This window comes from Apodemus sylvaticus, chromosome 15 (genome assembly GCF_947179515.1).
Source record: "Apodemus sylvaticus chromosome 15, mApoSyl1.1, whole genome shotgun sequence".
Classification (NCBI taxonomy): Eukaryota; Metazoa; Chordata; class Mammalia; order Rodentia; family Muridae; genus Apodemus; species Apodemus sylvaticus.
This window is the reverse complement of record NC_067486.1, coordinates 20,131,430-20,275,608: the sequence shown is the minus strand read 5'-3', so window position 1 is coordinate 20,275,608 and position 144,179 is coordinate 20,131,430. Positions and strand designations below refer to the sequence as shown.

The window sequence follows — 144,179 nt, the reverse complement described above, 5'->3', positions numbered from 1 at the left end:
AATTGCTCTTTCTAACTCTGTGAAGAATTGAGTTGGGATTTTGATGGGTATTGCATTGAATCTGTATAGTGCTTTAGGCAAAATGGCCATTTTAACTATATTGATTCTGCCAATCCATGAGCATGGGAGGTTTTCCCATTTTTTGAGGTCTTCTTCCATTTCCTTCTTCAGAGTCTTGAAGTTCTTGTCATACAGATCTTTCACATGTTTGGTAAGAGTCACCCCAAGATACTTTATACTGTTTGTGGCTATTGTGAAGGGGGTCATTTCCCTAATTTCTTTCTCAGCCTGCTTATCCTTTGAGTATAGGAAGGCCACTGATTTGCTTGAGTTGACTTTATAACCTGCCACTTTGCTGAAGTTGTTTATCAGCTGTAGGAGCTCTCTAGTGGAGTTCTTTGGGTCACTTAGGTAGACGATCATGTCGTCTGCAAATAATGATAGTTTGACTTCTTCCTTTCCAATTTGTATCCCTTTGATCTCCTTATGTTGTCGAATTGCCCGAGCTAGTACCTCAAGTACAATATTGAAAAGATAAGGAGAAAGGGGGCAGCCTTGTCTGGTCCCTGATTTCAGTGGGATTGCTTCAAGTTTCTCTCCATTTAGTTTGATGCTGGCTACCGGTTTGCTGTATATTGCTTTTACTATGTTTAGGTATGGGCCTTGAATTCCTGTTCTCTCCAAGACTTTAAGCATGAAGGGATGCTGAATTTTGTCAAATGCTTTTTCAGCATCCAATGAGATGACCATGTGGTTTTGTTCTTTGAGTTTGTTTATGTAGTGGATTGTATTGATGGATTTCCGTATATTGAACCAACCCTGCATTCCCGGGATAAAGCCTACTTGATCATGGTGGATGATCGTTTTGATGTGTTCTTGGATTCGGTTGGCAAGAATTTTATTGAGTATTTTTGCATCGATGTTCATAAGGGAAATTGGTCTGAAGTTCTCTTTCTTTGTTGGATCTTTGTGTGACTTTGGTATCAGCGTAATTGTGGCTTCGTAGAAGGAATTGGGTAGTGTTCCTTCTGTTTCTATTTTGTGGAATAGTTTGAAGAGTATTGGTGTTAACTCTTCTTTGAAGGTCTGGTAGAATTCTGCACTGAAGCCATCTGGTCCTGTGCTTTTTTTGGTTGGAAGACTTTCTATGACTCCTTCTATTTCTTTAGGCATTATGGGACTGTTTAGATGGTCTAGTTGGTCCTGATTTAATTTTGGTATTTGGTATCTGTCAAGGAAATTGTCCATTTCCTCCAGATTCTCCAGTTGTGTTGAGTATAGGCTCTTGTAGTAGGATCTGATGATTTTTTGGATTTCCTCAGTTTCCGTTGTTATATCTCCCTTTTCATTTCTAAGTTTGTTAATTTGGATACTTTCTCTGTGCCCTTTGGTCATTCTGGCTAAGGGTTTATCTATCTTGTTGATTTTCTCAAAGAACCAGCTCCTGGTATTGTTGATTTTTTGTATGGTTCTCTTTGTTTCTACTTGATTGATTTCGGCCCTGAGTTTGATGATTTCCTGCCTTCTACTCCTCCTGGGCGAAATAGCTTCTTTTTGTTCCAGGGCTTTCAGGTGTGTCATTAAGCTGGTAATGTATGCTCTCTCCATTTTCTTTTTGGAGGCACTCAGGGCTATGAGTTTTCCTCTTAGCACTGCTTTCATTGTGTCCCATAGATTTGGGTATGTTGTGTTTTCATTTTCATTGTGTTCTAAAAAGTCTTTAATTTCTTTCTTTATTTCTTCCTTGACCAAGGTATCATTGAGTAGAGTATTGTTCAGTTTCCACGTGTATGTGGGCTTTCTGTTGTTTCTGTTGCTATTGAAGACCACTTTTACTCCATAGTGATCAGGTAGGAGGCATGGGATTAGTTCGATCTTCTTATATTTGTTGAGGTCTGTCTTGTGACCAATTATATGGTCGATTTTGGAGAAGGTACCATGAGGTGCTGAGAAAAAGGTATATTCTTTTGTTTTAGGATAGAATGTTCTATATATATCTGTTAAATCTAATTGGTCCAAAGCTTCAATTAGTTTCATTGTGTCCCTGTTTAGTTTCTGTTTTCCTGATCGGTCCATTGAGGAAAGTGCAGTGTTGAAGTCACCCACAATTATTGTGTTAGGTGCAATGTGTGCTTTTAGTTTTAATAAAGTTTCTTTTACAAAAGAGGGTGCCCTTACATTTGGGGCATAGATGTTCAGGATTGTCAGTTCTTTTTGTATTTTTCCTTTGACCAGCAAGAAGTGTCCCTCAGGGTCTCTTTTGATGACTTTGGGTTGAAAGTCAATTTTATCTGATATTAAAATGGCTACTCCAGCTTGTTTCCTGAGACCATTTGCTTGTAAAATTGTCTTCCAGCCTTTTACTCTAAGGTAGTGTTTGTCTTTGACCCTGAGGTGTGTTTCCTGTAAGCAGCAAAATGTAGGGTCCTGTTTACGTATCCATTCAGTTAGTCTGTGTCTTTTTATTGGGGCATTAAGTCCATTGATGTTAAGAGATATTAAGGAATAGTGATTGTTACTTCCTATCATTTTTGACGTTATTTTTTAAATTTGAATGCTTAACTTCTTTTGGGTTTGATGAAAGGTTACTATCTTGCTTTTTCCAGGGTGAAGTTTCCCTCCTTGTATTGGTGTTGTCCTCCTATTATCCTTTTTAGGGCCGGGTTTGTGGATAGATATTGGGTAAACTTGGTTTTGTCATGAAATATCTTAGTTTCTCCATCTATGGTGATTGAGAGTTTTGCTGGATATAGTAGTTTTGGTTGGCATTTGTGTTCTCTTAGAGTCTGCATGAGATCTGCCCAGGACCTTCTAGCCTTCATAGTCTCAGGTGAAAAGTCTGCTGTGATTCTGATAGGTCTTCCTTTATATGTTACTTGGCCTTTTTCTCTTACTGCCTTTAGTATTCTTTCTTTGTTTAGAACATTTGGTGTTTTGATTATTATGTGACTGGAGGTATTTCTGTTCTGGTCCAGTCTGTTTGGAGTTCTGTAGGCTTCTTGTATATTCATGGGCATCTCTCTCTTTAGGTTAGGGAAGTTTTCTTCCATAATTTTATTGAAGATATTTGCTGGCCCTTTAAGTTGTAAATCTTCACTCTCCTCTATGCCTATAATCCTTAGGTTTGGTCTTCTCATTGTGTCCTGGATTTCCTGGATATTTTGGGTTACAAGCTTTTTGCATTTTGCATTTTCTTTAACTGTTGAGTCCATGGTTTCTATGGAATCTTCAGCATCTGAGATTCTTTCTTCTATCTCTTGTATTCTGTTGTTGATATTTGCATCTCTGTCCCCTGATTTCTTCCCAAGGCTTTCTATCTCCAAAGTTGTCTCCCTTTGAGTTTTCTTAGTTGTTTCTACTTCTGATTTTAGATCCTGGATGGTTTTGCTTAGCTCCTTCACTTGCATGTTTGTGTTTTCCTGTAATTCTTTAAGAGATTTTTGTGTTTTCTCTTTCATGAGCTCAGCCTGTTGACCAAAGTTCTCCTGTATTTCTTTAAGAGATTTTTGTGTTTCGTCTTTCATGACCTCAGCCTGTTGAGCAAAGTTCTCCTGTATTTCTTTAAGTGTTTTTTGCATTTCCTCCTTGTTGGCTTTTGTATTCTCCTGGATTTCTTTCAATGATTTTTGTGTTTCCCTTGCAAGGGCTTCTAACTTTTGATCCATTGTCTCCTGAATTTCTTTATGTATGACCTTCATGTGTTCCTGTACCAGCATCATGACCAGTGATTTTAAATCCAAATCTTGTTTTACTGGTGTGATGGGGTATCCAGGACATGTTGGTAGAGGAGAATTGGGTTCAGATGTTGCCATATTGCCTTGATTTCTGTTAGTGACGTTCCTGCGTTTGCCTTTTGCCATCTAGATCTCACTGGTGTTAGTTTATCTTGTCAGTGCTGGACTCACCAGTGCAAGCTGCCCCTTCCCAGTTGGCCTCTGGTGCACAGCTTACCTCCTGCACTGCTTGTAGACAGTGTGCTGCTGCCCAGGCTGTTCAGATCCCAAAGCAGGCACCCGAAGGCTCCCGCTGGGGCCCGCTGGATTCACGGGAGCACACTGACTTCTCCCAGCTGGCCACCCGGAAGCCCAGCTAGCCACTTGCAGGACTTGGAGATGTAATGCTGCCGCCCAGACTGATCTGGATCCGGAAGCGGAGAGAGTAGAGCTAAGGGCTTCTGCCTGAGGCCTTGCCCCAGATTGTGTCTGTGGAGCAGATGGAGCCCGTGTGCACTCCCAGGGAGTGCCGACGGTGTATGCTACTGTGACCTCCCCTGTGTTTCGCTCACTCCGCTGGGCAGCCGATCTGCCAACCGGGCTGTCGCACACAAGGTTAGCCTGGCCGCCCAGTCCCTGAGTCCAGGCAAAAGCCTGGGAGGCCAAGGTCCGAGCAAAGTTCCCCTACGGCTTTGACTGTTAATTGGGTTTGCCAGGTGACTAGGATGGCGGGCGTGTGCGCCCGCGCTCCCTGAAAGCGCCGGGAGAGTCTGCTTTGCTAACAATCACCTGGGCGGGTTGACTCACAGATGGCCCACCAAGCCGCCCAGTTCTTGGGGTCAGTCCTGTGCCTTTTGGGGCCTGGACCCCCGCTTTGTTAGCCTTAGGCTATGCCTGTTACAGGTCTGCCCGCCTGAGCTCTCTGTCGTCCTGCAGGCAAAATGGCGGCGGCGCGCTCGCAGGCCTGGGCAAAAAACCTCCTGGTTGGGTTGGCACCCCGATGGCCCCCCGACCCGCCCAGGGCCTGGGTGCAGGCCAACGCCCGTCGGGCTCAGACCACCGCGGTGTTGGCCTCGGATTATGTTTGTGTACCTCAGTCTGTCCGATTCCTGGAGTACGGAACCAAGATGGATCCTCCTCTCCTGACTGGTGGGAGGCCGAGTTCTGAAGTGGCCTCCGTGCAGGAAAGGCGCCGCACAACTGCAGCTGCTTGCTGTCCGGCTGGTCAGCGAAGGTCAGTGGTCGTGGGCGCAGGGCCTAACTGGTCCCTGTGACGCCTTGGTTCCACTGCTGATGGCCCTTCAGCTGGAGCAGCCACTGCTGCTGCTGCTGCCGCCGCCCAATCCTCGGTTTTAGGTTGATATATGTCTTATTAAATAGGTTGCATTTGTAAAACTTAACAGATCCTAAGGACCTGCCCATCTCAACAAACAATTGTCACTGACAATGCATAGCGCTCTTTAATGTGCTTAGACCGTAAATCACTTCACAACTACCTCCTGTTAGACTCCGAGCTCTTCCCAGCCTTTTATCATCCTAAGCAATTCTACAATAAACATTCTTCCTGGTACATTTCTTATATAAGTACTTGATTATTTTTAGAGTAAACTCTCAGAACTGTGATTTTTTTCCCCCGAGCAATGGTGATGTTTGCTTGGATTTTTAAATAAATAAAACTCTGCCTTGCCTCTCCTAGCAGTACAGGGTTAATGCTCATGATCAAATAAAAGAAGCGATTTTCTCCATCCCATTGTGCCCTCATTGGATATTTTATCTATTTATTTATTTGTTTTCTATAGAATAGAATTTATTTAGGGCATAAGGAGGGGAGTTAAGAGAGTAGTAGAGGCAGAGAAAGGCACAGAGGAGGACAGAGTAGAGAAGTAGAGGCCATGAGCCTGTGGAAAGAGGGGGCGGGGAGGGAAGGGCCCAAGAGGGCCAGAGCTAGCAGGAGAGCCAAGAGCCCTCACTGGAGATTTACAAATAGATGAAAGACGCTGTTACCAGGCTGTGAAGCGGCCATTTAGATAGTTTTCACTCTCTTTACTGTTTGTTACTTTGCTAATATAGTCGGCTATTTCCTTTGTGCTCGCTGGTTTGGGGTCTTATTTCTTGGATTGTCTTTGCCTTTTTCCTTTTACATTCTCCTCTACTGGAAATGGGAAACCTGTCGCTTGCGTAGGTCACTAGAACTTCTGTCAAAAGCATGGCAAGGAATAGTTACCTTTCCCAAACTCGCCTTTGATGCTTTCCAGAATCCTCCCACGCAAAACCTTGGCGAGAATATAAACACTGCGGAGGTTTTCGCAGGGAAGGCGGAAAGGTGGTTTTTACAAAACACACCTCAGGAAAATCCCTCGTGGACATGTCTGTTCTCATTCATTCAGCTTTGTCTGGCGCTTGAAAAGAACACAGTTCCTCTTCCCGCCCCCTTATCATGACTGGGTCCTCGGCCAAAGGAAGGGCCTCCAGCTGCCCGATCCCGCCCCTCCCCCACCCCAGGCTGCTTTCAGAAACCAAATTAACTTGTTCTGAGCACACCTTTCAGCATAGCATGCCAACTCTAGCCGTCTGGCAAGATTCTGAATGCCATGAAAACTCTTCTCTGGTCTGACTGAGCAGGTCTTCAGATTGGCCTATGTTAGATCCCTTCTAGAGAGTTCTAATTCGCTTCTATCATCAGTCTGTTTCCAGGCACTTTCCTTCACTGAAGCATTGGTTTGCTTTTCTTATTGTTTTATTTTTTTTTATTATTTTTATTATTAGTTGTATTTTATTATTTCCCTCTACTGTAGCAGCACCCATTCTTTGTATATGGGGAAGTTGAGATACATATAGTGTTGTTGTTCGTCTTGTTTTCTAGTTTGAGAGAAGGTCTCACGTTTTCAGATCTGGCCTCTAACTTATTACATAGCCAAGGATGACCTTTACTGCCTGCTTTCAAGTATAGGAGTGTGCCAGCATGCCTGGCTCTGATTTCAGTACTCAGGAGGGAGAGATGGGGGGGGGTGGGGGAAGAAGAGGGGGAAGGAGGAAGAGGGGAGAGGGGAGGAAGAGGGGAAAGGGGAGGAAGAGGGGAGAGGGGAGGAAGACGTAGAAGGGGGAAGGAGAGGGAGGGGAATGAGGAAAGGGGAATGGGAGGGAGGGGAAGGGAGGGGAGAGAGAGGGGTAGAGAGGGAGGAGAGAAGGGTAGGAAGGGGAAGATGTGTGGGGAGGGGGAGGGGTAAAAAGGGATAGGGAGGGGTAAAAAGGGATAGGAAGGGGGAGAGGGGGTGGGGAAGAAGGAGGGGATAGAGGAGGAGGATAGAAGGGGAGGGAGAGGGAGGAGGAGGATAGGGAGGGAGAAACCAATGGTGGTCTTATATGCTTGGCTCCTGGCTCATACTGGGTGGGCAGAGATGCAAGATGTGGCGTGGTGACTGCTGGGTGGAGCCTAGAAGAAGTGCTAACAGACACACTCATGTTTCACTAATGACAGGGACATGTTTTGAGAAATGCATAGGAAAGCAGTCCTCATGCTGCAAACATCAGAGTAAACTCTCACAAACAACGACTTGGAAATCACGTGATATCGTGTTCTGTTGTCGACTGAAGTCCCTTATAGGCAAGCCTCTGAAGTTGAGTCTCCCTTCACACATATTTATTATTAGTACCTCTTTATTGGGCCTCATTACATTTTTCAGTACTTCTGAACTAAGATCATTATACTTGTATTGGTAATAAAAATTCTTTTATCTTTTGTTGAAGAAATTCCTCAAGACTCAATTAAAAATATACACATGCACACAAACACAAACACAATTTTATTGTTGAATAAACTTACTTCTGTTTCCAGTCCCCTCATTATTTATGTTTCCTATCCATATTTGTTTTCTTTGTCTTAATCAGAAATTAATATAGGATTTGTCAAAGGCTATTTAAAGTTAAATCATCACCACCTAAAAATATTAAAACATCAGACTGATGGGAGGGCTGGGTGGCGAGCAAGATGGCGCCGACTCAGGGCAAGAGGCAAGTCTGTTACGGGGATATTGGAAACTACTGTTATGGACAGGGCCACCCAATGAAGCCTCACCGAATCCACATGACTCGAGATTTGCTGCTCAACTACGTCTCTACCAAAAAATGGAAATCTATCGCCCTCACAGAGCCAACGCTGAGGAGATGACCAAGTCCCACAGTGATGACTACATTAAATTCTTGGGCCCTCTTCTCCCGGATAACGTGTCTGGATACAGCAAGCAGATGCAGAGATTCAGCTCTGGTGAGGTCTGTCCCGTATTAGATGGCTTGAGTTGTCACTTGTCACTTGGTGGCTCTGTGGAAAGTGCTGTGACACTTAACAGCAGATGAACATCACTGTGAGCTGGGCTGGGGGATTGCATCACGCAATGTCGTTTGACGCAGCAGATTCTCGGTTATGTTTTCTGGGCCATCTGGGAACTGCTAAAGTATCGCCGGAGGGTGCTGTATATTGACATCGATATTCTAAGTGGAAAGAAAACCAGAAAACAAAAATCCTTAACTGTCAAGCCTGCTTAGGAGCTCTGTTAAGATGCTGTGATTAAGCTTTCTAGAAGGGGAGACTCAGTGTTCTGTGATCTCCTTTTCAGGCTTGGGCAGTATCAGCCATTTTTAGATTGGTTCTGTTTATATCTTCCCACTCTTGGGCAAACAGTAGAACTTACATTGCCCTGACTTCTCCCGGCTCTCCAGGTGGAGGCTGTCAGTCTGGCGTCCATTTTGAGATATTTTCTTTTTGTGAGACTCTTTGCAATAAATGTATAATAAAACAGCGCATTTCTTAAAAAAAAAAAACAAATCAAACAAAAAGTCATTAAAACATATACATGTTTTATGCACCATGAAATCCACCAGACTGGTCTATAGGACACTCACCCTGGTGCTATGCACATCTATTTCCTGAACAGTCATTTTGTTTTAAAGACTTGTTATAGCTGGTCACAAACTCACAATTCTGCTTAGTTCCAAAAGAGTCAGGGTTACAAATATAACCTTCCATATACCACCCTATCTGGCACTTAAAATGAGTCAACATTTTAACCAGTTATAACCATTATTAATTCAATCCCCTTTATGTTGTTTTTTAATATTTTATTGTCAGGATATCTTCTGTGCCTTCATAGTTACTTATATTACTGTAGCCTTCGCAGTCAACATTATTAAAACAGAAAATACAAAAATCATTTGAAATGCTTTGATTTTAAATTTTAAAGCAAGTTTTGCAAATTATAAGTTACAAAGGAGTTAGAAATCAGTATGAGTTTAATGAATGACAGAATGTTATATTTTTTTTTCTAACAGAAGCAGCAGAAGAGAAAGAAAGATGGGGAAAAATAACAGAGATATGGGGGGCAAGGTAGATATCATCATGTCCCATGATTGACAGTCCTTCAGTACAGGTTGAATAGTGTGTGTGTGTGTGTGTGTGTGTGTGTGTGTGTATGTGCGCGCATGTTTGTATGTATGTGTCTGTGTCTGTCTTTGTGTGGGTGTGTGTGTGTATGTGCGCGCATGTTTGTATGTATGTGTCTGTGTCTGTCTTTGTGTGTATGAAAGAAAGAGAGCAAGTTCTACGTATAAGATGTACGTAAAGAAAAGCAAAACAGCCAATCAATCACTAAAATAGGAAATAGGAATTACTATTATTTGAGATAAGTCAAAGTTTAAAGGCATGAAATGTAGCTCTCAATTATTAGACTAACTCGTGCAACGCCTTTGGTTCAATCCACAGCACTGCCAGAAATAAAAATCAAAGTCATACTCTCGTACAATGGTAGAATTGAGTACAAAAAGATGAATGATACTTTTTCACATGTACATTTTTTAATCTTTACATATACAAGTATTTTGCCTACAAGTTTGTATATGTGTCATGCCCATGTGTGGTACCAGAGGGAGGGCAGAAGAAGGTTATCAGATCTCCTGGAATGGAGTTACTAATGGTCATGAGTCACCACACGGACGTTAGAAACCAAACCCCTGCAAGAGCAACAGATGCTCTTATCCATCTCTCTGGACCCTGAATAAGAATTTTGGAAAGTATATTATGTCAATAAAAGTTTTGTCAGACTAGAGATTTGCTACAAGGATGTTGCAAGTCAAATTCTTTCCTGTAGTATAAATTCTTGAAAATAGTTGACTGCTAAGATCTCATAAATGAATAGAAGTTAAGCAATTCTATTAATGTCTAGGGAGAAAGATACTTAAGAAAGTTGCAGAAGTGAGCTTTCACAATATATGCCCCTGTTTGACTTCTCCATCCATGCCACCCGTATTGAACTTCCAGTTCTCTTGAGGACAGTACATCTTCCCTGCCATCTCTCCTTCTGCCTCCCCTCTCTGTTCCTTAGGATATTATTTTCCTGTTAGACATGAGATTATTCCCAATTAAAATTTCTTACATGAAGGGCATCTTACTTAATTCTCTAATTCGGCCAAAAATAATCATTTTTCTAAAATTCTTCAGATGCTTTTGACATGTACCCAGATAAGAACAGCTGCCCTAGGCCCCACACCCTCATTTGCCAAGGAGTTAACCCTGAGAGATAAGATCCCTTGAATGGTCATGAAGAACCACTGGGCAGGCAATGGAGTTATCTTTCTATCAGATGAGAACACTAAGAACAAATTATGTCTACAAGGTGAAAGACAATCCATAAACACTACAAAACCTAATAGAAAGGCTGAAGGGGAGATCAAGAGCCTTGGGAGAACTGGTTTACCCAGATGACCGGATGGGTAGGAGTAGATGAACTGAAAGTAAAGTGAGCAAAAGCTGAACGGGGTGGAAGGCCGTCCACATGGGCACGAAGGGAGCAAAGAAGAGAGAAAAGAAGCGTCCAGTGGAGGTAGGGCAGGAAGCAGTGGGAGCGTCTGAGGCGGAAATGGCTAGGCCGAATAAACAGGGGCGGGGCTGACTGGGTATCTGCACCTGTATCCGCATGCATCTGACATCCATTCCTGCATCAGGAAGGCTGAGGTTTCTGTCAACAATAAATGCTCCCCTTCCTCTTAGCATGAGTCTTGCGCTGTGTTGTACGTTCACAGAACTCCCAAGCCTTTCCCCTGAGAAGCAGATTATGAAAAAGAGGCTCCCAGCTCCAAAGGTACGGAGAATAAAATTGCATTGGTGCGAAAGGTCAGTTTTTTCCCCTCAGATTTATTTTGCAAACTTTGAATGTTTACAAAATGACAGTGAGGAAGGTCACCTTAGAGTCAATCACTAGTTTACTGGCCTTAGGAACAAGGGGAGGGAAAATCTGTTGTTTTGCTTCTCACTAACAGCTTTAAATCTTCTTGTCTTTTCTTCATGCCAAATCTATTCCCAGAAAGTTTTGTTTGTTGGTTAGTTGGTTTGTTGGTTGGTTTGCTCTGATTTGGTTTTTCATGACAGGATTTCTCTGGCTAGCCCTGGCTGTCCTGGAACTCACTCTGAACCAGGCTGGCAACTTTCCTTATTGCTCTGTTTTAAAAGTCTTGGAAGTTAAAACTTCCTAAGTTTTCACCTCTAACACTTTTTTTTTTAAGAGAAAGAAGGAAAAACAATTCTCAACTAGCAATGTGAGTTTCATCCTGCATAAATTGATAATATGTAGAAAATATCATAAGTGTGACGCCTGACACAGGCTAGTGGCACCCTGGCTTCTTTTGATCATGTGACTTGACTCCCTGTGACTGTCCATCATAGCAAGAGGGGAGGAGTCCTATATCTGGCTAACCTGGGGAAAGCTCAAAACTCAAGTTCAAAGTATAATTTCTACTAGATGCGAATCTCTTACAAACCAGAGTCAAGTTAAAAATTGCGCCATCGTAAATTGAGAATCACGTGTACTGTTCCATGGAGGAGAAGTCTTGCAGTATGATATGACATTTAATGCCCTCTCGTAATCCTTTCACATTATTTCCCAACTTTTTAGCATACTGATTAGCCACTGTATCTCAGTTTGGGAGTATCATCAGGTAACAAACAATATAATTTTCCAGCTCAGATTAACTGGGAAATAGTTTTCTTAGTTTCCTCTTTGTACATACACAAGACAACTCTTTTCAAATGTATCTGTGAGTTTGCAGGTAGCAGTGGTGTAGCCCACAGGCTTAGCATGCCTGGGGCCCTGCATCTAAGCTCCAGTGGCACCAACAAAATTATTCTAAAAATCAAATGTGACTATAATCCAGAGATAATAATAGTGACAGAAGCATTCTGCCTTTCATTGTATGTTCCAAAGTCATTCACACTAAGATCTAGGTATCAAAAGTAGGGAAATAAGACACAAATAATAAGGTCTTTTTAGACTACCAAAATGACTCAGTAGGCATGTGCACCCACTACCCAGCCTGAGGACCTGATTCAGTTACCTGGACCTGCATAGTGTAAAGAGATAAAGTCTCCTGCAGCTTTTCCTCTGACCTCCCAGACAGAATGAAGAAATGATTCCATTCTAGCCAAGTCTGGCGAACTAGTGACTTTCCTGAGGCTATGTAGAATGGGTACCAAGGTAGCTCCATCACTAAAAGACCCACTGGTACATGGCTATGACTCACAAAAGCTGCATCCCCAGACATCCCTGACCCACTTGCAGGCAGTGCTGTTGAGTTCTCTCTGCTTAGCAACTGGGCCGCTTTTAAAATCTCAATGAAAAGCCTAATGGACTTTGGGACTGACTCTTTAGCTTCCTGGGCCTTCCTCTTCCCTTCACAAAGTGATTCTTCAGTTAAGTACACACCACGCAAGAACATGGTAGTTCCCTGAGCCTTGTAGAACACTAATACATTCACAGGAAACTCTGCTTTCAAGATCGAATCACCCTCTAATGCCTGACCTCCTAGTTAGTAATGTACACTGGGGGCAGTGAGTGTGTAAACACAGAAACTCAAAATGTGAGGATTGGAAGAGGAACATGTAATCTATTGCAAGACTGTTAAGAATAAAGTTATATATGTCTCGTGTAAATTTTAACCTTCATTTACAAATAACTTCCATATATAAGCCAATTGCTCCTTCATGAGACAAACACAAATAACCTAAGAAAGAATTCATCTCAGTTTCTTCATAGACAGTTTGGTGATTTGGATGAAGGACATTGTGATGGTTAATACTGATTGTCAGTGTGATAGGCTTTAGAATCACCATGGAAATAAATCTCTGACCTGTCTATGACAGAGTTTCAAGATTGGATTCCTTACAGCCGGAAAACCTATTCTAAATGTAGTTGAAACCATTCCAGAGGGTTCTAGACTAACGAGAAAAGAGGACATGAGCTGAGCACACACATCTCTCTCTCCCTGTTCCTGTCTCTGCCCTCCTCCTCCTCCTCCTCCTCCTCCTTCTCGCACTGTGGACAAAATGTGGCCAGCTTTTTCTTTGTGTTCCTTCTGCCATGCCCCTTCCTGCATCAGTGAACTGTACCTTCAAACTGTGACCTCCCAACACAAACCTTGGTTAAGTTTCTTTTGTCAATGATTTTATTACAGCAATTAGAAAAGTAATTATTCCTTTCTTCTGGGGCAGACTCTTGGCTGGTCCGATTCAGTAAAGATGCCATCTCTTGAGCCATCCTAGAGAACTCTCTACACGCAGAGCAGTTGGTAAGAACTCCCTCTCACCTCCAGAGTCCTGGAGCTGCTGCTGGGGGTGCTCTGCAGACACAATACCCATCAACCACCAAAACTCCTGCCCTCCCGAATACCACTCCTCTTCCTTTTCTTCCACCCCTTCTCCACGGATCCTTTCTGCTGGGGCAGACTTTTGGCTGGTCTTCTCCAGTGAAGATAACATCTCCTGACCCATCCTAGAGAACCTGCTGCACCCAGAGCAGTTGACCCAACAGCCTAAAGGCCTCCCAGGAGATCTACTGCAGCCAGGGCAACAGATTAGACCCTATGAAGAAGCCAGAGCTGCAGGCCTACCAGGAGACCTGAAGCAACCCAGGGTCAAAAGAGCAGAACTCCAGACAATCACTCAGACCAACAAATACCAGGAATATACAGATGGCAAAATGCAAGATCAAGACCATAAGCAACAGAAGCCAATATACATGGCCATCATCAGAACCCAGTTCTCCCACCACAGCAAACCCTGAATACAAAAACCACACATGAAAGTCAGGAAGCTGACCTAAAATCCTATCTCATGAAGATAATAGACTTCTTTAAGGAGGATATCAAAAACTCAATAAAAGAAATGCAGGTAAACGGGTAAAGGATTGAATAAAGTGATTCAAGATCTAAAAGTAGAAGTAGAAACAATAAAGAAAACACAAAGGGAGGCAAACCTGGAAGTGGAAAACCTATGAAAGAGGTCAGGAATTACAAATGTAAGTATCTTCAACAGAATACAACAGAGAGAAGATTCTCAGATGCAGAAGATATCATAGAAAGCATTGACACAACAGTCAAAGAAAAATGCAAAATGCAAAAAGCTTCTGACCCAAAACATCCAGGAAATACAGGACACAATGAGAAGACCAAACCTAAGGATTATAGGTATAGAAGAGAGCTAGGATTCCCAACTTAAAGGGCCAGTAAATATCTTCAACAAAATTATAGAAGAACACTTCCCTAACCTAAAGAAAGAGATGCCCATGAACATACAAGAAGGCTACAGAACTCCAAATAGACTGGAACAGCACAGAAATTCCTCCCACCACATAATAATCAAAACACCGAATGCACTAAAAAAGGAAAGAATATTAAAAGCAGTAAAGGGAAAAGGTCAAGTAACATATAAAGGCAAACCTATTAGAATTACACCAGACTTCTCACCAGAAACTATGAAAACTATGAAAGATCCTGGGCAGATGTCATTCAGATCCTAGCATACATGTCAGTCCAGGCTACTATACCCAGCAAAACTCTCAATCACCATAGATGGAGAAAACAAGATATTCCATGACAAAAGCAAATTTACACATTATCTTTCTACACACCCAACTCTACAAAGGGTAACGGGTGGAAAATACCTACACCAGGAGGGAAACTACACCCTAGAAAAAAGCAAGAAGGTAATGTTTCAACAAACCCAAAAGAAGATAGCCACACAAACATAATTCCACCTTTAACAACAAAAATAGCAGGAAGTAACAATCACTTTTCCTTAACATCTCTTTTATGTGTGTATGTTTGAGGGGGTTTTCCTGGTGTGTGTGGGGTTAGATAACAACCTTGGGGTCTTGTTTACCCTCCCCACCATGTGGGCCCTGGGGGTTAAACTCAGGTTGTCAGGTTTAGCAGCAAGTGCTTTAACCTAGTCAGCCTCATAGTATATTACCAAGGCATGTGCTTCACAAGAGGCTCCAGGTTTTTCTTTTGTTGTTGTTGTTTTAGGTCCAGTTTAAACATCTGCGCAGGCAAACGCCAAGTGTAGTTTGTTACCGTCATAATGGTAAGCAAAACGTGATTCACTGTAGCAACAGAGAACTCTGGTTCTGTCCCTCTCACCATGGCTAACTTCCAGAGAGCTCTTGTGGTTTGTTTGTGTGGCTACCATTTACAGTCCTTTGTGGGACCGTCACACACTCAGCTGTCACCTTATGCAGTTGTCGCCTCGCCTGATCTACGCAATGAATAATGAATACGAAAAATCTCTTGTGTAACCGTTAATGCCAAGAAAATGTGTATGCAGCTCTGGGCTCTGCTGGCCTCCATGGGCCAGATAAACCTGATAACCAAGTTTATTATAATTGCATCTTAATTAAAGTAAATAAATAATGAGTGAGGACCCAAGGGTCTCTGATTCATCTTCATAGTTGGAGAGCGCAGACTGGCTTAGTGCCTGGATCTCCAGATACTGATTCCTATATGGAGATTGGAGGGAGTTTTCTTTTACTTCTGGGTTTTAAGTGTGAGTTGACACAATAAGCAGAATTTTACATCTATATTATTCTGGAAAAAAAAATACTGTCTGAACCCATGGGGACAGGTATCAACTGTATAAAATAAACATCATGAATAGGGAACAAACAATTCTCTATTTTCAGGACCCCCTCTATCCATAAACTGTTTGTTTTTTCTTTGTTTTTTGTTTTGGTTTTGGTTTTTTGAGACAGGGTTTCTCTGTATAACCCTGGCTGTCCTGGAACTCACTCTGTAGACCAGGCTGGCCTAGAACTCAGAAGTCTGCCTGCCTCTGCCTCCCAAGTGCTGGGATTACAGGCGTGTGCCACCACTGCCTGGCTATACCCATAAACTGAAGAATGAATGTTACGCTGCTTTGCAGCTTAACATGAAATTCTTTTGATTTCTAAAATTAACTTTGTGGAGTAAGGTTTGAAACCCAGCACGGGGCCAAATCTCCCATTGTACAAATAAACGACTACATTTTATTTTTAGCTACCGTCTTAGCAGCTCAGTATTAAAACACATAATGAGAAAGAAGTGTTACCCATAATCTGCAGTCATTCGCTCGCTGCAAGAGACCCCTCATTTGCCTTCGCATTAATTGTACATCTTTTAGAACTTCCTAAATCAACACCTATGCTAAATTGCTACTCAAATCAAGCCTGAGCTTACATCCTGTCTGGTCCAGTCTGAAAGCCTGCAAACTTGCTGTCTATACTCCAGAGTCTGGCTGGAAGCCGGGGACTTCTTCAGCCCCAGCGGCTGGCAAGCAAACCCTTCCTGAACAGCTCTCTCACATGTATTAAAAATAGCTAATATGACATAATAACACATATCACTCAAACTACAGGACAGCTCCTGTGCCTGGAACTAGGAGAGCAAAGGAGAACGCCATGTGTCAGAAGACAGCATTAATATTTAGAAGTGATTTTTTTTTCCTAAAAAGATATGTTTACTTTTAATCAGAACAGACTAGTTGTGCATGTCCACAAAGTACCATGTGACATTTCAATAGATAGACTGTGTATACTATTCAGAGCAGGGTAAATTTGTATATCTATGACTCTATTATTTCTTTGTGTTAGAATCATTCAGAGTCATCCTACTCCAGTGGTTCTAAACCTTTGGGTTGTGGCTATCAGAAAACCTTTGGCAAAGGTCTTAGAAACTAGGATACCTCACAGCAGAAAAAATACAGTTATGACGCCACAATGATACTAACTGTATGGTTAGGACTTCCCAGGACCATTGGAAATAGGTGTTTCCCCATGGTTGCAACCCACAGGTTAGGAACTGCTGTGGCCTACTCGCTATTTTGAAATCTATTCATTGTTGTCAATTAGAAATAATAGTCCGACTTGATATTAATCTTGAGCTGTCAGTGGATCCCCTATCAGGAAGCACAGCAGGCAAGCGATTCTATTTGTAATAGAGTTGCCCTCCCCTGCCTGGTTTTCCTGGGACACACATCTCAAGTCCCTGGCTTGTCTCAGCCTGTTCTCATGCTTCTTCCTAAGTCATACTTTTCACACTGATATTACCACAATCTCTGGATTTCAAAACTAGCTTTTGGCAAACTCTTCTGCCTTGCCTACATTTGGTGTGCCTTTTCATTCATGCATGCATTCATTCATTCACTTAAATACCTTTATTTCTAATTAATTTGATCATTTATGTTTACTATTTATTTAATCGCCTGGGTAGGTTCTAAATCTAGTGTTTTTCACACAGTAGGCAAGCACTTTACCATTGAGCTGTGTTTGCTCAACTGAGTAAACACCTCCTCTGGTAGACAAGGCCACGGTGTTCCCCAGCTGATGAGAGCACTACTCTCAGTACAATACCTGGCCTTATTTGCTAAGGGATGAGGCACAGGGAATGCCCTAGGCTGTTTATTTACCAAAGGAGTTAGAAGTCACTGTGTCACAGCCTTCTCTAGCTGGCTCTCCCAGGAGTGATTATAAGAAATTGTTTTCAAAACAAGACTATGGTGCGTTTGTTGTTCCTCCATACCTACTACTCATTCAGTGATGAAGAGTCCAGGCTCATGCTTGCGCTCTAGGATGACGTGTCCAGAGACTTCCTCCCCCTGATGTAAAATTAGCAATAAGTACGGAGCAAGTAGAGTCAAAACCAACTATGACCAAAGCAATAAAAATTGACTTTGCGTAAAGTTTCTGTCTTATAAAACTTGATAGCTCTTATCTGCCCAAGTGCTAAAGTTCAACTACACAGGCACAGCGGAAACAGTATAAACTTTGCAACACAAAAAAGTCAACTTTGAGCACAACTGTTCCTTCTGTGTTTTCAACAATCCGATGATAATAGAAAATTGTTCTTTCTTTAATATGATAAAACCAGGAGAGCTAGAAAGGTCTCCCCCCCCCCCAGGGTCTATACATTATCATTTCTAAAAAGTTGTACTCTACTTGTAATAAAATACTTTTCCTAGTTAGTGACCTGCCATAAACTTCCGCCTTGTCAAACATTTCTAGAGTGTGACAGGATTACTTCTGTTTGTTGAATCAGAAAAATGCTACAAGATTCTCCAAGCAGGGAAGTGTATTTAATATACTTCCTGTGGCAGACACTGAGCAGCTTTTTATGTTGTGTCTGCTAATAGTGTACATTGTCAGTTTGTGGGACAAAATGGCATTCATAATTCTCAATATTGCACCCTTAGAAATGACCATTTTAAGTAACCCTCGCTGGTTGCTACCATCCTTGAGCTCCAGACAGAGGGTGGAGCGAAGACCAACGAGGCTCCGCCCGTTCTCAATATGCCCACACCCTGAGACTGACAGAGAAATCAAGGAATCTAGTCAAGGGGCAAAGTAACAACCATTATAACCGTGGATTAAACAGCATTCTGTGAGAATGTTGGAAGATGGGTTGTATGCTGAAAATTGGCAGGCACGTGTGCCTGTCAGACCAGTGAGAAAACAGGGAGGCTACCGGGGAAAGAGTTTGAAGTTTTAGAGAAAGAACTGGTCAAATTTAGACTTAAATCTTTGGAGGTGATATTCTTAGAGTCATGTTTCCTTACAGTTCCCTTATGGGCTCCTGTGTGCTCTGTTTTCAATCTAACACATATTATGCCAGGTCTGAAAAACTCCCAGGAAGGAAGCTTCTGCTCATTTTCCTTGTTTGCCTTCTTGGCCAGATGTTCCTGTCAGAGGAGTTTCGCTTCCCCAGGTCACCCGCTCTGACCTAAGCCTGTCTTCTATTCCATCACCTGTTAACTTCTCAAGTTTGGCCACCAGCTGCCTCCTTCCCTTTTCTCCCCTAGCTACGAAATGTATGCACTCAGCATGTATGCATGCATATACATCATACACACATACACACATGTTTCAGTCAGGTGTTGGTAGCATGTGCTTATAATCCCAGCACTGGGGAGGCAGAATCAAAGGAGAATCCCTGGGCCAGAGGGAGAGTCAACCTAACTAATCCAGCAGGTAAGGGTCAAGCCAGTGAGAAACCCTGTCTCAAGAAGAGAGGGAGGTTATCTGAAGAATGACAAAAGGTTGATCTCTGAACCACATACACCACACATCTTCTGTATACACACACACACACCCCACCACCACCACTACCACTACCACCACCACCACCAAAAACAAAACAAAACAAAACAAAAGCAGTTATTAGAATTCATTATTTAGGGGCTGGAGAGATGGCTCAGCGGGTAAGAGCACCGACTGCTCTTCCAAAGGTCATGAGTTCAAATCCCAGCAGAGATCTGACACCCTATCCTGGTGTCTGAAGACAGCTACAGTGTACTTACATATAATAAATAAATATTTTTTTTTAAAAAGAATTCATTATTTAGTATTCCAGCAGTTAAATGCTTTTCAGCTCCTTGAAGCAAGGATCACTTGGGCCCCCAAACAAGTTCATAGTAACTTTTTAATCTAATGGGCCAAGATATTAAGAAACTGCAAGTTTATTTAAAAATCTATGATTGGAACGCCTGCACTGCTATAAAGTTGCTAAAAAAAAGTCCATTAATCTGTTATTACATTTTCCCAATGCTGGAGAAAAATTAATTTTTAATATAATTTGGAGCAAAACAGCTTTTAAAATAAAGACTAAAATTTTAAATTGGGTAAAACAGAAAAGTCACTACACTGTCCTAACTATTCCTATTTTTTGTACTTAGATCATACAAGTGAAGTATAGACAGAAACTTGGGAGGAAAAAATGATGCAAAACCCAGAAGAAAATATTGGAAGCATCAGGAACAGTGATACCTCTGAGTGAGCTAATTGACCCTGACAAATAGTGATGAAAACCCAGGTTCCCACCTGAGATTCAGGCTTGTATCCCCACAATAGATGGCTCTCCAGGCTCTGCCTTAAACTGAAGCAGCTTACCCGGGAAGAGCCCCTATTTGAAGACTGTTTAATGGATGGATAGGAAGATACGATATAATCCATTTGCCCCTGATTGGGCAGTTCTAAAGGGGTAGCTGTCTTAGGGTTTTATTGCTGTGAATAGAAACCATGACCAAGGCAACTCTAATAAGGACAACATTTAATTGGGGCTGGCTTACAGGTTCAGAGGTTCAGTCCATTATCATCAAAGCAAGAACATGGTATCATCTAAGCAGGCATGGTGCAGGAGGAGCTCAGAGTTCTACATCTTCATTTGAAGGCTGCTAGGAGATTACTTCCAGGAAGCTAGGATGAGGGTCTTAAAGCCACGCCCACAGTGACACACCTACTCCAACAGGGCCACACCTTCTCACAGTGCCACTCCCTGAGCCAAGCATATGCAAGCCATCACAGTAGCCCAGACTTAGCACCTGTGAAGCTGGCTGAGAACTTTGTTTAATTGCGCGCTGCTTCTGTCCTGTCCTTTGCCCTTCATCCTTTGAGAAGCCATTTTATAAGTTCCCATCTCAGAGTACTCCAGAATATGGACTTCAAGGAGTTGGGAGTAAAGCACAAAACCAAGGATAACAGCAACACAGTTAAGTGGTGTTTTGGTATAGCTTAGATTCGGGGTGTTTCCCCTCAAAGGCCTATATGTTAAGGTATCGCTTGCCACTGTGGAACTATTAGAAGCTGGTAGAACCTTCAAGAGATATTGTCTAATGAGCTCATGAGAGGTCCTTGGGCATTGAGGAGTGCCCTTGATAGAGATGGAGAGACACAATCGCTCTCTTTCTATCGATGGCTTGAGAAGTCACTGTTCATTCTTTCATGGTGCTCAACCATTATTGTCTCTCAGGGTCCTCACACATCCAGTACCAGGCTCTTGAACTTTAACTTCCAAAAGCGTGAGCTAAATAAACTTCTCCTGACATCATAGATGCCACACATCAGGTAGTTCATTCTAATGACCACAAACTGGCTGCTACAGACACAGAAGTTGATTCAACAACAGTTAGGCTGAGGAGAGCTCAGTCAGTAAAGTGCTCCTTGCAAGAATAAAGACTTCAGTTCTTCAGATGTCCAGAGCCCATTTAAAAAAAAAAAAATGTATATGGTGGCAGGAACTCCAATACCAGTGTTACAAAGGTGGGGTAAGGTAGAGCCCCTGCTCACTCGAAGGCTAGCCTAAGCTACTTAAGCAAGTTTCTATCTAGAAAGGGATCTTAATTCCCAAAATAAGGTAGGCAGTGAAGAAAACCCAGGTTGTCCTCAGGCCTCCACTTGTGCACACACATACACTCACACTCACACTTGCATTGTTAAGTATGCACACAAACACAAAGTAACAATGACAGCATAAGATGGGTAGGGAAATATAATAAGAATAAGAGGGACTATGCCAGAATAGAAACTAGGCTCCCATGCCAGGGAACGGATACATGCTGTGCAACAGTGGTTTCCAAGATATAAACCAAGCACACACAGGGATGTAGAAAGTGTTGTGATCATAAAAAGAGAAGAGAGGTCAGAGAATATGTTCTATGGCGGTGTGGGGGAAGGGGGCACCCCAGTGGCAAGGCATCCCTTCCCCCTGAGGGACCACACACAGGAAGGTAAAGTATAGAATAGTTTATTCAGGGCATGGGGAGGGGAGTTAAGGGGGTAGTAGAGGCAGAGAAAGACAGAGGGAGAGAGTAGAGAAGCAGAGGCCAGCCATGACCATGTGGAGAGGGGGGGAGGGGAGGAGAGCCCAAGAGGGGGCAAGAGAGAGGCTAGGAGAGTATGAGAATAAGAGATGCAAGAGATGTAAGAGAGAGAGAAAGGAGGGGCTGAGCATCCTTTTTTATAGTAGGCCAGGCCTACCTGGTTGTTGCTCGGTAACTGTAGGGAGGGGTTGCCAGGTTACTGTGGGGTTGAGCTTAAACAGAATTCTAACAGAAAGTATTTCTTACTAATCATATTTTAACAATGGCATATTTTTCCTCCATATTTCTGCATATAGTATATTGACATTCACATTATTTAGGTATATAAACAAAATTTTATATATGCTGTATTAAAAAAAATAATAGATGTGTTCAGTTAAACTTTAGGACGTGCCTGGAGTGGTAACGTATGCCTGTAATGCCACTACTTTGGAGGTAGATACAGGACTATCAGGATCATGAGTTTTAAGTCAGTTTGGATTATATAATAAGTTCTAAGCAAGCCTGATCCACACAGTGAGACCTTGTCTCAAAACAAAACAAAACTTGAGAGTATACCACAGACAATAGGGGTGTCTTAGTCAGGGTTTTTATTCCTGTACAAACATCATGACCAAGAAGCAAGTTGGGGAGGAAAGGGTTTATTCAGCTTATAACTTCTACATTGCTGTTGATAACCAAAGAAAGTCAGGACTGGAATTCAAGTGGGTCAGAAAACAGGAGCTGATGGAGAGGCCATGGAGAGATGCTACTTACTGGCTTGCTTCCCCTGGCTTGCTAAGTTTGCTCTCTTACAGAACCCAAGACTGGCAAGGCTGGCACCACCCAAAATGGGCCCTCCCCTCCCTGATCACTACTTGATAAAATGTCCCACAGCTGGATCTCATGGAGGAACTTCCCCAACTGAAGCTCCTTTCTCTGTGATAACTCCAGCCTGTGTCAAGTTGACACACAAAACCAGTACAAGGGGCATCAATCGGGTCTTTACAGAGGTCATCTTGAGAAGAATATTGTGTTGGACTGGAGAGATGGCTCAGTGGTTAAGAGCACTGCCTGCTCTTCTGGAGGTCCTGAGTTCAATTCCCAGCAACCACACGGAGGCTCACAACCATCTGTAATAAGATCAGATGCCTTCTGGTGTATCTGAAGACAGCTACAGTGTACTTATTTATATAATAAATCTTAAAAAAAAAAAAAAAAGAATATTGCGGATGTGTATTGGTCACAGCAAGGGTGTGTGTGGAAGTCGAGGACAACAACCAGGAGTCAGTTCTCTCCTTCTGCAAGTGAGCCCTGGGAGCTCCACTGCTCAGGTTTATAGACAAGAACCTTGAACCCACTGAGCCACCTGCCTGGTCCTAAGCCGCTGAGCAAGTCAAGTGGGAACTAATAGAAAATAGCACTCACCAAGGCACACCCCAGACTAATCAGATCAGCTCTGTGGGAGGGAAGGCAGGGTCAATATTTTCCTCCTTTCCTGGCTGATCCTCACTTTGCCAGGTGCAATTGAACTAGAGTTGTTACTGTTAAATCTGAGCTGGAAAATGAAACGTAATCATCTGTTAACTCAAACTAGTAAAGTTTTTCAAAAGCTACAGATGAATAAACGCTAAAGACTTAAGTAACATTTTTTTTTTTTTTTTTTTTTTTTACGTTCAGACCGGGAATATGAGTAATGGTTTTCTCTTCACATTTTGTTTTTACTTCCTTGTGAAGCCCAGCAGTCATGTGATCTGTGCCAGGCGCTCTCACTGCGGGGGAAGTAATGAGTAACTCGCTCATTAAAAGACCTTTTACATAAGCCACTTTCTTATCTGCCGGAATGTGAGCAAGCTCCCAGAGCTAGGATTCCCAAGTTTACACAATAATAAAACCCACACAATAACCCTCTCACTCTTCTCTTACCAGCCCATTATTCAATGCTGATTAGCTTTGAAATGCAAATAGTCCTATCAAATAGCAAGCTCTGGCCTTCCCAGTGCTGAAGCTGCATTGGAGTGAAAGTCAAAACCACTGCATGCAATGACAAAGTAGTGTATCCAAAGGCCCCTGTGCGACCTCCAATATTTCCAGGATTAGGAGCAGGATATGAAATCTTTGTACTGACTTACAGATAATCTCTGCTACATTCTTATGTTTCCAAACTCCCCATCTGCTTGGACTTGTGATTAACTCTTTGGTGACTCTCTGGCTGAACTTTCAAACTCAATGTTTTCAGCATACACGTCTATAGGCTGGTATGAGAAATAGCACTATGAAGGGTTGTTTGCTTTTTAAACACTGTCTACCTCTCTATCATGCCTACACTATCACAAACAGCATTTGTTTTTCTTAAGCGCGGAGTAGCAACGCAGAGCACAAATACCTTTACTATTACCTAATGCACTCACTGTCTCGTAAGTATAGATAAGCAGGAAGCCCACAAGCATGGGGTGCCAGCACTGACAGGCAGGAGGTGTTAGAACAGCTGGACGCATAGGATGGAAACTTGAGGCTTAAAAGGAGTCAGAAGTTGAGCAAGGCTTAAGGTCAATTACTAAATCTTGGACAGATTGCTTAAAGCAACAAAATTCCATGGGGTGGCAGTCAGGCACCCAGGCCTAACATGTGAGACAGAAAGACACCACCGGCTGCCAGTGATAGAAACAGCATCCATTTCCATTCTCATTAAAAACAGCTTCTATCATAAAGACGATTGAAAGATAACTACATTTAGATAAGAGACTGGTAAGTACCAAGAACTGGGGGAGAGGAAAGCATATAGGGCTTACCACCAAATGGACACAATATAGTCTAGGGGTCTTGATCGGGTGTGTTTTCTCTACAGAGCAAAAGGCAGGGAAAAACTGAAGCAACAGGTAACAGCAGAGAAATAGGAAATGCTGCAGGCAGACTCAGCAGTTGAAGAAAAGTCTTTATTGGAGGCAAGGAAACACACACATGTCCAGGCAAGAAAAAGACGCACTGAGAATTAGAAGTGTGTGTGTGTGTGTGTGTGTGTGTGAGGTGTTTGGAGGGTGGGGAATTGGAAAGTGGAAAACTCTGTCTCTTCTCCAGGGCTTTGGGGAAGGGGTTGAAGTTTCTGAGAGTTTTCCTCCCTATATTTAGGGTTGGCTTGTTTGAATTAAAATAGAATGGTTGATAGGTCCAGAACTGTAGTGTTACATATCCTGATTCTACTTTGAATTTATTGAGCAAGTCCATCAGTAGGTAGACAAAAGTCAACAAGACCTTTGTTGTTGGCATTTGTCTCAAGTCCAGAGAGCAAAGAAGTTGGCCATCTTGGAAATCTGGCCCCTTTGTTACCTGGCCGTGCCTCTTTCCCTATCTATCTACCTACCTCTTTAGTTGGTCTCTTAGTCTCTCAGACATAGATTTCCAGTTTGAGAAGATGAAACTATTTTTGGATGTAGACGGTGGGAATGGTCATGTTACTGTAGCGATAAAAAACCCATTAATGGAAAACTCCTGGTCAAGAAAATCGAATTTCTATTAGAGATGAGCAGGTCAACACTGGTCCAATGAACCACAACTAAGAAGGTCTTCCTGAATCTTTCTTCCATACAAAGGCTATGCTATAGCAATAAGCTATCTGTGGGGTTTTCCTCAAGAACCAGCAACAAAGTAGAAGCATTTTAATAATGAGAATTTAGGAAAGAAAAGCATTCATTGTTTTGCCTATGGATCAAGGGGCAGGTAAACACAAATCTGGCAAAGTTTGGTGATTGATGGATCAAAGGGCAGATAAACACGAAACTGGTGAAGTTTGGGGATTGAAATATCTAGAAGATGTACTTCATGCTTCTGTGGTGGTTGGGCTTTGTAGCCTAGCTTCTTTTTTTTTTTTTTTAATTTTTTAAATTTTATTTTTATGAGTACAGCATAGCTATCAGACACACCAGAAGAGGGCACCAGATCTCATTACAGATGGTTGTGAGCCACCATGTGGTTGCTGGGAATTGAACTCAGGACCTCTAGAAGAGCAGTCAGTGTTCTTAGCCTCTGAGCCACCTCTCCAGCCTTGTAGCCTAGCTCTTAATGTGGGTTTGGGGGGTTAAACTGGGGTCCTCACACTGGCAAGACAAACACTTTACCTACTGAGCTATCTCCCCAGCCCCAAGAAGGTGGCTTTATAAATCTAAAATATAGTTTTGGTCAAAACAAAGGTCTTCTGTAATTTTTAGCTAACAGCCCTGTACCACGGGCTTCCCAGCGTGGTGTGAAGCTCTTTGGCAGACACTGGGATGAAGACAGGTGAGTTTCAAAGGGGTCTGAGCCAAGCATCAAAGAAAGCAAATACAGAGCTGTTTATCTTACTAGTACGTACAGGTTTTCCAAGGACGTCTGTGAGCCACAGAAGAGAGTTTATGCCTTCATGGTCAGGTAAAACGTCGGTGCCATGGGTTTCATGAGTGTGTGAAACTGCTAGTGTGTACATATTTATATTAGGGAAGCCAAGTTGTCTTAGTTTCACTTCCTGTTGCTGTGATAAAATACTCTTGACAAAAGCAACATCAGGAAAAAAAAGGCACACAGTTCAAGAATATAGTCAACCACAGCAGAGGGACCTGAGCAGTGGGGGGTGGGTCGGGGCTCTTGTCCCAGCCCAATCAGAAAACAAGAAGCAGTGAATGCCTGCTGGTGCTCAGTGCTCCTTCTCTACTTTATAAATCCTGGATCTCAGGCCTAGGGGATGGTTCTGCCCACAATTAAGATGAGTCTTCCCACAGCAATTAACTAACCTAGATAACCTCCCACAACCTGTCTGAGAGGCCTGTTTCCTAGGTGATTCTTGGTGCGATTAACACTAACCATCACACAGATCTAAGGTACAACTAAGCCCCGAAACTAGAAATCTGCATTTTTATAGATCTGCTCCTTCTATTCACTGGAAACTTTATTCTTCTCACATGCTTTTTGAAAATTTGTTTTCTTTAGTTTTGTTTTTGTTTGGGGTTTTTTTTTTTTTCAAAGTCATTCTGGGAAAGACTAACGAAATTTGACCATGAACGTCGTGGTCTCAGTCTTGAAGCCAGGCTTTTTCTTTCTTTTCTACCCACCTCACTGTAACTTATCAGATAGGACTGGTCACTTCCAATCTGCAAAGTAATAACCCTGAGGTCACTCTGGCTGAAAAACGCTCCTCCCAGCATGCGCCCAGGCTGTTCTGCTGTTCCATAGCTCACCTCTCATACAAAGGGCGAAGTTCCTTATCTGATCGATGAAGTCAGATGGTAGAGGTTCAAATTCCAACCTTGACTTTCTTTTGATATATTACTCCCGTACGGTCTCACATATAAATCAAAAAAGAATTTTAATCTCAGAAGGCAGTGGTTATAATTGGTTGAATAATACACGCTAATTTCGTGGTCAAGATTATCAGGTGAGTACTTATGAACTAAGCAAATTGGAGATCTTGATATTATTGGAAAAAAGCACATATTAGATTCGATTCCGGGCAGCCCATGCAGTAAGTTACTATTCCATGTTTTAATCTATAGTTGTTGGCCTTTAGCTTTATAACCTACAATCCAGGAAAAGACAAATGGCAAACACAGCTACGTTTGAAGAAGGTTCAGTAGGGACCCACATGTGCACCAACTAGTGCATTTTACCCACCTTATTAATTAAATAATTCTGTCAAAATAATACTCTTTGCTTCCAAGTATCAACTAAAATGGATCCAAAAGCTGACATGGTGCCAGAGACTGTAACCTAAACACTTAGTTGGCAGAAGCAGGAGACTTGCCTATCTAAAGATAGCCTGAGCTACAGAGTGAGACTGTCTCAGAAAAAAAAAAAAAAAAACACGTGTCATAGTTTTCAGGAAATCTTGTACACACATCAGAAGGCCCTCAAACATGTCGAACCACTAAAATGTGAGGTTCTTAGTCTCAAAGGCATGAGCAAAGCAAAGCAGGCCTCCCAGAATACAGTGCTTGAAATGTCATTGCCAACCTATTTTTAAAAGATCATGAATTCTTCCTAGGAAGGAACTTATTCTGCTAACATATGTGCATTATACAATATATGTATGTGAACAAAGATTATAGTGGAAGGTGTGTATGTGGGTGTGTGGGTATATGTGTGCATGTGTGTATCCCTAATTATGTTCATAAGGGTAGAAGGAAATAAAACTACTTCTATTTATTTATTTATTTATTTATTCATTCATTCATTCATTCATTCATTCTTAGACCAGATATCATGTAACCCACAATGGACCTCAATTCAGTCTGGGCCCAAGGATGGCCTTGAACCTCTACCTCCTTATTGCAGGGATTACAGGTGTGTGACCCCTTTCCAGGCAAATACTCATTTGTATTGTCTCAAACCAAGGAGAATTGGAAGATGGGAAGGATTAGTTACCAATATTGTGCATTTTCTCAATTGGGATTTTTCTGACCTAATCTTACTAGACTATAGAAGGGCCATGACTTGTACAAATAAAATAGAACCCATTGGCATACCCCTATAATCCCAGCACATAGGAAACAGACCTGGGAGGACAATGGGACTGAGGCAGGAGGACAATGACCTAATAAGCATTTGTCTGTTTTTTTAATTTTTTAATGTCTTATAAGCTGGTAAGATAGTTCAGTGGGTAAAGGTGCTTACCACCAAGCCTGGTGACCTGAGTGTCATCTCTGAAACCCTCAAGGTGAAGGAGAGAACCAGCTCCCATAAGATGGCCTCTGGCAGGGCTGGAGAGATGGCTCAGCGGTTAAGAACACTGACTGCTCTTCCAGAGGTCCTGAGTTCAGTTCCCAGTGACCACATGGTAGCTCACAACCATTTGTAATGGGACCATATGCCCTCTTCTGGTGTGTCTGAAGAAAGTGACAGTGTACTCAAATACATAAATCTTAAAAAAAAAAAAAAAAAAAAAAAAAAAAAAAAAAAAAAAAAGATACCCTCAGCTACATATGGCGCGCGCGCACGCGCACACACACACAAACCCACAAACCCTTAAAACTGCTTTAAAAAGCTGAAAGAGGCTGTGGTGGTTTAAACGGCCCCCCCACAGGCAAATATATTTGGATGCTTAGTTCGTCATCACTAATTGATGGAACTGTTCTAGGAAGTATTAAAGGTATAACAACCTTATTGGAGGAGTTGTTTCACTGGGGTTCAAAAGCCCATGCCAGGCCCAGTCTCTGGCTTTCTCAGCCAGAGAATAGAGAATTGGAGAACTTGTTGATTAGGATAAAAGCACTCATCTACTGCTCCAGCACCATGTCTGCTTGCCTGCCTGCCCGCCTGCCCGCCTGCCCGCCTGCTGCCACACTCCTGGCCATGATGGTCATGGACCCACCCTCTGAGACTGTAAGTAAACCCCTAGTGAAATGCTGTCTTGGTCAGGGTTATTATTACTGTAATGAAACACCATGACCAAAGCAAATGGGGAGGAAAGGCTTTACTTCACTCACAGTTCCATAAAGCAGTTAATCATCAAAATCAGTGAGGGCAGGAACTCACACAGGGTAGGAACCCAGAGTCAGGGATTGAAGCTGAGGCTGTGGAGGTGGCGGCGCTCACTAGCTTGCTCCTCATGGATTGCTCGGCAATGCTTTCCTACAGAGCCCAGGAGCAGCCTAGGGATGGCCCCACCCACAGTGAGCTGGCCCCTCCCACAGTGAGCCGGCCCCTCCCACAGTGAGCCGGCCCCTCCCACAGTGAGCCAGCCCCTCCCACAGTGAGCCAGCCCCTCCCACAATGAGCCGGCCCCTCCCATATATCCGCTAATTAAGAAAATGCTCTCCAGGCTGCTGGTGCAGCCTGATCTTATGGAGGCATTTCCTCCTCTCTGATGACTATAGTTTGTATCAAGTTGACATAAATCTGGGCAGCACAAATGCTTTCTTTTGTAAATTGCCTTGGTCACAGTGTCCCTTCACAGCAATCCAGTGGCAACTAAGACGGAAACAATCATAATCAAATCAGAGGGAAAATGATGGAAATTAGTGTAATGAGAAGCCAGCCCTGGTGACAAACAACTATGTTCTGAGACCCCCGGAGGATCACCTGTCCTGTGCATTTTGTCCTCTTAGACTGTTCTTGGATCATCCCATGGAAGGATGCCTTCTGCTCACAGTCCCACAGGAGTATATCAGAAGGGATCCTATAGCCCTATAAACTACGACGTGACTTCAGCCTTGCCTGCAGCCCGAATCCAACAGAAGAAAAAAATCTTAGCAAGACTCTCATACTGAGCCGCTCCCAGATTCCTGCTCCTTAGAACTATGTACAACAATAAAGGCTTGTTTCATTAAGTGGCTGGTATTTCCAGTAATTTGTTTCACCATGATAGATAAATAAAACAATCCTCCAAAAGGGAAATAGAATATGATCCAAAGATAATATATATCGTGACCCAGGAATAATATAGTCAGATGAGATGTTATTCAAAAATAAAAGGAGATATTTTCTTAGGTGAAAAACGTTAGGCACAGAAAGATCTATTAACAAGACCGCTGAACTTGTTAAGGAAAGCAGCCAATTAAGATAAACTCATTTTTTTTTAAAAAGCATTCAAAAAGAAGACTTAGTGATAAACATTGACTCTTTTCAGTTGGAAAGCTGGTACTAAGGTGCTATGTGAATTGTATTTATTTTTTAGCTATGTAAATTTTAATACAGATAAAAAACAAGCATTAAAAGCAAGACAATGCATTAGCAACAATAACGTAAATAACAAAGACATGCTGTAAGAACACTAAGTCTCTAGATGGTTTCCCAGAGGTATTTTCATTTATTTCAGCTAAGCTGCAAAGATCTCTTTAGACATTAAACAGAAGTTTTATTATCCACTGTTGATGGGCATGTGAAACAATAGTGAACAGTACAACCAGTATGGAAACCAGTATGGAAAAATCTCAAAAAAAAAAAAATACTAAAACCAGAAAGTGGGGGGAAAAGATATAACCCTGGTACCCAACTCTGAGCATATACCTAAGGGACTCTAAAAGCCAGTATACCATGGGTAAACTTGAGCTCCATGATAGGTAGGAAATGGATCCAGCATACCTGTCCATCAAAGGATAAATGGATAAAGACGTGGTACATACACAAAAGTGAAATTAACAGTCATATATAAAAATGAAATTGTGAGATTTGCGGGAAATGAATGTAACTAGAAAGCATATTAAGTGAAATAAACAGATTAAGAAAGACCAGCACTGGAGCTGGGGAGATGGAGCGGCTGAGCTGTTTTTCAATAACAGCAGCTGACATTTTCTCACTTTGATTTTGTACTTTCCTGGTTTGTATGCATGGTTCCTTTAAGGATCCCAGGGTTAAGGTAAGCTTCTCAGCGAAAGGTACTACTACACCTTGGTGCTTCACCAGGTCTGAACATTTGCTCTTTGGGGAATCCAGCTTCTTATTCTCTCAAAGCCATTCTGGGGACAGTAAGAAATATTTCCCACCACCAACTGGATCTAGTACACTTTAACAGATGCACTTATTGCTTGTACAACAACAAGTGATGTTAAGCCATTAGAGAGACGCTGAAAGCACTCACTTCAATTTTCTCCAAAGTGAAGATAGCAGTAAGTTCTGTTAAAGAGTTAAAAGATAAAACCGTGCATTGAGTCTGCAGGGCCAAAACAGGAGTAGAAGTCAGTGAAAGCCTGCTACACAATGGCCACCTGCGTTATGTGTAAAGCTCAGCATATAGCTCACGTAGTTCCCATGATTCCCTTCTGAGTTACCCTCTCGCTAGGCGTATTGTGGACAGATTTATGGCGCTGTGGATTATGATGCGTCTGGAGAGAGCTGCGGAAGATGGCGCAGCACAGAGTGACCTGTGCATTAGCAGGAGCCGCTTCCTGTTGTTCATGCCCTCCCTGTGCCCCCTGACGCTGATATTTGGATTTGGCCCCATCAACTTCCTTTCCAACCTTTGCTATGACATTCGCTTTGGAAAGAGGAGAATCAACCGGATATTTTCGGTATGCCAAACTCTTTAAAAAAAAAAAAGAAAAATGCTGACGTGAAAGAACTGATTTATGAAGGCAAAGCTAGGATGCTTGAAAATCACACAGACAATCACATCATTATCCTGCGATGGTCTCCCTTTCCCGTGGGTAGGGGAGGAAGCCAAGGAGGATAAGCAACTGGGTATCCTCATTGGCGATTAGCACCTTGGACCACTCAGACACACTTCCACCCTCACAGGTCTTTAGAGCATTGACATAGAGACTTAATTCACTGCAAATGGTGATATTTGGGTGCAGCCATTCTCACTGTGACAAAAATCACAATACTGTGGTGGTGGCTTGAATGATAATGTTTGAAAGGTTCCCATAGGCTCCTATATTTGAACACCTGATTCCTAGTTAGTGGAACTGTTTGGGAAGGATGGGGAGGTGTGGCCTTGATGAAGAGGGTGTGTCACTGAGGGGTGGGCTTTGAGGTTTCAAAAGCCCAGGACAAGCCCAAATCAATCTCTCTCCCCCCCTTTTCTCCCCTCTTTCTCCCTTCTCTCTCTCCCCCCTTTCTCCTCTCTTTCCTCTCCCTTTGTGTTCTCTCTTCCCCCCTCTCCTCTTCTTCCCTTCCTCTTCCCCCTCTTCTTTTCCCCTCTTCCCCTGTCTCCTCCTCCCCCTCTCTCCCTCCATCTCTCTCTCCCTCTGTCCCTCTCTCTCTCCCTCTGTCTCTCTTGTCTCTGTCTCTGTCTCTCCCCACCTTTCTTCTCCCTCCCACTTCCCCCCAGTTTCTACCTTTCAGGTCATACATAAGCTCGCAGCTTCTGTTCCAACACCGTGCCTGGCTGTGTCTACAGTCATGAGAGCCATAGATTCACCACGTGGAACTATAAGTATGCACCCAACTAAATACTTTCTTCAATAAGCTGCCAATAGTCACAGCGTTTCCTCACAGCATAGTGAGCCGGCTTCAAAAACTAAAACCAGCACTCTCCTGAGTCAATAGTTCCCTGCATTCATGCTACCTGAGGGGAAGGAAGGGTTTGACCACTTAGCATACCCCTTGGGTTTATTCCTGCCCCTTGGGTTTATTCCTGCGTATTTCTGCTCCTGACAGCAGTTTGTGCTCAGATGCTCACATTTGGTCACAGTGCCCTTGTGTGTCCAGGACACTCATCTTGAGAGCTATTCCCCAAGGTCTGATTGTTAGCCCCAGGGGGAGGGGGACGAGCACATTTAAAGTCGCAGGTCATGCTGTGGCAGCATACACTTTACAAAGACAGAGGCACCCTGTCTTTCACTACTCTCTTTGTGCCTGTTTCTGATCCATGTGATGCACAGTGATGGCTGCTTTTGTGCAGCCCTGCAAGCAGAGCTATGAGAACCCACTGAGTACAGCTCCAATATTCAGTGTCTATATCTGGAGCACCTGGACAGACACTGCTATTATTAGCACTGTTGGCACCAAGCTTTCTAAACTGTGAAATAGGGTTCATTCAGAAGACTCAGTGGGTAAAGGAAGGCACTTACCACTAAGCCTAATAGCCAGAACTCAGATGGCAGAGGACTTGACCCCTGCACATTGTCCTCCGACCTACACACATGCACTGTCAGGTACATGCACACACACACACACACACACACACACATGAAATAAATAAATGTAAAAAAGGAGTTAATAAAATAGGAGGTAGAGCCATTGAGTACAGGTGTTTCCAGGGGTCCACTCTCAGAAGCTGGCTCTCTTCTGACCCTCCAGTCACCATTTCCTGAGTGCTAGCATTACAGCTATGAGTCACCAAGGCATTTTATAAACTGCTGGGAACAGAACCCAGGGAAGGGGCATGCCAGGACGCATTTTACCATCTGAGTTAAATCCCTGATCCAATGTATTTCTTTGATTAGGATTTTTATTATTTTTGTAGTGTTGGGGATCAATAACAAATATTCGGGCTGGACAGATGGCTCAGTGATTAAAAGCACTGACTGACCTGGAACTCCTTTTGTAGACCCGGCTGTCCCCAGACTCACAGAGATCCATCTGCCTCCACCTCCCTATGGGTGCTGGGATCATAAAGGTGCCTGCTACCTCATCACCCTTCAAATCAGCTTTTTTTTTTTTTTTATTTTATTTTTATGGGCTGGAGAGATGGTTCAGTGGTTAAGAGCACCAACTGCTCTTCCAGAGGTCCTGAGTTCAGTTCCCAGCAACCACATGGAGGCTCACAGCCATCTGTGATAGGATCCGGTGCTTCTGGTTGAGTTGAAGACAGCTACAGTATACTTATATACATAAAATAAATAATTCTTTTTAAAAATAACAAAATTCCATATATAACTATATATATATAGCTGAAATACCTTAGCCACCTTCTGATTATTATTACATTGTTTTCAATTCTTTTAAAACCCTGCACGTAGACTGTTATAAAATGAATGTGCTGACAAAAGACAGTCTTTCAAATTGCCAACGAATTTTAGCAAAATTGTGCATCTCTGAATAGGTCAATAGCTCCCCTGTTTCAACCTCAGCCACATTTGCAAAGTGAATAACAGACTGATTGCTTATGGTGTGGATGTGAAGTGAGCGGGGCCAGAGCAGGAGGGAGAAAGGAAAGGGGGAAAAATCAGAAAAAAAACAATGTTTCAGGGGCAAGAGTAGCCACACTAACAACAGCTCTTTTTCTGTGTCTGTGCTGGTAGCTGTGATGTCCTCTCTCACCACTGGTAGAGGAACGTCTGTGGAGCATCATTATTTCTGTACATCCATGTATTTCTCCACCAGCTCCTGGCTAGAAGCACACAGACTGAGCATTATACTGACATTACCAAATTCGTAGACATCAACTATTCTTTGCCCCCGTTCTCCTCTTGTGTCAATAATGGCCAATGGAATTAAAGTCATTAATCTCAGAAATCAGACTCAGAAGTATTTTTCAAAATAGTAGACAGAAAAAAATTTCCACTCATTCTCCATGAATCAGTATAGTATTGTTTATGACTCATCTCATGGTCTCCTACAGGAGGATTATACCTTATCACAACCTGGCCAGTCACAAATGTTCTGTGACATGGCCCCTGACAATGACCCCCTTCCCCTCCTGGAATGCTGAGATCTCTGTGATCAGTATAACCTCGTGAAGGTTAATCCTGGTGGTCAACTTGATAGGAATAAAAATACCTAGAGGATTAGGGAAGCAGTGTGTTTGTGATGAGGGTTCTGACTGGGGCATGGGATTCAACCTCTGAGACTCTTAGTGTGAAGGGATCACTGGGAAGTGGTGAAAGGTAGGAGGCGTGGCTTTGTTGGAGGAAGTGGATCACAGAGGACATGTCCTATGACTGTATCTTCCTTCCATCAAGTAGTAAAGATCAGCTCATTCCATCGCACATTCCTACCTCCATGATGTTTCCAATCACGTAGATCTAGGATCCAAAGTAAATCCTTGATGCCAGGAATCTTGGGCTCCTCCTCTCTGTAGTGTAGCCTAGTTAATGAGTTTTGGGGGTAGGGCAGGAGGAGTCTCTTTTATAATTTTGGTCTTCACACTGGAAGCTGAAGACTGAACACAGGGACTTCTGCTTGCCACATAAGGACTCTGTCTCAGCGTGAATTCACCAGTCTCTGCCCTGAAGTCTAAGACATTGTCCTGTCTCTCTCCCTGGGGGGTCAGACCAAAGCTGTAGCTAGGATTGCTCTCAGCTTCCTCTGCTCCCTCCCCAGTTTCCCTAAGAGTCACTTCCCTCAAGAAAGTATTCATACTTTGAGTTAACATCAATTTTTCTTTTCTATTTACTTTTCAATACAATACATTTTAACTGGTGTATAAAGACTTAAATTTATACATGGTCATGGGATAACATAATCTTTTCATAGATACATACTGTGTATAACATTTCAGTCCATATCTATGGAACAAAATATTAATGATGTATTTATAATGAAAACTTCTAAATACTTTCTTCTGGCTTATGGAAATGTACAGCACATTATTGTCCTCTTTATAATAACTTTATCCTACAAAGCAAACCAGAGCTTTGTGTCTTTCTCACCACAACTTAATAGCTACCTATTGATCAATTTATATTCATTCATTCTCATTCTCTCTCTCTCTCTCTCTGCTCAGACTCTGCTAACAACCAATCTTCTGCTCTCCATTTCTAGGAGATCAACTTTTCCACATGCCACCCATGAGTAAGATCATGAGGTAACTGTCCTTTTACACCTGGCTTGTTTCATTTAACATAATTCATGGTCTCTAGATACATCCACACTGGTACAAATGATAGAATTTCATTCTTTTTTTTTCATAGTGGAATAAGATCCCATTGTGTCTATGGATCATATTTTCTTCATTTGTTGGTTGGTGGATATTTAGATTATTTCCAGGACATCAATTCCTTTGAAGGACCTGAGCTGCCACATGGTCACACTATCTCCTGTCCTTCCTGTGTGCACACTCCTCATATGACTAGGGATAGTTGAGATATAACACACACACACACACACACACCACGTATACTCTAAACTAAAGGCTAAAACACCTCGGACATCAGATCAGCTTTAAGGAAATGGTGTAAGGACTCGGAAGAGATTGGACGTGTCAAAACAGTTGGAGAGGATCCACAAACACTGGCAGTTTATCAAGGACAGACAGATGGACAAAACTTCCTACTTATCCTAGTTTGGTTTTCCTTTGCCATAATTTATTTCTTTATCTAAACAAATCAAGAAGTAGAAACAATACCTATCATTTTCTATTTGTTCTGAAATATTCATGCATTCCCATGTCCACAAACCTTTCACAGTCTTTATTTCCTGTTTTTCTATGTGGTAACTCAGGCACCACATGGGAAGCATACAGATTATATACTTGACCATCAAAATTCTGCTTTGGTGTAGCGAGACAGCTTGGAAAATAAAACCAGCCTTCTTGCATCTTTCAGTCTTGTTTTATGACATCTGTCCTGTCTTAAAGGGATTCTATGCAGTCAGTGAACACTGAGTGCTGCCCATCTTGCCTGTCTGTGTATCTTTAACCCCAAAACTCTGTAAGTATGTCACTAGGTTCTCTGTATAAGTCATCATCCACACACAGAATACATGTAGTAGTTCCTCCCCAACTACAAAAGAACGTCTGCTTGTCACAACACACAGTCTATGCTAACCCAGAAATCTAGCTGCTAAGCCAAAAAAGCCTCCCTCTTCCCCAGAGGCAGGATTGGTGAACCGTTCTTACTCATTTTATAGTTTTTCCCCCCAATGTTTTGGTAACATAGTAGCAATTGTGGATACTGTTTCCACAGTTTTTCTCCCCCTTAGGCTTGAAAAATCTTCCTCTTGCAGTCATCCACTACTACACCAGAAACTGACAGCAGGAAGGAAAAATCCCAGATGCCGAACCAGAAGCAAGGGAGAAAACAAGTGTGGTATCAATTTACATCTATTGACGTTGGAGTCATAGGATTGCTTTACCTACTTAACAAGTTAAATATAAAATCAAATAGGTTAACAGGCTATCATGTAATTCTTTAGGAACATTAGGTTCTTTAGCAGCAACAAATTGAAGTTCATAATTCACATGATTTATAAAAGATATCCTTCCCTCTAGGTCTCTGTCTCTGTCTGTCTGTCTGTCTCTCTCTCCCTCCCTTCTCCATTTTTATAGTGGTGCCTTGGTTATACTGTGAATCCAGAGAGGACTGTAAAATCACTCTTGTCCTTGGAAATGCTTCCACTAGAACTCCTTCCCAAAGAATGAAGCAGAGCCCAGAGGAAATGATAAGACAGAGGGGTATTATTAATAATATATTACTATTATTATTATTTTATACTTATTTTTATGAGTTTCACATCATGCACCCCAGTCCCACTCATCTCCCCATCCCCTCATATCTCCCAAAATAAAACATACAACGCGCGCGCGGGTGCGCACGCGCACACGCACACACACACACACACACACACACACCGCATCTCATCGTGGAAGCTGTAGTGTGTCAGAGTGTGCTCCACAGTACCTTCCTCAGTCCACATACATCCCCTTGCAAATGTTCCTTACAATGACTCATTGGTCTGGTTCAAGGTCTCTGGCCTGTGAGACACCATCAATATTGGCTTCTTACAAAGCCTCCTCCCAGTCGCCCTGTGTCATAGAGACCCTGCAACTTTGGATCAGCAGGAATGGTCCTTTGACGTGCGCCAACAGTTCACAGATGATGCAGATTTGGGGATGGGCCAACTTAAAGATTTCTGGATTTGGGCCTGGGTGGTAGGTAGCGGAGCTGGGCAGCACACAGGCTCCCCGTTATCTGCATCCCCAGGGCGAGCTCTCCAGCAGAGCTCCGGCTAGGCCACCAACGTCAGGAGGCAAAGTCATCTCTCTTGTGCTCCGGCCCTCAGGGCCTCGGGGCCTGCTCTCCTATATCCACACCTCCAGAGCCAGCTCCACTGCGTTGCTGCCAAGTGAAGGTTGGGGGGGGGGGGGGCACTCTCCCAGGTGCTGCAGCCTGCGAGGGGCGGGGCCAGCTCCTCAGTTCTCACACCACAGGGGCGGGTTCACTTGTGCCTTGGCCATCAGGGCCAGCTCCACTGCTCCTGGGGTGGTGCAGTGAGGGAGTCCGGCTAGCTCTCCCACTAGCTCACCAAGAGTGCTTTCAACAAACTAGAAGATCACACACCAGGGCGGGCAGAGAGCCAGGTGCCTTGAGTGTTTGCCAAGGCTCTTATTTAGGTGGTATTGAAAACTAGACTGTTCACGATGTGAACCTAGGGATTAAAAACACACCCTCCTCAGACTGGTGTGTCTGACTCTATGGCATTGTGGATTTTTAACGGAGGCCACTTTAAGGCTGTTCTGTAAGACTCAAAACCTCAGGGTGGGTATCTGGGATGGCAAACGTTTAACTGCACTGATTTATTACCGTGAGTTTTTCAGTTAGCTTTTGTCAGGTTCAGGTCAGGAAGGCGTAACTCACTGCGCTTGCGGTGGTCAGTTCGCTCATTGTCTTTCTGGTCAGTTTAGAGTGTTCCTTGTTTCACTTGATCCGAGCAGTGGCAGGAGTTTGAGGAGTGGCTACAATGAGTCTGTGAAGATCCATCTGCTTTCCCAATGCCCTAACCCTGCCAAACCCTCGAAACGGGATGGGATCTGCCACTCTTGGCTTTCTCTTCTTCCTGCATCTGAGACCAGTGAAGATAACATGTCCTTTAAGACCACAGTGACTCCATTTAACTATGACTCTGCCATTCACATCTCAGGATGGTTTCTCCTGCAAGCCTGACCCAAACTGATAACTTCCTTGTTGGCCCCAAAGACCCTGCATTCATCTGGCAACATGCTGACAAGTTAAAACATATCTAAATGTTCCCAAAGGAAGTCACTCTTTGGTATTTTGGGTACAATCCCAAGTACATTGAATGCAAATCAAACACATATGATTGGTTGTTTTTTGCAGTGAAAAGACACACAGCTTTAATCAAATTCTACAACTGATGGATAACCACCAAAATACACACACACACACACACACACACACACACCCTTAAAGAACCACACAGCAAGAGCTCACATCCACTCAGCAATTAATATTCTTTTCCCCATCAGTAAGAATTAATGGCTGGCTGATTGAGGACTTTCTCCAGCTGTAAGAGTGTTAGACCCCCTCAGGGACAGATGAGAACAACCTTCAATCAGTGACAGAAGAGAGTTAGCAAATTAATATTGCGACTCCTCAGCCCTGAGATTGGACAGCTGCAAGCTTATTCTATAGTAGTCCGGTGTCGCCTACTGGAACTGATCATCAGGTCAATATGACATCTACAGACTAATTTTGCAAGGTCATACTACTACTTTTTGTCTCTACTTGTTTCTCCTAAAACCACCTTCTATCTTGCCTTTAAACCTGTCTGGACCTGATGGTCTATTTCTTGGAGAACTCAGCTCAAGTCAAATTGCTTCTATTATAGATAATCAATTTTTGATATCAATTGGCTCGTCTACACTCAAACCACCCAATATTAAAATCAGAATTTCTGCTACATAGGCCCAGGTCTATATATGTCTTTGAACATCGTTGTGTTTCACGGATCCCTTTTTGGATACTTGTCTTAGTCCGACTTTGTATTCCTGCACAAAACAACATGACCAAGAAGCAAGTTGGGGAAGAAAAGATTTCTGCTTACATGCCCACATTGCTGTTCATCACCAAAGGAAGTCAGGACAGGAAAGTACACAGGGTAGGAGCTGATGCAGAGGTCATGGAGGGATGTTACTTACTGGATTGCTTCCCCTGGCTTGGTCAGCCTTATTTCTTATAGTACCCAGGACCACCAGCCCACGGATGGCACCACCCACAATGTGCTAAGCTCTCCCCACTTGATCAGTAATTGAGAAAATGCCGCTGGGCAGTGGTGGCATACTCCTGTAATCCCAGCACTCTGGGAGGCAGAGGCAGATGGATTTCTGAGTTTGAGGCCAGCCTGGTCTACAGAGTGAGTTCCAGGACAGCCAGGGCTTCACAGAGAAACCCTGTCTTGAAAAAACCAAATCAAAAAAAAAAAAAAAAAAAAAAAAGAAAGAAAGAAAGAAAGAAAGAAAGAACGAAAGAAAGAAAAGAGAAAATGCTTTACTGCTGGATTTCATGGAGGCATTTCCTCAAGGGAGGCTTCTTTTTCTGTGATAACTCCAGCTTGTGTCAAGTTGACACACAAAACCAGCCAGTACAATACTAAATGAGACCCTACTCTGTATTCTAACTCTCTTCTGTCCGTATCACATTAGAGGGAATTCCATTCTCATCCTCAAGAATTTAGCCTCTTGTGCTCAGCACAGTTATAGAGAGATTCTCAGATGCCCATGCATTGGAGAAGAAGAATGAAATGAATGATGAAAGTTAGCTAGCTGGGGTTACCCTGGAGATTAAATCTTTAACTTTTTTTTAATTTATATATATATATATATATATGAACTACTTTGGATAGTTCACTTCTGTTGCCTGGTTGGACTTGTCTTGAGAGACTTTATTCTTTCTCACTTCCATGGGTCTTACCCTCTTAGAACATTAATAGGAATCTTGGTTACCGTTAAAGAAACCAGGCTCTGGGAACTGGACAAATGTTGTTTGACAGATGGCTTGTGCAGTTCTGTGGGCAAAACCTAATTATCCATTTTGAGTTCTCATCTGAAGTTTCTATTAGAGTTGCCAATATTTGTCAGTTTGACTTTTTATTCTGCCCATTAAGCAATGTTACTGCATGATAGAGCATCTATAGAAGAAAAATTCCTGTGCACCGTCAGCCATGTGTTGAGAGCAGTGCAGAACGGGCCAGTACTATTTGCTGAGAGTCCATTTCTGACAATAAGAAATGTGAAATATTATACTAAACAGTTTCTTTAAAGATGTGGCTTACCACATTTAAAGGACATAGTCTGGGACCTGCCCATCACATTCAGAGTTCAGAATATGCCCGGAATGCACTACCACTTACTCACGTCAGAATGTTTAGTTTCTACTTGAATAAACACAGAAACACTAAACGCTACAGCCTCCTGAAGATTTTTAATTAACACGATTAAATTTGTGAAATGCACTTTCTCAGTTTTTAAGCGTTTCTGCTTTAAGGTTGTTTTTCATTTCTAAGTTATTATTGTCACATACATACACCACGCAATACCTCCAGTCAAATTTGAAGCTCGATTCACTGGTACTAGAGAGTAGTACTAATATCTCTTCAGTAATAGCCTGAGCATTGCTTTCCCATTTCTAGGGAAGCAGAAAAGTCAGATACCACAAAGAACAAAAGAAATCCCTTTATTTTTCTAAGCGATACTATTTAGATAAAGGAGTCCACACTGAAGAGACACTGAAGTGTCTTTAACTGAGAAGAGACTTTCGAATACTTCTTTTTAAATTATTAAATAGGGTTTCTCTGTGTTGCTCCAGTTTGCCTTGAGTGAATACAAAACACCCTCCTGTTTCAATGTCCTGAAAAGCAGAGGCCATATATGTGCGCCAGTACACCTAGCTTCAAGGGCTTCAGAATAAACAATATTTAACTGACTGATAAATCTATGAAGTAGAGACAGCAAGATCAGCTCCACAGAAAGACGGTATAGGATGAGAGGTTCTCTTTTACCAGGTATTTATGTGGTACCTCATTCTTCAGAGATTGTTTTGTGAGTGGTTATTATTATTACCAACCTTGAATTAAACAAGCATTCATACGAATGGCCACAGTAGCCAGACACTCCCCTAATGTCCAAAGAAGAGCGTTTTTTTCTGACCACCCCCAGTGCTCTGAGTGTCTCCCGAGATCCCCTTCCCTCTTGTCTTTGTTGCTGATTGGCAGAGCACATGACTGTCATTTTCCCAAGCTTAAGAATAAGGTCTCTTGAACTGCCCAGGATGTGTGGCTCCTATGCCTTCCAACCATGCTCTCTCATCATTCTTGCTACTGGTTTTTTTGGTCCCCATTAAGGTCCTTCATCCACCTTTCCACACCATCACCAAGAGCCTCTGCTGATGCTCTATCACATTCCTACATGAAATGCCTGACAATCTTCCCTGTACCGATTTTAGCTGAAAATGTATCCCTTCTATCTAAAACCACAAACAGTGCTGGTTCCACAGAGCAGGGTCTGCAAACTGCCCTTCAACAACTAACGCTCCATTGTTGCTAAGAAAAAAAAAAAAAGAGAGAGAGAAAGACATCTGTTTGTTACCAGTTCTGTGTTGGAGCAAGAAAAGATGCTTTATTGGAGTTGGCCTAGTTAATGCAAGTCCCCAGGGAAAAGAAACACTCTCATAAATGGCATTTTGTCATAGTCTATCTGGAAAAATATAGGCTGAATGGTGTATGTGAGCTTCCGTGGGAAGGTAACCACATTTGCAGCACGGTTGCTATGGGATAGGTTGACATTTACCGTCAATACAACATACAGACTGATTCCTCTGCGGAGGGCGATCTGGGTTCCCAAGCCTGGTTCTCCAGCCAGTCTGGCTCTTTCTGGTATCTCCACTTGGATGTCCCCAGGCACTGAAAACCTAACATTTGCCCTCCACTAAACCGGCTCTTCTTGCTCCTCCCTCTGTAGTTAACAACACCCCTTATCCACAGTCGCCTGAACCCAGAAACCTGAGACCACTCAGACTGTTTCCAGTCCCCCATTGTCTTCATTCAACTGGGCTCAATTTTTTCTGGTGATTCCTCCAAAATACCTCCAACTCCATTTTCTGCCACAATTCCACCGGCTTTTATTGGGACCTTGGCAATAATTTCTTCACTGAACTCTCTTGTTTCTTTCCCCTTTCTTCAGTAGCCTCCTTGGCACTCTCTGGTACGTTCTTTTTAAAACTCAGATAGGATTATGAAAGGCCCCTGTTCTCAAGGAAAAGAGAGGTACACATTGGATGGTCCTTTGTACTAAACCATAAAGCCTGACTTCAGGAGAAAAGGGATTCTTGCCCACTGTGTCAGCCCTGAGCACCCAGGCTGTACACCTGAGACTTTGCTGACAGCAAGTTTCTGCAAGTCTCTTCAAGGAGTCCAGGGAGCGGACAGCACTAATACATCTCTGGGTGCCCCAGAAAAATCTACCATGAATCTCTTCTCCCTAGAATGCCAGTGACTACAGACAGGTCGAGGATTCAATCAGGTTTTTGAACTCCTCTTCATTCATTACGTTCCTAACTTGTCTCCTTTCATCTTACTAGATTTGAAATGGTTTTCAATATGTTGTTAAAGCATTTTATAATGCTTCTCTATTCAAATGTATCAGAATAGCAAATTAGAATACTTCACATTTAGATAATAATTTTAAGCTGGAGTTTCAAGATTTAGATTTAAATTTCTAAAGACAACTTTGCTAAAAATCGAAATTGATTCGCTAAACTTTTTTTTTTTTTGTTTTAAGTGCATATTTAGAGCCATCCACTAAATGATGCTGAGGCTATAGCAGTAAGAGAAATCAGACATATTCCCTATACTCATGGATACCAGAGCTGGGAGATATATTAATAGGTTCCAAAGAAATAATTCTTATATTCAGGCATGAAACTGCAATGGTTGCAATGTGCTCTAAACAGGAAGCTTGATAAATATTTCAAACAATGCTATTTCATCCCACTGAGTTCTGGATTCTTTGGAAGAGTCTGTACTCTATTATCTATGCTGTAAACACTCTAATTGTAGAATCTGAATTGTCCAGGATACTTGTCTTTGTCCCTTTAGGAAGAAATAATCCATCCCAAAATGTGAAAGCTGACAAGGTCACTTGCATCCAGAAGGTCAAGTATCCACAGTGACCACAGATGCAACAGTATGAGGGAGACAAGGGAGCACTACACTTGTAAGGGTTAAGAATTATGTCTTAAGATGGGTGATGGTGGCGTACACCTGTAATCCCAGCACTCTGGGAGATAGAGGCAGGCAGATTTCCGAGTTCAAGGCCAGCCTGGTCTACAGAGCAAGTTCCAGGACAGGCAGGGCTATGCAGAGAAACCCTGTGGGGGTGGGGGGGTGGGAGGGGAGACAAATAAAAAAAGAATTATGTCTTATCACTCTTATCATAAACGCAAGGGAAACCGTTGGAGACCTTGCCAGAGAAGGAAGCTGTGCTTTTGGCTTCTCCATAATCAGAGGAAGGGGACTTGCTGTGCAGCCCATCTCTGACGCCTGAAACAACAAGTGGTTGGTACTTTGCATTACCTCTGTTTTCATCCAGAAAATATAAAGAAAAATGAGTCATAATTTTTGAGTTCTTTGAACTCCTTGGAAGATATTTTGTTGTCTATAAGTGTGAAACATTGTTACTATCTGACAGAGGCTGTCTCCAGCCAGCAAGAAACCAGTAAAATATAGAAGAAGATTATGTTATGAATATTGTTATGATATTTAAATTTATACTCAAGTATAAAGTAAATAGGTAATGCTAAATAAGCTAAAAATCTTTGATCTATTATGCTCAAAGCACTAGGCAAACATGAAATTATCTTGATTCAAAATGCCTTTATGAGTGTATGGGTTGCACACTGGCCACTGCACTGCCACTAAATTCTTCAGTTTTCTTTGTAAAGCTTACTATCAAATTTTTCTCCTAAACAAGAGAATGAAAATACTCGTGAGGGCTGAGTAGACAACTAGCAGCAGGAAGCTTGCCTATCACAAACGTGACCATCATGAGCGCATACCATTGTTTTCCTGATTCTCATCCTGACTCAGTGAGGTGAAATCTCCAAGTGGTTTTAAATTGCATTTAAAAGGCTAAACATGTTTATGCCAGGAATGGTTCTAATGCTTTAAATTAATCTGCCCACCCCCCATCAGGAATCTGCGTGTCCAAATGCTGAAAGTCCTTGCCCCCCATTGGTGTTTGATCAATCAATAAAGAGCCAACGGCCAATGATTGGGAGAAAGACTGAGACAGGACCTTTAGATTTGCATAGGCTAGGGACTGGAAGAAGGGAAGGAGGGAGTCTCTGTGATTGGAGGGAGGTGGATCCGATTTAGAGCTGCAGAAGGAAAATCATCTGAAATGTAGATGAGAACGAATATGGCCCTGGAAGGGCTGCCCAGAAGCATCTTAGGCAGCAAAGACTAGGGGGTTACCCAGAAGGAGCCAGGGCAACAAATATAAAATACACAATTAGAGGGCATTAAACCAGGAGTACTGGAGGAAAATGTGTGTGTGAGAAGGATTAAAACTACAGTCTTTTGAGCTAGTCAAGACATAATTAAAATTAACTGGCGTGCATGGTGTGTGTGTGTGTGTGTGTGTGTGGATTCACTAATCCAGATAGCTCTTGGGTGGGTGTACAAGTGCAACCTGGTAAGAGCACAATGTGGTTTACCTAAATTCGCTGCAACAAGTTTAATATTTTATCAGCTATTTATTGGCCTTTTTCTTTCTTTTTCCTTTTTTTGTTTGTTTGTTTTGTTGAGATAGGATTTCTGTGTAGCCCTAGCTGACCTGGAACTCACTCTGTAGACCAGGCTGACCTCAAATTCAGAAATCTGCCTGCCTCTGCCTCCCAAGTGCTAGGATTAAAGGTGTGCACCACCACCGCCCGGCTTGGCCTTTTTTCTTAATTGAAATATTTTATACACTATATTTTGGACATCTTTTCCGCTTCCTTCATTTCCTCCCAGATCTTCTCTCTACCTTCTTTCTTATAGTTACTATTGCTGTGATCAAACACCAAGACCAAAGAAACTTGGGGAGGGAATAGTTCATTCAGTTTATGTTTCCACATCACAGATCACCACCAAAAGAAGTCAGGACTGGAACTTAAGTAGGGCAGGAATCTAGAGGCAAGGACAGATGCGGAGGCCATGGAGGAGTGCTGCTTACTGGCTTGCTCAGCCTGCTTTCTTATAGACCCCAGGACCACCAGCCCAGGATGGCCACACCCACAGGAGTCTGGGCCATTCCTTATCAATCACTAAGAAAACGCCCTATAGCCCAACTTACAGAGGTATTTTCTCAATTGAGACTCTCTCCTCTCTCATGACTCTAGCTTGTGTCAAGTTGAAATAAAAGTAGCCAATAAACCTTATTATCCATCCAGCTTTATATTCTTTCTCTCAACAAATAAACAAGAAACACATACTGACAAAGCTCTGAAAATAACCTCCAAAATGAAAATCAAAACGAACAACAACAACAAAAAAAACAAAATAAGGCACCCCCTAAAAAAATGCCAACAAAAAGCAAAATGAAAGACTAAATTGATAAAAAAAAAATTATCATTGAGATCATTTTGTCCGGGCCATTTGTATTTAAAGAGTGTCTGATGTATATGCACATTCATTGACATGTAGACTTGTGTGTAAGTCTGTGTTGCCTAATTTTTTGAGCTATCTATAGGTTCTAGTTGTCAATCACCTATTAGTTGATCTTCATTGCTAACTTAATGGAATTTGGATTTATCACATAATCACACTTTGTAGAATGCCCTTGAAGGCATTTCCACGATATTTGTTTGAGCAGGAACGAAAGACCCTCCTTGGAAGTGAACGGTACCTTTGTGTGCCCCTAGGCCCCAGAATGAGTAAAAGGACACAAAAGAGAGTTGGCTGTAGTTACCTAAAGTGGAAACTTTGAGGGTCCTTTGGGAAGTTAATGGTGTTAGATGGTATTCTGCTGGGGCAAACATGTGAAGGAGTGTTTTCCAGAAGTGGACACAGGTGAAAGGCTAAGGCAAACACAGAAGAAAGGATGTTCTGCTAAAACAAGCATGTGAAAGAACACATGATGGATTTTTTTGCTGATGACATGAATGTACTGGTCCACCTCACATTGTGTCATTGAGTTCCATTTGTCAGGACTCTAGAGAAACGCACCAAAGAAACTTCTGATGGTGTGCTGCAATTTCTTGTTGCTTCTGTGGACTCGGGCTGATTGGCAGGGTGACGTCAGCTGAGACGAGGCAAGACCCGTGGAGGGCGAGAAATGCTAGGATGAGGCCTAGCTGCCTCTGCTAGGCAGTCCTACCGCTGCTGATTCCTGTTCACTCCCCTAGCTCTACTGAACCAGACTGCTGGTGTGCATCTGTGAATTGTTCGCGAGTGCCACTGCTAACCTGTGAACTGAACTACCGATTTCCAGACAACACAGATGGGAGTTGCCCCAAACCTTTCTAAACAGTCCCTGCCCCAACCCCCACCCATCCTTTCTTTTCAACTACCTCTGGTGGGTGGTGGGCTACAAGGGAGGTTAAAGCATTTAAGAACCATCATTAAAAATGAGATGGCTCAGAGCCTAAGAGCACCGATTGCTCTTTCAGAGGTCCTGAGTTCAAGTCCCAGCAACACACGGTGGCTCATAATCATCTGTAATGAGATCTGATGCCCTGGTGTGTATGAAGAGAGTGACAGTGTACTCATAAAAATAAATCTTTTTTAAAAAGAAAAAAGAGAAAGTCATCTACCCTTTAAAAAAATAGGTTTTGAAAAAATTAAAATCACAGTTACCTGCATAGAACCTGCACAAGACCTAAGCAACCAATGTCAGGGAGGAAATCATGAGGCCCTGCTCCTGTGTATGACCTCACAACTCTGTGTAGAGGCAGCACCAACTGACCCAGTAGATTAAAAAATGATATGAGGATGGGAAGAGATGTATTGGGGTGTCTGGGCAGAGTCAGGGTAACTATGATCAAGGTACACTGAATACATGTATATAAATTTCAAAGAATAGATACAATGTTTAAAAGTGTTTATAACGAAGTAGAATGGTGATCAGCAGGGCTGGGAATAGGGAAGAGGGGGCAGTGCCTGTTTAATAGGCACAGAATTTCAGTTTACCAAGAACTCAAGCATTCTCATGACACTGAATTGTATACTTGAAAGAGTAAAAAAAATCCGTGTTGTGCATACTTGTCATCATTGAACAGTAAAGAAAAATAAAACACTTAAACCTCTTGAATAATTCATACTAAGTTCCCCAAATGCCTTTAAAAATTTAAAATGCATGAAATACAGGAAAACAGAAGCCAGGCTCTGCACAAGCACACATACAAAAATGAGATACACAAAGTCCTTGATCTGGTCATGCAATTATTTCAGATGATGTATGTATTTTATGTGTATGTATGCATGTGTGTATTTTCTTTATAATATACACAATATATAAACTATGTTTAAATATATATTTCTTTTCTATGTTTAGAAAGACAGAAGAGATACTTGGTAATATACAGATAGAAAATAAGAAAACAACCAACATAAATGTAAAACAAGAATTTAAATATCTACAAGTAAAAATGTAACTTAGATGAAATCTCACACTACAGTTTTGGTATGAGCTAGTTGCTCCTCCTCAAAGTTCAGGTGAGTACAAAGGGAAAATGTAACATGTATTTAATTAATAGAATACAATTAGAGGCACTGTAGGAAAAGCAACATTCAGGAGCAATTTCACTGTTGAGATTTTCCCAGGAGTCAGAGATCACATTTTTAGACCAATGGAAACAATGTTTACTTTAAAGGGATTTTTTAGTCCAGGAGTTTGTAAGGACATAATCTCTAATAAAGGGAATTGATCTTAGGAATGATTTGAGTTGTGGTAGTAAGCATTGACAAGTCTAAGTGGATATTGACTGTACTCAATATACAACAATGTATAATTTATAATGTGAACAGAAAAAACATTACATTATAAATTAAAATAGCCTGAATATTACTATTGTTGTTATAACAAAATATAGAGATGTTCATGCTAGAGTTTGAAATTTTAAAAAATTCATAGGAATATTTACTTGAATTGGGGGCAGACTTGTGAAAGGTTTGGGATAAAATACATGCATTTATCTCTACTCCTGAAAACATTAAAATCAGAGCAAATGGGACAGAATTACAGATCAATGGCACAGAGCGCCTTTAGCCTGCATGGAGATCTAGATTCAATCCTCTGCATGTAGTGGGAGTGAGAGGAAGGAGGGTCCTTGGATTAATGGATATCAGAGGGTTGGGATGGATGATGTGTTGAATTAAGGGGGATTCAATGAAATTTCCCAAACAGGTACTAAATGTGATGAGCCCAGTCCATCTCTCACCGTATTTCCAGAACACAGGCACAGCACCATTACACTAGAGACTGAAGATTAGTAATCTTTCAACAGAATTCTAAAATAAACAACTTAAAACATAGAAGATTTTTCCCCCCCAACACAGGGTTTCTCTGTGTAGCTCGACGGTCTTGGAACTCACTCAGTAGATCAAGCTGGCCTCGAACTCAAAATTCACCTGTCTCTGCATATACAGTGCTGGCATCAATAGCATGTGCCACCCCTGCCTGGCAAAAATGGACAATGCATTTTTAGCTTATGGGTTTAGATATTCAAGTTCATGGTGTTTAACCCTGCTTCTAGAGTTGTGGTAGGGTGTAGCATCTCAACTATGGGACCATGCCACAGAAGCTACTTATCGACAGGGAGCAAGTAGAGAGAGACTGGCGACCATGGACATCCTTCAGAGGCATCCCGCCAGCGACTTGCTTCCTTTTGTAGGTGTGTCCTACCTCCCAAAGGTTCTACCACCTATCAAGTGTCGGAGACCAACCATTCAATACATGAAGGGAATATTTCATGCATAAACCATAACAGTAATTATCTTGGGGTCTGTCTTAGGGTTTTATTGCTGTGAAGAAACACCATGACCAAGGCAACATTATAAGGGCAACATTTAATTAGGGCTGGCTTACATGCTCAGAGGTTCTGTCCATTATCATCAAGGTGGGGGTATAGCGGCATCTAGACAGGCATGGGGCAGGAGGAGCGGAGAGTTCTGTGTCTTCATCTGAAGGCTGCTAGTGGAAGACTGACTTCCAGGCAGCTAGGATGAGGGTCTTAAATCCCACACCCACAATGACTCACTTATTCTAACAAGGCCACAACTACTCCAACAGAGCCACACTTTTTGATAGTGCCACTCCCTGGGATGAGCATACCCAAACCATCGCAGGGTCATTCCTCAAACGTTCCTTTTTCCCTGTGTATCTCTGGCCTGGGGCTGATTTGCAGGTGTTGGCAATCCTTAGCCTCGGGAGTGCTGATGTTATTACTGCGGTGTGGTACCATGTCTAACTGAATGATTTCAATACACGTTTCTCCGCCCCCCCCCCCACTACTCTGTTTAACCTTTGAGTCAAAAACTATCAAGTACCAGAACTTGGAATAAAAAAAAAAAATAGTATGAAGTTCTGGAGATCTGAAGAAAAGAAAGCAATTGAAAGAAAGACAATCTTCCTGGGTAAGGATATTGTAAAATTCCATCAATAAATCCTGAGTTTTGGTCTCTAAATCTAGTACTTATGCATTGATTTTATTAGGAAGCTAAGAATTGCTCAGGGTCACCAGTACTAAACTAATATCTATCACATATATATATATGTAATTTCTATCATATATATATATATATATGTAATTTCTATCATATATATATATATATATAAAACTATAGCTTAGGGTTTAATATGCAGTCTTTGAGTGATATTTGTGTATCAAGCCAATGTTCTGGTAATATAAATACAACAGACAAGTGACAGGCCTTGATTTCTTAAGAGCAGTATCTCATTTTCCAGAAACTGAATGACAGAAGTTATGTGTTATGGTAGAATATATCTATTTAGGTCCTAGTCTCTAAAACTGGGAAGAGAGGGAAATCATCTCAATCAAGTATAAGTTAACTTGGTTGTACAATTTTAATCACCTGTGGGTGTGTTGATACTTCCATTACCACGGAGAAATTCGAGAAAGGGTAGATGGTTTATTAACCGCAGAGTAATTTATGTCTGTCTAATTACTACCTTCTCTTCATCTTTCTGTTAGCTTAGAGGCTACACAATACAGAATTGCGAGGTGTACTCGATGACAGAGAAATCCGTATAATTGTTGTGTATCATTTGCTTGTTTGGCTTGAGTATTACTAGACAATGAGTAAATTGTGCATTCCAGAATTAATGGGATTATTACACTACAGTTTCCAGGAGGCATAATTTCTAAGCTGATGGGCAGAAAGGCAGGTTACGGTGTCATTAGCAGGATTTACTTACCTGCATAATTCAACTTAATATTTATGTGAAAATCTAGTCACAACCCAGAGTATAAAAGTAACTTTATACAACTTTTTGAAGAACAATAATTCCCTAAATAAGATAAACTGCTCCTTTCTTAATTAAATTTAGGTTAGATTTTTTTTAATGCCCTCCCTCAAATTTTTATATTCTGTAATGTAGAGAAGAGTACAACTGATTTTGTAAAATCTATTTTGAGATGAGGGATTGATACAAGGTCAAATATAGTATGAGGGTGGCTTCAAACTTGCCATGTAGCTGAGGATGACCTTGAACTCTTGATTCTTTGGCCTTCACCTCCCATATACCCGGGTTATATGCCTGAACATGGGTAATATTTGCATGAAAAAAATTCTAGGGGTTGTCAAGAAGGCTCAGCAGTTAAGCACACTGGCCATGTGTTTAGAGGATCCAGGTTTGATCTCTAACACCCACACTGCAGCTTACAATCATTAGGAACTCCTGTCCCAGGGGAGCTGAAACTGGCTTCTGGCACTGGAGAGCACCAGGCTCACACGTGATGTAGATATGCGTGCAGTCGAAAACAACCATACACATAAAAATAAATAAATATTAAAATATTATGTTTTTAAAGATATATCAAGGTGCAATGATTTGTTGGAATATTATTTTGTCAACATGATATAGAAAAGGCCCCATTCAAATGATAGGGAACCTGCTAGGTCCTCAGCTTATATAAATGACATAAATACAAATTATGTAGTCCGCTGATAAAAACTAACTTCTAGAACTGTTCAGAGCAGAAGACATAATTAATAGGTATGCAAATGCCCATCTCAGTAGTTAAAACATGAGGACTATTTTTTTTTAAAGTATCAGGCAAGAGAATCAAAGAAGTAAGCGTCCCTTTGAATTCGTTTCTAAGATTTACTGCAATAAGAGACTAACATGGTCCCTGAAGAGTGGGTTTAATTTCTATTGCAGGAGACAGACAAGACAACAGCATTATAACAAACATGAGCTACTGTCTGAATAGGGTTATTGTTGGTATGATGTAACACCATGACCAAAGAAACTTGGAGAAGAAAGGGTTTGACTTTACTTCTACATTACTGTTCAACACTGAAGGAAATCAGGACAGGAACTCAAGCAAGACCGGAACCTAGAGGCAGGAGCTGATGCAGAGGCTGTGGAAGGGTACTGCTTACCTTACTGCTTGAGTCTTCTGGCTTGCTCAGTTTTCTTATAGAGCCCAGGACCACCAGCCCAAGGACGGCACCACCCACAGTGGTCTGGGCTCTCCCCCCTCAATCACTGAATAAGAAAATGTCCTACAGGCTTGCTTAAAGCTTAGTCTTACAGAGGTATTTTTCACAATTGGGGTCCCTCCTCTCAGATGACACTAGCCTGTGTTGAGTTGACATAAAATTAGTTGGCACAGCCACCATAAAGGTCAATCCCAAGAAAAGTTCCCACAGCTGTGAAATGGATCCAGTAGCTTCAACACTTACATTTCGTGGCTTAATTTCACAAAATGTAAGGTTGTGAGTAAAAATTTCAAAATCAAGTATTATGTGTCTGAACCTATCTAGTAGAGGGTCCATGTCCTTAGCTAATGGTCGTCTGTAGGGGCTGTTCACATTCTCTCTCCATGATGCCCCACCTCCTTTTAGGCAAGCTAGGATTCTATACAAATCAGGTTAAACTAGAATTATTTGGAGAGACACGCTGTTGTGTAACAAATCTTTCCCTGAGGAAATACAACACACAAGTCTACTCACCCCAGATGGGGAACTGACACTAGATCAAAGCGCAGATACCACCAAGGTGCAGTTTAGTAAACCAAGGAGTTTTAGGAGGGTTACTTACAGGAGCAGAAATAATTCAAAGACAGGTGCATCGCCACAGCCAATCCTAGTGTGGGCCACAGCTCACAAAGCTGGGAACCTGGAGCACACCACACACAGCCCGCAGGCAGGCAGCTCGACAGGTTAGTGTCTGTTCCAAGGGCCTGAGTTGACTTAAATCTCTTGCAGGCAGCTGATCTGCTCTGCCTGGCTGCTTCATTTCTGAGAGACTAAGGTCAGCTGAGTCTTGCCTACTTGGCTTATCTGAGAGACCTCTTTGCAGCTCAGCTTTCTCCTGTTTGAGGGAACAGCTTTTTCTTGTTTACTGTGGCAGGGAAGCGGCCCAGTGAATCTGCTTGGTTTCAGAGACTTCCTGAAGCTATTTTCAGTTGATAACCTTCTTCTGAAAGTTTTTGCAGAGTGGAATGGTTTAACCCAGGAAGAAACTATTATAGAACTCCCTCTCTCTTTCTTTCTCCCCCACCACCCACTGTGAATTCACCACACCTGGAACACAAATGGACACATTTGCAGAATTTGTCAGAATTTATTGAATAAGTCCATAAGTTGCATCGGTTTTGTGTGTGTGTGTGTGTGTGTGTGTGTGTGTGTGTGTGTGTGTGTGTGTGTGAGAGAGAGAGAGAGAGAGAGAGAGAGAGATGTTGTTTGGTTGTTTTGGGCTGCAATTTAGTACTGAATTCTCTTGCTAGTTAGGAACCACAGATTATTTTAATCCAAAGTTAATTACTAATAGTAACTTGGAACATATATTTCCCTACACACACACACATACACACACACACACACACCCCAAATCACCAAAGGGGTGATTCCAAAAGGGTAAAAAATATGTCCTAGAGGTCAGTGACAACTCCTAGTGGCATACAGAAAACAACCACAGAGTTTAGCAGGGCTTCCAAGGCTCAGGGCATCGGGAAAGGGAGCACAGCACTGAAGTGCTCTGAAACAGAATGGAGCTGTGAGGGTCGTGCTTGGGGGGCCAGGCCTGTTTGGCAGGCTCACGTCAAGGTGTGCCCCTGGGATGCAACAGATCTGGTGTTTATTGGGGGAAGCGATTAGAGTGGGGGCCTCGGAAAGGAATGGAGGCAGACAGGAGCAGAGGCGTGACACAAGGAGAGAGAGAAAGCAAGCAAGCAGGTCGTTTATGTTTATTCACGGCTCGCTGTTGCGCGGTTGCACGGGAGCCGGAGGCCCCCTCTGCAGGTTTTGTCTTTAGCAATAGCTAGGTCCTTGAGGGCAAGCCATTGGAATCGCTAATAGGATCTAACAGATAGAGGGCTGGAATTTCACATGCGTCACTGTCAAAGTCAGGGTTATTAATTGCCGTGAGAAAACATCGAAAGCAAAGCAACTGTGGAGGGAAAGGTTTATTTCAAGTCCGCTTCCAAACCCACGTTCATCATTGAAGAAAATCAGGACTGGAATTCAAACAGGAGGAACCTGGGGGCAGGAGCTGACGCAGAGGCCATGGAGGGGAGCTGTTTACTGGATCGCTTCTTCTGGCTTGTGCAGCCTGCTTTCTTATAGAACCCGGGACCACCTGCGGGGGGGGAGGGGAGGGATAGCACCACCCACAGTGGCACAAGGTGTGGTCCAGATCAAAGTTGGATCTTCTTCTTTATTACTATATGTAAGTACACTGTAGCTGTCTTTAGACACACCAGAAGAGGGCATCAAATCTCATTACGGGTGGTAGTGGATGGTTGTGAGCCACCATGTGGTTGCCGGGATTTGAACTCAGGACCTTCAGAAGAGCAGTCAGTGCTCTTAACTGCTGGGCCATCTCACTAGCCCACAAACTAGATGCTTGTGCCATCGTCTCTAGGACTCTTTTCCTTCTGTTGCTTTGCCTTGTTTTATCTTATAGTATTGTGTTTGCTTATTTATTTATTTATTTTTATTTATTTATTTATTTATTTATTTTTGGTTTTTCGCGACAGGGTTTCTCTGTGTAGCCATGGCTGTCCTGGAACTCACTCTGTAGACCAGGCTGGCCTCGAACTCAGAAATCCGCCTGCCTCTGCCTCCCAAATGCTGGGATTAAAGGCGTGTGCCACCACCGCCCGGCATTTATTTATTTATTATTATTTTTTATTATTTTTTTTATAGTATTGTGTTTAAAAGAAAGAACTGGGTCTTCTCACTTCAAATGATTTAATTAAGAGAAACATCCCTCACAGGTATGTCCACCATTTGGTTAATTCCAGATGCAGTCAGGCTAACAAACAAGAACAGCCTTCACACGTCCACCCCTTGTCAACTTGACATACAACGATACCCCCCTCATGTCATGTTTAATTTCCACACGTCAGCAATAACATGCCATAATTACACCTAACATGATAGGACTATGCCACATACAAATACAGATGCATTATAAGTTTAGAATAGGTGGCAATGTCCCTTGGGGGGCATTCTTTTAGGATCTCAAATATGATATCCACTGACATCCTCTGCATTGATGTTATATTATATGATGAGTAGTAAGCCATGGAAAGAAAACACAAATATCTGTATAAACAGACTAGGAAAATAGGGCAAAACATGAATGTTAATCATAATCCTTGTTTCTACTGGTCGCGCACCCTGTGCTGGTATTTCTGTCTTCCTCCACTCTCCATTCTGTATTCCCTCCATGGATGTTTCCTGAAGGAGTGACCTATAGCTTCATTCCCGACATGTCTTTGCTCTTTGTCATCCTGTCTGGATTAGGTGGTTGTAGTTTCTGATTGACTTTAATCACAGGACACGTTAGGACCAAGAGACACTCTAATGGATCGCTTCCACTCCAGACATACTCTCTCATACCTCCGCGTGGAGAAGCAATCTAATTTCCCTCTGGTAATCTAAATCAACCACCCTCCTAACAAGGTTATTCCCTTTTTAGCCTGTTGTTGGCTTAAGGGCATCAGAAACTTCAAGTGTCCCGAGGGAAGTCGGAACTGCTGCTTCAATGGAATGTTTGGTGTGGGTCCTGGCGGGAGAACACCATGCTCTGGAATCAAAACTTCTAGGGCAGCAGAAATTAAGGTTATTAGAAGAGGAATGGGAAATTTTCCTACTGGGTCCCTTGGGTGTTAGTGAGTCCAACTATTCCATTTTCTACCTCTTGATTCCTGGACCTCTGGTTCCTGGTGTGATGGCTTGATTTGAATATGCTCTATGCTTGACCCAGGGAGTGGCACTATTAGAAGGTGTGGCCTTATCAGAGTGGGTGTGTCACCGTGAGTGTGTGGCCTTTAAGACCCTTATCCTAGCTGTCTGGATATCAGTATTCTGCTAGCAGCTTTCAGATGAAGATGTAGAACTGTCAGCTCCTCCAGTGCCCTGCCTGCCTGGATGCTGCCATGTTCCTGACTTGGTGATAATGGACAGAACCTCTGAACCTGTAAGCCAGCCCCAATTAAATGTTGTTCTTCTAAGCGTTGCCTTGGTCATGGTGTCTGTTCACAGCAGTAAAGACCTAAGACACCTGACTATTGGAGAAAACATACCATATATGATTTGGACACTGATTCAAAGCATGAATAACCTTTTGGGGGACCTTGTCCAAGCCCTTTAGAATGATGTGGCCTAATGGGGGCTGAAATTATATCATCGAAAGACCATTGTCTGTCTCTATCATACCAGCTGATTCAAGATGGTGGGGAATATGGTAAGACAAGTGGATCCCATGATCAGTGAATATGGCATTCTGGAAGTCCATGCATGGTGATTTTGGCAGAAGTATTATATGCAAGAAAGGCAAATCTACAAGCAGAATAAGTACCTACTCCAGTAATGACAAAGTATTGTCCTTTCCATGGTGGAAGTGGTCCAACCTACCACGAGGTCACTGGCTGGTTACTCTGGGGCATGGTGCTCTATCTGGGGCCCTGTGTTAGTCTTTGCTGTTAGCAGAACTGGCACACAGCAGTAGCTGTAACCATGTCAGCCTTGGTGAGTAGAGGTCCGTGCTGTTGAGAACATACAAAATCCCCATCTCTGCCATCATGGCCCCACTGTTCATGGGCCCATTGGGCAATGACAAGAATGGCTGGGGAAAGATGCTGACTGTCTATAGAACAGGTCATCCTATCTATTGGCTTCTTGAACAATCCTCTTCAGCTGAAGTCACCTTTTGGTGAGCCTTTACATGGGAGGGACACAGTCTCTTCACATCTTTTGTCCATTTGGAGAGATCTATCCACATACTTCTTCCCCAGGTGTTTTTCTCACCAATGTTCCAATCATGTTCTTTCCAAGTCCCTGACATCCAACCGACCCATTGCCTCTGCATTGGCCAGATAAGCACATTAAAAGGAGATATGGTAGGAACCATTACCCCTGCATCTTTCAACTGCTTGATGGTGGCTCTCATTTTGACAGTTTCTTCTGGAATAAAATATTGTGTTTTGATTCACTATTTCCCCTGGCAGAAGCAACTCTAAAGGCTTCCATTTAGCCTTTCCAATCACAATAGCCCTCCTTTCGCTGGTCAGGAAACCAACGTGAGAATTCTGACTACTAAGTATATTTTATTCCAATTATATATTCTGGGGAAATAACCACAGGATGACCTGCTAGGCCTACTATGAGTCAGACTTCTCCAAAAACTCCATTAATCACTCGATCTTCCTAAGGTCCTACTTTAACTGGAGGGCCACAATGTTTGGGGGTATCTCTTGGAATCAACATCAGTTCGGAACCAGTATCCAATGGACCCCATGCTGACCATTAAGGGTCAGGCCATGACGGACATTGTTCTGCCTATGCTGCCTGCCTAAGATCACATTGCTTCTGGAAAGTTAGTGTTACCACCTGCCCTCTGCTACCTCCCAGCCTGGTTAAACCGATTGCCTTTAATTCATCTAACTGAGCAGTCGTGTGTCTCCTCCCTAAGGTTGTCAGCAAAGCTCTTCAAACCAGCTGGAGCCCTTCTCCCGATTTTGCAGCTTGAAGGATTACTGGGCATGGCTCCTGGGCCTTTCCACCGTGGAACGTTAGGTATTCCACGGTTACCCATCTAGCATTGCAATTTCCCCGAACCTTAAAACCCCTTCATCAACATTAAGCCAATGGATATCGGTCATCTCCCACTCCCTTTTGAGTGAGCCAACTATTGACCCCCTTGTTGACTGTGCAAGCTTCCGTATTAAACCTACAATCCCCGTTCAGTGGGCCCGTATCAATACACTCAGCCTAATCCAGGATTATCTTCCTTCTACCGCTGCCTCACCCCCTTAAAGGCAGTTCTCAGAATTCTGTTTGACTGAATTAGCAAACTCGTTAAGCTTTTTAGCAGGGTAGCGCACCTTCTCGCGGACTATCCCTTTAACTCCCTTAAGTCTCGTTATTCTTATGTCCCAGCTATTGTTCTGTTGCTATGACTAGACTAGACACCACGGCAAACGCAACTCTTTCAAAATAAGGCATTTAATTGGAGACTTGCCTACAGTTTCAGTCCATAATCATCATTCAGGGAGTGTGCAGGACAGGCGGAAGTAGCTGAGAGCTCTATCTTGATCTGTAAGGAGAGGGGGTGGGGTGGAGGAGAGGCAAGAGAGAGACAGGGTCTTATAGGCTTCTCCAGGGATGCTCCTCCTCCAACAAGGCCACACCTACTCCAAAAGGCTACAGTACCCAATCCTTCTAATCCTTCCAAAGAGCATCACTCCCTGGTGACCAAGCATTTAAATACATGAGTCTGTGGGGACTATTCCTATCCAAACCCCCACACCTGCCTTCTCTCTTTTCTCTGGTTCAATAAGCAACAAGGCATTCCCAATATTCCTTTATTAGCCGCTCTGTGCTGAGCACTTTCTATGTGCTCTGCAGGGTGCCGAGCAATTTTTTTTTAAAGATTTATTTATTTTTTATATATTTGAATACACTGTCGCTGTCTTCAGACACACCAGAAGAGGGTACCGGATCCCATTACAGATAGATGGTTGTGAGTCACCAGGTGGTTGCTGGAATTGAACTCAGGACCTCTGGGAGAGCAACCATTGCTCTTAACTGCTGAGCCATCTCTCGCCCTGCCAAGCATTTTTTAATGGATGATTTCACTTTCACTTCTAAATAATTTGCCACCCAGACCCCTAACTCTTGGCCATCAAGCTGGTTTCTTCTGTTTTCTGTCTTCTAATATGGGGCTCTTGTGAATTTCAACATCTCTACAGTTAAAAAAAAAAATCTGGAAAGATCAACCAAGATGAGATAGCGAGGACAATTCTGAGGATAACAGCACGGAAGAGCTGCCGGGCAGGGTTGGTGTGGCTCTTCAAAATCCCTAGTTTCCAAGAGCCACTCCCGTTCATTTAGCCACCCCCAACCAGTCCCACTTTTAAAGTTCTCTTGTCCTCGTGGGCTAATTTCAGGGCTGGGATGACTCATAATCGCAAGGAGGAGAAAAGCCCCAAGTATTTGTTAAACCTGTAGCCTCATTTTATAGGTCTAGTGTATACAGGGGCGGAAGAAAAAAGCCTCTCCCGAGCTTTCTACACGAACCTAGCCATTCAAAAAGAAGGCAAGATATTGGCGGGGCTCTCTGATAGTCGCTGGAAACACGCGTGCCAGGAGGTTCCCACCCCACTGACCACAGGGTGCGGTGACTGCTGGCTGGTGGTGTGTAGAAACCTAGCTCAAGGTCTAGGGAGAGGGAGCAATTCCGGCCTGGAGTCGGGCTCTGGGGGAGGGCGTGACTGCGGTTTCAGCAGTGAGACTGGCTCACTGGTTTCCAGTTCACAAAGCAGCAATCTAACCAAGGGGAAGAACGCTCCGGAGAGCTGGGGGTGCAAGCAGGTGTACAGAGCGCAACACTGCAGGAACTGGAAGGTTCCCTAGAGGGGTGGGGGGTGGGGAGGAGGCGGGGGTACGCGCGCTGGTTCCCAGTTTCCATGGCAACCCCAGGGGCACCAACACTGTGGGCTCTTGCTTAGGGGCTCCCGAGTGCTGCCGGAAGTGACGCGTTCACCTGCCGAGCTGGGGCGGGGCGCAGAGGTGCCTTCGCTGCTGCCACCGCCGGGAGCCAGTCGGGAGTGTACCAGGCTCTGGGAAAACCAGGACTCCCAGCTGAGAGAGCCTTTACCTGCAAGCGGCGACCCGGCAGCTACTACCATGGCGCGCCTACTGCGCTTCGTGATCCTGTGCGGGATCGCGGGTGAGTTGCAGCACCTCTCTGTCCCAATCCTTTGCGCTCCCAGCTCGCGGCCTCCCGGGAACAATGGGGCGTGGGGGGAGGGGGCGGCTCAATTTGGGGCGCTGCTGTGGTTGCGGCGGATGGGCACCCATGCACCGGGTGATCTGCCCGGGCCACGCGCGCCAGCCGGGAGGATGCATCTGTCCCCGGGAGCCGCGCGGGAGGCGGGAGGTGTCTGGGAGACAGCGGAGGGCGAGCCGATCGTCCGATGGCGCTGGAGGAGGCTCGCCGAGCGGCGTGTGGGGCGCGCCTCCAGGGCAGCTTACCCTGGGGACCACTTTGCTTTATCTGCCCTTGTCTGTTTCCCGCGTCTGCCTGGGTGTTGTGTGCCGCCAGCCTTCCCTGATTTCCAAGCTCCGGGCTGCGAGTTTTTAGGTATCGGGTAGTCCAAGCCGGGAGGCTGAATTACAAACGCCATTATTTGAGAGAAGACTGAGAAGCTCGGTGTCAATCGCCCTGGCTACCTCTAGGAAAGAAGCACCGAAGCTGGTGCTGGGTTTTAGCCTCAAAGAACAAGGCGAGCTCGACCGAGCAGCCCCGACGGTCTGAAATCAGTGTTGGGGAGGAGTTACCCGGGTTTGTAATAAGTTGATTGTGTGTGTGTGTGTGTGTGTGTTATGATTGACGTTCAGGTGGTGAGGCGTGTGGTGTTAGAAATCGCCTAGTACCTCTTTCAGCTGCAGAGCGTCTCTTTCGGGGGAAAAAAAGGCATTTAAAAAATGCCCCGACCCCAGGATGCATAAGCATTTTAGCACTTAGAAATTAATCTTTTTCTAAGGGTGTTTTTTTTTTTTTTAACAAGTCGGTCTCATTTCCTATATTAAACATTTGGAGGGATTTTAAAACCAAATGAGTCTTAAAAAAAGATTTACACGTTCAACTCTAAGAGGCACGCACACCCAGCGAAGCCTCCGAAGATGGATGCTTAGGGTCCTGGGTTGGAAAGGTTGGATCTGCAGCTGGTCGGCCCTACTGGATTGGCTCTCTGCTTCCTGCTGAAATGTTAATTCCATTGTTGGATGCCACAGCTGTGAACATTACTCATGGGATCAACATTCTATTAACAAGTCTAATCTGTGGATCTGAGGCTACCACACCTCCACGTTTTTTTTTTTTTTTTTTTTGATATAGATCTTTTAGGTTTGGCTGAAATTTCGAAAGTAAGTCTTCTGGAAAACAGGAAAGGTCGTTGAAGCAGTCTACTTGATAAATCCCACCTTTGGTAAAACAAAACGAAGTTGAATACATCCAAAGCAGAAACAGGAATGTAGAATTCGAAGACTACCAATCTTTTTCTTTTCTTGCTTGTGAAGCAATGGGATATTTTTTTTTCCTCTTCAGAAATACCTCTCTAGAAGTCACTCTGTCCATTAAGGCTATTTTAATGTACTTAGCCATTCATCCATGTAGTGTGTGTGAGCGTGTGATGAACATACCGTTGAAGGACAGATGTTTTTGTCTAAACAGGACAACTGCTTTCACTCCAGTTTTTGTGCTTCAGAACTCAAAATTTCCCAGTTGACCCCCTGCCCCCAACAAACCAACCAACAAACAAATAAAATAAATAAAATAAATCCAAAGCTCAAATACCTCAGAAACTTTTTGAGTAGTTTTGTAGATCTGGCTCTTAGTGTAGCGATCTGGGCCCGTGCTAACACCCATTGACTCTTCTATTTGCAAACTAGGGTTTACTCATTGAATACTGCCCTGCTGTAGACTCTTTGCAAGTCTGAAAGAGTTTTGTATGCTGTCCTGGATGCTGATGGAACCCTTGAGGTATAGTTATTGCCTATGTAGTTCAAAGTCATATGATTAGGAGCCATAATAGGATAGTAGTAAAATTAAACCTTTGATTAAACAGTTATTAAGCGTGTTCCCCTCCCCCCCCACTTTGCGAACATGTCTGGTCTCCAACTTATGTTGGAGCGTGACCTTGGACACTGGTGGATGACCTTGAATACGTGATCCTCTTCCTTCTTGGGCTAGGACTAGGAACTCAGTTCTACCATTCTACGGGCTGAGCTGCACACAGTCGGTAAGTGCTACTCTTTGTAATGGCTAGTGTTTTTTCTTAAGGGTCTCTCTAGTCTAAGGCTTGTCTGGAACTCAGATGTGTAGACAGCAAATTTACCAGTAGGGTTCCTTCAGCCTTTTCCCTGCTTGTGCTGGATTTACGGGTGTACTCCCTACACCCGAATCCATGGGCTGTCTCTACATTCCTTTAATCTCTCAAGCAACACTCTCCAAGGTGTGTATTATAGTCATTTCTATTGTATGAGTGGAGAAACTGAGGCACGGAGGAGTGTGTCACTGTGAGATTATACCTTTGAAACAGCCACTTTTCTCTTGGATTGCCCGTAATTGGCATCCTCCCATCTACCGCTGGTCACCCATCACTTAGGAAGAACCTGCTGTCCGGTTTGACCTTGTATCAGATATTGAAGGCTTTTTGTGACTTAGCCTTTTAATGTCATGGTCTTGGTTGAGTACTTATGAGTCACTTTGAGGAATCCAAGACTTTTCTATGCTTACAACAGACACTGTTGGGAACTAATCTGCCTGGATGAGCCCCAAGTACCTCAAGTGGTTTGGTTCTCAGGTAGACCAAGCTGACCTCTAACCAAGGATGGGCCTTGAATTCCTGGTTCCTCTGCTTCCACTTCCCAAGTCGTGGGATTATAGATATGGATGCACTACCGTGCCTGGCCTACACCAGCCATTAAGCCCAACAATCTGGAAGCAGAAATGGGTGAATCTCTATATGAGTTCAAGGCCAGCCAGATACATAGTGAGTTTCAGGACAGCCACAGGTCTGTAGAGAGACCTTGTCTCAAAAACAGAACACAATAAAACAAACAAAAAACAAATTACCAAAAAAGCTAATTCTTTGAGGGTTTCCTACCTGTATATGGTTCGTTCTGATCTTATCAACCTCCCATTTTCTCTTCAGCTCTTCCCAGATGACCCCCACCCCACCCCTGCCAGCTACTTCATGTTCTTTCACAACCAGTGAGTCCCCCATCAGTGCTGTTCATATAAGCTTGGGTGTGGAACCATCCATTGGAACATGGACAACCTACTGGGGTCAGTTCCCTGATGATAACAGCCTCTAGCTGCCCAAGCTCCTTAGCTGGGGTGAGGCTTTGTGCGGTCCTTCCCATCTGTGGTGCAGATCTTAGCGCCAGCATTTCGGGAGGTTTGTTCACTAACATGGTGCTGCTGGGTTTCACTCTTCCAATGTGAATAGAACTTAAAATCCGACTCCCTCACTCGCTGGCTAAGCTGCAGTCCTCCGTATACATCAATTGCTTTGTGTGTCCAGAATAGGTGTACTGAGGAAGGGGTTGAGAAGGTGGTGGTGGCCAAAGGATGCATTGTTTCCATTGGATCAGAGGAAGAAGTTTAAGAGATCTCTTCCTGAGCATGTTGTCTGTATTCAATAACAGTCTTGAAAAGTGCTGATATTGTAACTGTTCTTACCACACACACAAAAAAAAGTATGAGGTAATTGTCTATTACTTGGCTTGATACCGTCATTCCAGAGGGTACTGGTACGTACTTGCGTCTCTCCATCCCTTCTCCTCTCTGCTCCCTCCTCCTCTCTGCTCCCTCCTCCCATCCATCTCTCTCATTGGGTCCCCCGTACTATTACGGAGGTCGGCTGACCTGACCCTCATCCTCATGGCTCCACTTCCTGAATGCTGAGGTGGTGGGATTCTGGGAGTGAGCCTCCCTAGCGTGAGCTCCTTGTCCTGTCCTAACCTCTCTGCTGACGTCACCGAAGGTGAAGATAACCCGTGTGTTCCTCCCAGCCCGTTGACTTGTCCTTCCCCACTTTCTACGACAGCAGTCCCATGGTTTGGAGTGTTGTCCTTTTTCCAATCTCTGTCCTAAACCTGGGTGACCTCATATAGTGTCACCGTAACCTTCAACTTGTTGATAGGACAAGGGAATGATTTCCAGTTCAGTTAGCTGGCATTCAATCTGACCTTCTATTCTATTTCCTTTCTCCTTCCCTTCCTCCCTTTTCTACCTCTCCTTTTTCTTGCCCCACGCCCATCTCAATTTTCTTTTATTCTTTCTGAAGTCTCTGTTGCTAGGTGGGCTTGCCTGAAATGTGTACCATTGTAGCCCAGGCTGGCTTTGAACTTATGGTCATCTATTTGTCTCAGCCCCTAGGAGCAGGAATTATAGGCATCAGCCACCACACCATTTGTTACCGTAAGTTCCCATTTGACTGTCTGACAGTCCTTTGTCATTTGAGTACATTAGGATGTTCCACGTTCCTAAGTAAACTTTCCCATTGATTAATAGATCAAAAGGGCCATTCATTCAAGTATTTATAGCACACTATATACTATGAAGTGTGCTAGGTGCCTCCTCAGTAGTGTTTGACATTGCAAATTCTAAAACATATTCACAAAGATGTGTGAATCTGCAGTGAAAGGGTATATGATATTTCTTGGCGGTTGGAGAGCTCAGTGGATATAAAATATGTAACAACACTGTTTTGAAACTTATTGTACATGACTCATAAGATGGCCTAGGGTGGGGCCTGAGGTTTTTTTTTTTTTCTAATGTTAACAAGTGACATATGAAGTCATTGCTGACCAGGTCTAGTGGAAAAGCTGTAAAGGCTGTTTTGAGAGCTTGCCAGAAAATGATAGGCTGGTCAGGTTAGCCCCTCCCACCCATGACTCTGAGACACTGTGGGGGTGGTAAATGGTCTCCGAATGGTACCGGCGCAGTTGTTCTGGGCAGAACTGCGCGCTCTTAGTGGGACTCCTGGCTTGGTCTGAGCATGAGCGGTCCCTGGAGACAGGCTGCCCAGCAATGCTCGGCTTCCCCTTGGGTCTTTGGATGCTGTGTTGGGTGATGTGACAGGTTCCTCATGGGAGAGGCAGTAGCTGGAAAGCTTCTGGCTTGATTTTTGTGATGTCACAGTCTGTGGGGGAAAATAAAGTGCAAGGGCTTTTTTTTTTTTAGATTATATATATATGTATATATATGTATATATATGTATGTATAAATATGTATGTATGTATATGTATGTATACATATGTATGTATGTATATGTATGTATGTGTATGTATGTATGTATGTATGTATGAGTATACTGTAGCTATCTTCAGAAGAGGACATCAGATCCCATTACAGATGGGTGGGAGCCACTATGTGGTTGCTGAGAATTGATCTCAGGACCTCTGGGGGAGCAGTCAAAGCAGTCAGTGTTCTTAACCCCTCAGCCATCCCTCCAGCCCCAAAAGGGCAAAAAGCCCTCCTCTCTTTAAGGAGAAGGGAGTGAACTTTAATTTCAGCTTTAGAAAATTTGTCTGTTTTCTACATACTCCATTATTTTTGCCTTATGTATCTGAGTCTTTTGCCTGTAAGTTACACATATATGTATCCATGCCTGGTGTCTCGGTGGTCAAAAGAAGGTGTCAGATTCCAAGGAACTGGAGTTACTGTGAGCCACGGTGTGGGTTCTGTTCTCGGAACCCAGATTGCTTCAAGAGCAAGCACTGAGCCATCTCTCCAGCCCTTGACCAGGGTCTTAAACCATGAGGGCGGAGGTAACCAAAGACCAAACCATAACCAAAGACTCCACACAGTGGCAAAATTGAAAAAAATAACAGACTGATCCCAGAGAGGGTCAAAGACCAGCAATCCTGAATGTTCAGCGGAAGGATGCTGAGAGACGTCAGCCGGAAGTAACAGCTAAGGGCCGGGTAAGACTGAGGAAGCATTAGTCTGGGAATAAGCCACCCCAGATTCCAACATGGAAGCTAGAAGGACCACCGTGGCGAGCTAGACAGGGTGAGGTTGTCCTAAAGACCCACAGAGCAGCGAGGCTGGTCCTACTGCCAGCAAACGATTGTGAAATTGGGGTCAGTGGATTCCACGAGGACAGTTAGTTATCTGTAGTGGTGAGAGAGGAAAGCTGGGTTTTAATAGGTCGACTGGGCATTGGCTTAGTGGAGAATAGAAACTGGACCTTGACCATTGTCCCCTTGAACCCTAATTCCAAACCGGAAAGAAGCAAGCAGATCTTGCCTATTCTCGTTCCAGATCGAAAATCTCAAGAACCTCGTTATTGGAACATGTTCCTCCTGCAGATGAACTCTAGAATCCTGGTTGCTCAGGATGATTGTCCTATCTCATCTCTAACTTCTTATCAGCGTTGAGCATCTTCCCTGTATGCCTTCAACCCTATATTTCTCCATCTTTGCTGTCTTTTTTCCTATCTTCACCAGATCTTTTGAAGCAGATGCCTGCATTTACTGACTCAATTGTCTCTTTGGCTAAATCACACTCCACACCTCCAGCCTCTTGAATCTGGTGGCAGAAATAGCTCTGTTGGGGACTACAGAGTTGGCTCAGTGCCTAAGATCAGTGACTGTTCTCCTCGAGACCCAAGTTCAATTCCCAGCCCCTATATGGGGGCTCACGACAATTTGTGACTGTAGCCTCGGGAGATCTGACACCCTCTGTAGGCTCTAAGGGCACAGCCTGCTCATGGTACAAGGATGTATATACAGGAAAATAGCTGTATATATAAAAATGAAAATAAGAAAAGAACCTTATTAAACAGTATTCTCCTCTTGAACTGTTTAACTTCCCACCCTGATAATCAGTCTCTTTCCTGTTTCCTGGTGAATTTCTTCCTTCATTTTGTCACGCGGTGCGCAGCTTCCTACTTGGAGTCTTAAGTGCTAATTTCTCACCCTTTGCGCTCTGAGTGAAGTTCCCAGCCTCTGGTCTGTGTCTCATCTCCTCACACTTGGCGCCTCCAGTGAGACTCACACTTCACTGAGCACCATTCCTTCTGACACGAAAGTCTGTTTCTCAGCCACTAAAAAATAAATAAATAAATAAATAAATAAAAATAAAACCTCAGGCAGAACTGTGGAGGATTTGACTTGACTTTCTCCTATGCTCACTTCCTGCTCTAAGACAGCTGTGTCCCTCCAGCCATGAGCTGTTCCAGGTCTTAGTATCTTGTTTGCTATCTGTTAACCTTGTTGACTTTAACTTCTGGCCTTGGTTAGGTGAAGTTTTCCTTGTGCTCCAGGCCTATCCCGGGCACACCTTCTGTAATTGGTTTTCTCTGGAGTTGGATTCTTTTGTGAGATAAGGGACTGTGTAACCCTCCAGACTTACACTGAAGCTGTGCCTGTTCCTTGGAGAGGCACAGAATGGCCTACTGGACCCTGGGGAAGGCTCTAGAGTGGAGAGAGCATGTGAAGGTCAGAGATGGTGTGGTGGCAGACTTGAGCAAGGCTAGGTTGTTCCGTACCAACTGACCAGCTCCGTGGACAGCTCAGTGCTCAGGAAGGAAAAGAGTCCATTTCCACTCCAGCCTAAACTTCAATATTCTGTTTCTACTCGTTCTTTTCCTCCCCTGGTTTTCCACATTTCCCCTGTCAGCACATAAGCCACCAGGTGAGAACAGATCCTTTTTTTTGAGTAAATCGAGGAAACATTTAAGCTGCGGATTTTGACTGTTCGTTCAGTGGTCAGCAAGTCACACATGTGAACTCTGAAATAATTATTAGAGTAAGCCAGGGAACAAGTGGCGTCTTACCAGAATGACCTTAGAGCCTTGGCTTCCTGGTTTTCATCTGACTTATGCTCTTTAAGAAAATAAAAATAATAGTGTAAAACAAGTGATTCTCAACCTGTGGGTCACGAGCCCTTTGGGAGTCATACATCAGTTAACTACATTATAATTCATAACAGTAGCAAACTTGCAGTTACGAAGTAGCGACTAAATAATTTTGGGGTTGGGGGTCACCCCAAACCCACTGTATTAAAGGGTAACAGTATTAGGACGGTTGAGAACTAGTGCTCCAAAATGATTGCTAGATGATTGCTTTTCCTCTTCGAGCTGGAGAGGAACAGAGTCAGGAAAGGGGTCGGCCTGTCAGTCAGCAGGAGGATCTGAGTTCCGTTACCTAACTCCTTCCTGTAAAAGGTCAGCTGTATAACCACACCATGACAGCAGCAATGGTGTCAGGCCTTGGGGCCTCCCCTTGAGTGGATCCCACTTTGGGCCACTGGACTTCCTTTCCCTCAGTCTCTTCTCCCTTTTTGTCCCTGCAGTTCTTTCTGACAGGAACACTTCTGGGTCAGAGTTTTTGACTGTGGGATGGCAACCCCATCCCTCACTTGATGCCCTGTCTTTCTGCTGGAGGTGGACTCAAGTTCTTTTCCCTCTGTAGGCCATTTCATCTAAGGTCCCTCCATTTGAGTCCTGAGACTCTCTCTCCTCCCAGGTTTCTGGTATATTCTGGAGGGGATCCCCCCAACTCCTAAATCCCAAGGTTGCCCATTGCCCAACAAGCAGCTGAAAGAGTCAGATGCAGATATTTACACCCAACTAATGGACAGAAGCTGCTGACCCCTGTGGTTGAATTAGGGAAAAGCTGGAAGAAGCTGAAGAGGAGGGTGACCCTGTAGGAGGACCATCAGCCTCAACTAACCTGGACCCTGGAGATTGTGCCGACACTGAGCCACCAACCACCAACCAGGCAGCATACAGCAGCTGATATGAGGCCCCCTACACATATACAGCAGAGGACGGTTGGGTTTGGACTCAGTCAGAGAAGATGCACTTAACCCTCCAGAGACTTGAGGCCCCAGGGAGTAGGTAGGCCTGGTGTGGTGGGGACATTCTCTTGGAGATGGGGATGGGATGGGGAACAGTCAGTGGGTGGATCCGGAGGGGTATAAAGACTGGACTGTAAAAAAAAGATTGAAGAATTAAAAAAAAAAAAAAATCTAGCTGTAGTGACACGTACTTAGAATCACAGCACCGAGGAGGCTGAGATAGAGGATCTCTGTAGCTCCTTGGCTGCTAGCCTAGCCTGCTTCGTGAGTTCCTAGGCTGGAGAGTGTCTCAAAAAAGTTAAGGTTCATGGTATCTGGTGAATGAGACCTGAAGTTGTCTTTGACTTCCACGTGCATATATACCCGCACACACATAGACAGGTATGAACATGTAGTTCAAAAGACATTTTATGTTTCAATATTTTCAGTGTCTCGTTCTGTATCTCGGTCTGCGTGAGAACTAGGGATCCTCGGGTCTCTCCTTCCCTGAAGATGGGATTACAGGAATCCTACCTCTGGAGTTACTGTTTCCTAGACACTAGAGAGTAAAGAGGCGTGACCTTTCTGCGTCCTTTCTTTTCTAAATTTCTAAATTTGGTTTGAAATTACAGATGGAGGAATGTGAGCAGAGTGGGTGGTCCCCCTTGACACTGTAATAGGATTTCTTCAGAAAACTAGAACCTGCTTCTTGCTTCTTTGGGGATGTTGTTATTCATCTTTTTCTGCAGATTCACTTGCTCTAGTTCATTAGCTGACTTCTGGGTAATGGGGGGCCAAGTGAACTGTGGTTTCCATTTAGCAACAGCCAGCGATCATTTGATTCCCCACTTGTGGATCTGAAGCCATGCTTAGCTAGTTTAGAGTCCTTAAGGTCTTACCTAGAGTCGGCAGTATTCCCAGTTGATTGTAATTGACAGACTGTTTCCTGCTCTACTGCAGGAAGGCAGTAGGAAAAGACAGGACAACCATGGTGGCCTTTTTTTTTTTTTTTGTAGGGTGTATTATATGAGACCAGTGTCAGGATTCCATGTTTGTTCTTTAGTATTTGAGAAAAAGGTCTAGCACAGTGAACTAACATGTAGACATTGTGAAAATATAATTTCTTGGAAACAAGTCAGTTTCCTGGATGTGATGTTTAGACTACAAGAAGGAAGGAGATTTCTGGATGCTGTTGCATCTTCTGAAGACACAGGGATGCTTTCTCCAATGAACTTTCTAGGATTCCAGGATTCCCAAAGAACTTTTGACTGCACAGATGAACTTCTGTCAAGGATTCCTAAGGGCTATCTCAAAACAGTGTGCCAAATATGTAAAGTGCTTAGTATCTTTGCTAAGTGCTTAGATGGATGCCTGTCACCAATGTCTTCAGACTTTCCAGTAAACGTCCTATCTTTGCTAAGTGGTTAGATTGATGACTGTCACCAACGTCTTCAGGCTTACCGGTAAAGAAAGTTTTGAACTTGAAATCCAGGAAAGTTCCCATGTTTTTGGACTAGACATAAACGTTTCACCTCATTTTGAACCAGAGCAGTGTTGCAGTAAGAAGCCGAGAAGACTTTAACTCATTCATTGAGAACAGGATCAGTTCAGACCAATCCTGAAGGAGTTAAGGCTGAGATAGGAGAGAGAGTATAGTCCATTGGTTTTGTTTTATCTCTTTGATGTGGTCTGGTCTCTGTGTACAGACCGTGCTGGAGTTAATCTTCCGGCCCCACCCCTAGCCCCTAGTTACAATCTCTGGAGCTCTGTGATTGTGTGTGATTATAGGGACAGGCCACCACTCAGGGTTCCTTGTTTCTGAAAAACTGTTTTATTTGAATCTATTCTCTTAATAGTTTTGGGATAAGAAGGACCTCCATCATTCAAAGTTGCAGGAATCGCCCGGCAGTGGTGGTGCACGTCTTTAATCCCAGCACTTGGAGGCAGAGGCAGGGGGATTTCTGAGTTTGAGGCCAGCCTGGTCTACAGAGTGAATTCCACGACAGCCAGGGCTACACAGAGAAACCCTGTCTCGGAGAGAAAAAAAAACCAAAAAACAAAAAAACAACAAAAAAAAAAAACCCAACGTTGCAGGAATCCAAGCCTGCATCCAGTAAACTGTGGCCATGATGTCACGCAGTACCGTGCAACAGAAATGTAAATGCTGCCTCCATGGGCCATTCAACACTTTCTTCCAGATATAGCAAAAAAGAAAAGGTGAAGTTAATTGAGTAACTTTGATTTAACCTGGTTTATATCAAACACATTTCCGTATGTGATCACATTAAACATATTGATTGAGATTAACTACTTTCCATGTAGCCTTTGAAATTTGGTTAGCGTTTCTATTTATAAGTAGCTCCCTTCAGCGTCTATTTCAGGCACTAGCCACTTGTCTAGTGGGTGGCAGTTGTCATACTAGCCACCAGAGATCTAGAGCTCAAAGCATACCTCTGCTGTGGTCAGCCCTAGAACAAACACCGACTGAAAATGCACAGAAGCAGTGTGTCCTTAACACTAATGGAGTAGGGCTTTCTATTATTCCTGGGAGGTTTTACCTGTCAAATAATTATCCCTGTCACACAGTATTTTCTGTTGGCAGTGAGCTAAATAAACTCTCCTGTTTCTTATTTAGTTTCCTTCAGTCCTTTGAGCAGTTGTCACACGTGTACAAAACTATGTCAGCACCCCTTATTTGATAATAATGAACAGTGCACGTTTTACACAGAAGTTAGAAAAATGTATGCATAAAAATTATTGTCTTAAACTTGCTCACGGGGGAAATAAATGTGGTCGTGGAAGGGTGCCAAATAACTGGATACAATGGCCCTGGTAATGGATGAGGAGGAGTTCCCAGACATAGGAAGGCATGACCACTATAATTAAAGCAGCCAGCTTAGGCATGTGCGTCCGGATGTAAGTGACCTCCTCTGTAGGACTGAGCAATTTTTATAAAGGCGGAACATTGTTTACTGGTTTTGGTTTGAGTGTGTCTGCTTGTTATGTTTCTTATTTCATTCGAATGCTTTCTTACTGCTTTGGCCAAGTAGCTTCAAGGTTTTTATGAGCAACGAGGGAAAGGCCATTTCCTAAGATGCAGTGTTACATAGCATTTTGTGAAGGTGATGGAAGTATTCACCATGGCAACCAGTCTACTTTCACACATAACGCAAAACAGCCTATCTGCTTTTGTTTAGTCAGAGACATTTGAAGTCTTGAATTAAAGACCCTAAGGAGAAGATTGTTGCTGTTCAGTGGGTAGGAGAGGGCGAGAGGGCGCTGGCCAGAGTTGAAATGTGAACGCTGCCTCTCAAGAGAGGGTCTGTGTGAGGGCTGTGGGGGAGGGAGGCTCTGGGTCCACTTCAGTGCTCCTCGTATCTGCATGCTCCTCGCCTGCCTTCCCGTGACTATTTACATTTTCCTAGGTCCTGGCTTCTAAATTTTATAGTCAGTATTCATTTCAAGTCATCTCAGTTTTGAGCCAGGTGTTGTGATGGGCTTCCAGACATAGAAACAAGAAGACACAGTCTGGAGGGGGGTCAGACATAGGTTTGTGGTCGCCTTTTATTCTAAGTGAGTGTACGCCTGCTTTGGAAATGCAGGCCAGCAGGTCTCTTCAATTGAATTTCTTACACCTCAGTGTAAACCAAAACATAATTGTACGATGTAGTTCCATCTTTAAAAGGTCTTATCCTCTGTTTCCCAGGTTTTATTTCTCTGAGGTTTTCATGCTGAAGCATGAATGTTCTACTGCATGTATTTGTGTTTGATTCAATTTTCCTTCCTCTCCTATCGACCTGTAAGCGTGTTCAACATTTCTCATTTCAAACGCCCCTTGTTTGGCAGGATCTCAGGCTGTCTACTGTTTTCACCCTGTTCTTGAAGGTCACGCTCCCTAATGTAGCAGCCACTTCTGATTCTGCTTGGATACCCCTCCCCCAGCCCCCCAGCCCTCTAGTGGGATATGTCCCATTCTGTAGCCAAATAGTGTCACTAAGTTGGAGTTGACCTAGGTCACTTAGTGATCATAACGCCTAGTAGATAACAGGCCAGTGTCCTCTCCTTCCATAATAAGTTTTGAGTTCTTTCTGTTTGGATAACATTATTACTAAGTGTTATAGATAAAAGACCCTAAGAGTTCTACATCCTATCAGGAAGGATTAGTTTGGTATATTTATTTATAACATATTGTGTGGCTAGTCTTGTGTCAACTTGACACACAAACTAGAGTCATCTGAAAGAGGGGAACCTCCGTGGAAGAAAAAGCCTCCATAAGATTTGGCTGTAAAGCATTTTTTTAATTAGTGATTGATAGGGAAAGACACAGCCCATTGTGGGTGGTTCCGTTTCTGAGTTGGTGGCCCTGGGTTCTTTAAGAAAGCAGGCTGAGCAAGCCATGACGAGGAAGCCAGTGAGCAGCACCCCTTCATGGCCTCTGCAGCAGCTCCTGCCTCCAGGATCCTGCTCTCTTTGAGTTCCTGCCCTGACTCCCTTCAGTTGCTGTGGAAGTATAAGCCAGATAAACCCTTTCCTCCCCAAGTTGCTTTTTGGTCATGGTGTTTTATCACAGAAATAGAATCCCTAGGACATATAGGCACACGCCGTTACGCCTGAATTAATGCCATGGTAGAGATCTAACCCAGGGCTTCCTGCATGCTAGACAAGGTCTCCACTAACTAAGCCATAATGCCTGCCTGAGATGGGCTATTAAGGTGGCAGAGTATTCCCTGCTGTCTACTGAACAGAGAACACTGGTGTATGCTTGAGCCAGTCCTTTTTAAAATTATTATTATTATTATTATTATTATTATTTTGGTTTTTCGAGACAGGGTTTCTCTGTGTAGCCCTGGCTGTCCTGGAACTCACTCTGTAGACCAGGCTGGCCTTGAACTCAGAAATCCACCTGCCTCTGCCTCCCAAGTGCTGGGATTACAGGCGTGCGTCACCACGCCTGGCTTCTTTAAAAACATTTTAAACAATGTATCTGTGTGTGTGTGCGTGTGCGCGCGCGGGCCTGCCTGAGAATTTGGAAGTATGGGATATCTGGAGGTGAAGTTATAGGTAGTTGTAAGCTACCTAGAGATGCTCTGGGAATAGAACTGTGGACCTTTGGAAGAACATTGTGTTCCTCACCACTGAGCCAACTCTGCAGACCCTGGACTACCGAGGCTTACGTGCATTCTTTCATTTGATCCTATAGTGATGTAGGCATCATTACAATTCATTTGTTCATTTTTCAGTACAAGGTCTTACTGCGTAGCCCAGGTTGGCCTTGAACTCTCAAATATAGCCTAGGCTAGTCTCAGGCACATGGACATCCTTCTGCATCAGCCTCTAGAGTACTGGGATTTAGTAGCGCAGTACCTAGATGGCGTTTCGATTATTAGTTTTCATCGTAAGTGGGAAAACATCATCACGAGGCTACAAAGTACTCAGGTCCAGTTTCATAACTGTAAGGTTGAACTCAGATCTGACCTTACAGCCCCAGCTGAGGAGGAGTTGGGGAGGGGGGGACGATGGAGGTCAAAGACATCTTTTTGGCTGAAGACTTGAAGATATTAAATTCTGAAATAGAAAAATTTAGTTCTACACCTTCAATTTACGCTTGAGCCCAGAGAGAGGCAGCGTGTCTAAAATGACACATAGCTGTGTCTGTGTGTAGGTGTGCACCAAATTTGATGTCGGATTCCTAGTCTGGTACTAAAAAGAACAATCCACCCAGACCCTTGAATCATGTGCTCTGCCTGAGACACTACTTAAAAGTTTGGTGTAGGGGTTGGAGAGATGGCTCAGGAGTTACTGCTGCTGCAGAAATCCCAAGTTCAGAGTTTAGCACCCATGTCTTGTGGCTGGCTCATGACTGCCTGGAACTCCAGCTCCAAAGGATTCAATGCCCTCTTCTGGCCTTTGTGGGCACTGCACTTAGATGCAAAGCTTTGTGTAGAAAAGGATTTGTGCAAGTTTAACCCATCCTCTCCCTACAGGTCACATGGGTTTCTGATGGCGGGAGGGAGGGGGGGGTGAAGTCTTCCATTGTCTAACTGCAGGATGCTGGCAGCTGAGGAGCCCCTTATCCTTCCCTTTGTCCCCACCTCCATACAGGTTGAGCCGCAGTCAACTGGATGGATCTGGTTTTGTTCCATTAGAAGTTAAGCTACCTCTTGGTGTCTTTGCTTTGCAAAATAGGGATACTGCGACTACCTCTGCCATTGAGTTGTTAGTGAGAACTCAGAGTTAATCTCTGTAGAGCATTCTGAAAAGCACTAGGCAGTTAATGAGTATGCTCACTGTTTATTAAGACGGTTTCAAGCTGGGTGTTGTATATAGCTCTAATCTTAGCACCCGGGAGACCAAGGTACGTGGGTCTCAAGGTTGAAGTCCCTTTGAAATACACAGTGAGACCCTGTCTCAAAAAAACAACTTCCTCTGAAAAAGACTGGTATTCATCCCAGCTTATTTACCTGGTACCTGGTATGGGATTCTCCTTGGTGTGGCGGCCTCACTTTTAGATATTTATAAAATACAAGGGTACCCTTGGGCTGGTTCTTATTGTTGCTAATTTATCTGGCTATCCTTATCTTAGCAGATGTAAGTGATAATTGAACAACTAAACCTTAGCAACCCCACCTCTGTCTGTAAATGTCTACTTCCCTCTGAGTGATTTCTTCTTCCCCACAGCAACACATAAAAGGAGTAATAGAAGTAATTATATCAACTTGTGTAGCTACTCCCTTGACTCTCTCTACCCACCTTCTCCCCTTGTCTTCTTCAAGAGAGGTCTCTGTTTAGTTCAGTATGGCCTGAAATTCCTGCTAATGGCCCAGGCCCACCCCAAACTCCCCATCCGCTGTCTCGGCCCCTAGGTAGCTGGGATTACACGTGTGGGCTGGTGCAATCAGCCCAGTCAGTGCCACCCACTCCCCCCTCTACGATAGAAACGGGGGAGTCAGGTGACTTTTTCTAAGCATTACTAATCGTAGAGGAATTTTCTGGCAAGAAGGTTGACACGGATTAGTGAAACAGGAAGGGATCAATCGAAATAGCGTAGATACCAGCTTTCTCTTGGCACAGGCTTGACTCCTACGGGATGTGGTCACTACTAGCAAGTCTGTAGTATTTGCGATTAAACTACAAACTTGTGCTCGTTCTTACCAATCCTTTTCATGAATGGGTGGGTCGCTGCTTTGTTGAATTTACTTCTTGAAATTTGGCCCCTTTTACTTTAAAGTTACTGTAAAATCCAATGTAGGGTTTTTTAATATTATTTATTTATTTTTATTAATATGAGCACACACCAGAAAAGTGCATCAGATCCCATTACAGATGGTTGTGAGCCACCATGTGGTTGCTGGGAATTGAACTCAGGACCTCTGGAAGAGCAGTCAGTGCTCTTAACCACTGCACCATCTCTCTAGGCCCCAATGTGGTTTTATGGCATGCTATAAATGGGAAGTTTAGGTGATGACTGATCTTTCACGTAAACATGTTGTGTAGCAGTTTTCAAAAGCAGACCCTGACTTTCCAGAAGTGAAAAGAAAATGCCAGAATTATCAGTCTGAAGCTCCACAATCTTCCGGAGAAGGGGACTGGGCTCTTCTGAGGAATGCTCTCTTCCTGGTGCTACTGCAGGGACAGTTTGCCTGATGCTGCACAAACCCAGTTCAGGTCCAAGCAGGTTTCTGATTTTAAGAGAGTTAAGACCTCGCCAATGGTAGAAGGAGAAAGGAGGATGCGAAGGTGAGGTTGGAGTTGTCCCGCACTCCAGGGTGTGCTTTGTCAAGGTGGCCCAGTGACTCAGCTCCAGGCAGTCCTGGAGAATCTTATCAAAATTATCTGACCTGGGAGACATTCTGTTACTAACCTAAGTAAGTTCTTCTAAAGACAAGGAAGTCTGTACACTAACAAGATGGCCTTGGCGGAGGGGTGTGTGTGTGTGCATAAAACAGAATTCTTTTTTTAAAGATGTATTTATTATTATATGTAAGTACACTGTAGCTGTCTTCAGACACCGCAGAAGAGGGCATCAGATCCCATTACAGATGGTTGTGAGCCACCATGTGGTTGCTGGGATTTGAACTCAGGACCTCCAGAGGAGCAGTCAGTGTTCTTAACTGCTGAGCCATCTCTCCAGCCCCAAAACAGAATTCTTGATTGTTACAAAACCTGATTTAAAAATAGTATTTTTCAGCTGTAGTGTCAGAAGATGTTTTAACAGTTATTAAAACCGCATGCATCTCACCGGCCCCTCAGTGGAGAGGTGGCAGGAGACTTACATAACACATACAAAGTTCTGGATTCTATACCCAGCACAGCCTACGTGGGGTGTGATGGCGGGAGCCTGAAGTCCTCTGCTAGGTCCCTCTACCCCATAGACATTGTTAATAAGGTGACAGTGACAGTGTTATATAACATCAACTGTATTTCATAAGCAAGACAGTTGTCTAGTGTTGTTTGTGGTGTCTCGTGTGCAGCTTTGTAAGTGAATTTACAACCTCAGAGTGATACCTGACTTGTAAGAAATTAATAAAGTTTAGTTAAATAAGTTAATGAAGTTTAATGAAATAAAATTAATACAGTTTCTACCTCTTCCTGGGTATAAATTATTTCCTGCTTAGACGGTCTCTCGCATAAGTTCCGACACACACTGAGGTGTGTGAATTCTCGGCATTTTTATCTCATCCTTGGAAGGAAGACTCATTGTAATAAATCGCTCGCCCACCCGTTCCATGGACCTTTCTGGGCCTGTATTTGTTTCTCCAGGCTGCTGTAACAGGATACAGGAGAGGATGGCTTGTATTCTCACAAATCTGCAGGCTGGGAAAGTCAGGGCCAGGGTGGCAGCCATTGTGGGTTCTGTTGAGAGGCCTCTCTCTCTGCCTCGTAGGTAGATATCATTTTACCTCAGTCCGCACCGCACCCTAAGGAGAGCCCTCATGCACTCTCTCCAGCGCTCAGCCAGATCTTACCTTACGGGCAGTGTCTCCAAGTCACAAAAAACACTTTCCCACATGGATTTTGGGAACGGTCAACTATAGGCCAGTTCTCCAGGAGGTTTCAGTACTTAGTGTGCTGTATATATTGTTTGCCTAAGGTTATGTTTCTTTTGAATGCTATGATTTGACTATATCATTAGGTAAGTAAATAAAATTAAACCAAAAGGGTGAGATTTAGTTATACTTTTATTAATGGAAGTGAGATTCAATTTTACCACCTCAAAGGGCTTTTGTGTTTGGTTTTCTTTTTGTCTTTTTTTTTTTTTTTTTTTGGTGTTTTGTTTGTTTGGTTGGTTTGGTTTGGATTTTTTTGTTTATTTTTGGTTTTTGATAGGCGATTGCTCTACCAGTTGAGTTACAATTCCAGCCCTTGGTTTTTGAGACAGAATCTCCTTCCTTATGTAGTTCAGGCTTGCCTTAAACTTGCTATGAAGCCTAGGCTAGCCTCAACCTCTTGTGCTTCCAAGTGCTAGGATTACAGATGTAAACGTTCTTGCTTGGCAAATTTGCTTTTTTAAACATGTAATCAATTTTATGTGTGGAATATAATATCACATTGCATTCCTGCAGTTCTAGATTATATTTTTAGATTGAGTGTGAGGTACATGGAGTTCCTGCACACCTCAGGTTATTTTACACAGCCAGGACCCTTTCTGTCTCGGCATTCCCTGCCCAAGGGGTCCATCTGCTAAGACTCCTGAACCTGTGACATATTTCTGTCACCCAAAGTCTATGGCTCTGTTTATCGTACAGAGAATGGACAAAGGCACAGTGGTGTGTTGGCCATTGTAGCACCGGGCAGGGTGGCACCAAGAAACCTGCCCCACACTCCCTCCCGCCATCCCTCCCTCCTCTGATCACCTCACTGGACTAACCTGGCCCTCTTGTAGAAAGTCACATGGTTGCAATCAAACAGATCACCACCCACCTCCCTGACTTCTTTTCTCAGTATACTTGTTGTTTTGTTTTGCTTTGTGACATAAGGTCTCATCACGATGTGGCTTTGGTTGCCTGACCCTTGTTATATATAGGTCAGTGTGGCTTCAAACTCAAGAGTTTGCCTTCCAAATAACCCAGGATTGAAGGTGGGCACCCCCATTCCCGGTGCTGCAAATACACTTCAAAGGTTTTCTATCGTCATGGTAAGCTAATGCATTTTAACTTGGTAGGTGCTATTGCAGGAATAAGGCTGTATTGTGAAATGGGAGCCATATGCTTTCCTCCGTGGTCTACTGAAAGTCCCTTTGGTCATTGGGTAAAGTGGCGTATTGTATGAACTCCATTACAAACTCGCCATTCCCCTCAGCCATTCACCACACCACATAAGATACTGGGTTTCTTCTCATTTTCATCCTCTTGTTTGAAGCTCTTCTGTCTTTTTTACAAAGTAATGATTTCCATAAACACTTTCTTTTCCCTTCACAGCCATCTCCCCCTCCCATTTTCTTTAAAAAAGCAAAACAAAACAAAACAAAAAAACCCCAACCGTTTTCTCTAAGCATTCTTAGTCAAAATAATTTAAAGCTCTTACCTTTACTTCTCTGAAGAAAAAAGAAAGAAAAAATGCCATTATTAAATTTCCTTAACACTTTCAAACTTTGCATGATTGAAAGGAAGAGCTCATTGGGGACCCGCCATATTGAAAAGTTAGCTTATTCTGGGAGAGCGCATTGCCATCTGTCCAGAGGGCTACCGCCCTTTTCTCTATGTGCCTTTCTTCGTAGAATCGGATCTCCTAAGGACTTAGTAGGAGGTGGCATCCAGGGCTGAAGAATACCCTTTGATGAAGTCTCATCACTTTGATGTTCAGTTAGCCTGGGCAGCAGAGAATCTCCAAAGACCCAATGGATTTAGAAATCGGAGATAAGAAAAGCAAGCAGAGGCTTGGAAGATGTTATTGCAATTAGTGTCCGTGCGGGATGGGCTTCTCCGTTTGTTTATATGCTCCGGTTCTGAGCCTCATAACTGGCCTCTGGAAGGCCTTGTGGCTTGAATTTGTGTGCCATATGTTTTATTAAACCCTGAAAAATCAATTTGAATAAAATTATATTTGATTGGGTTTTCAAACACTGCTTGAACCTGCACGCAGTTTTCGAGTTAGGCTACCAAAGCAATGTCCTGCAGAATGAGCAGCTTACAGAGTCACTGCAAGGAGACCTGATCGAGTATATCTGTCTTCTGTTTATACAATTCTGACTGGCTCATACTTCATTGCTTAAAATAAATATAAATAAAATAAATAAAAATAAAAGATGCCTCTGGAGAGAGCTCTTAGTGTTGCTAGGAAACTCAAGAACTCTTTTTGTGAGGGTCTTGAGATTGATTTCCAGTTCACTTTTAGTACAACCCAGTGAGGAGCAAACTGCATTTCAAAAAAAAGGAAATACCGAGATTCATTTACTAATCTGCTTTAAATACCTCCTGCAGGATAGCATCTCCTGATGTCTGAGGTTGCCCACATGCAACTGCACTTGTAAAATCCTGGAGTATTTGCAATATAGCCTAATCGTGCTGTCCACCCACAAAGGGAAAGACAGGACAGTCCGCTTGAAATGTGAGATTTTCTTTAGGCAAGACTTTGCATTTCCCTGACAGTTCTAAAACTGAACAGAATATAATTCCATCTCAAATTCTTTTCAGCAATTAACTAGGGACTATTTTAAGAGACTGAGAGTTACTTCCAGGTTCCTCCCCCACTTAAAGAAACTAATCACGTAATGTAAGTCAGGATTTCTGCCTTAACGGGTCCTAAAACTCCAAGGCAGCGTTGGGAGGAAAAGCAGCCCAGTACTGAGGACATGCAACGGAATGTGGCTGCTGAGTCAGCCGTGCCATAGATGTCTAAAGGAAAACAAACACACCAGCCTGAGCTAACGGTGCAGTGGTCACGCGTGGAAACATAGATGGAAAGACAGAAAACTTAACTGGAAGGTGGCGAGGTCATAGACTCACATTCCAAAAAGGAGGTAGGCACAGGACCTTGTTTCTGAGAAATTATGACCCCAACAATTCCAGTATCTCTTCAGCAAGGACTCTAGAGATGCCAGTGTCAAGCCATACTTTAATAAAATAGATCTGTAGACATGAGACAGACCGAAGGCCAGAAGACTTTCAGGACGATGCGAAGCAGTTGCTTGGTCTCAGCCAGTAGGTTTAGATGGGGCATCGTCAACCTTCGCTACGGAGAAACCAACCCCAGCTTTAGAGACTTAACCCCGAAATCCGTGGGTGTCAGGCTAGGCCAGTCTGAGAAAGGAAGTTCCGGGCTCACCCGGGGTACTGATCCAGACCAGGAAGCTGACATAAAAGTGGGGTGTTGGTGGTCTGGTGTGATTGTATCTTGAGCAGTCTCAACTGCTGGTCAGAAATAACTTTGGTTATTTCCCACAGGTTTTGTTTGCACTGTGGTTCTTAAGAAGTTGAGAATGGACTTAGCAAGGCATCTGGAGGCTTGACCTTGCATCTTGCCCAGTGCATCCTTGTTACATTTCACTGTTCTGACTTAAGATGCAGAGGATTTGTACGCCTTTTATTATTATTATTATTATTATTATTATTATTATTATTATTATTATGTTTGAGGAATGCCCTTAGATACTGTTATAATCTTAGGATGATGGCTTCTCTTTAGTTCCTGTTCTTCAACTATACCAACAGTGTATTTCTGATAGGTAGCATATTAAGATTGATTCTCATCTACTAGCAAGGATACCACACATTATTGGAGGAACATCATCAAATAGTCACTGTGGAGAGTGAGGACTTGGGAGTGATGGACTCCTAATTTTGTTCAATGTGTTAAGGATGGATATAAGATGAAGGGGGTAGGGAAGGTGGACAGTGTGGGTATGGGGGCGAGGCAGGCCCTGGGTACCGTTCATAATCTCCGTGTCCAGACTTTGTTGTGTAATGGTCCAACACTGCACATCCAAGTCTGGAAGAGTATGGGGCTCAGGAGGTAAGGCCGCAGCTCTTGGCACAAAACGGTTGAAGCTTCATGCCCTGGACCATCGTTGAGAAGCTGGAGTGAACACATGGGGGCTCTACCAGAGTTGCCGGTGGTGGCTCGCGCCTGTAAAATACCAGCAGCTTAGACCCTGAGGTAAGAGGATTGCCTAGAGGTCAAAGTGAATTCCAGACCAGGCTGGCTTCGTGAGTGAGACCCCGACTCAGAATAACAAAAGAAGAGTAAGCTAAAGGCACTCACAGAAGAACTAGCAGACATGGCAAACTGGAGCTGGGGAAACTTAGGTGATGTTGTAAATAGTTTTAAAGATGTACCCGATGGATGAATTATAGATGAATTTGTGTTGTAAATCAAGCTAATGACTAGACTATTCATACCTTGGATCTTGATTTGAAAAACCAACATTGGCTTTTTTTTTTTTTTTTAATGGCGCCCAGGGAACGAACCCAAGAGCCCTTTAAACGCTAGGCATGTGCTCTAATGGGGTGTGGGCTTCCTCCTGCCTGTTTTGAGCAAGGGTCTCTCTATGGAATTGGGAGTGGGTGGTCAAATTCTCAGTCCTCCTGTCTGGTTCCATTGGGTTCCTTTAGTGCTGGGGTTCAGAAATGTTCTACTGCAGTCGACGGCAAGCCTTTCCCCGCTCCTGTTCCTGAGACAGTCTCTAACTTCTGACTCTCCTGCCTCTGCCTCCCTGGTGTCGTAATTAAAGATGTGGGCAGTATGCTCAGTGACAAAACAAAACAAAACAAAACAAACAAACAAAAAACAGCACAAAAAGTCCACTGTTCACTTGCCTGAGATTTAAGTGTAGGTCTTGCACGGAAGTAGGCAACTGGGCTGCATCTTCAGCTGTAGCAAAACTAATTTGTAGTCAGGCTCGGTAGTGCACCCTTATAATCCCAACACTTATAATCCCAACACTTGGTCGGTGGAGACAGGATTATGAGTTTCCAGTTTCAGCCCATCAACAGTGCAAACGTTTTTTCCCTTTGCATCTGGGAAGTTCACAGTGCTTTTAAAGGGAATTGTTTGACTATTGCAGTATCAGTGGACTCATTACAAAGGCACCACAGACCTTGAGCTCCATTGCACGGAACCCAAGCCCGCCCTACATCACCGTGCTCCCGTGAATAGCCCCAGGGCCATGTGGCAGGGCAGTAGCAGAGGCTTAGCCCCTTGTATGTGGTTCTTTTTGCAGATTTCACCAGTGGTTTGAGCATCATTACACCTGAACAGAGGATCGAGAAAGCAAAAGGGGAAACTGCGTATCTACCATGCAAGTTTACTCTGGACCCTGAAGACCAGGGACCCCTGGACATCGAATGGCTGATATCCCCGTCTGATAACCAGATAGTGGACGAAGTGGTGAGTTCGATCAATGCTGGTCACTCCGTACACTGCCAGTGCGGCTCTCGGCTGTGCCTTCACACAGACCGGGCACAGGGGCCTAGGAGAAAGCAGTCAGCTAGCTGCTCAGGTGTCGTGTGAGTGAGGACCACTGTCATACTGTGTGTTGACACACCCAGAAGATACGGCATATGTCATGCATGAAGGGGCAGTGAGCAGTAGGCTGCTTCAAGGACCAAGGGAAGCCTCTGAAAGTCTGGGTGTGCATGTGAGGGGCCAGAGCAGGGAATTGTGAGTATCTGGAGCAGGGACACAGCAGTGTATATACCGTTAGGGGCTTTGAGTGAAACAAGTTTGTTAAAGAAGACACAAGATATAATATACTGTAAGAAAGGTATACAGTATTATTGTTATAGCCGAGTTCCCATATTTCTTCACGTTAAATATCCTGTTCGATGAATTACTTAAGAAGGGAATGAGCTCTTTGTTGTTGTTTTACCGTGACTCTTTATTTATGTGTACCTGTGACTCTTTATTTATGTGTACCTGTGCACATGTATGTGCCATATTGATGAGCCAGTGGGGGTTAGAGGACAGCCTTGGAAGTCGAGTCTCTCCTTGCATCACATGGCTCCCAGGAGCTGAAGGCAGGTACTCATTCTCTCTGTGATAGGTTCCTTTCCCCAGAGCCCTTTCCTTGGTACACACAAAACCAATAAAGGGTGGGGGCGGGGGACAACAGCACAAAACGATAGAACATATTTACTTACAAGTTTAGTGTTCACTTTATATGGAACATTATACATATATCAACTTAATTTGTTATTAAATATTAGAACAGAGGTAGGGGAGTAGGCTCAGGTGTTCCCGGGGTCCGGTGACACAGATACTCCATTTAGCTGTAAGAGCTGGGCACAGTGCTGTGCGCCTGCTGTTCCCTCAGGAGACTCAGGCGGAAGAACGCTGAGGCTGAAGGCAGCCTGCACCACATAACCTGAGTGACCCTTCCAAAGAAACGTTATGCGTGTACTTGTTGTCCAAATAAGAGAGAAGGGGTTATTTTAAAACCGAAAATGAAAGTCTTCCTTTTAAACGACCGAATGAGTGCTTCCCGGAAATGAGTACTTTTTGATAAATCCAGACATTGGTGGAGGAGGTAAAGAAGCTGCCAGTGTCCTTAGCTGTCAGTGACCAGGGCTGCGGATTTCTTCTGTTTTGGTTATATGATCAGACCTGTCTCCTAAGGAAACAAAACAAAACTAGAAACCAAAAACCACACCACACACACACACACACACACACACACACACACACACACAAATCCCACAGAACAGAGTTGCCTCCTTGGCCCTCGTCAGCCCGATGGGTACCCTGGGCCTCCCCATCTCACTCTTACTGCCCGCCCCCGGCCTCCTGACCTCTCATTGTGAAGATGTCTACACTCTGAGCACACATTTCTAATGACGTCTGGTGCTCCCTTGTCCTGCTCAGGAGTCTGAGCCTTTGGTTAACATAGACGAGTCCTCAGTCCTTCTGGTTTATGAGGGACAGTGAAGTCTGGTGAGGCGTACCTGGAGACCCAGCAACCATAGTGCGCCCCCAGCCCAGAGCCTGCCTGCTCATGTCTTGCAAGGAAGGGTCAAGCACAAGAATTGTGACCCAAGATGACACCGGGCATTCGTTCATTTCTGGGTTAAAAGCCTGGCCTCAGATATAATATACAGTAAGATCCAGTGAGAGGGAGATGGCAGGTAAGGAGAACTCTCTGCAAACGAGCATGCCTCCATAGAATTCTAACTGTACCGGGAGTGTGTAGCTGAACGCCTATTTGAATATAGTTAACCTACTAGATGGTAGCTCAGGACTTTGAAGCTGGAAGACTGGGCTGGAGACATGTCTACTTTTATCCTGTGACCCTTTACCGCGTACCACATCCTGGCCACTGTTGGTGGTCTTTAGTTATACAGTCATGCCTGTCTCAGCATGAAGGATAGCTTCTGAGCATATCATCAGATGACTTCTACAATCATTTGGGCGTCATATAATGTACACACAAACACAAGAGCTATGACCCAGTCTTAGGGACCCACCATTGTGTGTACACACTCCTGGCTTGACAGAAGTTTCTCCATGCGGCCCAGGACAGTATACACTCAAGCTTTAATCGGACTCTGTGAGATGAAATGAAGGTAGTTATGCTTATGAACGTGAGGAAACAGCCTCAGAGATGGGCGGGAACAAGTCAGCATCACACAGCTAGCAGTTGACCTTTGAACCCAGAATTCTGCAGTTCTCAGCATTCTACTGGCCTTCCTCATCTCCCATGTTCCATAAACACATTTCGTTCACGTGGCAGAAAGGGACGTAGGTCATAACCACCCCTTAACAGAATTTAATGAAATACTGCATACACAGTTATCTTGTCAGCTTGGAAATAACACAGAAACATTAGTCACATCCCATGTCAAGTGAAAGAGAAGACAAGTCTGGCTGGTACCAGCTAAGTCTATATGACTGCTACAAGAGTCAGCGCTGTCTTAGGGCAAATGTCACAAAGGGCTAGTTCCAGACAGTTCCACCATCCTTGCCGCATTGCAAGGAGAGATCAGTGAAGACAAGTAAAGTCCTCAGGTAAGTGCCGCTTTCTAAACCAGTCCTTAGGAGAACACTCATGTGGCTCACAAGGCCTCTCACCATGGTCACACCCACGTCGGGTGAGATGTGTATGACTAAATGAGCTTCTGAGGTACAGTTGTTTGGACGTGAGTGAAAAGTTTAATAGACAGGAAGTGAGGATCTTGTTTGCTGAAGTCTGAGAATGTTGATTGGCGTTGACAACTGGGTGTGGCAAGACCAGAGCAAGGTAATGGCCAGTGTGTTCAGACCAAGTGCCGGCGCCTTCAACTGTTTCCTATGTGTACTCAACAAACTGATGTTGAATGGGACCTGGTGACGGGCAGTTACCACACATACAAAGGGGAGGGTGTGTGGACTCAGGGTGGCGTGGACATGCTAGAGGAGTCAAACACAGAAAAATCCAGAGGCTCCTTCAGAACAGAGATCATTTTCTAGTTACACTGCACATAACTGGCATCTGAGACAAGAAATTTGTGCAGATTATAGTTGTGTTGGGCTTTTTGCTTTTGTGTTTGTGTTTTCCTGTTTGTTCGCTTGTTTGTTTTGTTCCGTTTTGGGTCTTCGTCTAGTATCAAGAGATATCTTTCTTGGATAGGGCATGTCCTGTGATCCCGTCCCTCTTTGGTTTCCCTGTTTGAAGAACTACAGCTCAGCCCCAGTGTGCCTTCTGTTTCTCATCCTGTGTGTGCTTGGGTAGCTGGTGTCTTTCTAACACAGGATTTTCCTGCTTCTGCATTTTAATTAACACTGGGGAGAAAAAGATATTCTTGTACGTTATTTCCCCCTCCCCCCATACTCCTCAGATAAGAGAGCTACCTGGAGCTGTCCCAGCTGCGACCTCTTATACGTGTCTGGTACCATTCTTTGGCCTTGAGTCTCAGGAGAAGAACAAGATTTTAAAATCTCCTTTTCTTATTTTGCTTTCAGATCATCTTGTATTCTGGAGACAAAATTTACGATAACTACTATCCGGATCTGAAAGGGCGGGTGCATTTTACGAGTAATGACGTCAAGTCTGGTGACGCTTCTATCAATGTCACCAATCTGCAGTTGTCCGATATTGGCACTTACCAGTGCAAAGTGAAGAAGGCTCCCGGGGTTGCAAATAAGAAATTTCTGCTGACAGTTCTTGGTAAGTTATCGTTCCTGTTGTCCACTGGGGGGGTTCCATGGTGACAGGGAGAGTGGTGACAGCATATAGTAGCAGTGCTCATGGGAGACAGGGCTGGTTTTACCTTAAAGTACTTCTGATATCTATGGACATCTCTGGAGAAAGGAAGAGGACTTTCTACTTTGTAAAAGTTAGGAAGTAGACCTCTGCTAAGGTTCAAGTGTGTTGTGACTGACACAAAACTCACTGAGGCTTAGGAAGTGGGTGGAGCTTTTAGGTAAGTAGGTCAGGGAGCTTCCAGTCTTGTGAGGGGATTGATGTAGTTCCAGTGATGCCAGATCAATTCCCAGGAAAGCAGTTCCTACACCTGACTTAGCTTCTCTGACCCCTTCAGGGTTATCTTCTTCAAATGCCAGTTTTGTTTCGGTCGTGAAGTGCCTTCCGCAAACCAAGCAGATCCGGTTGATACTCTGTTTTTGGACCTCCAGAATTATAGAACAAGGGTGGTTTTCCTTTCCAGATAGGGATCTGGCTTCAGCTTCAAACATTTTGTTATAGCAAGAGAACACAAAAACAGAGTCGGCCAAGCCAGGAGTTCACTGGCGTTAAGATTTTTCTTCTCCTCTTTAGAAATTTCCCTGAGAATTAAATCTTTTCATTTCCTCTGACTTCAGCGTATCACATTGAAACATAAAGACTTAATTATCATCATACCTACAGTCTCATTCAGCTTTAAAATGGTTTTGTGCTTTAATCTTTTACTTTCTGAAGGATAGGTGAGATTTCTATGACTAGTTTACTCAGAGTATTTATTTGCAGTTTTAAAGATGTAGTTTAAATTATGTGGATGTCTGTGTGTGCATACATATGTGTGTGCCAGTGCCCATGCAGGCCAGAGACATCAGATCCCCGTGGAGCTGGAGTTGAAGGCAGTTAGGAACTGTCGGATGTGCATGCTGGGATTCGACCTTGGGTCGTCTGAAGAGCTTTATTACATACCCCTATCCCCTGAGCTGCCTCTCTAGCCCCACGTTAGTTACCGGATGCTTCAACTGGAGGAGATGTACTATGGTAGAATGAATGGAACATGGACTTGGGTTGTTTATCTCTTTACCTACAGCTGTTTCTGTGCTTCAGCTGAGGGGATGAGGCAGTTGCTGGGGTGCCTTGTAGCTGTCTTTGGATAGTTACAAAGGTGAAGCTTCAACATCTTAGTAAGCTGTCAAAGACTTAAAACTCAATTTTCCATGTTTAGAATCTCAAAAAAGGTATACAGTTAATCTCTTCAAATTGGGAGGCTCTGAGAGACTGTAACTCTATGTCTAAAGCTTTCTATAACCCCATGTCTAAAACCCCCTTGTAGATTGTACACACAGTGTGTGCTAACTTCATGAAGTAAAATGTAACTGTCAGCTCTCTGTATTACAGTAGTGATTCCCCTGTCTTGTGTGACTCAGAGTTCAGGGAGACCGACTTTTTTGTAGGAATTGCCCGTTGCTAGATTGCTTAAGATACTCTTGGGAATAATGAAGTAAGACATTAACCTCTGGTCAAACTCTAGACTTAGTTTTAGTTTAGGATGAGTAAGTGTTCCTGGCCAGGGCCTCTTTTAAAGCTTGCCTGTGTGAGCAAACGGCCTGGGAGCAGTAACCGGGATTACTTTTGCATCCCAATGGTAAGTGCAGAGGTTGGCTTGCTCCATGACTTAGCACGCAAGGGGTCCTGGTCTTTAATTGGTTCCATTCTAATGTTCCATCTTAAATTGGCTTTAGTTAAAAGTATTGTTTATGATGTGGAAGTGAACCTGAATAAGAACCCAGAGAAGGGAATATGGCCTCACTGCAGACACTAGCTATGTTCCTATCAGGGAAATTTGGACTGACCTTATATTTGTAAACTGCATAAGCTGGTGACAATTTCTTTAAACGTATGGTCTGAACACTCAGATCCTGAGGCGGTGGCTCTGTGGCTCTGTGACTCTGGACTATCTCCTTACCTGGAAGTTCTGAGTCCAGGTACATGTAGAGTGTTTTACACTGGTGTTCATGTGCTTCATGGGGTGACTGACATGGGGTGATTGGGAGCTGTGGGATTTGCATAGCTATTCCCAGAATAACTGCGGACAGAATAGCACTGCTGGCCAAGTGGCTAAGCACAATCATGGTATCAACAGGAATGGCCCTTAAAATCTAGAGAGTGTGTACCTGTGTGTCTGTGTGTCTGTATGGGATTATTCAGACAGAAGTGTATGTGACTGTGTGTGTGTGTGTGTGTGTGTGTGTAGGATCATTGAATCAAAGTGTTTGTGTGTATGTATGTGTGTGTGTGTGTGTGTGTGTATGTGTAGGATCATTGAATCAGAAGTGTTTGAGTGTGTGTATGTGTGTGTGTGTGTGTGCACACTTTTATTCATAGTGGTGAAACAAGAAAAACTCACGTAAGACAGAAAGCATAAGAATCAAATTAGATTGGGGGAAAGAAATCAATGCCCCTGGCATTTATCAGACTGGGAAGACAGATGGTAAAACCAGCCACAGACTTCATAGGAAGCACTGTGTTTCTCGAGGTCTTACGAGGAATATGAAAATGATGACTTAGTGTCTGGCCAGCATTGCTCCCACCTTCATTAGGACACCAGTTCCTCCCTCCTGACAGCCCCCTCTCCATGTTCAGTCCTCACTTTCCCTTCAGAAATAGCTGCCCAAGAGCTGATCTCTGCTTTTTTTTTTGAGAGTATCCCCAAATCCTTCATGGATGTTCGCCTCTTGTGTAGTGGAGAGTGTAGCTCCCTGGCTCTCCCTTCTGACTTTGTAGACTTTACACTCGGTCCTGGTGAGCTTGTGTAAGCAGGTGTTAGAGGTGTCCCCAAACTATGGGGGTGTTCATCAGTAGACAGATGGGGAGACACACTTGGCTGTGCTGAGGCAGCAGGACAATAATCAGCATTTAATGAAGATGACCACTGTTACACCGAGTGTGGCTTATTCTCAAAAACTCATGGAATAAAAGGCCAAAAACAAAAAGAAAAAGCACCTAACCTTACTATTCAAGTCATGATTCCAGAAAGAGAAAAGATCTATGACAAACGATAGAAATCTGATGAGCCAGTTTGAAGTGAGGCTGTCTGCAGCCACTGTGAGAGAACTTGAGAAAGTTGACTCCTGCCTAGTGAATATCCACTTAGCCCTTTCTGCCCTTGGGTTTTACATCCTCATATTGAGCAGACCATGGATCAAAAATATTTGGAAACATTTATGTATATGTAGTGTACAGACTTAATGATTTTCCCCCAGTTATAATCATTATGTATGTATCATAAACTATGTATCATTTATACTGTAATTAAGTATTACAAGCAATCCATAGGTAATTTCAAGTCTAACCAGGAATGGTTAAGTGAAATACTATGCCATTTTATGGAAGGCAGTTGATAATCCTAATATTTATATACCCATAGGGTCTGAAACTAATTACCTACTAAAATACCAAACAATGACTAAACACATTTGTTAAACCCACTAGACTAACACTAATTTTATTTCATAAATGTTATGCCTCAATGAGGTGGAATCAGCATGCAATGCCAAGGTATTAGTCCAGAGTTGGGCTATGTTGCTCGTGGTGAGGTCAGTTGTGATACTAAACCATTGCTCAGAGGTCTGGAAGATAACCTCCCATTTACCTTTTGTGACTGTGCTGTCTGAATGGATTTGAATTCACATAAATTCATAATGTTAACTGATCTGTGCTGCACCAAACGGATCGTCCCGGTGATCAGTGTTCTTAATAAGTGCCCCGATTGTCCAGTCACGACACCTAGAGAAACATGACGTGGCACGTACTCACAGATGGCCGCATTTCACGGACAGAGACTAGGTAAGGACTGGAGGGGAGCTTCTGGGAGCATCATCACCCAGCCGCGTCATCTCTGCTTTTTTGACATGTGCCTTTGGAATGGCAGTGCCCAGAGCTGAGATGCATCTGAGATGCACCGAACTCTCTGCAGTGGCTGCTTGCCTGAGCTCATTACCTGCCTGTGTTTGATAAAGCTGCGTAAGCTGGTTTGACAACATACCTTGTTCCTTGTTCCCTTGTCCATTCTGAGCCCCCATACTGGCTGATAAAGGGGTGAGTGGCTACGCATCATACTCTGTGCTTACGGTGCTTATGTAATCCATTAGACAGACAAGTCCCATCCATACATCCATACAGCTGTTAACTTACTTTCATTTCTCTCAGTTAAGCCTTCAGGTACAAGATGCTTCGTGGATGGATCGGAAGAGATTGGAAATGACTTCAAGCTAAAATGTGAACCAAAAGAAGGCTCCCTTCCACTGCAGTATGAGTGGCAGAAATTGTCAGACTCCCAGACAATGCCTACTCCGTGGCTAGCAGGTACTGCTCCTGCTAGGTACCAAAATGGTACCCTGCGTCACTGATTGAGATTCAAACCTAGTGGTGTTTGTATGTGTGTGTTATACTTTAAATTCCCTGGTCTATATAGAATAATCCAAATCGCCATAAAATTTATTCAGTATCTTATAATCACAACCAAGTGTCCTCAAAGGAGAAATATTTCTATAAAGAGTTTTCCTTTAGAACATTGTAATTGGTTGCTGTGGTAGATCTTTTTTAATGTTGAGAACTGAGCAAGGTCTCAAATCAGTGTCCAGCGGAAGTATCAGAGTACAATCATGGTGGTTCTGCCTGGATTCTTACTGATGTTACAGTAACTTACCCATGTAAGTTTAAACTAAACCTATGTGATGGGGGCATGAGCTAAAAAGTTACAACTTGGCTAAATGTAACCATTCATGTGGTTAGTATAACTGCTATGTGGTGGGGTATTAGCTGAGGCTGAGGCCGAGGGATTACAGTAACTGTAAGCTTGCTTGTAGGACCTGCAGGCTGGTTGTATGAATTCTGGAGATGCGCATTTGCCTCCAGCAGTTTGTCTACACCCAGCATCATCTGTTTTTTAACTGCATCTGCCAAACTTACATTAGGTTCATTAGCTTTATTAAAAACTGACAGCAATCTATCCTGTAAAAACAAATTTGCTTTTCTCCCCTTTTCCTTGCATAGAAATGACTTCACCGGTTATATCTGTGAAAAACGCCAGTTCTGAGTATTCTGGCACATACAGCTGCACAGTCCAAAACAGAGTGGGCTCCGACCAGTGCATGCTCCGACTGGACGTCGTCCCTCGTAAGTACACGTCCATGGTCTTCGCTCTGTCAGCGGCTCAGAGCCTGGCTTGGCTCACTCTGTGAGAAAGTATTGGAAGCCAGGGTGCTCACTCTCGTCAGAGCACTGCGTGCGATTAGTCTGTCAGTTTAAATTTGGGTGATACATGTCATTCAAAAGAAAATAATTTTTATACATTTTCTTTGCTAGGCAAAAGCTTTGGTGGTCTCATTTGAAAGTTAATATATGCAATAAAATGAGTCTGTCTGTCTCTCTGTATATACACACACATACATACATACATACATACATACATACATACATACATACATTTTCATTACTAAGTACTATGTTGTGGGTTTTCTTATTCCTGCTAATTCTGTACACACACACACACACACACACACACCATACTTTCAGTATTAAGCCCTGTGTGGTGGGTTTTCTTACTCCTACTAATTCTGTCAAAATCTCACGCTAGCCTCCAACCGAGCTGGGACGATCGCGGGCGCTGTCATAGGGATACTGCTGGCCCTTGTGCTCATCGGGGCCATCCTCTTCTGCTGTCATAAAAAACGCAGAGATGAGAAGTACGAGAAGGAAGTGCATCACGATATCAGGTAAATCAGTGAAAACAGACTCCGCAAGTGTATAACGAGGATCCCATCCCCCAAACTCCCATTCGGCAGGTACTCTCATGAACTAAGGTATTATGAGAATGGAGTGAACTCTGATTCCTCCCTTCAAATCCTTGCCAGGCATTTATTTGTGTTCAGATGCATCAGTCTGACCACGTCTGGCTGGGCTGTGAAACCATCCCGTTTTTCTTGTCCTGTTTTTAGAACCACAGTAAAATGTCTGTCTCGGGAACACCTGCTGTTTCCTATGAAAAGACCATTAAGTGAGGGGGTCATTATGTGAGGTGGGTAGTTTGTGGAACTGGCAATGGAGTTTTAGTTTGTCTTCTTGGGACAGCCTCACCGCATTGCCCAAACTGCCCGTCAAGTCAGAATCGTAGTGTTCCAGTCTCCTAAGTGGTGGGTCACAGGTGCACACTACCACACGTGGCTTATTTTCTTAAATATTCTAAACTTGTAGATTTTAACTAGGGTTACACTTAAAAAAAAAAAAAAAGAACACATGACTTAAACAGCTTAACAACTTGGAAATTGTTGTTAGGTCTGGAGATGGGAGATCTGAACGCTTCTTTTTTAAGATGCACCCAAAGTTATTCAGGTTTATATTCTGTGTCCGTGCTTGATGGAAATTCTTAGGTACCAATTATAAGACTTTGAAAACAGAAATATGTAGTTTCAGGCTGAAGTCTTATAGGACTTTCACAGCGAAAAGGAATTCTTTCCTTCCTTTTAGGAACAGAATACGCATATATGTCGGTGCTTTATTAGGTATTAAATTTATGGCTGAACTACATGATCACTGATGCTGGGATATGAAAATGTCTTCCTCATTACACATGACAAGACATATGCATTTGTGCAAAAGCCGTAGTTCAGTTACTGTTCCTTAAGGCCTGACCAAGATAATAAATTGGGACAGGTGCACAGTTAATGATGGGAAGCCTACTCAGCTCAGTGTTTGTATGTTTGTACTTAGCCATGCTTCTTCGTAGCTTCAGAATCTAAGTTTTTAGCATGTGCTGGGGACTTAATTTTCCAGGGAAGATGTGCCTCCTCCAAAGAGCCGGACATCCACTGCCAGGAGCTATATCGGCAGCAACCACTCCTCCCTGGGATCCATGTCCCCTTCCAACATGGAGGGGTATTCCAAGACGCAGTACAACCAAGTCCCCAGCGAAGACTTTGAACGTGCTCCTCAGAGCCCGACTCTGGCACCCGCTAAGGTAGCTGCCCCTAATCTAAGTCGAATGGGAGCGGTTCCTGTGATGATCCCAGCACAGAGCAAGGATGGGTCTATAGTATAGAACTCTGCACCTCTCTCTTCTGCGTTCCATGGTTCGTTTCTTCTCTTGACATATCAAAACTTATTCTATTCTAAGTTTTGTTAACTGTAGCCCTTGTATATGTGTGTGTGTATATATGTGTGTATATATACATAACATGTATATATACATAATATATATGTATATATATACGTACACACACATATATGTGTATATATATATGAAGTTCATAAGTAACATGCTCCGTAAGATTTTTTTTGGTTAGTGAAACAATAAAGGCTTAAGAGTAATGGCACTGACCATCTGGAAAATTTGGAGTTTCTTACCAAGTTAATTTTAAGGGCATCTAAATAATAATGCCCTTATCTTCTATCTTAAGAAAGATATAGCACTTTGAATATGATGTCACAGGTGAAGAAATTTGAGAATTTAGATACATACCAAGTTGATTCTTGAATCATCTGAAAATGATACTTTGTAGTTTCTACCATTTTTAGGCTATCTGTCTCATTTATTTATGAAGAACAGTATCTCTCAAATTAAAAAAAAATCCACAGAAAAACTACTTAATGTATGCATTTGTTTTTATAGTCTGAGAAGTCTAAGTATATTTGATTATCTGTAAGAGTAGGGGACATTAGTGTTTGGAAATGACTGGTTTTATTTCTAAGTCATTCAATAGTCATCTATGACATGATTTTCCTTTCTTTTTCCTTTTGTTGTTTTGAGAAAGGGCCTCAGTACGTTCGTAGCCCAGGCCGGCCTCAAATCCTGATCCTTCTGCTTCAGCTTCTAGAATGCTGGGCTTATAATCCTGGCCATAGAGCAGTGTCTTAAGTATTTAGCCCATACACTACAGAGGCAACCGGAGGTCGTAACGTTCTGTGCACTACAAAAAGCACGTTTCAGCTTCAGAAGCATCTGCTGCTGCCTCACACAGAGCTGAACCTTTGATGCTACATGGATCAGGGTAGGAGGAGGATGGATAAGGGCTGTGTCCATGCTTCAGAGCCTGTGGACCGCTGCAAAACTCTGACCAGGCAGGATGACCGTGTCAGATTTGTCAGTCTGCAGCTAAACACTGGCCTTCAACTGTAGATGATGGTTTTGCAATTGGAAAAGGAAGGAAGGAAGGAAGAAAGGAAGGAAGGAAGGAAGGAAGGAAGGAAGGAAGGAAAATTTAACTTACTTATTTGGCAGTAATGGGCGAGAATTCTCAAATTACTGACTTTGAAATTTGTGTTTTTGTTCCGTGACAGACCGTACTGCATATTTTATGTTGTAGAAACAGGTAATCTAGGCTTTTGATTTTGGAGTGCGGTTCCTGGAGGCTATTTTTCTCTAAGAGTCAGTGAACAAATATATTTGAGGCAGGTTACTTGTCTTCCACTAGTCCTGAATTCCAGACACGGGCAGTGTGCTTGGTGACCTGTGGCCAAAACTGCCTCTCTACTGTTGTCAGAAATCAAATTTGAGACTTAGTTTTGTGAAAGTGACTTACTCTTAAAAGAAATTTTAAAAGGAGTAAAGGGAATACTCCTGTCTGCCAAATGTATTAAATATAGTTTTCGTAGGAAAAAAAAGTGAATTTATTGTATATCCCTTAAGATTGTGAGGGAGTGTGTGTAGAGTATAATGAGCCAGCATTTTCTTTATAGTAGCTAAGGTCTGTAATAAAAGATGTCATTAACTGCAAATCCTTTCCCCTACCAATTGGTCTCTGTTAATCTCTTCAGGTGCTGTGCTGGTACATTAATAAATGCTACATTATAAATTAATGTCGGCATGCATTTACGATTAAGCAGAATATTGTGTATACTTCTTAATGGTGAATTGAAACTGAATGTCCATGTAATGGATTCGTGTACAGTTTTACATATTTGGAAGCATTTTTTAAAAAATAGGTTTAAACCTCACATAAAATTACTTTTTATATGTGTTGTTTTCATCTGTGCCTTTTTAGGTAACTTTGACTTTTAGGTACAATGACTTTCTGGTGCCTATGAGCTAGCAATCACCTACCTTGGAGGTGTTTAACGGTGAGGGTACTGTTTTCAGAAGCACATCAATCACTGTGGCTCCTTTCTACCCTAGAGTCTCAGTCTCGCCTTTTCTTCTGGCCTCCTCTCTCCTTGATGTCTGTCACTTAAATGAGACCACTGTTTGTTAGGATTTAAAAGAAATTCACACCCTCAGTCTGCTTTGACTGTGTTTCTAGTTTCTAATCATAGCCACGTTTGACTCTCAGATGTTTGGCATTGTTATATTACAAGAACAAACTGGAATGCAGATCTTAACAGTCTTTAGGTAATGAAGATTATGCTAGGTAGAAATCACTACAAAAAGCAGATGTGTGGAATCTTTTCCTTTCCTTAGACTTCCTATTTGTTTAAAGGTAAACAAAAGCTAGAGTATCCAACTATTTTTAGTCTAGAACTGTAGCAACTATAATCTGAAAGAGAAACTTGTTTAAAAAACAAAGCAAAACAACACACCCTGAAAACCAACAGGCCCAGAGGATATGGAATCAGAGACACAGTTAAATGTAAGGCTTTGGTCTGCATCTCTTCTTGCCACTTGTCTCAGTTTACCCAAAGGTCAGACAAGTACTAGGGATGTCCCAGACAATCTCACTGATTTTAGTCAACCCAGGAGCAAGTATTTGCTCTAGAATCAATGTGAGTAATGGTCAACCACTCATCAGCTTTGCTGGTGCACTGTAATTAGAGACCCAGTGGGAGTTTAGGCCTTCACAGCACACCTTTCTGATTCCGCTCTATCCATGAGAGACTTAACCCATATTTTAATGTTCCAAGGAGAACATTAAAACATCTCTGGAGAGAAATGACACTACGGACTCACCAGTCTGTGTTCTGGATACAGAACAGTTTATGAGTATTATTATTGATAATCTTAGTAGTATTTTCCTGTTAGAAAGCCTCCCCTGCTGTTCCAAGTCTGGAATTGGTTTTCATGATTTCATAGTTACATAGTTACATAGACAAATACTTCCTTACATCTGAGTTATCTACCCAAGGATTTATTAGTATGGAAACACAGACTGAGTGTATTTAGTAGGGAAGATCCATATAGATTCTGGAAATACCTAATTTCAGGTCCATATGGCTGTGCACATCTATGATCCCAGAACTCAGAGGCACAGGAAGATCATGGATTTGAGGCCAGTAGCCAGTTCAAAGCAAGCCTGAGATTAACAGAGAGACCCGGAGAGTAAACTCAGTAGTACAGTATTTTGCCTAGAATGGGCAAAAAAGACTTGAGGCTTGAATCTGAATTCTTTTAAGAAATAAATTTCAGACTGTGCCCTGGGAATTAGTTTATGTGGAGAGGCAAGTAAACTTTTTTGATTCAGAAGAACTCACTGCATGTCTTTGGCAATTCTTTAATGCGTGACTTATTAAATAACTACTGTCTGTCTGTACAGCATGTAAATTTGAAGCTATGTGAATGTTCATAGGTTTCTGTTTTTTCTAAAATATTTCCAACAGTGTTTAGCGTGCTCTCAGCTGCCTTATTTCAGTGTGAACAGATAATGTTCCTCTTTTATGTGGTGAATGCTTTAAATATGTCACTTACTGAGTAGTGTGTAGAAAAAGGCTGGCACGAGTTTAAGTGGTTTGCAACATATATATGTACATACATGTTTATAACATTATTGTGTTTCATAGTATAAATGTTCTGGGCAAGTTTTAATATTTCAAATGCCTCTGGATATTCCAGCAATAAAGGCAACATGTCCTGCAGTCGTTTGCCTACATTGACACTAAAATAATCTGTATTTGAGCAAGATTCCTTTTGAAAATATTACAGAAAGAGGGAATAAATAAATGTGTGAATTGTGGTTATTTCTCCTTTGGGAAGGCTGACCATTTGTTTACCTTCCTTGACTTCTAAGTCCAAGCTTATGAAATGTGTCCCAGTTTGTAACTTATAGAGGCCATCAGTTGGCCTTGGTGTTTATTCAGACACTAAGAAGTCTGCTAAAGATGGACTTTGGGATTTCTGCTCATTTGTTTAATGACACAGGTGCTAAGAGGACCACAATTCGCCAGTTGACTTATTCTTCCTCCTAATTGTGAATTTTGGCAATAAACACAGTTGTATTAAGAATACTAATTTTGACACCCACATTTGCAAAGCTATTGGTAGTGTCAGTCTCAGATTTTGTATTTCAAGTATCTGGCTTATCTACTGATGCAGATTTTAAAGTTTGTAAGATCAATTTTGTTTAAAAACAGAAACTTGCTCTTAGTTTTGTGACCTTGTGTACTTTTGAAATAAAACGAAGAAAGCGGTCCCCTGCCTTTGTTGTGGCTTTATTCTGCTTTTCCAGATATCTACCAAAGCTCCACTATGTCTTCCCTTCCTGCTTTCCTGTACCAAGCCTCTCGCAACCTCATGCCTTGAACAAGAAGAATAAAGAATGTAATCATCATGTGTGATCATCATATATTAGCCAAGTATACATATATGGTTTGCCACTCCATATATAATATATGCCAGTGTGCAATGTGGAGACCGAAGCTTCTGGAATTCTGTAATTTTAGAAATCAACTCACAGTTTTCAGGAATTAAGTGTTTATAAATACATATTAAACACATGAGCATGGTTTTCTCCCTTCCTGCTGCTTCAACAGAACCCGTTATTCGGGGTTATTTATAAACAAACCCTGCTTATATTCCTGGAAGCCGGGAAACCCAAGACCATAACAGCACAGGAGTCCCATAGAGCTTGTTGTGTAGTGTCTGTCCTAAAGTGGAAGGGGGACGGGGGGGGGGGGGGGGGGAAGCTCATTCATGCCTTCCATAAGGACACCGATTCCAATCAAGAGGGTGGATTGCTCATGAGGGCCAATTTCCAAAGTGCATCCCCACCCCACCCCCCCAAACCCCATCAAATTAGCCATTGAGAGTTGATTCAAGGTGAGAATTTCAGGAGAGCATTAACATTCCGATCACAGCAGCCATCAAAAGCTATTCTCATGGGCTTGAAATACTGATTTCAGGAACATGGGTCACTAAAGTGTCGGTAAGAACACGTGCTAAAGAATGCTGTGATTACTAGGTTGTCTCGGCCTCAGCCTTGCCAAGCATCTAGGGCTGTCTAGTTACTCTAGGCAACTGTCCTACCCTGAGCGTTGTAGAATGGGAATGGCGTGTCTGCTTCCACTCATTAGATGCCAGTACCCCAGTTGTTAAGATGAAAAGTGCCTTTAAACATTGCTTATTGTCCCCGCACTGCCTAGGGTAGAAGGCTGCTCATGTCCATTTGAGAACCAATGGCTCACAGAATATGAGAACTCCTACTCAGGCTAAGATGAAGAACATGGGACATGAAAGAAGCCATGTTGGAATGCTGACGATTACTGGTTACTTATCTGTATTTCATGAGCTTAAAATGGTGGCAGTTCCCTACCTCATGAAGTGTTGGAAGGTTTTAGAGACTTGGCATGACAGTTATTTGTATCCTTGATTTTTGAGATGCTCGTAGTGATCCACAGAATTTCACATCTGAATTTTAAAATGCATATTACAATGTCACGTGAAATTATGGTGCATACTTGAATGCCTTTAACACAGACAATATTTTAACCATAATGACTCTAAAGACCAGATGATAGCTTGGCTAACGGAGTAAACACTGTAACACTGGATATAAAGTAACATCACTAAATTAAAGTGGTCTAGTAAGTGTCTAAGCCATAACTGAATATAACTTCAAAATGCAGTAACGGCCACAGAGGACAGGCCGGCCCCACAAATCAAGCTCAGGGCGTCAAGGTTTTCTCTTGGTGTTTCTGAAGTAGAAGCCAAGTTACTAAAATGTCTTTTCAATGTTGTTAAGTATTACATAGAAAAGAGAACAGCAAGGAAGTCCTGTCCTTGGTTGTGATGATTTAACGAGCTAATGAAAAGCTTGAGAAATAAATGCTAGTCTAGGTAGTGCACTGCCTAATTTTGATATCCTAATACTTTTTAGTGTAACACAGGGAGGCTGACCTGCTAAGATACCTAAAACATCATTTCTTAGACTTCTTAGTTTTCACAAAATCTTAAGAGTACATTGTCAGTTGACTTTTTTTTAAATGATCGGTCTTCTGACACTGGTTATTTACAAGTGATTTCTCTGTGTGTACTCTGTTTGCTAGGGCTCCTTCCAGAACAAGCTGTGAGCGTTAAGTAGCAGAGACTTCACATCTCGGGTTCTGAGGCCAGACGGCCACAGTCATGGCAGAGGCAGGGACCCCTTCCCCTAGCAGCTGAGACGGACGGTTCCAGGCATCCGGTTTGGCTTTTCCATGGGTCTTTTCTCCCTGTTTCCTCCACAGTGTTCTCTATAAATACCTGTCTCTGTCCATATTTCCTCTTTGCTTGAGGACATCAGGCATACTGCATTTACACCCAACGGAGACCTCATCCGACATAACTGTAATATCTGTATTCAGAGCAGCTCCCAATTCTGCAGTAAGGATTACATTTCCGCCTAAGAATTTGGGGTGGTGGGGACAGCTCAACTCATAATGGCAATGGGTGCAAACTACAAAGGCAGGCCCTAACCAAGCAGACAAAATGTATATGGAATATCTGCAGAGGGTTTCCTGATTAAGTGATTTTGTTTGTCAGGACAGGGCTTCCTGCCCTGGCTATACTGAAACCAACTCCACATCAGGCTGGTCCCAAACTCAGACCTGCTCCCCTCTGCCTCCCAAGTGCTGAGTTAGAGGCATGCGCCACTGCCTGGCTTTAATGTACAGTGAGTTAACACCGACAAGAGTGGCAGGCACCCTCGCTTGCCTCTTCCTCTCTCCAGAGTCTACAATCTTTCAGAACCAAAATGGGATGGTAATCCAGCTTAAACTTACGTGCTTGCCACGTGGAGGTAGTTGAGCTCCCTTCAGTCTGTCTTTATGACTCGTGCTGAGAAGATGCAATCACCCTCAGGGAAGCAGAACCAAACGGCATGTACTGTTTAGTTAATAACTGAGTCTGAATAGCTTTCTTTAGTTCTTAGGGTTTTGTTTTGTTTTTTTAAAATTGTATTTCAGACAGTAATAATGATACAGTGTGAGACACAGGACAAACCCTCACCAGCGTGTTTCTAGTCCCAGTTCCTCTCCAAAAAGCTGTACTTCAAATTCTATTAGTTTGTGAATAGGTTAGTCAAAGAAAAAAAATGAAAAGTCTTTATATAATAAAAAGTATGATCAGTTTCTTGTCTCATTCCAGGAATATCCTGTACATAACACAGGTTGCTAATTTATGTGTTTTAAAGCACATCCTATTTATTTTTAAATTAGTACTGTCAAGATTGGTCACAAGAGAAGAAGAAATAATGTTTTAGGTTTTAGTTGTTTGAAACAACTTAGCGGAAAACACATGTGGGACAGAAAACTGAGCACTTACTATTTGACTTATGTTATGCCTTCTGTTATAGGCATAAAGGACATGAAGTGTTTTTGTTGTTTTGCTTTTTCTTTTTAAATATAAGCAAAATAACAACTGGCAACTGAGTTATACACCTGGACCAAAATAATCATTACTATAGGCAGAAAGTTGGCAGCAAGATGGTAGACCACAGTGCCTGTAGCCATGGCAGACAATTTATGGACAGAGAAAGCTCGCTTTATCAATATTGGAAACAAGGCCACAGACCTGCATTTTGAACATGAGTGGAAGGAATTTCCTACCGGGAACTGGCAATGTTGAAATGCCTGTTTATCTGGAGCATGAGAGAGTGCTGGCTGGATAAGAGATAAAAGATTGGGACTTAAGAGATGTGTTGGTGCTCACACTCCTGTGGAGATAAAGATGAGGGGCAGAACCCTGTAGGGACTGCAGTCTACGGAGGCAGGGAGATGGGTGTGTGTGTGGATTCAGATGTCTGAGTTGGGATTTAGGTCTCAGTGCTGTCAGGCAGTACAAAAGACGGAAGAAAAACAAAACCATGCCTCGGTTCTCAGAGTTGCATACACACCTTTATATCAGAAAGTTCAATTGAGCAGATTCTCAGTGGTCTTAGTTGTAGATAATTTACAACTGCTCTCATCTTACTCACAGTAAGCCACTGCCAAATACATTCCTAACAGTACATCTCAGTGTATATTCAGTTTCTTCAAGTTGCTAGAATTTCTACACAGTACGTTTTATGGAATCAGCATAAACTAAGTGAATGAAAGAATGAATTATTTTGCCCTTGAAAAAATATGATTAAGTGACATATTAGGTTAACTATTCCTAGATGAATTTTGGCCACTGGCAGTATGTTCTTTTAATGTTAAATAGGACAAGTTTCCCTCTCACATAGTCCCAGAACTGTCAGCAGTGAGAACATTTCCAAGAACAGTAGGTCAGAGAGGAATGGAAGCCAGTAACTGCAACCTGTAGTCTTGTAAAGTTGACACTTCACGGCACATCAGGCTTTTAACAAGAAAAGTCGAGTGCTCATGTGTTCCCAGAGACAACACCAATCAAGATTCAAGTTCTCCAAAAGTAAAACAGGTCTTTCCCTGTCAACTAAATGTTCTGTTATGTTTACAGAACTTCAATGTGTATTTATGGGTTTGAAATTTCTTAATGTTGTTCAGAGCATACAATAAGCCACAGTTAAGTGAAAAAAAGTTAAATAACAATTCAAGTTTTACAAGCGAATGCCAAAAGACTTCAAATGTAAAAAGAGACAAACCTGAAATGTCTGTGGCAGTTAAGGACTGAGCTAGTTTTAAGGTGGTAATTTATGGAATCTTCTCCAACACACATTATTAATTTTGTACATCACGCACTTTAGTACTGAAGCAACACTTTAAATCTGTCAGGATGTTCAAGCCACCAGCGATTTGCTCATGCGGACAGTTTAAAACTGACTCCGCCACCCTTGACATCAGGGACAACCTATTAAAATAATCACTAGAACGTTGAGAAACTCAAATAGAAATACAGCTGTTACAGTTTGCTCAAAGATATAGCTTATGAAGGCTTTAGCATTATCTCAACTGTCTCAAGGAGTTTCTTTTGAATTCTTTGAGGCCATGAAGTTTCCTGCAATGGAGCAGAAATGCAGGTCTCCTCAGTTTATCATCTCACAGATTGGGTTTAACTGCCTTTTGTTGTGCTACCAAAGGATCCATTATAACCACAATTGTTTACTGATTTTTGTCCAACCGTGATTGTATGACAGTTTACAGCTAGCCATCTAGGGGAGGAAAGTCTGTGGTGCAGGGTGCTTAATGGATGGACTGTGTCATCCAGCATTCCTCTGGGGACTGTTCTGCAAACCCAGATGGCTCTTGCTATATATGCACATTTCACTACTGCAGATCTGCCAATCTGAAAGTTACATGTACCACTCTCATGACAAGGCGGGGAACATGTTTAGGAAGAACATTTGGTAAGAGTTGGTATTTCAAAAAAGGTTGTTTTAAAGCCAGATACAGGTAAATTATTAAAACCACAGTACCAGAAATATTATTATGTTTTGTGGTTCAATATCACATACATATTAAAATAAAGGCAACATCTAGTAGTTTGGTTTTTTTTTTTTTTTAATTTCATAAGGCCTCATAGATCAAAATGTGTCTCCAGATCATTGCTCTACTATTTTTCTAGCAACCTTGGCTTCCTGGCATTGAGGAAACCTGACAGGAGGGTAGTCAGTGTGGGACCCCCTTGCACCCAGTCTCTCTTGGCAACAGCAGCCAGGAAGGTCACTCTCCCTGTTAGCTGCCTGACACACTGCTGTCAACAGGTGCACTAGATTTTTGTCTGGATGCCAGGAGTGGTCCCAGTGTAGAGTGTACTTGACAAGAGCTAAGTATTGTCTGGGATGAACTCTGGGATACTTGCTGTGACTCCAGATATCTAGTAACTGGTACACATTGGTTATAGTAAATATGAAATAATAGAAAAATAAACATCTGATTCTGGGGCTTAGGAGAGATCTATGTAGTTCAAGGGCAGAACGCTTGCCCAATACACACAATACATTCTAGGTAAGCCCTGGACTTGAGTGACGTCCCCAACCAGAAAGGTTCTGTACAGCCCCTAACTTGGGTGTATTGTTTGCCTGCCTGTATGCTGGTAACATACAGGGCATCATCGTCCTGGCAGTGGCATTAAGCTGTAGCCCCCAGTTAGCCACATGGTGACAAACTGATACTCTATGATGCATTACTGTGTTGCTAAGCTATGATTAAAATATTAAATCCATTTATAAATTTTCAATTTACGATGGACTTATCAGAATTTAACAACCAAAAATATGTACATGAAAAATTAACCAAAATTATACTGCTGTTCTAAATATTTAAGGAATGCATTTTAATGGAGTAGCACCTAAAACTTTTATTTACTATTCTTTTTAAAAAATTACTTATATTTTATGTTTATTGGTATTTTGTCGGCATGTATGTCTGTTGGGAATTGAACCTGGGTCCTCTGGAAGAGCAGCCCCTGCTCTTAACCACTGAGCCATCTTTCTAGGCCTTGTTTGTAATTCTTGGTTGTCAAGGAAGAGAGGTTATACTTTAAACATCAAAAGCAAAGCCACTGCCATGCCCTGTATTTTATCAGTAATCTCAGTATATCAAGTACTATAAATGATATGGTCAAAGTTCTTCCTCTTTGTTTAGAGACAGAGTCTCACTGTGCAGCCCAGGCTGGCCTCATAGTCAGTCTCCTGCCTCATCCTCATGGGAGGAGATTAGTCATGCACCACTTGATCAGTCATCCACCTCTGCTTCTCATGCATACAGCAGACAGAATCAATCAGCAAGGTTACCATCAACCTGACAAACTTGAAGTAGGTTTCACTTACTAAAATTCTGGATGACAAAAATGAATTTATCTTTCATGTTTCAGTCCATTTGGACAAAATTAAAATTAGAAAAAAAAAAAAAAAACTCTTGAGAAAGGTTTTCGTGCTATAACCCAGGTTGGCCTGGAACCCACAATGTAGCCCAGGTTGGCTTCAAACTTGGGTAGATCCGCTTGCCTCAGATTCTTGAGAGGGATGACAAGTGTGATCCAGCAAAGCAGTTTAAACAAATTAAAGACTGCTCCCAGGCTGGAGCTCAGCCCCAGAGCCTCTAGGCCAAGTGTCACTGCTGACTGTTCCCAGCCCCCTTCACTCCCATCACCTTCACTGCTGTGGGAGGCGGGCCTGGTTATCACTCTATATACTACGTACAAGCGATGCTTTCAGTTTCATGAAGGGCCATGTTTGCCTGTGCTGTTGTCTTCCACAGCTATGCTTACAAAGTTGGCAGTCGGATTTACTTTGTGTATTTCTGGCCCCTGGAGGGAATACTCCCAATCACCAGCAGCACTGACACACTTGATAGGACGTTTCTAAGAGATTTGCAGCCTGCTGTCAAATGCCAAAGAGTCGTTAAACCAATAAGGAACATACGTATTAGCAGGGAAACAGAAAACACTTTTTCCATTTGCTAATATCGGAGAGGTGCAGAGAAGAAAACATGGCCTCCTCCCTCTAACATTCGGCAGAGGCTGTGTCTGCCACAGGAGTGAAATACTTTCAGGTCTGGACACCACTTCTATGACATAAAAAACATACTATCGAAGAAATGTTAATTGTATACAACTATGGAACACTAAAAATTTCCATCACTATAGGAAGTACTCGTCAGGCTACAACCTCAACTTTTCATATGAGGGGAAATTACTTGGAATCCAGCCTTCAGCATTGACAATAAAAAGATTATCTGATGCCCTCTTGTGGCCAACAACTTTTAGAGGGGTTTTATTTTTCATTAAAATTTAACTTATTTTTCATTAAAATCTAGCCTAACAGATCTACCAGAAACACCTCATTGTTTCCTTAAAAACATAAATGAAATCACATAGAATTGTTAAGAGATCAAGACAATGTGTAAACTTCTGTTACCTAGCTCTTAAAAGCAAGCATTCTAGAGTTACAATGATGAGTTCAAAGTTCTCTTGTTATGGTACCCGGAGCAGTTTAAATACTCATTTTTCTCTTCTGTAAAATAGGCAGTATTAGGACACACACAGGATTGTCATGGAATGTAAAGTACAGAACTTAATTCCCAAGAGGTTAGGTAAAATTCATTGCATGTATACATATACATGAATTACCACAGAACAATCTTATTAGGTTTTTTGTTTTGTTATTTTAGACAGAGCCTAGGCTGGCCTTGAATTTGCAATCTTCCTGCCTCAGGCAACCAAGTGCTGAGACGCCGAGACTTTCATGTATGGACAGGTAATGAGTAGCTCCTATCATCAATGCTGGTTTCTAGACTCACCTGTCAGGCGCCTCATGGACACATACTGAACTGTAATCCTTGCCAGGTACCCCAGCGTCTGGCTTTTCTCATTTCATAATGAGCAAGTTCCAAGCTGGGCCTGGATGCTCCTGCCTATAATCCCAGCACCCTGGAGGTAGAACCAAGGGAACTGGGAGTTCGATGCCCTCCTCAGCTTTATGGTGAATATGAGAACTGTCTGTGACACAGGCCTTGTGACAAGAACAAGCAAACAAACCCCTCTATGCCACATTCTATTCTCATTACACGTCATAAGTCACCTCAGCCCTGTCACAAAATGGACATCTCTAGGGCTCTCAGACCATCCTTTTACTGGTTCGTGCTCTTGCACAGCACGGATGAATTAGAATCCTTCACTGTGGCAAAGGTTTCAACAGAGCATTTTGTATTGAGCAATTGTAGAATGTCCACAGGCTATTTCTCATCTTGTATTAGCTAAAAATAGATAAACTGACCTTAAATGCTTTAAAAATGTTTTTACTCCTCCAGTAAAAAGGTTATGGAGTTATGGCTTCCTGCTTAGTGTTTTTATGGGATTCCTGACTGTGTGAGGGAATGGGTCTCTGATTCTTGTTCTCTCTCTCAGGCTCTTTCCTTCTTTATCTTGTTACTTTGTGTCATAGCGTATCATAATATTCCCTTTAAAAAAAAACCCAGTAAACAAAAGGTTATGTTTACCAGAAAATCCAAAGAAGATGCAGAGTACAAAAAAGAGTATGCACTTAGCCCTCCTCCGTCTTTGAATAGAAACAGTGTCTTACTCGGACAACACCAGCATTTCAGATAGGATATTTTCATGTTCCTACCTATAGTATTTTGTTACTATAAATTTATGCACTCTTTTATTCCACAGCCACAGTATTTTTCATACTACCTTGAAGAGACATTTTAAGTTTTATTTAATTGCTCATTTGCTGTGGTTATTTTTTGTCACCCCAAAATATACCAAACACTTTCCATAGATGATAGCCCCACTTAAGTACTTCTGTAGATGAAGTAGGGTTGCTAGGTGAAAACATACACACCTCAAAAGTATAACTGCCTTCCAGAAGGCTGCATTCCTTTAAATCTCGATTTCCGACATGCTCTAAACCAGGGATAAATCTCAAAGATTTGAGTATCTGAACGGTACTATGTAGGGAACTATAGGATATTCCAATACATGGATACAGTGTACAGTGTTTACACAATAATGGGGATTATTAATCCTGACTGCCTAATGGGTTTAAGCAAATTATCTTGCCCAACACTGCAATCTTTCAACCGTTAGTAGTGAAGCGGACACATTCACTGACCTCAGCACGACAAAGGTGACATGTGAGACAGTTAACGTAGCAGAGATGCTCGTGTACGTTATGAGCTCTAATGACATATGCAAACCATAATGGTGTTTCCAAGTCCTGTGAAGTCCCTAAGTTCCTATGACTATTTGTCACCTTTATGAATGCTCTTTCTCTAGCTGCTCCATTTTGAGGGTAGAAACAATTACAATTTTTATAGTTTATGCAATAAACACCAAACCACATCAGTAAAAGTGACACTCCCTGCTCTAAGTCCTTATGCTTTTGCTGACTATTAAATATTTGTTTTAATCTCTTCATTATAGATGGTCTTCTGCTATATACTTGGAAGCAGGTAGCAATTTCTAGCGTTTAGAGTGTACACATTTTACATGGGAATTGCAGAACATTCCTGATTTGCCTTGGATAACAAATGTCCAGTGAAGACCCCAAGTGGCATGGCACATAGGGTAATACTGTGTTCCCAGGGAGCATCCTAGCCACTGCTTCACGAAACAGCGTCTAAGGGCAGAGGAAATTTGGGGCAACCTGTGAACATTGTGTTCCAGGCATTGCTATGATTTCCCTTACCTGGATCTTCTTGGCCAGTCCCTGTCTTGTCCGTTAGGCCATACTGCTACTGAAATTTGATTTACAGTTCAAACAATCAAAATCATTGTCAAAGGTTTTAGTGTTCCTTTTCAGACATAATGGAATAGTCTGTAACAAGGAAGTAAGATTAGTGGCCAATATAGAAATTCAATTCATTTGCACTTAACATAATCTCTGCCCAAGTTTCCTTCTGTCAAATCTTGATCTAACTTCTCAAGTTCCAATGCCTGGTAGACTTTACATAGGTACCCAACAGGGTGTGGTGTTGAGGCACCGTGGAGCAGGCTTTTAAGTCCTGTTAGTTTTTAAGTCAAGGCTTAAGACATCTTTTACTTCCTTCAGAGCCCTTATTTAACTGAAATAAAAATGGCCCAAATCACAAGATTATAAAGATTAAACAAATTATCACAAAGCTGATGGTGTAGAAATCAACATAAATGATTTATCTTAGTGTAAAATTATACTGTACTATAGTCAAAATGTTTGGCTAGTTAAAAAATATACAACGTAAGTATGCATTTTATTAATAACACTAGAGAACTAACCAAAGAATTTATATTTTTCAAACATCCATGTCGAACTTAACCTCTATAATCTAGAGCTCTGTTGTTATGCCTACAAATACAAAATGGGAAATTAAAACAAATTATCATTCATTCACAAACTACTCCTCTTACCTGAAACATTCTAATAAAAGTTTTAAGCTGAAGTTACGCAGCTGCTGAAAGCCATCACTCTTGAGATCACTGTTTAGATCAATCCTATAGGGGACATGGTAGCTAAGTCTGAAATCCCATTAAGGAGGCCTCCCTCACCCCCCCATACTTACCGAAACCTAGAGGCAATAGCTGAGTGGTAATTGGTTTCAATAGTTAATAGGCTGGAAAGGCTTTACCATCGGAAGCTTTATTACAATGTGAATTGAACCTCTAAAACCAGGTAGATGAATAAAGTTCAGTCTTAGTCATAGATCATAGAAAATGATCTAAAATGCAGTTGAATTAAAAATGAGCTTTCCAAGGACTGGAGAGGGGGCTTAATGGTTAACAGAACTTCCTGATCTTGCAGAGGACCCAGGTTTGGTTTCTAGAACATAGCCATGATGGTTAAGAACCATCCATACATAACTCCAGTTCCAGAGGATCTGATGCCCTCTCTGGCTTCCCCAGGCATGGTACACATGGCACAGACCAACGTGCAGGCAAAATACCCATTCACATAAAATAAAGACAAATATAAATATTAGCTTTCCCCAAGATTCCTCATTTTGTTGTCAGAATTAAGGATTTACTTCTATCATATTTATGTTTCTGTGCACATACATACACTCATAGGAAGTCAAGAGGACAACTTGCCAGAGTCAGCTCTCTCCTACCACCGTTGGATCCTATAAATCAAAGTCCAGTTACCTGGCTTGGTGGCAAATGCCTTTATTCCTTGAGCCATCCTGTTGACTAGAGATTTATATTTTGTAATAATGTGCAAAGAGTTCTAGTTTTTGGTAAGTGCTAAAATTACTGCTTCTCCTCCTAGGTGGCTATTCTACTTGAAATTTCCCAAGAAATTTATATATAGAAGCAGACAGACTAATAGTCTTTCCTGACAGAAATATTTTAACCTCCCAACTCTGTAACTGCCCACAAGTCTGTTGTTCTCTCTATAAAATCCTCCAATATGTACAACAGAACAAGCAATGGCCTCAAGAGTTAAACGTTTTTCTGTGGGTGTGACGACACAGGCCTGCAGTCCCTGCACTAGTGCTGAGGTGGATCACTGGAGATCAGCAGGTGGGAGACAAGACTGCCATCTCAAAACTTTTGCTTCCTTCTCATTTTAAAATGAAGATGCCAGCTACCAGCAGTAAAACACTCAAGGGAAAAGTTGATATTATGCTTTAAAAATACGCTAAAATTATTATAGCTAAAGTCAGAACACGGCATTAAGTGACTGTTTAAAATATGAAGTTGCAAACACCTATACTATAAAACTGACTTTATATTTTATGTCATTGCGCTGTAACTTCATCCTTGCTACCTTCTGTACTAACAGTAAATTTTAAAAAACTGTCAACAGTGTTGGGCATGGTAGCAAACGTCTTTAATCTCAGTCCTCAGGAAGCACAAGGAAGCAGATCTACAAGTTCAAAGCCAGCCTGTTCTACACAGCGAGTTCCAAGTCAGCTTGAGACTGTATCTCAAAAAACCAAAACAGTAAAGGAAACGAAGAGCCCTGCTGGTTTGGAACAGCCAGATCCTTTCTGATCAGTTACTAGGAAGCCGTGGTCACTCTTGGTTAAGTTGAATAATCTCAAAGTAAAATATGAAGGTTAGAGTGCTGTGGGATGATGTATCGCTGATCTTGTTAGTTTACCTTTAGAATATCTGAACTCACAGATGCTTTTTCCCTTTTCTTTGTAGTTCAAACACGCTTACAGGACCGATGGCATCACAGTGGTATAAGATGAAGGACTACTGAAGAATCTGCAGTACACACTCTCTCTTTTGTAACTCTAGTCAAGACTAACGGGTCTTTAAGAACAAGCTGGGCAGTGGTGGTGCACGCCTTTAATCCCAGCACTTGGGAGGCAGAGGCAGAGGCAGAGGCAGGTGATTTCTGAGTTCGAGGCCAGCCTGGTCTACAGAGTGAGTTCCAGGACAGCAAGGCCTACACAGAGAAACTGTGTTTTGAAAAACCAAAAGAAAAAAACACAGCATTTCTTTGGATTTTAGCATCTGAGCTAGGATTATCATCTTGTCCAGGCTAACATCAAGCTGGCGCCCAGCTGAGGTGAGCCGTGACGTCCTGTTGTCTGCCTCAGCCTCTGAAGTTACGGGATTTGAGGCACTCCCACTATATCCAGTTTACAAGGCAGGTTAACAGCGGCTACAGGAGCACTTCTGCTTTCTCTAATGGTAGAAGGCGAGGAAGTTAGATATCCTATAAATTATGGGTCAAAATCCCAGTGACAAGGTCCCATATATACTGACTTTGATTGACAGGTGAAAGGTGTTTTATTGTATTTATATTTTCAATTAGCTATTGCTAATTAAACAATTAAATTAAATAATTTTTTACATGTATATTTTTATACGTGGTCTTTGGGGATCCTATGTTCAATAAAGTTTTTTTAAAAGGAACATTTTAGATTCTTTTCTTTCCTAAGTATCTCCTTTTCTTACATACAGAACAAAACCACACATCGTCATGCCTCAAACTACTTTTTATTTGCAACTACATGATTTCACACAATTCTTCTAAATAATGACATAAAATAGATGTCCTTCTGTATAAATAACTTACATACTCTCCATAAAGTAAATGCTCAAAAGGTGCTAGAACACATCGCCCTCTCCACAGTGTTTTTTTATCCAACAGAGTCAATGCACAATATATAAATACTCAAGTCCAATATGAAAACTCAGGCACTTGACTAACTTTAATAAAGTTTCTCAAACTATATCAATATATCTAAAGTGCATATATATATACTTTAAGAAAGATTATTCTCAATAGCTTTTCTATAAAAATAAGTCTGATGGTTTTGCCCATCTAACTTGACTACAAGTATGAACTCTTAGTATATAGGAAGGTATCTCTTCCTTTCTATCAACATGACATCAACACAATCAAGTGAGCTAGTGAGGTGCTAACATGTGAGGATTAATCCAGTGATTTCGGTCACAGTGCATTCCAGGAGGAGGCACCCATGTCACCGGAATTGGGCGGAATGGTTTATTCTTCCTTCCTGGATTTGGATAAGCAAATGGAACAGGAGGAGGGTAGTGAGTCTGATGGCCATTCCCTCGGTACATTCCTGGCTTTTTTCTGGGCAAAGGTTGCCACATTGGAAGAGGTGGGAATATCAGTTCTGAAATCTGTAGGAAGAGAAAGGATTAAGTAAATTAGGAGGAGACAATAACCTACTTTCTAGTAAAGACTAAGTAGTTTCAGGTCCCTTACTAAACACAAACCTACCATCACTCCAAGAGTAGGTCTTAGTGCCATCTCTAGCGTTACATCTAAATATCTTAAACAAAAACCCACAGTGTCTCATTAATACCGCCATGTACTTTCTGAATGAAGAAAAAAACTAATAAAAAGTTCTTCCAAGTATTAAAGATGCAAACACAGAATTACAGTTACTCCTAAGAACACAACAGGTTTTAGGGCACTATGCATGTTTCTAGTTAGTTAAACAGGAAGTCCCTCAGGGAGCTTTGAAGCACAAATTTTCACATCCCAGCCATGGTCTACTAAAAAATAATGACGTCTGAGTAACAGAGGCCAAATATTTTAACAAAGCTTTCCAGATCATTCTGCTGTAGCCTGTTCAGTACTTAGGCCCAGCAACCTTAAAAGTATACTGGAAGTCAAGTGACATCAAGTTCACATTATTTAAATTCTCAACAGCAATTTTCAAATTCTTTGCTTGGAACACTGCACCCTAGGAGTTTCAGATTCTCTGGTTCTAATCTGCCCTTCCAAGTGTGGGATGTTTTCTTTAATAGTTAAGATTCTGTAGAGCATTTAATACAGATGGTGCAATGACATGACCCAATTTTGTATTTTGAAAACAAGGTTCTGTGTTTGTGCCTGTGAACACACCTACACACACTGGCTTTAAAGGCCCTTATTTTCATTTTTCTTACTACACAGGTGTAGCATGGTAACTAGTAGGAGAGTGTCAGCTTTTCCAAGTGGTCACTTGGTCTACTCCTTGTGAGATCTGCCTGCCTGTTCTTGACTAGAAGTTGAGTTGCTAGACGGTTTAACTTGGAAAGTCATGTTTCATTGTTTTAACTTGATGTATGTTTCATTGAAGACAAATGAGATCTAACACCTTTTCCTGTGCTCACTGGCCATTTATAACTTAGGTTATTTGAGTTTTACTTCTCTTGCCTCTGCTATTACTGTTGTTGGAATGCCGGGAAGCATAGGGCCTTGTGCGTACGAGGCAACTACCATCCCACTGAGCTGTAGCCCAGTTCTCCTTTCCACTTTTTATATTGAGACAGAGTCTCACCTGCCTAAGATGGTAGTCAACTGTGATCCTCCTACTGTTCACCAGGCCTATTAATTTTTTGGAGTGTTTTTAAGTTCTCAAAACAAGTCCATAACACATAGGTATAAGAATGTACTTTCTGTGATTTAGCCATTCACTTTCTAATGTTTCCTTTTTATGAATAAAAATATTTAGTTTTGATAAAAATCATTTTTTTTTGGTGACCCTTTGGAGACAGTTCTTATCTGCAGAGCTATGATCATCCCAAATCCATTTTTGGTGCATGCTATCAGGCAACGCTTAGACCCACTTTGGCCTTTTGTTTTCAAACCTAGTCAAGACTTTCCGCCCTAATTGCTCAAGCGTTCTGCTGTGGGACAGGTGAGTGGGGCAAATATATAAAAGTGAGCTTATTTTGGAATTTCTACTTTTGTCCCAATGGTAGTGTACCCTTAAACTATTAATAATCTTGATGCACAGAATAGTTTATATTCATGTTATCTCTCAAAATTTAGTTTCTTAAAACTTTAGAATCAATGTGTTATTTAATAGAAATGGACTTTTGGGATTTTGAGTAAGTTGAATCTACAGATCAACTTGGGACATATTGAGAGTTGAATCTAAGAGTAATTTTTAGAAACATTATAAAGATCCTCCCCTGGTAGGAGCTGTGAATGTTTTTGTCTTTATTTGATAATCCCCCTTTAGATTCTTATCAAAAGAAATAATTAGAAAATGAATGATTAAATCACAGAAGATGTATTCTTACTACATCTATGAGTTAAGAACTTGTTTCCAGAACATACTTTAAAAACTACTCTTATTACAAAAACAAAACAAAACAAAAACATTAATATCAGTCAGGATAAACAGGAAGGTTAAAGTGGAACTGTTCCAACTTTCTACACAGGGCTTAGACAGCAGTAGGTTTTTTTTTTTTTTTCCTCTGTGAAATGTTCTGCTGTGGAGTAGACTGCCAAAGAGAAATGTTTTCCAAAACAGCATGTAAGCTACCTTAATTTTCACACCTTTCTTTTATTCTAATATTCTTTTGTGACGGGCAAAGGTAAATGCCAATTGGTTTAAAAGAAAATGTAAACTCATTTTTAAGCTTAAAGGTCAGTTTACTTAGAATTAAGAGCAGTCACTTGGGATTTAGATTCTTGACTGAGTAAAAACAAAACTGAGTTAAAATCACCACATTTAGATGATTTCCAAGAAATTCAATAATGTTAATTTGTAATGTATAATTCAACACACAGGAAAAAAAAGTGCCCCAAATATTTATGCCATAGATTTGAAAAACAATCTGAAAAGCAACTACTCTTTCAAACAAAGCAAAACAAAAAGCCAAGCCTGGTGATAAACAGCCATGGAAAGACAAGGAGAGGAGCTGGTGCTGGAGGGACATTTCACAATTCTACTGCACAATACTTCACTGTTTTTATTTGCAAATTGTTTTTATAGTTTTAATAAATTATTTTTTTTAAAAAGAGTTCTGCTAGATGTCACGCGTGCCTTTAATCCCACCACTCAGGAGGGAGAGGCAGATGGGTCTGAGTCCAAAACCAGTCTAAACTTTTTAGAAAAAGGAAGCCTATGTAAAAAACAGACATATATTTATTATGCAATAATCTTTATAACTATCCCTTGTATCAACCTGAGGAAGAACAATTACATAGTCAAGAGGAAAAACGTTACATTTCAATGGAAACGTTCATTATATCATCATATAAATGTGAAAGTTTAGTTTTTCATACTCAAAAGCTTAATCATTAAGTACAAGGTTTTTCATCATTCTTTGATCTCACCATAAACTTGCCATATTAAAGTACATCTAGTTCGGACTAATGAATGAAGGTAAACTGTCCAATATACTAAAAATACAACAGTAAAGCAACTGTTTTCTATTTAAGAATATTGCTAGGGGGCTGGGGAGATGGCTCAGTGGTTAAGAGCATTGGCTGCTCTTCCAGATGCCCTGAGTTCAATTCCCAGCAACCACATGGTGGCTCACAACCATCTGTAATGGGATCTGATACCCTCTTCTGATGTGTCTGAAGATAGCAAGTGTACTCACATATATATAAAATAAGTTAATTTAAAAAAAAAATCAGTCTACAGGTAAGCCTGTAAGGCATTTAAAAGAAATTGCTAATCAAATTCCTTGAAAGTAATTAAATGTTTTTAATATGCAGATATAAAGTAAATGAATCTGTAATGCAAATGTGTTTGCTATAAGATGCTTTCATGGTCAGAGCAACAAAGGAGACCTTTTGGTTTTTACATAAGAAACTAGCCTAAATATAATTCAGTGAAATTTCTCTTTAATGAAGAAAAGGGGGAAGAATAAGAAGAAAATTAACCTAAAGATAGAAATGAAGTAATAAAATTTAAAGTTACTGACTTTGAAACAAAAATAAGAGGACTCTTTTCAATCATCAGGACTGTTTAAGACTTCTCTTTTTCTGGAAGACAGCATATTTCTTTTAAGAATATACTTATCCAGTCACTGTAGTACTTTTGATAAAATGACCCAGGTGCTGATTTGCATCTCTGCTAAGCAGCTTTCCAGTAGTGTGTGTAAAGGAGGAGCTGAGGTGGGGCTATTCCCGACTCCTGGGCAGTGTAACTGCCACTAGCTGGAGAAGCTGGCCAGAGCACTGCCGTGGTCCTGTGGTCCGCACATGCACAGTGACAGGCTGTGCGTGGCAGGTCTTACCTGGTACACAGGGCTTGGTGTTGCAGCCACTGAGCTGGGTTTCACTTCCACTTCCTTGCTTGTGTCTTCATCAGAGGAGGAGGACCCTGAGTGATAGTCAGAGGTCACCTTATCGAGAGCCCTGCTAACTTTCTTGGAGATCTCATCCTTGTTCTCATCCTCATTTTCAAAGCTGGCAACAATGAATGCATTGTTTTTCTCTCCATACCTAGGTATACATAAAAAACTTACTAATCATATAAAAAGCAAGAAATGTCCATAAAAAACAATTAGACAGGTCTGGTCATGCCAGTATTACAAGGCAATAAAGGAACCAGCTCAGAACTGGACTGTGCACATTTAATATCCGAAGCACAAGCAGGGTGTAATTTTCTTCTGTCTACCCTACTGAAGTATAAATGAAAGGGGCTACTTTCTTCTCTACTGACATCAAACAAAAATTGAAACATCACAAGGGATCCATCTTTTGATTATATTTATTAGGTACTAATGATATTTTCTTTAAGATTTTTCTAATGTATTTCCTAAATGGCCACTGTCCACAATCAACTAGAAAAATCTTGTATTTATTTTGACAGGGCTTGCATTTTTTATAGTTACAGACAAGATTTCTGATGATTAGTAAGATTGAAGGGAGAAACGAGGAAGCTGGTGCAGGGATTGCTTGAGCTGTATCACATCACATCACTGACATTCCTAGGAAAACTGATCACCTTTAAAAACATTCTAAGAAGCCAATGATCCTAACACTTCATAGGTTTAAACAGGAAAATCATGAGTGTTGAAACTAGCGTGACCAAACACAAACCCCTAAGTTTCCTTATCCTAGTTTCCTATCCAGTGGAGAGGAGTCCAGAGGGACTTTTAACTTCAGAGCCACTGCTACCAATTCTTAATGCCTAGTAGTTTGAATGAGTTATTCATAACAATATATGTAGTATATCTTCATTTTTGCATACTAATGGAATTAAAACTCAAAGAAAACAGAAGAGCTAGGAACTTTCTGGAAAACAACTACTGCCTTTGTAGAAATAGGCATCAAAAACAAAGGCAGGCATATAATAATTGAAGGGCCTGATGTAGTCACTCAGATCTCCCTGACAACCAATTAATTTGCACATCTTTGCCTCTGTAGTATTTTGGAATGAGGGTTTCATGCTAAATAAAACCACTGAATGTATTACTGTAATATTAAGAATATACAGTTAATGCCTTATAAGAATTAATAATGGACAATTTTTACACTTTCTATTCTCAATGATGGATTGCTAAAAAATCAACAATTACTATGAAACAAATCAATACTTATCTAATGCTCCTTTAACAGAAAAAAAAAAGATTGTAGACATTACAAAAGTTGTAAAAGAATATTGAACCAATTAAGTTATCAGCTATTTTTAGACTTTCTCATCATAGGAAAAACATCTATATTTATTCTGTTTTCAAATATTTTACTATGTGATAACCTACTAAGCTATATGCTATTCTGTTATTCTATATGACAAGGAAGAATGTTTTGTCTAAATACATCTCAATTTTTACTATAGAATCTTGGTCTCAAGTGTACCAAGGGGTTATTTTTTTAAGGTTCACTTTTAACTTTAATCATGGTTGTAGTTGTGGATATGAATATATTGAGTAGTATTACCTTTGAATGCCGGAAACATGACATCCTCTGGAGCTTAAGTATAGGTGGATGGTGTGAGCTACCCTACACGGGTGCTGGGAACCACATGAGTTTTCTGAAAAAGCAGTCCATGCCCTTAACTACTTCTTCAGCCCTAAGCTACTGTTTTCAAAGACAGATATTTTTTCCATTATATAGCTACTACAATCAGCATTGTTCTATTTCCAGAATATTTATTTTTCCAATTTGGGTTCAAAACCATGCTTCCTTATCTCAGTGCTCTCTATAACTTACATAAATCCTGCAGTTATATTGTTCTTTGGAAGGGTTCTGTTATCTGAGCGTACACACTAGAATGTTAAGCTAATTTGTATTAGCCATTACAAAAAAAAAAAAAAAAGCAAGAGCACAGCAGGTATGGTGGTAGTGCCTTGAATTCCAGCTGAGACGGCAGAGGCTTGTTGGTTGCTCAGAGTCTGAGACTATCTATCCTAAACTATATAGTGTAGATATGGATGTGTGGTCTTATCTCAGAAAGGACAACAACAAAACCCAACAAAAACATCTTTACAGTGGACAATTGGGAGGAAAAGTTATGATCATGTACAACTCTATTTGTAAGTACAGAGTGTGAAGATTTTCATAAACTACTAGTGAAACCACAGCTGGTTTTTATTATCTGGCACTAAGAATGAGTTAAGTAGTATACACATATAACCAAAGCTTTCATCTTTAAACACCTGAAGTATGTCCGAGCTATGACTATTGTATTATCCAGTGGAACAGCTGAGGAAGGTGGTAACAGCTGTTATCTGCCTCAGAGATCACAGCACTTACAGTGCTTTGAGAAGGGGCTGCTAAGACCACAACCTAGTGAGGAGCCATGAGGATCTGACGGTTCCCATGGAAACAATAAAGTGCCCTTTATGACTGTCTCTTAGAGGCAGGGAGAGTCTTGAGTTGGAAGCTAGCTTGGTCTACGTCTATGTAGTGAGTTTCAGCACAGCCAGGTCAGCATAGGCCTTGCCTTTCAGGAAAAACAAACAAACAAAACAAAACAAAACAAAACAAACAAACAAAAAAAACTGGAGAAGGAAGAAGGAGAAAAAGAAATGCATGGGAGGAAAGATGGCTCAGCAATGAACTGCTGCTCTTCTAGAGAACAGGGTTCAAATCCCAGCAGCGATAGGTTTACAATTATCTGTAACTCTAGCTCAAAGGTCCTACTGCCCTATTCTGGCCTTCTCAGGCACCAAGCATGCAGAGCATTCAGACAGATATTCAAGCAAAACACGGATACACAATGCATCTTGTGTGAGAACCATGTCTAATATTAAGAATGTGTAGATAGATCTTCACAGAAAGAAACTGAAAGAAATAATGAAAGCAATTAAAACAGTTCAAACAATGGGGTTTGTGTCAGTTACATACAGGAACCTTTACCTCAAAGACCCTAAAGTTTGCCACATCTGATATTAGGAATAAATTTTGTAAGATTATTGCTAATAAAGTGACTATCTCTATAGTAGAGGATATAAATGATACAGTCGTTCACATAAAAAAAGGAACATCCCTATAATCAACAGAGAGGCCAAAAGACTTGCAACCTCAAAACAAAGAGAACTTCCCATGGGTGCTATCACATGAAAATGTGTGAGTTCATGCTACTAGTTTATCCTGTTTCTTCTTCCTGGAGAAACTATCTTCTCTGCCATGTCACCTAGAGACCTACACAAAGCAGCTCAAGTGACATCTACAGTCACTTCAAACTCTTGTGTCACCTACAACTCTATTTTACAGATATTTCCACTATGGCACAAATAATTCCATGTGCTTACTATTAGCTTACTATTTCTTCTCTCTGACCTACCTAAAGAATGTTGATCTAATTTTTGAAAACTACACAAATGCCTAGTTTACATAATGCTTTTATTGAAAGGTTTATAGATTTCACATCTAAGTCTTTTAGCGTTTGAGATAAGACACAATTTCTATTATGAGAACAGCATCTTTAAAATACTACTGAGCTCCTTGAAGACAGAAATAAGAGGCAAAGATGGAGACCCACTAAAGGTCACATCACTATTTTATTTTCTGATCTGAAGAAAGGATGTGTCACACGAATGAAGCATGGAGGCAGAGGATGAGATATGTAGACATTCTACTGCTTCTTGGTGCACAATAAAATCCTTGGCAAAGTTCTAGGAAACCTGTTTCTGAGTTCTTCATAAGCCATTTCTGAGAACACCAACGAGACACAGGTAGAGCACACATGAGAAACTTTAGTACAACCCGTTCAGCTGCCAACCATGGAGACTCACCGGCAGCACACTTCACATGGGTCCACCCAGAGAGTAAGTTCCTTTGGCAAGCCCAGGTCACTGTACAAGATGCAGCTGTTCTCACAGGCTTTCAGGACATCGGGATCAACTCTCTGAAACTTATTGACACGAATGCATCTATAACAAAACAGAATTAAATTAATAGCTATAATCTCAATCACAAATCTTACCTATCAACATATGTGAAAGTAAGCAATAACAAAATACCCTAATAGAGAACCTGGGAGATTCTCAAGTGTAAACCTCAGACAAGAAAGGCAACATGAAGGCTGCCCAGCCTAATAAAAAAAAGAAAGATAATCTGTGTGAGGCCAGAGGAACCACCAGTCTCCGAATTTATCAGAGACCACTAAACTGCACATGGTACATCAAATAAGCACAGGGATCAAAATGGTAACTTAGAAGTCTTGACAATTTTTGGAGGGACTGGAGGAGAGGAGTCTCTGTATCGCAGACTGGCCTCAAGCTTGCCATGGAGCGGAGGAGGTCACTGGAGCTGTGACACTCTTGCCTCTACCTCTCAAGTGCTAGGGCTGGAGGTGTAAACTTTCATACTTGGTTTACCACAATGCTGGAGATCCAACCCTAAGCTTCATGTATATTAGGCAAATACTGCAACAACTGAGCTATATCCCCAGCCCTGGCATTATGAAGTTTTGTAGACTAAATGATAAAATCTGTAACTAAGGAGACTTCAACCAGTTCTTCAAATATTATTAGAATTTTTTGTGACAAGTTTTATTACCCCTCACATGTTTTTACATTTCTGGCAATAAAGTTAAATCTTAAAGACAACAGCTTTTACTTCATCTATAACTGTTTCAAAAATAAGGAATTCAAGGACCATGCACATTGCATACTCATGGCTAACATGTAATCCTGAAACATTGCTTCATTTGATGTACCATGTGTTATAGAGGACTTTTTTTTTTAACCTAAGTTGCAAAATAAGAAAAGAAATTAAATTAATAAAGCCTATTACAAGTTAATTTAAGAAATGTCTGTTCAACCAATGGAAGTAGAAAATATAGCTAGCAGCTGTAGGCAACACCATACTCACTGCCTAGCCTGTTGCCCCTTATATTATACTCAAAATAAAAATGTATTTTCTCCAAGTGAATAAATAGTAGCATGAATGCAAAAATGCACCTCCAGACATGCATTCTGCTTAAGTAGAAAAACAGTAGCTACAATGGAAAATATGAAATATATTTACTGCTTTCAATCAAGACTCAACTAAGACAATTTGGCATTATAACTACTTCTGGAATTTACTGAGTTTAAATTGCTTCATTTCTCTTCCGTGTCTGAAGATATAAATATGGATATACAAGTCAACTGGCAATGATACTATCCTTTATAATGTGCCATTTAGGATGTAGTAGATAGAGCTCATTGTACAGCAACTGCCTTGAGTTTCTATGTTCCCGGGCTCAATCTCAAGCAACCAATAATAACTGATAATCTAACCAACAGAAGACTTTCAACCAGTGTTTCAATAACTGGTATAGTACTAATGTGATATTTAGTTTATAAAGTTAAATTGTTTCATTAGTTGATTTTAATCTTCAATGAAAAAAGGAACTTAAGACAACAACTAATGTTTCTAAAATATAGTAATTATTTTTTACCATGTACTATGCAATAGACAATATCTAATTAACTTTTTTAGAATTTCATAGCTAGATATTATTTTCACTTTGTAAGGGGAAAAAAAGGAGGCAGTTTGAGGAATTTGCCCAATATCACACACCAGTGAATCTGGACTTCAAATCCAGGACACCAACTCCAAATTTCATATATAGCTTAGAAATAACGTGCTTGTCTAATGTATATGATCAACATTAGATGTACAGCATACAGAACTGTCTAACAAAGCGCCACACAGTTGCCTACCACTTTTTTTTTTAAAGAATTAATAATTTTATTTATATGAGTACACTAGCTGTCAAATACACCAGAAGAGGGCGTCAGATCCCATTACAGATGGTTGTGAGCCACCCATGTGGTTGCTGGGATTTGAACTCAGGATCTCTGGAAGAGCAGTCAGTACTCTTAACCACTGAGCCATCTCTCCAGCCCCCGCCTACCACTTAATGGTACTACTAAAACTACCAAAGTCAGCGTGAAAACCTATTTTATTACATATAAGATGTTGCTTGATCCTTTGACCTACCCTACAGATTCGAATGTTATCTAGGGCAATTCAGGTCCCATGCACCACACCATCAAAAGCAGTCAAGACTGGCTCTCTTCATGTCTATAAGTCGCACTGACCATGAGAGTGATGGAGATGCTAAGCTTCTGAATGAGATCTAACTTATTTGTTAGCAAAGTTAAGATAAACCACAAATTTTTAAGCTGTTTTTTTGTTTTGTTTTTTAAATAAATCCTAATACTGGAACTACTTTTCTATTAACTGTTCTTCAAATGCAAGATTATAAAAATTGCATGAATATAGTATATTATTTGCTTAATGTGACAGCTCTTTTAATTTTTTTTTGCAATTATAACATGTAAGAGACTTCTCTATTCATCCATATTTGTCTGCATTTCTGATTGTTTCCAGATTAAGATTCTAAGACTTAATGTTCAAAATGTGAGTATTTTCACAGTTCTTATATTGCCAAACTGTCTTTTACAAATATCACATTTGCATAAAATGTAGAAAACATTTTAAACTTATATTCATTTTTTCCCACTCTACCATGAAGTCTAATAGTTTTTTTAAAAAAAAAACTATTTTAAAAAGCTTCTAAATGACTTGATACTTCTGATCACATGCCAAGTTAGTCTTATTTTGAGTTTTTCTCAAGTTTTTAGAATGAAAATGAAATGGTACACTCTCTGACCTTGTGTATTTTCTTGACAGTGCTTCCATTTTTCAGGAGCTTGGCACTTCCAAAAGCATCCACCCAATCTCAATTAGACATGTGTAAAAAGCCTCAATAATTCTAACTTACAAAAGCTGTTCACTATCAGAAATGAAGATGTACAGGGGAAAAAAATCAAATGAGAAGCTAAAAAATTACTTGAGCCTAAATTAACAGCTACATATCTACTTATATTCATAATATTAACCAGCTTACTAGAAAATTTTGGGTAAAAATTGTGAAAAAATACAAAAGTTATCAGAATAGTACACTGTACTCAACTGGCTTTTAAGCAAATGAGAAACAACAAAATTGGATTTCCACTTTATTCTCAAATTTCTCAAATAGTCCTATACTTTTAAATGCTAAAACAAAGCTCGTTTATAACACCACATGAGTGTTGGTTTGTGGAACAAAGAGCAGGGATAACAACATGCGCAAATAAAGGGGAATTTCTGTAGTTGTCACAAGTTAACCAAAGTCTCAGTTTAAATACGGAGCATGCTCACAATCCTCATTGTGGTATGACAGCTAGGTTTAGGAAATGACCTAGCTACCTTCTCAATAACTTCACCCAAGTGAGCATGTTAGGGCATGTTCTTCTGGTACAGCTTAAAGTAAAGATTCTACTGTTCTTTATTTTAACTTACAAATCAAAATATAAGTCAACGGCAAGTAAGTACTCTTTCTTCTCAGTGCTGAGACTATGGTAAACACAAGCTCATGGAAATCTAGAGTCATTCAAGACTTGCTTTAAACCCCCCGTCAGTATTCACCACTTGAGGTACATAGCAGACTTACCTTCACCTGGCTTATACCACACTGAGATTCCTATCTAAGTGAGATCACCACTGTGAAGGCAAGAACACGTTAGGTTGAAGACAGTCTTTCTACATGGCCCTAGCTGTCTGTCATGGAACTCACTACATAAACTAGGCTACCCTCAAAAATGACAGAAATCCACCAGCCTCTATGCCCAGAGTGCTAGAATAAAAAGCAGATGTCACTCTGCCTCTGCCTGCTCATCCGTCTTTACCACTGTCAGATGGTAAAGTCTTTTTGATTTTTCGAGACAGTTTCTCTACATGGTCCTGCTGTCCTGGAACTTGATCTGAAGACCAGTCCAGCCTCAAACTCAAGAGATCTGCCTGCCTGACTCCTGAGTGCTGGGATTAAGGCCTGTGCCACCACTGCCCTCTTCAAAAAATAAAAATAGAATAAAAATAAAAATAAAAAAATTGCAGCATACACTTTACCCTTTAGATACAAAAAGAAAACTACTTTCTCTCAACTCTTAATTTCCATGCTCATGTCAGAGACATTAGGGTCCTCTAGACTTGTGAAGAAGTCTAACCTTAAGTACCCATGAAAACAGCAAAATCTACTCAAGCAGAAGCCAAACTACTCACAAGACACTAACGGGTGACTCTATAGCTCTGGCCTCCGAAGGATAAAGAGTTAAATTCCATCAACAAATACGCATACATTAAAATGAGCAAGAACAAAATACCACAACACCCCAGAGTTTTGTTTTTCAGATAAAAACTCTAGTAGATGTGTTCTAAATATCCTTCAGCCCTCTCTCCTTGTAGTCATCACACAAACTGATCTTCATGTAGTCCACTTCAACTGTCCGATCGAATGCCTCACCTATAGGCCTGTCCTTTTGATGGTTTTTCTGGATACCAGTGATTTTTATATTTCTCTTGAAGTATTTGAGTCAATTTCTCAGCAAACCTTTCAACTGCTTCTTTTTTCAACTTATCATGCTTTCGAACCAGCCTTGTGAAGAAGAAGACAACAGCAGCAATTTCGTTCTTCATTTTTCCTGTAAAGATAAATATTTTCTTAGAAATAGAATACAAATCAACCTGAACAACAGCAACTACACACACACACACACACACACACACACACACACACAGAGGAAAATATGCCCCTTTACAGCTTTCCCTTCTCCTTCCAATTTGTCTGGTCTTTCCTTGTTAGTAATCATTACTAATGATTTCAGTCCTCAGAGACCTATTAGGAAACACTCTCAGGATACTTACTACTTGGTTTTAAATAGTAGTTCAGTGAAGAACACATCATATTGCTTCTGATAATTAAAATAAATTAGATACCAATAAAAAAGAATCTGTGATAAATATTACACTAAATGAATCAAATTCTAACTAAAATGTAAAGTGCTGTGAAAGGACCTGAAATTTAAAACAGAAGCATCTAGCACTCAGAAGGAGACGGCTCCATGTCCCACTCTTGTAGAGGACTTGGGTTTAGTTGCCCAAATCCAGGATAGGTTAACAACCACCTGTAACTCTAGTTCCAGAGGGCTCTCTTATGACCTTTGAGGGTACCAGGCACACATGTGGTGGCCATACAACATGCAGGCGAAGCAGTCATACACATAAAAAGTAAGAGATAAATCAACCACTGCAGCTCCATTTTGGAGAAGTTTTGTAGTTTTTACTCCCCCAAAAGGTTAAACAGCTATAACATTTCCAGTAATTCTATCAGCTATTAGCCCCAGAAATCTAAACTATATGTTCCCACAAAAGAAGAAAGAAAAGTGCACATATGTCCATGGCAGTATTATTCATGACAAAGGAGAAAAATGCCAAGCAGCCCCCCAATGCTGACTGGACACATAAAGTATGGCATACGCGTTCACAGAACTGGCAATTCCAGGGAATGAAGCACTGACACGTCCTTCAAGATGGGAGAACATCAAAGACGGCAAGCAGAGGCAGAGCGGTAGCAAACAATACCACACACAGAAATTTCCGCCATATATACAACTGTGCAGAGCAAGTAAGTCTATCCACGTACACAAAAGACTGGGTGGCCTGAAGGCAGGACGAATGGAGGATCAGGAGGAAGGATTCTAGTGAGTCCAAGGTTATTTTTCTGCTGTGATAAAACTATCACTCTGGGATAAAACTGTTACACATGAACAGTTTTTCAGAATTGAGGTTTTTGCACATATTTTTTACATATTTTTTCAGGTGTAAGTATATATTTCCTAAAAAGCTAAGACAAAAAATAGCAAGCATTAAAGCACATTAAGTAGAACATCGATTCAGGATTGCTCACAGAAAAATTAAATGAAATAATCAGTTACATTTTGGAGATGCATCAAAGGGCTCTTAAAATAGAAAATCTGATCACTGATTAATTCACAAAGGCTGTTCATTTTTTTTGAATGAACACACACACACAAACACACACACACACACACACACACACACACACACACTCCTCCATTCGCCCTGCCTTCAGGCCACCCAATCTATTGTCTACGTGTATAGACTTACTTGCTCTGCACAGCTGTATATATGGCGGAAATTTCAGTGTGTGGTACTGTTACCTCTCTACCTCTGCTTGCTGTGTATAATGTTTTTTACACACACACGTTTTGAGATGAGCTCATTCATTTGGCTGAATGTAACATGGAGCTATTCAGATCTAGCATTTACTAAGTAGCGTCATCTTTCTGGGCGCCTATGTCAGGCCCTACTATATCGATTATACCAATATATATAGCTTAACAACAGTCTGGTGGTCCAGTCTTACAAATTAAAAAAAAGAAGACAAAAAAAAAAAAAAAACCCCACCTGGCTTTTTAAGATTTCCTTTCTCAAACTACTCTTTTAAGTTCCTTGTCTAATGTGATTTTTTAACTCTGTGTGCAAATGCAAACAAGGGTCCTCAGAGTGAAAGAAATCTAGGTAGGTATCTGAGATTTGTGCTGGCAGCCCTACTGACTCCGATCCTAGATGGGAAGATAACAAACTTCCTCTTGGACCCTTAGAATGCCAAATACACCTTCTACTGCTATGGACCACTGGTGGATAGACTCCTCACAGGCCCGTGTGTGGGCACAAAGAACTTCAGTCTACTATGACTGCTGTGCCACCTCCCTCCTCCAGAAAAGTGAGGCATTTGCCGCTTTATGAAGCTTCGTTTATATTTCACATATAGCACCTTATGGTGGAACAGGAAACCCACTGAAACTTAAGACACAACTTGGGGGAGAAAGTTGCTGATGGAACTACATACGCTCCACTCCAAACAAGATGAAGACTCACGCTAGAGAGATGTACTGATTCCTAGATCATCCTCAGCCACCGATTGGGCCAGTATGTGCCACACAACAGTTTGGGGATTTGCTTTTGTTTACTCAACTTCGTATCAAAAAATAAAGGAAGGAAAGAACCACTTAGGGGTTGCTTTTTGGTTTGTAACAGAAGATGAGTCATGCGTACTTTTTATTTTTCTGTTTGAAGGAACGGAATAGCTGGAAAAATTAACCCTCTCTTATCAGTGTTCCAGAAGTACCAAAGGCAGAAGAGGAAGGTCTAAAGCTGGGGGGGGGAGGGGGTGATCGCCACGGGGGACGTGGGGAGACATTAGACCTTAGGCGTCTAGTGCCACCCACACTCCCCCCAAAGCTCCCATTTTAAACACTGCTTGGTTTGGTGACGTCACCCCAGGACGTCGTCACCGCGGCGGCTGCTCCTCAAGTTCTACTTTGTTCCACGAGCCCGGCCTTCTAGGAGTTTCTAACTTTGCAGTCCCTCCCCCCCCCCCCCCAACCCCTGTCCCTAGAAACGAAAAAGCTGGTCGTAATTTCTAGAAACCCCAACTTCTCCAGGTGGACGCTGCCAAGGTGGAGGGGGGCGGCCAGCGTGGTCGCGCCAAGCGGCCCTGACCGCCCTGGCGGCGCTGGCCAGCGGGATCCAGATGCGGCCGGAACGGGGCCCCGCAGTCCGGCGCGGGTGGGGACCCCCCCACCGCCCCGAGTGGACGGCCTGCGGGCCGCGTCTAACCTGTGCAAACCGGCTTGCCCCTGCCCGCCCGCTGGCCGACCGGCCGGCCAGCCGCCCGCTGTCGCCTCCCCGGGGGCGGTAAGCGACGTGGCACGCGCCCGAGGAGGCGTCCCACCCCGCCGAGGACCCGCTGCTGCCGCCGCCGCCGCGCATCCCTCGGCCGCTCCGCTTTCGACGTGGCGGCGGGCGCGTCCCAACCTCCCTCCGCGATGCCCGGGGCCCCGCCGCCGTCCCCCTATTCCAGGCCCGCTCCCCTCCCGGCCACCGCGTCCCCCACACCCCCACACACCCCCGGCCCGGTCTCCTCACTGTCGCCGCCGCTCCGGGGCTGCACCCTCGCCGGCTGCGACCGCGTTCCGTGGCCCCGGGAGCCGAGCGCGAGCGCAGCTGCTGCGTCGTCGGACCGCCGCCGAGCGCGCGCCGAACCAGACTGGCGGGCGGCGGAGCGCGCGCGGCCGAGAGAGCGAGCGCGGTCCCGACGCGGCGCACAGGGGGCTCCAGGCCCGGAAGAAGGGAGGGGCGATGGCTGGGAGAGGCGCGGCGCCACGCGGAACCAATTCGCGCGCCCTGGGGGCGGGGCTTCCCCCGGGCCCGCCCCCTCTCAGCGGGTGCGCGTGGCCGGCTCCTGCCTCGGGCGGCGCGCAGATGCTGGGCTCCGACGGTCCTGCTGGCACGAGGTTGCGGTGCCTTCGGAACTAGCCCCGAGGGCCTTGCCTCCCCGGGTGGCGTGGGCAGGACGCTTCCTCTAGGCTCTTCGGTCACTCCTCCTTACTCGGGGCTTTCTCCCTCGGATCTAGCCGCTTCTCTGCTGCCTGAGGGCAAGTTCAATCCGGATCTCTCCACCTTGCTTCCATGGGCTCTCCCCCTCCTACCCTGCACTAAGTGCCACGGAGGGGAGCTTGGCACTGAGGGCTCGCCAAGTCCTTCCAGCCGTGAAAACACTAGCTGCCTCTCTGTACACGCGATAGCTTGTGTAAAACTCTTTACCTGGACACTTGGCTGGCAGAGCTGGTGTCTCCTTCTGAGCATGGCAGCCTCCTGTGGAGTAGGGTGTCTCTGCCAGCACTGGTGGCCAAATGGATGAGCTGAGTGGCCAGCCTTTGTATTTCTCAGACACTTCTAACTCAAGGACTTCCCGAGAATAAAGCTTGAGCCTCGGCTCGACACCTAAGAAAAGGGAACATAAACTTTCCAGGAAAGGAACATCTTTCCGTCCCTTAGGCTGAACTGGCAGCAAGGTGTTAGTGTTGTGAAAGCAGCTGATAAGTCAGACAGGCCAGAAAAACACAAGACACTCATTAAAAGAGAATTTAAAATGCAAATCACTTAAGGACTAATTGTTAAAGCTTTATTTTGACTAGATTGCTGGTGTTGGTGACTATAGCCTTGTGAACCTCAAAAATAACATTTTTTTTGGCCAGAAATATACAACCCTCAAACCATTATAAAACCAGTGCACCATGCCTTTATTTTGTGAGAAGCATTCCTACTATTGTGAAACTAGAACTATTTCTCAATTTAAAGAGGGTGCTGTTATACACATACGTGGAACTATTCTAGGAGATGTGTTTCATATGTCTGTGAGTTGTATCGTGGGTATTCTGGGCTTTTAGGCTAATAATCCACTTATTGAGTACATACCATGCATATCCTTTTGGGTCTGGGTTATCTCACTCAGGATGCTATTTTCTAGTTCCATCTATCTGACTACAAAATTTGTGAAATTGTCTTTTTAATAATTGAGTAGTATTCCGTTGTGTAAATGTAACTTTTTTTAAATTCATTTTTCGATCGAGGGACATCTGGGTTGTTTCCTGCTTCTGGCTATTACAAATCAGGTCCCTATGAACATAGTAGAGCATGTATCCTTCTTATATGTTGGGGGATCTTTTGGGTATATGCCCAGTAGTGGTATACATGGGTCTTCAAGTAGAACTATTTCCAATTTTCTGAGGAACTGCCAGATTAATTTCCAAATGGTAGTGCCAACTTGCAATCCCACTAGGAATGGAGGTGCGTTTCTATTTCTCCACATCCTTGCCAGCATCTGCTGTCACGTGAGTTTTTGATTTTAGCTATTCTGATTGGTGTGAGGTGGAATCTCAGGGTCATTTTGCTTTGCATTTCCCTGATGACTAAGGATGTTAAACGTTTCTTTGGGTGCTTCTTGGTCACTGGAGATTCCTCAGTTGAGAATTCTTTGTTTAGCTCTGTATCCCATTTTTTTAAATAGGGTTATTTGGTTCTCTGGAGTCTAACTTCTTGAGTTCTTTGAATATTTTGGATATTAGCTTTCTATTGGATGTAGGATTGGTAAAGATCTTCTCCCCAGATGTTGGTTGCCGTTTTATGCTATTGACAGTGTCCTTTGCCTTACAGAAGTTTCAGTTTCATGAGGTCTTATTTGTCAATTCTTATCTTAGAGCATAAGCTATTGGTGTTCTATTCAGGAAAATTTCCCATGCCCATGTGTTCCAGGTTCCTCCCCACTTTCTCTTCTATTAGATTCAGTATATCTGGTTTTAGGTGGAGGTCCTCAATCCACTTGGACTTGAGCTTTGTACAAGAAAATTAAAATGGATCAATTTGCATCCTTCTACATGCAGACCTTCAGTTAGACAGCACCATTTGTTGAAAATGCTTTCTTTGTCCCACTATATGGTTTTGGCTTCTTTGTCAAAGATCAGGTGACAAATAGGAGTGTGGCTTTATTTCTGGGTCTTCAATTCTATTCCATTGATCTACCTGCCTGTCTCTGTACCAATACCATGCAGTTTTTTGGTTTTTTTTTTTTTTTATCACTTTTGCTCTGTAGTTGAGCTTGAGATCAGGGATGGTGATTCTGCCAGAAGTTCTTTTATTGTTTAGAATTGTTATCCCTATTCTGGGTTTTTGGTTATTCCAGATGAATTTGAGAATTGCTCTTTCTATCTCTGTGAAGAATCGAGATGAAATTTTAATGGAGATTGCATTGAATCTGTAGATTGCATTTGGTAAGATGACTATTTTTCTACGTTAATCCTACCAATCCATGAGCATGGGAGATCCCTCCATTTTCTGAGGTCTTCTACAATTTCTTTTTTCAGAGACTTGAAATTCTTGTCATACAGTTGTTTCACTTGCTTGGTTAGAGTCATACCAACAAATTTTATATCATTTCTGACTATTGTGAAGGGTGTTATTTTTCTAATTTCTTTCTCAGTCTGTTTATCCTTTGAGTAGAGGAAGGCTACTGGTTTGTTTGAGTTACTTTTATATCCAGCCACTTTGATAAAGTTATTTTATCAGATAGGAGCTCTCTTGTAGTATTTTGGGGTCACTTATGTATACTATAATATCATCTTCAATAGTGATACTTTGACTTCTTTCTTTCCAATTTGCATCCCTTTGACCCCCTTTTGTTGTCTAATTGCTCTCCCTAGAACTTCAAGTACTATATTGAGTAGATAGGGAGAAAGAGGGCAGCCTTGTCTTGTCCCTCCCTGATTTTAGTGGGATTGCTTCAAGTTTCTCTCCATTTAAGTTGATGTTGGCTGTTGGTTTGTTGTATATTGCTTTTATTATGTTTAGATATGTGCCTTGAATTCCTGATCTTTACAAGATGTTTACTAACAGAGTAACATGATCTACAGATCTGCTATTGAATCGAATCTATGTACTTGAACAAATGTGTGAATCTCAAATATCTCAAATGTTGTTGCTTTTTGGAAAAGCACGGAAGTTAGACCAAGACACAGTTTTGTTTTAGCTGATATTTAAGTTAATTGTAAAGACAAGGAATGCATCATGGGTCAAAAAACAAACATTCCTAATGTTACGTATATTTTGTTCCTGTTATATTGGCTTTATTTTCACTTAATCTTAGCCAAAAGGCCAAGAAGCAATGGCTTTATTTTCAAAATTATAATTTATAGTATTATTTTCCTTTTAATAGTATTCTTGCATGTACTATTCATTCAATAAATGAGTTCCGAATTTCAAAAAAAAAAAAAAAAACCCAAGATGTTTAACATAAAGGGATGTTGTGTTTTGTCAAAGGGTTCTCAGTATCTAATGAGATGATCATGCAATTTTTTTCCATTGAGTTTGTTTATGTAGCAGATTATGTTGATGGATTTCTGTCATCCCTGCATCCCTAAGATGAAGCCTACTTGATCATAGTGAATGATGGTTTTGATGTGTTCAGTTTGTGAGAATTTTATTCAGTATTTTTGCATTGATATTCATAACTGAGATTGGTGTGAAGTTCTTTTTCTTTGTTGGGTTTTGCTGTGGTTTAGGTATCAGCATAACTGGCTTCATAGAAAAAATTAAGTAGTGCTCCTTCTGTTTCTATTTTGTGGAATAGTTTGAGAAGTATTGTTATTAAGTCTTCTTTGAAGGTTTGATAGAATTCTACACTAAAACTATCTGGCCCTGGGGCTCTTATTTTATTTTATTTTATTTGGTTGGGAGACTTTTAAGGACTGCTTCTATTTCCTAAGGGGTTATGGGACTGTTTAGATAGTTTGTCTGGTCCTAATTTAACTTTGGTCCATGGTATCTGTCTAGAAAATCATCCATTTCATCTACATTGTCTACTTTTGAGAGTATAGGCTTTTGTACTATACTCTCTGATGATGATTTTAATTCTCTCAGTTTCTGTTGTTATATTTCCCTTTTCATTTCTGATTTTGTTAATATGGATACTGTCTATATGCCCTTTAGTTAGTTTGGCTAAGCATTTATCTATCTTGTTGATTTTTTCAAAGAACCAGCTCTTAGTTTTTGATTCTTTGTATAGCTCTCTTTGTTTATACTTGGTTTATTTCAGCCCTGAGTTTGGTTATTTCCTTCTGTCTACTCCTCTTGGACATGATTGTTTCTTTTTGTTCTAGAGCTTTCAGATGTGCTAGTGTAGGATCTCTCCAAGTTCTTTAGGAAGGCACTCAGAACTATGAGTTTTCCTCTTAGCACTGCTTTCATTGTGTCCCATAAGTTTGGGTATGCTGTGCCTTCATTTTCATTACATTCCTTTATTTCTTCCCTTACCCAGTTATCATTGAGTAGAAAGTTATTCAGCTTCTATGAGTATGTGGGCTTTCTGTTGTTTTTGAAGTCCATCCTTAGTCACTGGTGATCTGATAGAATGCATAGTATTGTTCCAATCTTCTTGTATCTGTTGAGGCTTGTTTTGTGTCCAATTATGTATTTTGGAGAAGGTACCATGAGTTGCTGAGAAGAAGCTATATTCTTTGTTTTAGGATGAAATGTTCTATAGATATCTGTTAAATCCTTTTGGTTCATAATTTTGTTAGTTTCACTGTGTCTCTGTTTAGTTTTTGTTTCTATGATCTGTCCATTGGTGAGAGTTGAGCTTTAGTAACATTTCTTTTACAAATGTGGGTGCCCTTGCATTTAGGCTATAGATGTTCAGGATTGAGAGATCATCTAGGTGGATTTTTTTCCTTTGATGAGTATGAAGTGTCTTTCCCCATCTCTTTTGATAACTTTTGGTTGAAAGTCTATTTTATTGGATATTAGAATGGCTACTCCAGCTTGTTTCTTGGGACCATTAGCTTGGAATTTTTTTTCCAACCTTTTAATCTGTTTCCTATATGAAGCAAAATGCTGGGTGTTAGTTAGCTTCTGTCTTTTTATTTGGGAACTGAGTCCACTGATGTTGAGAGATATTAAAGATCAATGACTGTTGATTTCTTTTATTGTTGTTAGAAGTTGTATTATATTTGTGCGGTTCTCTTCTTTTGGGGTTATTGTGAGATAATTAATTTCTTGGTTTTCCTTGTGTGTTGTTTCCCTCCTTGTGTTGGAGTTTTTACTTCTATTATCCTCTTCGGGGCTGAGTTAGTGGAAAGATATTGTTTAAGATTGGTTTTGTCATAGAATATCTTGGTTTCTCCATCTACGGTGATTGAGAATCTTGCTGGGTATAGGATTCTGTGCTGGCATTTGTGTTCTCTTAGGGTCTGTATGACATCTGCCAAAGATCCTCTGGCTTTTAGAGTCTCTCTTAAGAAGTCGGATATAATTCTGATAGGTCTGCCTTTATATGTTACTTGGCCTTTTTCCCTAATAGCTTTTTATATTCTTTCTTTCTTCTGTGTATTTAGTGTTTTGATTATTATGTGACAGGAGGAATTTCTTATCTGGTCTAATCTATTTTGTGTTCTGTAGGCTTCTTGAATGTTTCTGTCCATTTCCTCCTTTAGGTTAGAGATGTTTTCTTCTATAATTTTGTTGAAGATATTTGCTGGCCCTTTGAGTTGTGAATCTTTACTCTCTTCTATTACTCTTATCCTTAGGTTTGGTCTTCTCATTGTGTTCTGGATTTCCTGGATGTTTGGGGCTACAAGCATTTTGCATTTTGCATCTTCTTTGACTGTTGTGTCAATGTTTTCTATGGTATCTTCTATGCCTGAGATTCCCTCTCCTATCTCTTGTATTCTGTTGTGATGCTTGGATCCATGACTCCTGCTCTCTTTCCTAGGTTTTCCATCTCCAGGGTTGTCTCACTTTGTGATTTCTTTATTGTTTCTATTTCCATTTTTAAATCCTGGATGGTTTTGTTCAATTCCTTCACCTGTTTGATTGTATTTTTATGTATTTCTTTAAGAGATTTGTGGTTTCCTCTTTAAGGGCTTCTACTTCTTTTCCTGTGTTCTCCTGTATTTCTTTAAGGGAGTTATTTATGTCCCCTTAAGATCCTCTATCATCTTCTTAAGATGGGATTTTAGGTCAAAATCTTGATTTTCAGGTGTGTTGGGGTATCCAGGGCTTGCTGTGGTGGGAGAACTGGGTTCTGATGGTGTCAAGAAGCCTTGGTTTCTGTAGCTTATGTTTTTGCACTCGCTTCTCACAATCTGGTTTCCTCTGGTGTTAGCTGACCTTGCTGCCTCTGACTGGAGCCTGCCCCTCCTGTGAGCCTGGTTATGACAGACCTCCTGGGAGTCAAGCTGTCTCTGGGTGTGTATGGATGGGAAATGCTGGACCACCTGATCTATGCCCCCCACCACCACACTCCATGAAATTGTGGACTGGGAGGATCAAGGCATTATTTCTTATTTGACAAACTTTGTTTTTTGCATTTTGGACCTTCAACTGATTGAGGCTCAGATCTGTTCATTGAGAATAACTACTTTGCTTCATGCAGCTGATTACAAATGTTAGTCACATTCAGAAAATATCCTTCACACCAGCATGTAGACTAGAGTTTGAGCAAACTGAGAACTATATTAGGAAACTGACACATAAAACCAGGAACCAAACAGCTGCTAACTAATAAGGTCTTTCCGAAGACTTGCTGGTAAGTAGGCTTGAACATACAAGTTTTTAAATGAGCCACATATAGCACAAATGTAGGAAAAACAAACCCCTGGGTTGAGGAGATAGCGCAGTTGTAAAATGCTCTGTGCGCTTGGCACAACCAAATTCTATGTCCAGGATCTAGGTTAAAGAAAGAAAGAAAAAGCTAGGTGTGATGTTATAATTACAATCCCAGTGCTGAGGAGGCAGAGACAGGCAGATTTCTGAGACTAGTCAACTCTTGGATATTGGCTGTATTGCTTTGATTCAATTGAGAACTTGAATCTGTGTGTCCTTGTCCCCAACTTGTTTTTGATCAATCAATAAATATGCCAATGGGTATTGGCTGGGCCTGGGGAGGGACACTTAGATTTATGTGGGTAGGACACAAAGAGGAACAGGAGCATTTCGAGGATACATAGGGAGAGAAGAGGAGGGCTCAGGAGAGAGAGCTTACGACTCACATGAGAATTTGAGTGGGTGACCACTTACCGCTTCCCTGATTGGGCCTGGGGTACCATGGCAAGGCTTATGAGTACTCAGCCTTTGAGGTAGCCAATGCATTTTAAAAGTAAGCTAATGTGTGTGTGTGTGTGTGTGTGTGTGTGTGTTTCATTCAAGGATTCAACCGTAGCTCCTGGATGGGTGTGTGTACATATGTTCTGCTGGAAGCCAAAACAATGTAGCAAAAAAGTCCCTCTATAGCTGGCCTACTGTATTTGATTAATTCCAAGACAATGAGAGACCCTGTTTCAATAAACAAGGTGGATGGTACCTGAGATTGATAGCCAAAATTATCTTTCCTTTGTCTTCCACATCTACATGCATAGTGCCCATGCCCCTCCACATCAAACTGTCACACAAATCCACAATGAAAACAAATTCTTTATTTTTCTTTCATCTTTCTTTCTTCTTTCTTTCTTTCTCTCTTTTTTCTCTCTTTCTTTCTTTTTTGTTTCTTTCTCTCTTTCTTTCTTTTTTGTTTCTTTCTCTCTCTCTTTCTTTCTTTTTTTCTTTCTTTCTTTCTTTCTTTCCTTCTTTCCTTCCTTCCTTCCTTCCTTCCTTCCTTCCTTCCTTCCTTCCTTCCTTTCTTTCTTTCTTTCTTTCTTTCTTTCTTTCTTTCTTTCTTTCTTTCTTTCTTTCTTTCTTCCTACTTTGACCTGTTTTAGGCATGTTGTGGTAGAGAGGGTAGGGGAGTGTATTGAATGAGGTTCAAGTAATGTACCTGTCTGCAGGATCTGATGAAACACCACGATCTAGGCAGGTTTACTTGACTTATAGTTCCAAAGGGACAGGAGTCAAACAGGGCAGCAGGAGCAGAAAGTCTAGGGCTCGTATCTTAAACGAAGCAGAGAGAACAGACTGGGAGTAGGGGAGCCTTTAAGCTTTCAAGGCCAGGCCCAGTAACATACTTCCTCCAGCAAGGCCTCGCTTTCTACGCCTCCTCAAACCGTGCCATCCGTCGACTGGGAACCAAGTGTTCACGGGCCGCAGATTATGGAGAGGGCTCAGCGCCATCCCTCATGTAAACAGTTACATTAGAGGTGTGGGAGAGAAGATTGGGTGTCTGTTTTTAGAAGCAATCTTCTCTGTAACCAAAGATTTGCTACAGTATTAGGGACAGTGCAGCGGTTAAGAACAAAAGCTGAATAAGTGGCCGGCTGCCTCTTCTAAGGTAGAGAGATGCTAGCGTGGTTTCAGCGTGTCCCCTCCAAAACTCAGATGCTACCAAAATGACAGTATTAAGAGGTGGGGGCCTCCCATGAGTGGTTAGGCTATTGAGAAGGCTTGCTTTCTAAATGAAAGCAGTGCCCCGGCAAAACACGGATCCTACTTTAAAGAGAATAAGAGATAGTTTAATTCTTGAGCCAAATAAACCCTGCCTCAGGAAGACAGATTCAAGTTTGTGGTGGCTTAAATGAAAATGGTCCCCATAGGCTTACATATCTAATATAAGTATATATTATATATATATATATATTATATATATTATATTTCTATATGGTCACCAATGGATTCGGAGATGTAGTCTTGCTGCAGTAGGTATGCCTTACTGAAGAAGGTGTATTACTGTGAGAGGGCTTTGAGGTTTCAAAAGCCCATGCCAGGCCCCAGTCTCTCTGTTCTTGACTGCTGCCTATGGGTGAAGATGTAAAGCTCCCGGCTACTGCTCCACCTCCTTCCTGTCTGTTTCCTTCCATGACAATCATGGACTAATCCTCCAGAGCGGTAAGCAAGTCCCCTATTAAGTACTTGCTTTCGTAAGCGTTGTCTTGGTCATGGTGTCTCTTCATAGCAATAGCACAGTAATTAAGACAAGGTTGTCCCAAACAATATGTTTGCATATAGAAACAACTTCATGAAGCTTTTATAGTTAAAGAACAGAAAAGTCATAAATAAACACATTTGCCCAGATACTTTAGTGGAAACATTGGTAGGTGAGTTTCAACAAAGTGAGAAATCTCAGCTGTGAGTCTCATATGTTGTCTGATAGCATTCTTAGCTGTTGGGTTGGTGGATATTAGTTACCTGTCCATTTAATATATTCTAAAAAGTTTCACCCGACAGCTGAAAGGATGTTAGGTCAGAGGCAAAGATGAGATAGGAAAGACTATTAAGGGGGACTACAGATAGCCGGAGATAGTTTGGCTCTGGATCTGCTGTCTACAATCAAGAAGTTCTAATCAGTCCATCAGCCTTGCAGAGTCTTTACTATATCAGAGTGACCCTTCCCCCTGTAAAGTCAGATCACAGTAGATGAATGACTTAATGGAGTTTGTCTCCTTTAACCCTTTGTCTTCCAGAGGGTGGGTGCTGCTTTCTTAGGAGACATATTGGATGCAGAGAGGCGCCCTCACCAGACAACGCCTCCTGCCAATGTCTTGACCTTGATCTTTCCTGTCTCCAGGACTGAGATAAATAAACTTTAATTTTTTTTTATATAAGTTACTCAGTCTCTTGAGATTTTGCCAAAGCAGCACGAAGAGATACATGCAAATGCTCTGCTTCACATTTGATAGGTTGAATTATTCATTAAGGGCCACATAAAGATGTAAAGGGTCATAACGGTTGGAAAGGTGCGTCAGTGTGTCTGGATGGGATTAGGCTTCCAACTGAAAGGAGGTGTGGCAGACGTGCAAGGACATCTTTGTGAGCCTTCCTTGGTACCAGCAGGTAGCCAGGAGAGGCCATAAATGTGAGGAAATTGCTTCCCAGGCAGAGTCACTCCTTTGATGCAGGCCCTATCAGCTGCACCACAGAGATGGCTAGAATTAATGAAATTCACACAGCAAGTCCTGACACTTGACGGCCTAATTAGAATGATTACGGGTAGGCTCTGCAGAGGTGCTTTGTCAGCAGATGAGCCAATGAGACGGTCCCATAATGAGCATGTTCCCACCCCACCCCCGATCTAGCAGGCGCTTAAAGCACGGGCTAAAGTTAGCACATTAATAATTGTTTGTGATGTGGTTAGCAAAAATATTTTCTAATGGCGTGCTCAGAGGAGTGCTTTAGGAGGTAAGTGCGGCAGGACAAGTTTTACTCTGAAATTGCAGGAGCCTCGCTACTCTCCCTTTTGTGTGTGCGTGTGCTCCATTTCTAAGGGTCACGGAAAAAGAATTTATAACAGAGATCTCTGGCCAGCGTCTTTATACTGCTCTAAAGCGCGCACAGATCTCCCCCGTTTTGTTTTTTGTTTTTCCTAGCAGAATGTCAGTGAAGGTGCACTAGCTGTAACACGCTGGGCGAGAGGGAAAGATGCTGGAAAACTCAGCTGGTCATTTTGCTTGTTCTGTTTTTAATTGCACACATGTAAAAACTGAATTCCTATGGCACCGAGGAAGTAAAACGAACAATACTTTTTCTTATCAGGTGCTCAACATAAATTTTGCATAAACAGTGCCCCATCCTGAGGCGTTAGAAGGTCTCGCAATGGCAGCAGTTGGGGAAATATAGTTTACTATGTCTTTATATGTCTTTAATGTAGCTGTGGACCATATGTGCTTTTTCCACTGTGCAATCTTAATTGGAAGACTCGTAAGAAAGTGATAACTCTTTTCGTTAGTAAGACTTATTTAATTGTATTATTTTAAAATGTTTTCAATAAATAAATCAATAATTTAAAATACATTTGCTTTGGGCCAGTGAGATGGCTCAGTAAGTAAAGATGAGCACTGCCAAATCTCATGACCATGACCTGGATTCAGTCCCCAGAACTCACGTGACAAAGGAGAGAACCAACTTCTAACCTCCACTTATGGACATAGCAAGCGTGCACACACTTAAACACACACACACACACACACACACAGAAAATGAATATGAAAATAGTAATACCGTTTTGTTGAAGCTGGGCATAGCAGTATGCACCTGTAAGCTCAGCAATCAGAAGGCACAGGGCTGTAATTGAAGCCAACCTTAGGGCTTCATAGAGAAACCATTTCTTTCCCCCTTACACACACACACACACTTGTAGTCACAGGTCAACAATTATGCAATACACTCTATAGAAGACTTTCACCAAGGAGTCAGTTGGAAAGAGCCAGTTTTCTCTGAACTGCTCACCAAATGACTTTCGCAGAACTCCGCCATTAACAACTGCACTTCCAGATAATCCTCCAAGATTCAGACTGTGTATCATGCAGCTTGGTGAATATTCTTCTCTTCGAGGCTGTCTGACAGGGCGTTTCCTACACAAGTCCCAAGATGAACCTGTGTCTGTCTCTGTCCCCTCACTTCCATTGAACTTGCTCCTCTGCATTCTTTGTTAGCTCAATGTAACTCTTCCACCCATGACCCGGGCCCAAGACCTTGGTGCCAACAGTCACTCCTCTCTTTCTGTAACACCCCACATGCCCCCCCATCATCATGTCTCTTAGCTTATCATTTGTTTTAAAGTTTGGACCCACAATATGCATCAACTTATCTCCACTACGATTTCTTGTTGCATAAACTAGCGTGACATCTGTCTAGCTGGACCATTCTAATGGTCATTCAAAATGGTCTCTTTATAACGTAACTGTAAGAACCCCATATGTATGCTCCCAACCCTGTTGGCTCCACATATCCCTCCAGTAAAGACAAAAGCTTTATGGTGGTTCACAACACTCCACGGCAGTAGCGTCATCATTTGTCCTTACATCCTGCCCCATACCTCCACTTTCCTGATCTCCTACCATGTTCCTCCCACATTTCAGTCTAGTGTCATAGTCTGTATGGTTTTGCTGTGGCAAATGGTCACTGATTGCCCCCGCTGTGCAACTTAAAACAACATACATTCATTGTCTGGAAGTTCTGGGCAGGAAGTTGGATCTGGCTTAGGTATTTTCTCTGCTTGGCAGCAAAATTCAGAGGCTTGAATTAGTACAGACAAAGTGACTGTTTCCTTGCTGTCTGTTGTGTAGAGTCTGTCCTTACATCCCAGAGGACTCTCCAAAGTTTTACTGGTGGATCTCTAGGTTTTCAAGTTAGCAGCAGCGTGTGGTATCCTCCTCATACTTACAATCTCAGAATTTCCTTTTGTGTTAAGTAATTCTTGCTGCAGTAGGAGAATTCTTCCTGTTTTTAAGGGCTCATGTAGATAGATTAGGCCCATCTAGATAATCTGGGACTATCTCTTATTTTGATAATTGAAACAATTATATCTCCAAAGTTCTCTTGCCATACAATACAAACACATTCATATGTTCCAAGCAATGCCACCCTACTGAGGTCCAGCTATGATTTGACTGTGTTCCTTAAGGTTCATGTGCTGAAATGTAATCTCTGTTATAAGGAATTAAAAAGATGAAATGGCCTGGGTATGTTATCCCATATCTTCAGCCTCAGCCAGCCTTTGGGAGGCAGAGACAGGGAGATGTCTGTGAGTTCAAGGCCAGCCAGCACCATAGCAAGTTCCAGGCCAGACAGGGCCAGACAGTGAGGTCCTATATCAAACTAACCAATAAAGGTATAAAAATGGGGCCTTTGGGGGATGGTTAGAACTAGGTAAGTTTGTCAGAATGGGACCCCCCTGATTGAATGCTAGTGGCTTTGTGTGACTTACATGTTCTCTCTGGTTCCAGTTTAGTGATGACACACATTACTCTGAATGGCATCAAGCAAGCTATAGTCTTTTGTGGGACTTTGACTTTTCAGAACTGTAAGCTAAAGAAAGTTGCTTTATGAAATAATACAGCCTCCGGTATTTTGTTCCAGTAGTGCAAAACAGAACAACAGTCACGAACATATTTGGCAAATCAAACCTTGCTATGATAGACAATCTCTTTGCCAAGCAGATTTCTATTTCAGACCCATCCAGGGTCCTACCACTTGAAATGTTCTTCCCTTGGATAATTACACAACTAATTCCATCCTTCCTTCAGGTTTCTGCTCCAGTAGTCACGCTCTTTCTGCTCTTGGTCTCTTTGAAGGAAGCATTCTCCCATCTCCCCTCATTCATGTTGATTTTTTCTTCCTTTTACTGCATTTTGTCTTCCTGTCTGTCCCTCATTACTAAGTACCATGAGAACAGAGACTGTAATGTGTTCACTGTTGGATTCTACTACCAAGCACAGTCCCTGATAAGTGGTAAAATGCTCAATACATATTTGTTGAATGACTATGAGGTATCTATAAAGACAAAAAAATGTACTTACTAATTAGGTCTGACAAAAGTGAATTGGCTAACTCTCAATTGACCACAGAGAATCAGTTTCAAGAGATCGTAAGAATATCACTAATTACAGTCTTGTGATCATAAGATCACAAGAATATCACTAATTTGTGAAATGCCCAAGAAAGGCATCAGTAGCAGTTTATAAGTATCTCCTGGTCTGTCCTAAGCAAACAAGCGACCTGGGCAAGACTTTCCGGTAATGTAAGGCTTCTATCACCAGAGCCACAGGGTCTGGAGTATGATATACTAAAATCCTGACAGAACTAATAGTCAAGTCTTCAGTTTTCAGAATCCACTTTTTCCTTTCTTTCAAAGTCAGGAATGAACATGTTTGATAGTTCTTGATACTTTAAAAAAAATGGTTCCTCGGAGATTAGAATAGTTTACTGAAGAGCTACAAAAGAACTCGAACTGGAGTAATAGCCCCTCGAAGCTATTCTACTTTTTTTTTAAAAACTGCACACTATGGGATATTGGCTCTGTTGTTCACAATTTAGGCTCTCCTTGAAGTGAAGAATGAACAGAATGAGACCCTGGAGGGTTGGTTTGTGTTTGGTCTGAACTTGACTCAGCAAATACAGGGACGAGCTAGCTCTGTCTGACATTTTGCCTCTTGACATCACTGTCATAGGCCTCTGTCAATCCCTTATTTGTAGCTGACCGGTCAGTTAGCACTTTGTCCAGAGAGCTTGCTGTCCTTAGCATTTTCCCGACTATGATTTTTGATAATGTGCTGTCTGTTTTACAGTGACCTTCCTATCGTCAGTGCCATTTCTCAGACGGAAACATATTGCTTAAAAAAAATAAAATTGGAGCCTAATTGACTGTGAAAAAAATCTGCTGTCCCTGGATGGAGGGCTTGTTCTCATCTTAGAGTGTGACTGGTGGGTCAGGGGGCGAGTTATTCTGATACAGGTTTATAATTACTGAATCAGAATCGGAATGGGGTGCAGGCTTGGGAATTTTATATTTTTCCCCAGTAAATATCTCAGGTTACACTTTTCAAAGTCTGAGAACTTCTTTTTGGCACATAAATATAGAGGCCTAAATTTAAGGAGCTATTTATTATAGGGACAGCAGGTAAAGCCGTCTGCTGTCAAGCCTGGTCACCCAAGTTAGATCTTAGAAACATGCGCAGTAGAAGTGAGAGCCAGATGTTTATTGCTCATAAGAAGCATTCGTGAACTATTTGTCGTGTTAATGATGAAAGTCGTTTCCAAGAGGGAACATGTCTCCCTTTAACTGAATCTCTATTGTTTGCTATCAAACGGATAAGGAAATTGGACGCCAAGGATGTCAACTGACAAAATTGCCCTTGTCACCAATCCCAGTGGTATAGGAAAACTCAAGATCTCCAACTTCACTCCGTAGTGCTTTTTCTACTAGTCCATGAGATAATTGTCCTCAATGAACCAGGGGCAGGCGTTCTGATAATGGCAGTGAGTGTAGTTCATTGTGTGTCGGTGCTATATAAACTCCCACACAGTAGGGAGGTCAGAGCATTTGAGAGATTGATGAAAGACAAGCCCGAGAAATGGGTGGTGACCAAACCATGAGTGGCTCCAATATGAGAGTATAGGGGTGGACATGAGCTAGCTACTAAAGCCTCTGGGATGACATAAAAGGTACGGTTACAGACATTAGATTGCAGCTTCGATAGGGCAAGCTGAAATGAGACATGGATGACAGGAGACACAAGAGGAAGAACAAGACTCAGACTGATGAGTGTGTGTGTGTGTGTGCACATATAAACTCAAATTTTGGATCAATAAAATATGTAACATGCATAGTTCTACCCAGGTTCCATGGCTTCTCCGCCTTTTAGCAATGCTTTTTGTTTGTTTGTTTTTTGTTTGTTTGTTTTTTGTTGAGACAGGGATTCTCTGTGCAGACCTAGCTGTCCTGGAACTCACTCTGTAGACCAGGCTGTCCTAGAAGTCAGAAATCTGCCTGCCTCCCAAGTGCTGGGATTAAAAGCATGCACCACACTGCCAGGCCTTCTTCTTTTAGATAAGTAACTTTCTAGTTGTATTAGTTTTGAAAGCAAGATTTGCCTTTTTCACATCAATGCATAATTAGACTTTTCCAAACTTTTTTCCTGTTTTAACAGACAAAAAATTAAATCAAATTTATATGTTAGGAGATTATAAAAAAATACTATTTCAAATATTTACTGTACCTTGAAAGAGAATTATCTGCTTTTTGTGAGACTTTATGCCAGGTTCTGGCTTCTTAGAATTACACAATTTTGTGCCAGGGTCCTGTAGAGACAGGGAACCAATAAGATTTGTAGAAATGTATATAAATCACTTGTTTCAAAAGTTGACTTGTTCAGCGATGGAAGCTTCAGGATGAGCCAGGAAATTGAGTTCTGGGATGCATTCTCGTTTGTATCCAAACTCTCGGCTTCCGGGAGAGCCCATAGTGGGTGTGATGGTTGGAATATGTTTGGCCCGTGGGACTGGCACTATTAGGAGTTGTAGCCTTGGTAGAGAAAGTGTGTTACTGCCGAAGCAAGGGCTTTGAGATGTCATTATATGATCAAATCTGGCCACCATGATACATAACCTCCTCCTGGCTGCCTTTGGATCAAGATGTCCAGCACCGTGTCTGCCTGCATGCTGCCATGCTTCCCACCACGGTGACAATGGAAGCCAGCCCAATTAAATGTTTGCTGTTTTAACAGTTGTC

At 42.1% G+C, this 144,179-nt stretch overlaps 2 protein-coding genes and 1 pseudogene across 5 annotated transcripts; 2 read left to right on the top strand and 1 right to left on the bottom strand.

The window, feature by feature from the left end:
- The first annotated feature begins 7,701 nt into the window (after positions 1-7,701).
- LOC127666306 (histone deacetylase 1-like) lies at positions 7,702-8,255 on the top strand (annotated as a pseudogene).
- Positions 8,256-59,864: 51,609 nt separating this feature from the next.
- Positions 59,865-111,209, top strand: Cxadr (CXADR Ig-like cell adhesion molecule). 2 transcript variants are annotated; one of them, XM_052158446.1, is made up of 8 exons: positions 59,865-60,127; positions 82,914-83,080; positions 86,627-86,831; positions 91,050-91,205; positions 91,896-92,018; positions 92,479-92,617; positions 93,675-93,858; positions 110,551-111,209. In XM_052158446.1, the coding sequence occupies exons 1-8, from the start codon at positions 60,085-60,087 to the stop codon at positions 110,590-110,592; spliced, it is 1,059 nt and encodes a 352-aa protein (XP_052014406.1). In that variant the 5' UTR covers positions 59,865-60,084; the 3' UTR covers positions 110,593-111,209. The 2 variants fall into 2 exon arrangements, with proteins under 2 accessions (XP_052014406.1, XP_052014405.1); XM_052158445.1 differs by lacking the exon at positions 110,551-111,209 and having other exon boundaries at positions 93,675-98,247.
- A 128-nt stretch (positions 111,210-111,337) lies between these two features.
- Btg3 (BTG anti-proliferation factor 3) lies at positions 111,338-128,025 on the bottom strand. 3 transcript variants are annotated; one of them, XM_052158448.1, is made up of 5 exons: positions 127,818-128,025; positions 124,350-124,527; positions 119,806-119,943; positions 115,858-116,065; positions 111,338-112,008 (listed from the first exon to the last, which is right to left on the bottom strand). In XM_052158448.1, the coding sequence occupies exons 2-5, from the start codon at positions 124,520-124,522 to the stop codon at positions 111,769-111,771; spliced, it is 759 nt and encodes a 252-aa protein (XP_052014408.1). In that variant the 5' UTR covers positions 124,523-124,527; positions 127,818-128,025; the 3' UTR covers positions 111,338-111,768. The 3 variants fall into 3 exon arrangements, with proteins under 3 accessions (XP_052014408.1, XP_052014407.1, XP_052014409.1); XM_052158447.1 differs by having other exon boundaries at positions 127,838-128,024; XM_052158449.1 differs by lacking the exon at positions 127,818-128,025 and adding an exon at positions 125,529-125,622.
- Positions 128,026-144,179: the final 16,154 nt, after the last annotated feature.

Excerpts from the sequence above, each read along its gene's own strand:
- Btg3 (XM_052158448.1), bottom strand. The coding sequence starts at position 124,522 with ATGAAGAACGAAATTGCTGCTGTTGTCTTCTTCTTCACAAGGCTGGTT. Across the intron at positions 116,066-119,805 it reads CCATGTGAAGTGTGCTGCCG|GTATGGAGAGAAAAACAATG; the intron begins GTGAGTCTCCAT and ends ATGTATACCTAG. Across the intron at positions 112,009-115,857 it reads CACCAAGCCCTGTGTACCAG|ATTTCAGAACTGATATTCCC; the intron begins GTAAGACCTGCC and ends CTCTTCCTACAG.
- Cxadr (XM_052158445.1), top strand. The coding sequence starts at position 60,085 with ATGGCGCGCCTACTGCGCTTCGTGATCCTGTGCGGGATCGCGG. Across the intron at positions 60,128-82,913 it reads GATCCTGTGCGGGATCGCGG|ATTTCACCAGTGGTTTGAGC; the intron begins GTGAGTTGCAGC and ends TTCTTTTTGCAG. Across the intron at positions 86,832-91,049 it reads ATTTCTGCTGACAGTTCTTG|TTAAGCCTTCAGGTACAAGA; the intron begins GTAAGTTATCGT and ends CATTTCTCTCAG.